Source organism: Heloderma suspectum, chromosome 5, assembly GCF_057233095.1.
Source record: "Heloderma suspectum isolate Gila_16-S chromosome 5, 16-S_ref, whole genome shotgun sequence".
Taxonomy (NCBI): domain Eukaryota; kingdom Metazoa; phylum Chordata; class Lepidosauria; order Squamata; family Helodermatidae; genus Heloderma; species Heloderma suspectum.
Window position 1 is genome coordinate 91894463 of NC_139462.1, and position 144179 is coordinate 92038641.

A 144179-nucleotide genomic window follows, 5' to 3' on the forward strand; every position below is an offset into this window, starting at 1 on the left:
TTTATCTGGCAATGCTATCCTGACTTATTTATTTGAATTAATACTGAACACTTTATCCCACTAACAGACATTTTTAGAGGGAGGCAGAAAAATATCCAGAAGGCTGTAATGAAACACAAGTGCCTCTGCTTTAAAATTCAGCAATATAAAATCCTCAAGATGCAATCTCCTTCTGCTAGGCAATCCCTGTACATTTATGGTTCTTAGTTCTGCTACCTTTTATTTACTGGGTATTGCCAGAATGAAGAATCATTCAGAGATGGTCTGCTGATTGTAGAAGTCAAGGTAATAGAGGGAAAACACATCAAGTCGATGCATCTGCAACTACCGATCTCTTCCTATATTAGGAGCTGCATTGCTTACAGCATTTCCTAGCCCCTGAAGTGTTCTTCACATTTTATCTGTCACAAGAGAGGAGACACCCCTGTCTCTTCCACTGACTTTTCATCCTTAGGATGCAAATGAAGCAGACAGTGCATCAGCTAGTATTACATTATCCCAAGAAAAAGTGATGGGTGATGAGGTGGGGGCACCAAAAATACAGCTTCTCTTTGCCAAGGCTTGTATTCAGTCTCTTGACTTAATGTCTTGTCATTCACACACACACACACACACACACACACACACACTGTTTAAGAGAGGGACAAGATGACATTGTATTCTATTTCAAAGTTTGCTAGAGATTATTGAGCTTCTTCACATGTGCATGGGTGGAAGCTGGTTAGGGTAACTACGGAGGGAGGATGTGTGTGTGTGTTTTTTTTAGCAAATCAGTGACACAGGGGCCCATCACATGACCAGGAAACACATGATGCCATGTGGTTCTCTTACCCTGCCTCCTGTATTTACATGGCTATCTTACTGGAGTGGTTTGTGCACATCCTGACATCCTCTGTGGTGTGAATGGGCTCCCAGCGGCTGTTCCAGCATCCCATATAGCCATGTGACCATAGAGAAAGTCCACGGTGGCTAGAACGTCACCCACAGTGGTGGATGCTCTAGCAGGCAGATCATAGAATCATAGAATAGTAGGGTTGGAAGGGGCCTACAAGACCATTGAGTCCAACCCTCTGCTCAGTGTAGGAATCCAAGCCAGAGCATCCCCGACAGATGGCTGTCCAGCCTCATCTTGAATGCCTCCAGTGTGAAAGAGCCCACTACCTCCCCTAGGTATGGTTGTGGCCTGGAAGTCTTCTGGAGCTCTTTTAAGCCACCAGGGAGCCCAACAGATGACATGGTAAGCCACCCCAGGGCCCCTTAAGCCTTTTGCAAGGGGTGGTTACCTGGGGTGGCTTACTAACCATGAGAAACATGGTTTTCTCCCCCCCCCCACAACACGCTAAACCACCGTGGTTAGCAAAAAGCCTAACTGCCATGGCTTAGCCTGATGACTGAACAGGGCCTATGCAGGGGCGTTGCTAGGTTCTTAAAAGATCCGGGGCACAGGCCCATAACAAAAATTTGTGCAGATATATATATATATATACACACACACACACACACACGCACGCACAGTATATATATCCGAGTCTACGAGCTCGTCTAATGAGTGCATGTGTGTGTATGTGTGTGTGCGTGGTGTGTGCATGTTGTGTGCTTGTGCGTGTGTACAGATTACATACATAAGAAGTGTGCACTGACCCCCCCCCACTTCAACTCAGACCCCGATTCAACATTTAGGAAAACATCCTGCTTCTGCTCGGGCCAATTTGTAGTTGGACCACTTCAGCTCAGCACCAAACCTGAGTCAATGTTTGGAAAAACAAGTCTTTATGCTTCCTGTTGAGTACCATGGGAAATTAGAAAAAAAAGTAACTTTTTTTCTCTTGGTCAGAACTGGACAATAATTTCAGGCATCGTAACCCCCCTAGAAGGTGATTACACCTGCCCAATGTCAGAAAAAAAAGGTGCAGGGTTTATATTTTGATTTTTTTTTTAAAGGGAACTAGGGATGTCAGAGAATTTCTCCATGAATCTCCGGGAGGCCAAATGCCAACGCATTCGGCCCCCCAAAATTGGTGGAGAAACGGTACACCCCCCCGCCACCCCCCCGGGATAGGACTTACCTTTGCCGAATGTCCCTGGCGCTGGCGGCTCCCGGCGGCGGTTCAGCGGCGGTGGCGGCGGCGGCTGGTCTTCCGACCAGCTGCCGCCGCCGCCATTTCCAAGTAAAAAAAAACAACACAAGCAAACGTGATAGGCTACGTAAAGATTTACATAGCCTATCATGGCTAGATTTTCAAAAAACACCACGATAGGCTACGTAAATCCTTATGTAGCCTATCACGGCTGACTTTGGAAAAAAGAAAAAAGCACGTACGCGCTTCCCCCCCCCAAAGTCAGCCGTGATAGGCTATGTAAGGATTTACATAGCCTATCACGGCTGACTGCAGGGACAGAAACGGCGGCGGCTACGGCTGCAACCATTTGCGTCCAGGCCGGCCAGGGGGATTCGTGGCCGGAGGGACGGGCGCCTCCCCCCCAGCCAGAATTTCAGCCGGAGAGACGGGGCGCCTCCCACCCAGCCAGAATTTCGGCCGGAGGGCCGGGGCGCCTCCCCTCCGGCCAGAATTTCAGTGGGGAGAAACGGAGCACCTCCCCCCCACTGCGAGGCAGGCTGCGGGACCAGGTAAGTGACTTTCGTCCATCCCTAATTTAGGGATGGCGGAGAATTTCTCCATGAATCTCCAGGAGGCCGAATGCCAACGCATTCGGCCCCCCAAAATTGGTGGTGAAATTCTCCGTCGGCCCCCTGCCCCCCCCGGGATGGGACTTACCTCATGTGAATGTCCCTCTCGGTGGTGGGTCCCGGCGGCGTTTCAGCGGCGTTTCGGCAGGGGCGGCGGCGGCGGCCGGTCTTCTGATCGGCTGCCGCCGCTGCCATTGCAAAATAAAAAAGGAAAGTAAAAAAACACACACACACACCCGTGATAGGCTACGTAACGATTTATGTAGCCTATCACAGCTAGATTTCCAAAGTCAGCCGTGATAGGCTACGTAAATCGTCATGTAGCCTATCATGGGTGACTTTGAAAAAAAAAAAGCGCGTACGCAAATGGCGGCGCCCATGGGGCGCCACCATTTGCGTTCCTTAGTTTGGCACGTCTAGTCTACGTAAAGATTTACGTAGACTACGGTGAAAATAAGGGCAACAGAAATAGCGTTCCCTTATTTTCTCCGTAGTCTACGTAAAGATTTACGTAGACTAGATGTGCCAAACTAAGGAACGCAAATGGCGGCGCCCCATGGGCGCCGCCATTTGCGTAGGTGCTTTTTTCCCCCCCCAAAGTCACCCGTGATAGGCTACGTGACGATTTACATAGCCTATCACGGCTGACTTTGGAAATCTAGCCGTGATAGGCTACGTAAATCGTTACGTAGCCTTTAACGGGTGTGTGTGGTTTTTTTTTTACTTTACTTTTTTTTTTCATGGCCAGGTAGACGGGGCGCTTCTCCCTGGCCCTTATTTCGGCGGCGAGGGATGGGGCGCCTCCTCCCCCTTGCCTGAACTTTGGGGGGAGAACCGAAGCGCCTCCCCCCCACCGCGAAGCAAGCTGCGGGACCAGGTAAGTCCCTTTCGTCCATCCCTAGGTCTGATGCAGCACGGCTCTTCTTATGTTCTTAAATATAGAGTGCCTCTGAGCATGTGCAGAATATTTTTCTTTCACCACTGAGCACTTACATTATCCCCCTATGAATTCTATTCCCCTCCATGCAACCATCCCTCCTCATCCCACCATCCTCCAGCAACTCTTCATAAAACAGATGTTTTGCGCAACTCCTCTCTAACTCCTCCTCATGCACAAGCTCTCATTGTAGCTTCCTCCCCATAACTTCATTTGTGCCAAGACTTCACCAGGATTCAGTCAATGAGTCTGCTTTCAAAACTAGGGCTAAGTTATGGAGAAACTCTGAGCATGTACTAAGTGCCTTTCCCTTATCACTGAAGCTAGAGTTCATGCAAAAATACTCCAAACCCACAATGACAAAACATGCATAGGACTGAGCTGAAAGGGTAGTCAGTTAATTAGATGGAATTGGGTAGGCACTGTATTAAGCTTGCAATACCATGCTCACAACTCAGGACTTATTTCTGAGTAAACATGCAGATCATCAAGGTGCAAACCTCCCTGCAAAAGTAATTCAAGCTGGAATCCTATGCACACTTTCCTGAGGGTAAGCCTCATTGAACATAATGGGGCTTCTGAGTAGACATACATAGAATTGTGTAAATTAGCAATATTTATCGCCCCTCCACTTAAAAAACAACCCCAAACCTCCTTTTTTTTTTTTTTTAATAAAAGCTTTCTGTTCATAGGAACATAGGAAGCTACCTTATACTGAGTCAGACCCTGGGTCCATCTAGCGCAGAATTGTTGACACTGACTGGCAGCAGCAAGCAGCTCTCCAAAGGTTCAGGCAGGATTCTTTCTCTGTCCTACCTGGAGATGCTGGGAATTGAACCTGGGACCTTTCGCATGCCAAGCATGTGCTTTACCACTGAGCTACAGCCCTTCCTATTGCTGGATAATGGCAACTGACAAACAAAACAGCCCCAGTTTTGTTTCTCTGCAACCATGTGAACCCACTCTTCTCAAAGACTTGAGTGAGGAGAAGGAGAAAAACCAACCCCCTTGTCTGTTTGTATAAAGTCAAATATAGTTCAGAACTTCTCTTGTCCACTGAAGAAAATTCTTTTTAAGAATTCCCCAAGATATGCTCTGGGTGGAAGAAAGAAAGAAAGAAAGAAAGAAAGAATAGGATAGGATAGGATAGGATAGGATAGGATAGGGGAGGGAAGAATAAAAGAAGAATGGTGATTGGAAATTTGCATGGGGTGGGGGCTAGAGAGAATTCCCTAAGTCAAGTGGCTCCTTTGAGAGAGGTAGCACTGCCGAGGAATTTAGGAGGCTGTGCAGGGTTTGCAATGATTTCACGTACTTAAATGATTTTTATGAGGTGAGGTGGCTGAGGGCTTTTTCTAGCTTTTTTAAAACTGTAGAACCTATTTAAAAGCCCCCACAGTTTCTTGATCATGATGCCACATACTCCTAACCCTCCCTTTGGGATTATTTGAGTCCTACAGCTATTTAGGAGAAATTAAAATGGAGGGGGAGAAAGCAGTTTGTGGAGGCTGATTGGATCCTTTGCTGTACTGAAGCTACTAAACTTCTGCAGAATCCAAAGATTCCACTTTGGGGCAGTAAAATCAGATGCGGTGTGAAATACCAGTATTTCACATGGAGCTCTTTCTTCCCTTCCTTCTCCCTCTTCAAAATTTCATTGCAGGCAAGCTCCCAACAATGGGCATGTAAGAGCAGAAAAGTAGCTAGAGAGAGGTTTTTAGTACCTCAAAAACAAAAAAACAACCCCCCCACAAAACAAAACAAAACAAAACATAACCCTACACCAGAGATTAGGGATAGTGACCTCGTAATGGTCACATTAAAGACCTTCTGATTAGGATCTCTAATCCCTGGGTGGCTTGACAGTTTTTACTTTTTGTTTTAGACTTTGAGAAAAGGAAACTTTATTCATGGCTATCACAAAAGCCACTGGACCTGTCTGAAATTTGGTAGTTCAGTCAGCTCCATAGGGTCTACCAGGTCTCCAAATTCCATGAATTTATGTGGAAGCACAAAAATATTATAGCTCTTTGCTTTGGCACATTTTCTTGAAAATAGCAAATATTACCTGTGTGACTAGCACAAAAGCCACTCTGCCTAACTGCCTGAAATTTGGCATATTCACTCAGCTGAATGGGATCTACCAAGCCTCAAATGTCATGTATTTATCTTACAAACTCAAAAAGTTATGGCAATTTTTATTTTCCAATGCAAGTTAATGGGAAAATGTAAAAAAAAATGGCAATTAGGACAGCTCAAAAGACCCAGGGCACAGCTCAAAAAAGACCCGGGGCCCGTGCCCAGGTAGGCTCTGTATAATGACATCCCTGGGCCTATGTATACTTGACTTTTCCTTTCCCATTCCTCCTCCCCACCTCTAGGAGGCAAGACTCCTGCCCATCTCCATTTATAAGTGCACATGGCTCTGATTCAGATCAAAACCACTATGATCTGGGAGGGAGGTTTAAATTTTCCCCCAAACCCTCCCCTCTCATGGGGCATTAAAAATTAAAAAGTCTCCATTGGCATCTAGTTGTTGATCAGGAGATACCAAAACCTGGATAGCAAGCAGACTGAGCAGGCACACAGGTCTCCCAGTCAGTCTTGTCCACCATGGCGAGATGTGTCGTATTGTATTTCAATTGAAATTATAGCTATTATTTCTAAAATTACATATACATTTACATATGCAAATGTTATGCAAATCACTGCCCCTTTTGTGCTCTTTCTTTGGTGATGCAATTCCTCTTTTTTGGCAAGGCATAAATGGCCAACCTACTGCCAGCACTCCCCTTTTTAAAAGGTTACAATGGAGTTCTTCATTCAGCTACAGGATGTTGCTTGTCTGCAAGCTGCTTATCAGCATAACAGACGTATGGAGGAAAAGGGGCAACACCTTCATTTATAAAGCCCCCATGCCTGCCTGCCACCACCACTTGGAAGGGAAGGGGATCTGCTGGCACAGAAGGCTGGTGAGGGCACCAGAGCTCCCAGAAATGGGGGGGGGAATCTCCTCTGGCTTGGAGGAGGGCTGGCCCTACCCAGGGCTGGCCCTACCATTAGGCAGTGTGAGGCAGGTGCCTCAGGCAGCAGGTGCTTGGAGGACTGAGCCATGTGCATCACATGACCTGCTCTGTGCCTCTTAAGCTAGTCTGTTGCCCTCAGGTGCAGTGGAAGATGCTGTCCCATCACCAGTGCTGAAGTGAGATTCAACTGCCATGTTGGTAGGCTTCTGTATATGGAATTGGGGGACCATCATCTTGTCCTTTGCTTCAGGCAGCAAAAAGTATTGGGCCAACCTTGATTTTACCCAACTTGGAGGAGAGTTTTGTGGCTTCTTATGCCTGCCTCTCCTTTGAGGAGGACTTCAACAAGCCCCCAGTGTCTTCTTTCAGATCTGACCCTGGCAAAGTCTGCCAGCATCTCTACTGTGCGTGTTTGTGTGTGTGTGTGCATGTGCCAGCTCCTCCGCCATGAGACGAAGGTGATTGGGCTCAATGAACATGAACTGGTCCACAGAGCCAAGCAATCACAAGGCCAGGTGTTGACCACTCAACAGCTGACTGATTGGAGACTTCTGTATATGGGGAACTGTGGTGTGGCGCATCTCACCATCCCAAACTTCCAAGCACCATTAACATTGCTCCACACCTATGGAAGGGACATAAGAGCTGGCATGACAACTTGCTATAAACAAATATCTTTCTACACAGGGCAGTTTCCATGCAGTCGGATTTATAGTGGCACTTAAAAAAAAACACTGTTCAAACATTAAGCATACAAGAAGAGGCGTACTGGATCAGACCAAAGTCCCAACTCATCTAGCAGTCTGCTCTCACAGTGGCCAACCAGGTGCCTACGTGAAGCTGGCAAGCAGGACATGAGGGCAACAGCACCCTCCCACTCTTGCTCCCCAAAGATTCATTTTGACTTGGCAGGGCATCTAGTCAGAAACAGAATTGTTATAGTGCTTTCTTGAAGGTATGGTGCAGAGGTGGTAGTGGAGAAGAAAGGGAAGGCTTGAAAAGGCTCTCAGTCTGTGTACAGTGGAAGAAAGATATGCTTCTGATAACTGAAAAATTCAGATAAGCAGAAATGCTATTTACCTTAATGCAGAGCTGTATGAAACATAGGCTGAATACTTATTATTTTTCTTTAACTCAAGTTCAGGAAATGGAGGAAGTGGGAGGGGGCCTCTGCTATAGTAAATTACAGTGGAGCTTTACTTGTGTAGATAAAACTTGAAGGACTTTGGAGAGTATAAGCAGGTGGTCATATGTCTTCTTTTCAGAGGACTAGGGATGTCGGAAAAATCTGCAATGGAACCAAGTGAGTTTGGATTTTTATAAATCCAGTCCATGGATTCTGCAGCGGACCAGCTTTCCACCTGTCAGGTAGATTTTGCAGACCTGCAGACCAATTTTCTAACCTTTGGGAATTTTGCACAAAAGTTGTTGTACCAAAATATGCAAAATGAACAAACCTGGCCAAAAATGCACATTTCCTCCATAGGCTAAAGTGTAAAAATGACCGTTTTAGGGAACTTGCACATTGTTTCATGTGTGCAATTGCACAATCGTACATTTGTGCAAATGCAAATTTGTGCAAATTTGGAAACAAAAAACTTCAGTTCCATCGATGGGAGGACAATGCAACAAAAGGCACCTGGAAATCTGTGAAACACAGAGGCAACAGAATTTACACAATCCATGCATCCTTACAGAGGACAGACTTCTATTTGAAAGGCTGCTACAGGACCATCTTCTACTTCAAAGCATCCTGTATTTGAAGGTCTATCCTTTCCAATTCTGGTTTAAGGATAAAGTACTGTAAGAACTGTTGCCCATCAGCAATTCATACTTGGACCACAGGCTGAACAGGGAGGTGCATGGGCCAGAACCTTCCAGGCTATAATGAGATGTACTGTGTTTCTGTTAAATTGTAATAATTATTTCTCAGTTTGCATCAATACATATAATTGAGCATATGCACATTTTATGAAAATTGGTGTCCTCTTTTTTGGTGATGCATTTCCTCTTTGTTGGCAGGTCATCAGTGACCACCCTACCTATGCATCCAATGGAGGCTTGGCAAGTGATGGGCACCATTTGAAGTGTGCTGTGTGTGTGTGTGTTTATTAAACCCTCTCCCCACCTGCTGTTTCTCCCCTGGAACTCCGTCTCCCCAGATGGGGTTCTATTTAGATGTTTGCTGCTCTGGGAAAAGCAGTTTGGGGAACACTGGGAATATAGGGGAAAAATGGGAGAAGGATCAAGAAGCCTCACTACCCTTTCCACAGTGTTTTGCCCTTTCCACAGTGTTCATCAGTGGGGATTTTGCTCAAAACTGTGGCATGGGGAAGGGATAAGCTTCCCAGTCCTGTTCAGCTCCCCTGCACCTGCTATTTAGATAACAAAATCAGATGCACTGAACACATCTATGCATTTATCATGTTTTCTAGTTTGGTTCCAAGATTCCCAGACCTGGCTTTTTTCTGAATCTGTGGTTCTGCTCTGAGACCTGGTTTGCATGTAACACTGACCCACAGTTTATTTAACCCACAGTTAACCCATCATTTGTTGCGTTTCCCAAGGTTTTTGGGGCAGACAATTGAAGAAATTGTGGTTTGTTTTCTCAATCACTGGGTTGTTTGTTTCCTGTCTCCTTTGCCCCCCCTCTCTCTGTACCCCAAATGCCTTTGAGGCACTGTAGTACTGGCATATAGAGAAGCTGTTTTTTAAAAACTGCTCTTGCCCACCATTGCTGCAGCCTGGCAAAACAGCCCATGAACAACCCATGATTCTGGGTTCACATGTGATGACAACTCATGGTGTAAACAACCCCAAGTTCACAACCAAATAACAAACCAGGAGTTCTCTTTCTGGTTGTTCCTGGTTAACAAACCATGGTTTGTTAGTGCAGTTGGGTTCACACCCCAGGACACCCCAGAATTCAACAATCCACAGGTTAAATTAAACTATAGGTTAGCATTATGAGCAAACCGGGTCTGAGTCTGAAAATTAATGATAGCCATCAATTGCTTAAAATATTCAAAAGCACCTTTTCACATAAAGCTGTCTTTGCTGTGATCTTCCATAGTGCACTGAAATAATTTTTTCCCCTAGTTCAAAGAAAAATTGTGTAGGATCAGGTCGGTTGTCTTTTAATATGCATCCCCTTCCATTGTTTTAAAGTCTCCGCAGTGCTTAGAAGTAGTAATATTCATCATGGGTCTCAGAATTTTAAACAAAGATGTTGCAGTGTCTTGGCTTTTTGTTTTCCTTTTCTTCAAGATTATGTTACTGCAAAGCCATTATACAAATACAAGCTTTCTCTAAATTATTGAGGTGCAAAATTCTATATGTTGAACTGTTATGGTTCTTCTTGCAAGAGCTAATCAACATTTGGCATTTAATGCATAAAATGATGATGGAAAAAAAAAAAACAGCAGTCCTATATCTATTTATTTCCCAATGATGAAGTATGATCTAAATTAGGATCACCATTAAAAATACAGTACATACATTAGAAAGGAGAACAACAGATGGCTTATCACTTAAAATCCTATTTCACAAATGAAACTGTTTGTATTAAAAGGCACTAATTGCAATCCTTTAACATTATTTTGCTGTAAAAAATTGTGTTAAAGTTGCGAACTCGTTAACTGTATCTGCAGAGATGAATATCATTAAAAAGTGAAAGGTATGCAGAATGCTTCAAACTGATATCTTTTCACTGCTGCAAACATAATGGAATAATCTAAAGTAACTAGCTATATTTTGACACAGAACAACCAGCCCACTTATTTACTGAATGGGACATTTGCCTCTTCGGTAGTAGCTGGATGTCAGGCATCTGCTCAGTGCTTGTGCTATTGCTTCCCAAATTGGCAAAGATGACTGCAGCATTAGAAGTAGGGAACTAGAGGGAATAAGAGGAGTTGGGTTGATGGTGAAGTGGGATGAAGAGGAAGTATCAGGGAGTGAACATGGCACTCCCAAAAACTACTCCTGCTCCTGATTAACAATTCAGAATATGACAACCAACAGTATTCTAATCAGGAACAAATAGAAGTAATTACTGCATGTAAATCAATAGTTGAGTGATTACATTTGCCCCAACCTCATTTGTCGGAAAAAGCATGACACAGGATGCCTCAAAAGATCCCCGTAGGAATGAGACATTCCCAAACTAGGGATGTATGAAAGTCACTTACCGTTTTGCGGATCTGCTTTGCAGTGGAGGGGAGGCGCTCCGTCCTTCCCCCCGGAATCCTTGACGGGGAGGAGGCGCTCTGTTCACCCCCCAGAATCCTGCCCACCCGGCTCTGCTCTGTGGGGATTCTGTGGAGCCGCCGGTCGGCTCCGCCGGCAGCCAGACATCCGGCCGCTGGGCACCAGGGACGCAAATGTAGAGCAAATGCCGCCGCCGTTTGCGTCCCTGTACTTAACCGTGATAGGCTATGTAAATATTTACGTAGCCTATCATGGCAAAGTAAAAAAAAAATGCGTACGCAAATGGCAGTGGCTATGGTGGCCGCCATTTGCGTTCGCTATTTTTCGCCATTCTAGCCTACGTAAATATTTAGGCTAGAATGGCTAAAAATAGAGAAAGCAAATGGTGGCTACCGTAGCCGCTGCCATTTGCGTACGCTGCACCCAGCTGTGGCTGGCCAGGAGACCAGCCGCCCCCGCCCCTGCCACTGCCCCTGCCACCCCCGCCGCAACTGCCACCGCCCCTGCCACCCCCACCACCGCCCCTTCTGCCGCCACCCCTTCCGCCACCACTGCCCTGCCGCTGCTGCACCTGCTGCCCCTGCCGCCGCCCCCACTGCACCTTCCGCCCCCACCGCCGCACCTTCCGCCCCTGCTGCCGCACCTTCCGCCGCCGCCGCACCTTCTGCCGCCACTGCCCCACTGCTGCTGCACTGCCACCGCCGCCGCCGCTGCCTCCACCGCCGCATCCACCGCCGTCCCGGGGGGTTCCATGGGGTGGGCGGGGGGGGCAGGAGGCCATTCCGCCACAGATTCCGGGGGGCCGAATGCCAGTGCATTTAGCCTCACTGGAATCCATGGCAGAATTCTCTGCCATCCCTAGCCCAAACACAACAGGCCATTGGCAAAAATCAGGCTGTAGCTCTAAGTGATTAAAATCATGAGACAGGGAGAGTAGGGACAAGTGTGTTGGCCCTGCCTTCTCCATCATGTTCTTGTCACTGGCTTCATTGCTCTCCATGGGTTGAAGGGGTAACTGCAGTAGTGGGGAGCCTGCTCTATTGGTGTAGGCTCTTGGCACAATTTAGACCCCTGGAAGATTACACAGGAAGCCTTTGCTTGTAGCTCAGGCTCCCTAATGAATGGAGGGCTACAGGACTGGCAATGGGGACACACAGGAAAGGGAGGGGCCAGTAAGATGGTCCCTGATTCCGGAACACAGGAAGCTGCCTTCTGCTGAGTCAGACCATTGGCCTAGCTTAGTATTGTCTACACTGACAGGCAGTGGCTTTCCAGGATTTCAGATAGGAGTCTTTCTCAGCCCTTCCTGGAGATGCTGGTGTCACAGATGTTAAGCCCTCCCGCTGAGTAATGAGGCAGCAGTGACTCGCTATGCGAGCCACAAACTCTTTAAGTAGGGATGTCAGAGAATTCCACCACGGATCTCGGTGAGGCCGAATGCCAGTGCATTCGGCCCCCCGAACTCTGTGGCAGAACGGCCTGCCCCCCCACCCCCCGCGGATCCCCCCCGGGACGAGAATTACCTGGGGCGGCGGCGGCTGCGGCGGTGGTTTCGGCTGCGGCGGCTGCGGCGCCTGGTCTTCCAAACGGCTGCCACCACCGCCATTTTCAGTCTTGTGTAAAAAAAAAACAAAACACGACGTGATAGGCTACATAAAGATTTACGTAGCCTATCATGGCTGGATTAAAACAAACAAACAAAAAACCCGCGTATGCAAATGGCGGCGGCTAAGGCTGCCACCATTTGCGTTCCTTATTTTTGGCCATCTTAGTCTACGTAAATATTTACATAGACTATGACAGCGAAAATAAAGGGGAAAGCAAATAGCGTAGTAGGTGTTATTTGCGTCCCTTTTTGATTTGCCGTTTTAGTGAATATTTACGTAAATATTTACGTAGGCTAAAACGGTGAATCAAAAAGGGACGCAAATAGCGCCCGCTACGCTATTTGCATTCCCCTTTATTTTCGCCATCATAGTCTACGTAAATATTTACGTAGATTAAGACGGCCAAAAATAAGGAACGCAAATGGCGGCGGCTGTAGCCGCCATTTGCGTACGTGGGTTTTTTTTCCCCAGAGCCCTCCGCGGCTGGAAATCCAGCTGCAGACAGCTCTGGCCTGGCTGGGCCTGGCTGGCTGCTCCGCGGAGCTGCCGTGGAGCACAGTCAGCCGTTCGAGGATTCCGGGGGGAGGAACGGATCGCCTCCCCCCCGTCGAGTATTCCGGGGGGAGGGACGGAACACCTCCCCCCCCACCATCAACATAATCCGCAAAAGGTAAGTCACTTTCGTACATCCCTAGATTTATGCAGGCTATTACGGAAAAAAAAAGGGAACGCAAATGGCAGCCACTATGCCATTTGCGTTCCCTTTTTTTTCTCTCCGTAATAGCCTATGTAAATATTTAGATAGGCTAAAACGGCAAAAAAAAAGGGAACGCAAATGGCGGCCGCTGTAGCCGCCACCATTTGCGTCCACTGTTTTTTTTTTTTTGGCCATGATAGGCTACGTAAATATTTACGTAGCCTATCACGGCAAAATACAGGGACTCAATTGGCGGTGGCTACGGCAGCCGCCATTTGTGTCCCTGCAGGCTGCCCAGTGGCTGGATGTCTGGCTGTGGGCGGCCCTGGCCGGCGGCTCCACAGAATCTCCAGGGAGTGGAGCCAGTTGGAGAGAATTTCAGGGGGGAAGGATGGAGCGCCTCCCCCCTACCGCGAATGTCACCCTTCAAAAAGGTAAGTGACTTTCATACATCCCTACCACTAAGAGCACCTCTTCAGCTCTGCAGCAACTACAAAAGCTTGGACCTGTCCTCTAGGCCTAATTTGCAAAGTAAATCTTTGAGAAGAGACCTCCTGAAAGCAAGTTAGTTGCCTTTCAACTCTGGGTTTCCTGCCATGCTCGGGCGTTTTTTCTGAGCTCCTGCCTTCAGGGAGGATCCTCCTGACCCAGCTTCTGAGGGGCAGCCAGCCTGGTGTGACAAACTCCCACCTCCTCCTCTCTACTCCGCCTGCTTAACACAGTGGTGAGTCCTGGCGTCTATCAATCCCGAAAGTCCCTCCTCCTCTGACAGAGCCTGGGTTCCCACAGGGAGGGGGGAAGATGGTCTCTGAACCTGGCCCTCCTCCTTGATAAGCCCCTGGGAATGCTCTTTGCAGGCTCCTGGGAAGTCTTGGGGAATTTCCTCCCCCACACGCTGTCTCTGCTGGGCTTCTTCTAGCTCCATCTCCAAATCTGAATAAGAGTCCCAAACCAAAATGGAAAGTCTGAGCTCAATCCTGATAGCTGGGATTAAACCTGGCAGTGCAATGGTAGTGGGTGGGATGATGACTGAAAAGGCGTCACACTTTCCAAGCACGAGCATGGGGAGAGGGGACATGACCTCTTTAATCCTGAGAGCCATGTTCCATCTTAGAGAAGCACTTAGGGGCCACATTCCAGTGGTGGGCAGGGCTGAAGGTGAAAGGGAGGTGGGAACCAAAATATAAAAAATATACGCCAGCATAGTTGAGCTTCAAGCTCTTTCTACCACCAACTCAGCCTTCGGAGAGGCATTCCACCCTTTGAGAATAGGGGAAAACTGCATAAAAGCTGGGAAACCACCAAACGATCGGTGTTTGGGGGGAAAGGAGTAGGTCAGAAAGAAGAGAAACAAGTTCTCAGTATGCAAAAAAAAAAAAAAGTATTGTAGGAAGCCCAGCGCATTTTGGCCTTTTCTTATTTTTAGGCCTTCGGGGGTAGAGAAAAAAGTCTGCAGAATTTTTTCACAAAAGATTGTCTACTGGTGATGCCAGCAGATTGACACAGGTGACAATCTTTCGTGAAAAAATTCTGCAGACTTTTTTTTTCTACTTGCCGAAGAAGGCCTAAAAATAAGAAAAAGGCCAAAATGCGCTGGGCTTCCTATATTTATTTATTTATTTATTTATTGCATCCTGAGAACCTGTTTCTCTTCTTTGTAATTTACTTTGGATGCTCACTTCCTCCTGTTTTCTTGGAAAAGGAGTAGGGACAGGGGAAAGAGGCCTGAGTTTCTGGGGAACCCCAGAGAGTCAGATGGAGACCTGCCTAGAGGGCTGGATTTGGGCCTGGCCCTGAGGTTCTGCACTCCTGTGTTAGAGAGAGACCTGATGAGAAATTGATACCTTCATGTTATGCAGACTTGGAGTAAAAAAAGGTAATTGTTCAGCCATTTATGGTGTTACACACTCTATACATTTTTTATTGCTGTTACAAGGATGAATCTATCATCTATGTAGGGATGTCAGAGAATTCTGCCACGGATCCCAGGGAGGCCGAATTCCAGTGAATTTGGCCCCCTGTAATCTGTGGCAGAATGAAGCAACCCCCCTGCCACCTCGCGAAATGGGCCCAGAATGGAGCCTACCTTGTGTCGGCCATCCAGTGCTCTGCGAATGGCGGCCGCGTCTGCGGCCGCCATTCGCATTCTGTTGAATGGCCGTGATACGCTATGTAAGTATTAACATAGCCTATCACGGCTAATGCAGGGACGCCATTTGCATCCCTGCAAAGGGCGTGATAGGCTACGTAAATATATACGTAGCCTATCACGGCAATAGGCAGGAACGCAAATGGCGGCCGGCATAGCTGCCGCCATTTGCGTCCCTGTCTTTTGCTGTGATAGGCTACGTATATATTTATATAGCCTACCACGGCAAAAGACAAGGACGCAAATGGCGGCGGCTATGGCGGCCGCCATTTGCGTCCCTGCACAGCCCAGCAGCCGGATGTCTGGCTGTGGGTAGCCCTGGCTGGCGGCTCCGTGGAGTCGCCATGGAGCGGAGCTGGCCAGGGAGAATTTCGGGGGAAGGAACGGAGCGTCTCCCCGCCCCACTGCGAATGACCCCACGCGGAACGAGGTAAGGGATTTGTACATCCCTACATCTATGTATCATCTGTCTGCCATCTGTCTGTCTGTCTGTCTGTCTGTCAGTCTATCTATCTAGCCACCCAAATATGGAAGCAATATGATTTTTTTTCCTGTCAAAATAAAAGAGTGGGGAGACTAGTGGGAGGCCTTCCTTACTACAGAATGGATTTACTCCAGAATGCAAATTTCAATGGACTGGGGTCTTCTGTGGAAGAAGCAAGGTGTATAGTATGTAAAATTTTGTTCCTAGGATGTTTTATTGGCATATGGATCTTGGCATGATCTACACTGAGCCAATCTTGTAGCCTTTTAATAAAAAAAACTGTACTCATTTTTCTTTGTTAATTTCCATATGCTTCTCTTGTATTCAGATACTCTATGGGCTCCATCTGGTGGGTAATTGAACACCTGAAAGTTCTTGTTACTTGGTAATTAAAGATTTTTTGTACTTGAATCAATGAAGTGTCTGGCATAGAAAGACAGTGGATTCAAATCCTATTGAGCTGAAGTTTCAAGTAAATGTCCTGTTATTGATATAGCGTTCAATTGTGCTGATATGGATGGCTGATTTCTTGCCACTTAATTATTTTTCTACGTGTTTGAAAAGATGATTTGCAAGCTGACAGTTAAGATGGGCAAACAATGACTACTTATGACATGAAGTGAGATGTTGTTTAGTGAGTGAACTGAATTTCCAAAATGCGCATAGAATCCCAATTATACAAACAAGAAGATGATTATATTTTGTACAAACTTGGGCTATATTAAATTGAGGATGATATTAGGATGAAGATAGCCTTGGATACCATGTCAATGCTCTTAAATGGAAGTAATTACAGCCAGAGAATGATGCCAACTCTACCTGGGGTCTTGATCTTGTGCCCTGACTAATTTAACTACCCCTGCTCATATATTCAGCCTGTTGGTGATAACAGTTAAAATACCTTCATTTGGCAGTAACAATAAGTTCCAGAAATATAGGGAGCATTTGGGTTAAAATATACGAGTAGACAAGAACAAGGTTGAATGTATACAGTTTAATTTATAGCACTAAATAAGAATAAGTTCAACTCTGTTGTGATAATCAGAATTTTGACACACAGTATATTGAGATGGGAATTGCAACAAGAGTCCTAATCAGAAATTGAAAGATATAAGCCAATTACATTAGTGAAGCCTATTCTCTCTCTTCATTAAAAGAGTGGGTTTTTAAAATACTTAATGAGATGAACAACTATGACATATATGACAGCCCACTCGCCTTGCTGTGCCTCCTTCCCCTGTCCCTACTCCTTTTCCAAGAAAACAGGAGGAAGTGTCTCTGTCTTGCTAGTATCACTGGGGTCCGGTCCTCACAATCAGCTTTTAGAATGAGATATGTCTTTGAAGCAGACAAACACATATATATTCCTAAACAATAGCATGGCCTGTGGATCGGGCTTTACAATTCTCTCAGCAGCTTCCTATCAGTCACTGAAAGTTACTGACTCCAATTAAACTTGCTGAGCATATCAATTCAGAGAAAGAATGCAAGCCTGGAACCTTGTCTTTGTGTTTGTCTCACTGATGCAAGAGAATCAACCAGTGATTCTTTGAAAGAATCAGTCTTCACACCACTGTATATGTTGGAAAAGTGCTTCTATTTATGAAACCTGGTGCTTAGACGAGGAGCAGACATTATGTTTGCCATGGGGATGCCACTTAAAATGTCATTTCCATGGCAAGTTTTCCTCCTTCCTGGTAACGTTTAGCTGCACCATATGAAATGGGATTTCTGTGCTTCTGTCAGCCAATGAAATGCAGTGGGGTGGGGAAGTTCGCAACATAAGGATCCTGTGTTATGAGGTGAGTGTACCTAGACGTTGGGAGAAGGATAACTCACTACAGGGATGCTGTTTGGCAGCATCCCAATGGTGGACATTGTGCCTGCTCCAGCTGCTACACATTTTAAACAGCAGACCTACATGACCTTGTTGAGGTGACCACCAGCAAAAAGCTTATTTTGCATAGTCAGGGCTCCAGTTAGCATCTGTAATGTATACAAGCGACAACTACTTGGGTCAAGCAGATCGCTTAGGGTCCAAAGAAGTGATATTAGTCATGTGGCTAACCCTAGCATGCAGGTTTTTAAGATAATAAATTGAAGACATAGGGGGACTGGTCTGGAACAGGACCTTGGTGTGTGTGTGTGGGGGGGGTAAGAGGGCTTAGCATCTGAAAATCTGATGCAAATAACCTTCCTTCTCTTCGGTGATGCATTTCCTCTTATGAGGTGATGCTTAAGTGGCCACTCCATAAGCCAGGCGTGGGCAATTTGGGGGTGTCTGGGAGCCATTTGCATTCTTCCCTGGTCCCCTGTGGGCCACACTCCATGGGGCATCCCCATTTTTAAACAGAGCAATGGCCACATTAACATCACAGACCTCTAAACAGGCCAAATGTAGCTTGTTTTGAAACTACATTTGATCCATAAAGTGCTCTGTACTGGCTACGGAGCACTAAATGGGCCAAATTTAACTTCAGGGCATGCTAAATTTGACCTCTTTACCACTCTCTAGTGCTAACGTGGCCATCTTTGTTAACAGTTTTTGGTTTGCTGTGACAGGGGTGGCAGGGGACACAGCCAGCCTGCATGTTGCTCACCCTGCTATAGGAAGTTCTTCCTTCCAGTTTGCCTCTCAGTCTCATATCCTCTGGCTTTCTCTTCCTTTCATTCTTCTTGAGTAGTCTTGCTGGGCACCTGCTTCCTTTCACCTAGTGATTGCTTGGCCTCTTCCCCCTACTGCTTAGGCTGCTGCTTCTGCTAGTCTAAGGTCCATCACCTGCCCTGCCTCTCTCTCAGATGAGAGCAGCAACAAATGGCACCTTGAGCTCAGCTCCTCTGTGAATGCTAAGCAGTGCAAGCCAGGAATTGCCAGAGACTTCACCGTTGCCGTCACCCCCCCAATCCCTTACACTATAGCAATTTAGATATTAAAATAACACATGCACAACAGTGTAAAAGGCAGCAAAGCAATAAACATAGGTTAGTGTCGAAAGATGAAACCATCCAGCCATCCAGCACAAGTGTCCTACGAGGATGCAGTGTTGGCTCTCATACCCTTCCTCATGGGGAATACTTTGGAAAGATTTTTACGTCTTCTCCTGTAATAACATTCTAGCTTGGTGTGGCAAAAGACAGAAAATGATCAAGCCCAAAGGAAATGAGTGCTGGAAAACAGAATGTCTATATTAACATGGAAATGCACATTACTTCTTGATTACTACTTTTCTGCCTACTTTTAAATTACCCAATCAATTAGGATGCTAGGGGAAAAAAACACACATTAAGTATGAAGAATATGCTTTTGCTCATACTGTTAAAAGTAAATGGGCACATTTATCAGTATCAGATCCAGTTATATTATAATTACTTTCAAAAATAGATTAACTAGCCATTTTATCTGTATCCTTGATTTAATCTCACAGGGGATACAGTGGTTGCGTTTTTAAAAAATTATTTACAATGTACATAGGGAAATGTTCTCTGCTTCCATGAGACAGCAATAATAACATAAGCATATATAGTGTTTACACTTTTATTATAAAGTACAAATAACTGTCATCTTTAAGGACAATAGAATGATACTCATTATTACTTTTTAAAAGGAAAGTTTCTCAGGTTCCCCTTTGTAAAGTAGGACACCTGGCTACCCTTGGTAAACTCCAAACTGAAGTGTTTTTGACACTAGACTACCAGGTTTTAGGTGGTTCTTCCTACATCTGCCAACAATTTCAGATTGCACCCCCTAGATCTGTGTCTGGTATGATGCAAAATTAATCTGTACCCATTTGATAGTTCCAGGCTCTGCTATATGGCAGGAGAGACTAGGGATGTCAGAGAAATCCACAACAGAACCAAATGAGCTCAGGTTTTTATGAGCCCGACCTGCAGATTCAGCAGTGGAAAAGCTTTCCCCCCTGTGTGGCGGATTCCACAGACTTGCAGACCAGTTTTCTAAGTTTCCCAAATTCTGTGCAAATTTTTGTGGTAGAAAAGCAGCAAAAAAAGAAAGAAAGAAAAAAGAAAAAAAAAAACTTGGCCAAAAATGCACATTCCCCCCTGAGGCTAAAGTGTGAAAATGCACATTTTGTGAGAATTTGTGCATTTGCACAAATGCGAATTTGCACAAATTCAGGAACAAAGAAAAATCTGATTCTGCTGATGGGCGGATGATAGAATGAAAGGTGCCTGGCAATCCATGAAACACAGATGGAATGGATTTTACACAAATCCATACATCCCTTGGAGAGACAGGTCCCTGCCATGACATTCACGTTACAAATGATAGGAAGGACAGTAGATCAGGGTGCACTCCCAGCTCAGTGAAGGCCTCTGTAGGTGGAGGAATTTGAAGGGATGCCAAAGCAGCATCAGTAAGGCCAGGACAATTCCTTGGAGGTGGGGGAATGGTTGTAGATATCTATCAATAAGGGAGGGGGTGTCCAGGGAGCCTACTTGATTCAGATCAGACATTTGACAATGTGAGCCATGTCAAATCTTGTTTTTCCATGTTATGGGCTATTAGGAAGGATTATACACAGTTATCAGGAAATGAGAACTTTACAGAACAAAGCAAATTGGTTTATGTGTCAGCGACAGCTGGCAAGCCAAATCCCCCCCCACTCGTAGTTCACCTTTCCTCAACACAACTCAGCCAATGACCGCTCCTCTACTCCACATCAACTGCAAATATTTATTGTCATCATCATCATTACATTTATATCCCACCTTTTCCCTCTTGCAAGGAGCCCAAGGTGCCTTACATAGTCCTCCTCTCCATTTTATCTTCTCCATTTTCTTTACAGACTCATATCCCCACCCAAATTATTTCCCCTTCCAAAAATTCGTTTTCTTCCAAAATTCATGACCCACCAGATTCTCCCTTCTACATATGCACCCTCCCCATTCCAAATATTTAAGGCAATATAGAATGTATTTGTTCAGATCGTTAAAAAATTATTATTTGATATGCTATGCATCCAAGAATGCCAAAAACAATACAGGCATTGATCTTTAAAACAATCCACAAAATAAGCAGGAAAACTATTTCCTTTGATGTGCATGCTGTACTGCAAAGTCAGGCACATAAAGCTACCTTTTTGTTTACATGACTCTTTCTATTGCCTAGTAAAAACGTAATTCTCTGTTGATTTGCACAGTGACAGCAAGAAACTGTTCCAGGTGTTCGTTCCCTTATCTCCTTAGGGTTATGGCAACTCAGGAAATAGTGGGCTAAATCCTCCATTATATCCACCCATAAACACAAACTTTTAAATTAAATTAAATAGAATATCTCTGCAACAGCCATCTCAAATGACGGAAAGCACCCGATGGAACTGTAAAAGGATCAGAGCTATCCTAATAGGAAACTTTGTAAGGTCTGTTAAATAGCTCTCATAATCAAGATAGTGTTTAATCAAGCAATAGCAAGAGGTTGATTTGAGTTTTGAGTGCATAGGCAGATCATTTGGTGTCAAGGCAGCTTCAGTTCTGTTTCTGAATATCTTTCAAACAGCAACTTCCCCCCCAGTCCTTCCCCAATTAAATTTCCTATCTGTTTTCCCCAGAAATACTTGTTCCCTAAGGGAAAAGAAAAGTAAAATCCATTTTCCTGCTCACCTCCTAAAAAGAAAATGTGAACAGGAAAAGCAAAACCTGTTTCTCACTCATGCCAGCTGTGCCCACCCTTCAGCCTTTTAACTCCCACGCAGCTTGATCTTATATCCATTTAAACACCTCTCTTCTCCCAGCTCCACCTCCAACTGAAAGAGCCAGGAGAACAAAGGTGCAAACATTTGGACAGCAGTGAGCTACCACTTTTTAATCAGCATCCAGTCATAAGTCACTGCATTGGACCAACCTACTTTTAATACTTGTTACACCATCTTTCTCCTCCACGATGGAATCATCACGTAGGAATAGGTGTGACACTCATGCTTGGTCTGTAAGGACACACTAGGAGTGAATCCTGCAAACCGTGTTCTCATTGCTCTCTGGACAGTGCCTCTACATCTGTGGGACAATCTGGTTTAATTTAATTTATTTATTTATCTCAAATCTATATTTTTTGTGGGGGGTTTGAGGGTTTTTTCCCCCTGTCACTGCTGAATTTTGGTGGCACAACCAGTGGAGGCTGGTGGCTCCTCTTTCAGTGGGGCAGTGAATCCGCTCTGGGCTTCAGTCAATACTCCAAAGGAGCTTTCCAAAGTGCTGAGCCCTGTCCTCAGAATGGGTTAAGCAGTTTGGATAGCTTCTTTTGAGTTCTGACTGAAACCCACGGTGGATTCACTGCCCCACTGAAAGAGGAGCCACCAGCCTCCACTGGGCACAGCGCTGGAGTCAGGGGCTGCATGTTGCCCATCCCTGGTCTAAATCCCCCCCATGTGTGTGTGCACACATACACACACACACACACACACACACTCCCATGTATTAGTTTCTTCTGTACATACGCACAACTGCAACATAGACTTGAAGTCACACACATGCATATACAGTTTTCACCTTTTAAAACATGCTGCAATCACTGTGCTCTATGTAAAGATCCTAGTGCCTACCACCCTTCATGCTGCTCTCTCCCTTAAAAAATAAAATAAAGCAGAGCACAACCCCCCCATGCACCCCCCCCCCATAAAAACTCTAGTATGGAAACTGGAGTTTGCTTCATTCTGCAATCGACTAGAGCACTTCATCCAGGTACTGTCTGCTTGGCATGGAAGGCTTCTCTTTGAGAACTCAAGAGATCCTGGGGAAAGAACAGAAATTAAAGCAAGAACTCAAATGTCATGTAGTGTGAGGCTCAGAGGAGCATAATGATGTTTGAGTTATCAGAAACATTCTCACTTTAAATATTCAACACAATGTCTACATGCAAGACTTCTTGCACTGGGGGAAAAAAAAGCACAAGGAAGGTAAATATCTCGCTAGATTTGAGAAACTGACACAGCTGTGACTCCGTTGCCGAATACAATTCAAAGAAAATTAATCCTCTTCAGCTCTTCCATCTTTTATGAAGCTTACAACAGCAGGCAGGAAAAAAGGGGGGATGACGTTAAAAAATTGATAAGCATTAAAAATGCAGACTGCAAATGAACACAGATAATAGTAGTAGCAGATGCTCAGCTCCTGGTCAATAGCCAGTCAATTCTGATCTCTCACTCTCCCCCTCCCCCCAAGCGTTTCCAATCATTGCTAGCAATTTGCTCTTTCCTATTTAGTCTAACGTGAGTGATGCAGAATGATACTTTCTCTCTCTCTCTCTCTCCCTCCCCCTCCCCCTCCCCAATATTGAACGGGATATATTTTAGGATGTAATTTTGAGCTTGTTTACATGGCTATCATGAGAACTCCTTTGATTTGCTTGGGTATCAGAGAGGCAAATCAGAGTTGGGAAAAGAGATGGAACCAGAGAAAGACTTTGGACTGATCACCTCTGATTCCACTAAGATGAATAGCCGGGGGGGGGGGAACATGCCCAGGAGTGTGCAGAGAGAGATTGAATCCCTATGATCCAGAGAGAGACTAGCTCTGTAATCTTGTAAAATGAATTGGGGGCTTGAAAAACCCCTGGATGGTTCCCCCCCCCCAAGCATTCAGTCTGAGAATCTGAAAAGACCAATTCTACTGTATTCCATGCCAGTGTTCTCCCACTTTCTTCCCTTCACTTTGGGCAGGGATCATGTTGGAAATGTGATAGAGGTGTACAAAATGTGAAGAGATTGGATAGGGATGGCATGGACAAAGAAAATAGGGAAACATTTTCGCCCTTTCTCATAATACTAGAACCTGGGGTCATCCCATAAAGCTGACTGGTGGGAGATTCAGGACAGACAAAAGGAAGCACTTCTTCACACAGGACATAGTCAAACTATGGAATTCACTGCCAGAAGATGTAGTGATGGCCACCAACTTGGATGGCTTTAAAAGGGGGTTAGAGAAATTCATGGAGGAGAAGACTATCAATGGCTACAGTTAGGGATGTATGGAATTTGTTACATCCACTCTGTCCATGTTTTGTGGAGCTTTTGTTCCGTCGTTCGCTCATCGATGGGACTGGATTATTTTTAGGGATGTACGAGAAGCTTTTTCCACTCATAATGTGCACTTGTGTTAATGTGCATTAGGGCTAGTGTGAATTTGCACAAATCTTCCCCAAAAGTAACAAACCCAAAACCTTGGTCTGCAAGTCCATGGAACCTGTGTGACTCAGAAAAAGCTGGTCTGCTGAAGAACCTGCAGGTTGGATTCATAGAAACCTGAACTCATTTGAATCCATTGTTGATTTCTCTGACATCCGTAGCTACAAGTCCTGATGGCTATATGCTACCTCCAGTATCAGAGGCAGTGTGCCTTTGTACAGCAGTTGCTGGGAAACATGACCAGAAAGAAGAGTCCTGTTGCACTCATGTCCTACTTGTAGGTTTCCCACAGGCAACTAGTTGGAAACTGTGTGAACAGAATGCTGGACTAGATGGACCTTGGACTGATCCAGCAGGGCTCTTATGTTCTTATGATGGGCAACCTGCAGCCTGCATGCAGCCCTCATCGGCTCTCTGTGTGGCACATGAGCCCAGGGGAATGCCACCCATTTTTCCTTTTAGCTCAGCTGATCAGCTGATGGGCTGGGGGGAAGAGACGACAGTTCTGGTGGACAGCAGTGCTGAAAAGGGTGGATCTCTCCGCAGCTGCTAATGATGCCTGGAATGTCATGTCTGCTGGGAATTATGGAGCTTTACTATTTATAAGGAGATGAGCAGAAAGCCCCTGCTCTTTCTGTCTCCAAATAAAGATAGCCCTGAGGGAGCTTGTGGAAAGAGTAAGTTGATGCTTCACCAAACTCTGGGTGAGAGAAGGCACCTAGGTTTCAATGTAGTGGGGGATCCAAGTGGTTGCTCTTACTGCACACACTGTCTGGGCTCACATGATCATCACAGGCCACCATGGCTTATTTAAGCCAAAGTGGGTTGCAGCACATTCCGGCTACCATTTTGAATATGTAAGCTGCAGTGGGCATGCACCATGGCTTGTCATGTTGTTTGCACCTCCTCTGTGGCACCACAGCTTCCTCCTCTACTTCCACCACTCTGCCCTCCACACCTTGCTTGGAGTCCTCACCTCCTGCCCTGAAGGTCCTTGTTCTGCTCTAAGCTGCTGTACCCATTGCCTTCTCCTCTTCTTTTCCATCATGTTTCCAAGCCTTAGCCATCCTCCCCACAGTGATACTCTTTGCTCTCCCTCTTACAGAGAGTGTAGAAATGGGCGCCAAGCATGTGCAGCATGCCACTGAGCTGCCAACAAGCATGGCTCACCGCAAAGCAGGGCTGACTGCAGTCGATGTTCTGTCTGCACCAGTGTTATCAACACCTGTCGCAATCCTGCTGGGATTCACCCCCCTCCCCACCAATGTGCTTGGCTGCCTATGGTGCAACACTGACATCTACATTTGCACATCCATGTACAATGAAGTCAGTCCAGCTGGTGCAAAACAAACCACTTCCTCTTGTTTCCATGAAGAACTTATCACATTTTGTCACTTCCCATATTACCAGCCTTTAGAGGAGGATAGGCAAAGTGGTGCCCATGGGCATCAATGTGCCCATGGGCATCAATGTACCCCTTTCTTGGAGCCCACCAAGGCGCCTCCAGCTGCAGCCATCTTCATTTCCCATTAATGGCTCTGGGCTACATAATGGGGCTCAGAGACGTTCTCAGGAAATGAAGATGAGACAGAGACAGAGCATCTGGGGGTGATGATCCAGAATGAGAAAGAAGATGAGATGGGGGAAATGAGTTGGCTGGCAGAGAAGTGGGGGAATAGAAAAAGAGTTTGCCTTCTGTGAAATAGGTTTCTGTTGGTGCTGAAAACAGTGAGTTCAAAGGTGCTGTTTTTTGTGTGGTGGCTCACACCCCACCTCTGCCTTGTACACATTCATTTAGGAAGGTTATTTACTTACTTTGTTGTTCAGTTGTTAAGTCGTGTCTGACTCTTCGTGACCCCATGGATCATAGCACGCCAGGCCTTCCTGTCCTCCGCTCTCTCCTGGAGTGTGCTCAAGTTCATATTCATTGCATCGGTGATGCTATCTAGCCATCTCATTCTCTGCCGTCCCCTTCTACTTTTGCCTTCAATCTTTCCCAGCATCGGGGTCTTTTCCAGTGAGTTTTCTCTTCACATTAGGTGGCCAAAATATTTGACCTTCATTTTCAGTATCTGTCCTTCCAATGAACAGTCAGGGTTGATTTCCTTTAGGATTGACTGATTTGACCTCCTTGCAGTCCAGGGGACTCGTAAGAGTCTTCTCCAGCACCACAGTTCGAAAGCATCAATTCTTCGGCTCTCAGCCTTCCTTATAGTCCAGCTCTCACAGCCATATGTTACTGCTGGGAAAACCATAGCTTTGATTATACAGACCTTTGTCAGCAAGGTGATGCCTCTGCTTCTTACCATGCTGTCTAGGTTTGCCATAGCTTTCCTCCCAAGGAGCGAGCAAGCGTCTTTTAATTTCATGGCTACAGTCACCATCTGCAGTGATCTTGGAGCCCAAGAAAATAAAATCTGTCACTGCTTCCATTTCTTCCCCTTCTATATGCCAGGAAGTGATGGGGCCAGATGCCATGATCTTCGTTTTTTTAATGCTGAGTTTCAAACCAGCTTTTGCACTCTCCATTTTCACCCTCAACAAGAGGCTCTTTAGATCCCCTTCACTTTCTGCCATTACTTACTGATTGATTGATTGCATTTATATCCCACCTTTATTCCCCTTGCAAGGAACCCAAGGTGGCTTAGATTATCCTCCTCCTCTCCGTTTTTCCTCACTACAACAACCCTGTGAGGTAGGTTGGGCTGAGAGTCTGTGACTGGCCCAAAGTCATCCAGTGAGCTTCAATGGCCAAGTGGGGACTAGGACCCGGATCTCCCGGCTCCCAGTCTAGCAGTCTCACCACTACACTACACTGGCACTACTTGTCCTTTGCCATGCCTCACATGGCAGCCTTTTTTGTGGTAGTTCCCAGGACAATTTCTCAAATTGCCCAATGTGCCCACTGGCCACAAAGGTTGTGTACTTCCATGGTTTTAAAGCACCTGATCCTAGGGTGGACTTTCAGTTTCAATATTGGGATAGAAGTGTTAGAGCAGGAAATTTAAGACAGTAAGTGACCAGAAAAACAAAACAGTATGTGGCATGGACAGGATAAGGGCTGTGGCAGAATCATAGAGTTAGAAGAGATCTTGGATGTCATCTAGTCCACCTCTGCTCAATGCAGGATCCACAGTGCAGAATGCACTGACAGATGGCTGTCCAGCTTCTGCTTAAACACTTCCAGCAAAGGAAACTCCACCACCTCCCAAGGCAGACTAACAGCATTTATAATTAACACAGTTCTAATGCTTGGCTGAAATCTGCTTCCCTTCCTGTTTCCTCATGGAAACCTTGGCTCTGGCCCTTCCCTCTGGAACAACAAAGAACAAGTCTACTCCATCTTCTTTCCGAAAGCTCTTCAGATATTCCAAGACAGCCATCATGTCTCCCCGTAATCTTCTCCTCTTTAGACTAAACCTACCTAGCTCTTTCAACCATTCCTCATAGCACTTGGTCAAGGTAAGACAAAGGGAGATGAGTGGAGCATCACCCATAATCAAAGCCAAAGAGAGGAAAAACACACATAGAGAGTCCAAGAAATAAACCCAACTGCAACAGTTGATGGATGGGATAATTAGAACAGGAGCTGAAATGGGGGAGGGAGAAGGTACATGAAAGCAGAGGGCTGCCTGCTGGTTGACGCTGGTGGTGGGAGGACCAGTAGGTAAGGCCCTTCTGCGTGGTCGAGGGCTTCTGTCATTCCCGCTATTTTGCAAACAAGTGAGACTATAGCAGCTACCATGCCACTAGGATAATGTGAATACCAGGCCACGGTGCCTGAAACATCCTCCTTTTAATGGTCCTTTTTTGTGTGTGTGTTTGTGTGTGTGAAAGAATGGGCAAGAAGGAGGTGGACAGAATTAACAGTGCAGTCCTATGCATGCTTATTCAGAAATAAGTCCTATTGAGAGATACTCCCAGGTAAGTGTGTATAAGACTGAATCCTTAATCCATCTGTATTAATTTCCATTTATAATCAATTATTACAGAACAATAAAAATGGTTAAGGTGGTGAGAAAAATCAACAGAAAAAACATTTAGAGTAACCTATTACAATATGTTTAATTCTTCCAGCACTGCATCTCAATGCATTGTGCAACCGATTCAGTTTCATTTTACATCTTCTAAAAAAAGTCAATAGACAAAATCTCAGACATAAGGATATCACAACTAAATTGCATCAAAGGAGTGAGAGGGAATCTCTCTTTCTCTTCCTCTCTTCCTCTCTGAGAGAGAGGGAGAGGGCTTGGTCAGCAGTATCTGGAAGAAAAGAATACCTCACTGCACCTGAGAAATAAAACATTTTCCCCTCAGATCCCACTTCAGTATGGACTTCATCTACATACACTACTGAAGCCTTAACTTTGGTCCTTTTAGCTAGTAATGTGGGCTTCTTGTCCTCTTTGCTATCATCACGTACAATACCAGTTTAATATTGAAACATTCCTCTGTGGGCATCCACACAAGGATGAACTCAACGAATCTAATAAGTCTTTTCCGTCTCTAACTAATATGCTTCCATTTGGATTGCTGTGGGGAAATAAAGTTGCACCCCTGATAGACACCATTTGCCATCAGCCTTTGGAGTGTTAAATAGTCTGCTAAGACTCTGGTGTGGAGAGGCAGTCAAAAGATTGGTTGCTCACCAGGGAAATACTCATTCCCTGATGTGCTCACTGCAGTTCCTTTCTTAATGGAGTTCAGCTTGCTTTTGTTTTATTTTATTCCATTTCAGACTATGCAAGCTGTCCCGAGGTGTGCACAGAAGAAAGTCAAGATGGTAATTTAAGACGTATTTAAAAACCGGAATAAATTAGAAGAGAAATGCATGAACTGCCTGCTTCCGTTGTGGCTGGGGCACAGTATAAACTTGTTATAGTTGCAGAGAAAGCCAGTTTGGTTTTAAAGACGTCCTTTATTATGGAAAGATAAACTTATGAAAGGTTAACAAGGCCTTAAATTTTTAAATACATCATTCATCAAAGAAATGAGTGTGGGAAACCACTCTGGAATCAAAATAGCAGGTATCCAGGATTGAAGAGAGCTGAGCATTGCAAAAACTGATTTAATTGTTCAGTTCCGTTTCAATCGCAGGACATAAAATGTAACATAGATGGAATGGAATTTGATATTTATGAACCACCCTACTCAGTGAATTTCTGTGCCTATGAAGCAGCAGCTAACACAGAATTGAGTGCTAGGGATCCCAAACCAGCAGAAGGGAATCACGGTTGGTAGCCTCACACTATTGCTGGGATCCAAGCCCATGAAAAGGATTTGACAAACATCAGCATAGTGCCCAAAAGATCTTTGATTGCTTCTTGTAGTCCAGGATCTGGTCCCTAGGTTTAAGCCAGGACTTCCCAGCTGGTGACCCACCACCTGAAAACAGCCCATGGTCCATGTCTTATATGGCTTGCAAATGTGTTTGGGCTTGCAAAACCAGGTGAGTTGTCAAATACTCGGCAGGCCACACAATTCATGGCTGATGGTCTGCATTCATCCTGGTAGGTCCCAAACTGTGCCGGCCAGCCTGCCTTGGAAAATGCTAGTGTACAGCTCACTTGCCCTTGTTAACTCATGATGAAGAAAAACAAGTATGTATTGACCTCAGCTGAAAAGCCCTTTTTTCTTTCCCTGCATGGCACCCACAGTAAAAACACACTCACTTGTTTTCATTTTGAAAAAGTAATGCTGAGTATCATGACCTCCATTTCGGCATTTAGCTTAGGACTCCAGTCCTAAAATAGGGGAAGTGTATAGGACGTAAGTATTTATAGACATAGAATAGTAGGGTTGGAAGAGGCCTACAAGACAAATGACATCTTTCACCCATTTCTGCACTACAGGTATTTCTGCTCCGCTTTGTTGTAAATGAGAATGCAGTCCGTGCAAGGCTTAGCTGAAATAAGCAGGCTTTACTGCACAAAGTTATGGCAATGTTTCTGAGAACATGGCATCATTCCAATGATCGAGGAATTTAGAAAGGTAGCATATGGAGATATGCTATATGGGATTGATGTTTTAAGGCTGGTTTATACAAGTCCCTTTGGATGGGCCTCCACATGTTTTGAATAGGGATGTTGCTGGAGTCCAAGAGAGGGGTGGAGTCTGGTGGACTCCTCCCTGCTTGGTCTCCTGAACCCTACTCGCTGAGCCACTGTGCTTACCAGACCCTCTGGCTGAGCTGCCGCATGGTCTGTGAGCACCTGGCAGCTGCCTGTTCCCTCAGCGAGCTGCCTTTTAGGGAAAAAAAGGTGGATGGTCTATTTATACCTGTAATGTCATGAAAATGGCCCTTTTATGGCTGCCATTTATGCAATGTTGTTGTTGTTGTTCAGTCGTTAAGTCATGTCCAACTCTTCGTGACCCCATGGACCATAGCACGCCAGGCCTCCCTGTCCTCCACTCTCTCCCAGAGTGTGCTCAAGTTCATATTCATTGCATCGGTGATGCTATCTAGCCATCTCATCCTCTGCCATCCCCTTCTCTTTTGCCTTCAATCTTTCCCAGCATCAGGGTCTTTTCCAGTGAGTTTTCACTTTGCATTAGGTGGCTAAAATATTTGAGCTTCAGTTTCAGTATCTGTCCTTCCAATGAACAGTCAGGGTTGATTTCCTTTAGGATGGACTGATTTGACCTCCTTGCAGTCCAGGGGACTCGTAAGAGTCTTCTCCAGCACCACAGTTCGAAAGCATCAATTCTTTGGTGCTCCCGTCCTTATAGTCCCGCTCTCACACAGCCATACATTACTACTGGGAAAACCATAGCTTTGATTATACGGACCTTTGTCGGCAAGGTGATATCTCTGCTTCTTACTATGCTGTCTAGGTGTGCCATAGCTTTCCTCCTAAGGAGCAAGCGTCTTTTGATCTGCGGTGATCTTGGAGCCCAAGAAAATAAAATCTGTCACTGCTTCCATTTCTTCCCCTTCTATATGCCAGGAAGTGATGGGGCCAGATGCCATGATCTTAGTTTTTTTAATGTTGAGTTTCAAACCAGCTTTTGCACTCTCCACTTTCACCTTCAACAAGAGGCTCTTTAGATCATCTTCACTTTCTGCCATTAGGGTGGTATCGTCTGCGTATCTGAGGTTGTTGATAATTCTCCCGGCAACCTTAATTCTGACCTGTGATTCATCCAACCTGACATTTCTCATGATGTACTCTGCATATAAGTTAAATAAGCAGGGCAACAATATGCAGCCTTGTTGTACTCCTTTCCCAATTTGGAACCAATCGGTTGTTCCATGTCTGATTCTTACTGTTGCTTCTTGACCCTCGTACAGGTTTCTCAGGAGACAGGTAAGGTGGTCTGGTACTCCCATCTCTTTAAGAATTTGCCACAGTTTGTTGTGATCCACTTATGCAACATTACATTCATGGAAAAATGTAGATAATTTAAAAGAGCACATACATCAGTAAATTTTAAGGAGTGTTCCAATACAAAATGAATCCATAATAGGATCTCTTCCCCCAAAGGCCCAAGTACAGGCCATTGCCAAAATGTATGCTTAAAAGAAGCATTAGCTGAGTTACTCCTCCAACAATTACCTGACTTAGACAAACTTAGACAAACTCTTATTACAGAGACATTGCAGTCTCCAATTGACAGAAAACAAACATCCTTGTTGTATAAGACGCAACCTGAGATCCATAGATGCATCAGATACAGATGCCAAGGTGGTGATTCATTGATTAGACAAAATGGGACAATCCAGTTCTGTATTCCAATCCTGCTTGAAAACCCGTATATCATATTTATTCACCAATAATAAGTATTTATAGATCTGGATCATAAGTCGATCTGCCTGATTGGCCTCAATAAGTGCTTCCAATAGCAAGGGAGACTCTGAAGCTCTAAAAGCAGCAGGGCCAAGCCTAGATTCTAGTAAATGTTATAACTGCAAGTACTGCCATTCAGCCACAGCTGATAAATCATATTTAGTCCATAAAATACAGAATGACAAAAACTCAACATCAGCACCCACTAGTTGATCCAAGGCAAAAATCGCCTTATCAATCCATGTCCACAAAAGCATTTTCTTAGCAATGTTTAAGTCTGGATTTCCCCATAACGTCAATTTAGCATGAGAAAATGGATCAAAGTGTAATAGATGTGACATTATAGACCACACATCCCTCACAGCCGTAACTGTGGGAGGAACCCTATCCATTCTAATATGTCTGGAACATAATGTCATCCATTTAGAGAGAGGGTCCAGACAAGAAGATTTCAAAATTTACCAAGGTGGAAAATTTGATTTAAATGGAAAAGAGAAAAATTTAGTACAAGTCAACAAATAAGCATAGGGATTCTTAACTATCTTACATTTTTATAATATTTTCCTATAGTTGACAAATTTGACAGGATGTCTTGGTTTGGAATGTTCAGTCCCACCAATACCAGTAAGGTTTGTAGATAGAAAGTAACTGATGTAGGCACACTTCTCAGATGTACTAGAACATGATTTGGCCATATTTCAAGTCAAATTATTTTAGGATCAAATAGAAAGCTTAATCTCAACTATATTATTCAATATGCAAAAACCATTTGTTGTGAAGTATGTTGGTAGTGTATTGAATGCAAAAAGTTAAACTGAGGTTTCAAACAAAGGAATGATAAATGACTAGAGGGGGGAAAGCAGGAAAGCTTAGATAAGGGGAACAAAGGGGACAGGGCTGGTGGACAAAATATTTTTTCCCCTTTCTGTAAGGTTAGTTTTATTAATGGCTCCTTCATGAAACAGGACTCAATAGTGGACATAAAATGCTGAAACAATGCTAGAGGAAATTCAGGTCTATACGGAATTTTAAGTAAAAGACTAGTGATGGATGAACTTACCCCAAATGAATTCAGTATTTCCTCAGAAAGTAACAAATTCATACATTTAATCTCAGATTAGAGTCCTCCTTTAATCTGAGATCTTGTTTTGTGTATATGAGTTTTTATGCAAGCGTAATACCAAACTGCATCTCTGGAGCTGTAGTTTGGAATCACGTAATGCATCATGACAACATGCATCACCACAACAACTTCCTGATTTGTTGTTTCCACATGGCCTTTCTATGTAATGTTTACTCACCGTCACCAACCAGAATATGGATGAGAGAGATATGGATAGGTATATGGAGGTGAGATATATGGATCAGTATACGGAAGTGAGATATATGGATCCGTATATCCATGTGGCTGTTTCTTCTCACACAACCAGTTTTTACAAAGAGTTCAGATACCAACCTTCCCTAAAGGGTTAATGTGACATCATCACTTCACAATGTATTCCAAAATTAATAACAAATTATGAATGCATGAGTTTCAACCAATGAGCTGAGTCATTACAAAATTTGACAGCATCACTATAAAATATAACTATTGGTTCCAAATTTGTTGCCATCTGCCAATATTTCATACTACTTCCAACTTTATGTATAATATTGTTTTTCACAAAATAGCATGATAGTCCCTGCATTTGAGGTAGTTCTTTGTCAGATCTGGGCAAAAGTAGAAACAACATTGGTAAATATTATCAGATATCCCATGCTTGTTTTAAAAGTTAAAAGCAGTCATGAAAGGAGGAGGGAATGGTTTGGGGGCAGTAATGCTGTGGGATACATTTTTAAACACTTTATCCCTGCAACATTTCTCCAGTCTAGGTTGCTTCCCTACAAAATGCTATTTGTACAAAATATTAGTGGAGTGGCATGGGTCCAGACTCACCAGGAAGCAGCCCCAACCAGGTATGAATTGGGGACACATTTACAAATTAATATGGTGATTGGGGCTGGCCCTACCATGAGGCAGAGTGAGGCGGTCATCTTAGGTGGCAGATTCGGGGTGTCATGAAAGCGCAGCAAACTGTTAGTTATTTACTTTGTTTTTGTTGTATTATTACTGCCAGGGATGAGGAGAGGTGGCCTCAGTTTCTGCCTCATATACCAAAATAACTTAACTGGCTTTGGATACTATGCTCCTTGACTTCACTGCATGGGTGAGGTGCCATTTGCTGCTCTGCCTTAGGCAGTAAAATGTCTTGGGCTGACCCTGGTGACTAGATTTTTTCACCATACAATAAAAAAATCCACCCCACACTTGACCTATTATCCCCAAGCTTTTAAAAGTAGATTAACCAGTATCGCAGTAAATATGAGTTTCAAACTGTCAGTGCTTACGTAATTACTTTCCATTTGGGATGAATGAATCCAACTATATAGCATATTTTAGGTAGAACTAGGAATGCTTGGGAAAATAGTATCAAATCACGGGTGTTAGAGCAGGGGAAACAGAGGCAAAATATCTGTTTTTATGTGCAACTTTCCCCCCTGCACAATTCTATTAGTAATTCAGTATAACACAGTAGGAGCTTCAGAACTTACAATGAGCAAGGGAATAAACCTTGAAGAAAGTGCAATGCAACCATTTTCTTTTTAATTTTCTGAATTCAATGAGGCTCTTTTGAGATTCAAAATCACTCCAGACATATGGAAACTTGTCTTGTTTTCATTTTGATAGGAAACTAGCATTCTTGAGAAATGAACAGTGCTCAGAAATATGGACAAGATCTTTGATGCAGATCTTTTTCAAACTGGTTTTAATGTTTACAACAGGGATGGGCAACTTTGGGCAGTCCATGGGCCAATTCCCCCTCCCCGCAGGCTACACTTCCACTGCCACACTGCTGGCGGCAAAAAAGGGGGAAAATAGCGGTTTGCTGCTGGTGACAAACCACTATGGAAGCTTAGATAAGACAAATTTAGCTTGAGAGCAATATTAGACATTGTTCTGTTATCAAATGTATTAGGGGCTGATCCATAAAATCCCATTCCCTGTGCTATGATGGTAGTACTCTCCCCCTTTGTCCAAGCACAAAGGCAGGCATGATTCTTAACAAACCTGGGAGTCAGATACCATCTCTATCACTTTACCATTTCTGAGGGGGAGATTTTACAAATTTTCTGCCCAGTATTTCCAGGCTGGCAATAGGGAAATTGGCTCTTCTGTGGTTCTACTGTCTGGAACCCCTAGTCTGTATAGAGCAGCCTTTCCCAATCTGTTACCCACCAGACATTTTGAACTACAGCTCTCAGCATTCCTGACCATTGGTTATGCTGGCTGGGGATGATGGGAGTTGAAGTCCAAAACAAAAGGGTTTGGATCCAGATTTATGCTGGATCAACTGCACTGATGGAAGGGGACTTCCCCACCCCTTCCTTCCCATAACAGCCCCTCGAGCCTTCTAAGGAGACCTTGCTGAATGGGGTGAGCTTTGGTATGGGAGATGGGGGGATCCCCAAAAATGTGGTGGAGGAAGTTTCTGTGAGTGGAAGGTCCCTTCCTCTTGCAGAAGGCAGGTCCTAGATCCAACCCCTGGAGGAAACCAGATTGGAAACTAGGAAGCCTGCTACAAAGTTTGCCAGGGCTCAGTTGCCCGCCCCCAGTTGCCTCTCTCTCTCTCTCTCTCTCTTTCTCACTCTCTGTGTGTGTGTGTTTACCTTGTGTATGGTTTGGCACTGCCTCTTGTGGATTGAGCCTATTGTCATGTTGGGACAAAAACAGTAAATATTGTATATGCTTTCCCCTACAGACAGATCTACTGTTCTGTCAGTTAGCAAATGAATCTTTCAGAAATAAGCATCATTATTAAACAGGAGGAACATTTGCAAACAGAGACATTTGATCTCCTAAGCTGCATCAGCACCCAGGCAGAATGCAAAATCCTTACCTTAGCATTCCCCTGAATCAATAACAAACCATGCTGATTAGATGTCTCCAGCTGCACCTAATTTGAGACAGAAGGACAATTAGGATGTATTTCTTGGATGAAAATAAAATATAGCATTGCTTCTTTAAAAACACAGAAGTGTATGAAAATGTTAGACTGTGAAACACAGTGGACCAACCAAATTCCATGAGGCTGACAATTTGCTCAGTTAATTTATGGCCAAACCAACCTCTAAATCTCCCTGGATTTCTCACCTCTTGTTTGTCAACAGTTGAATGTGTAAACTTGACTCCACTGAAAACAATTGCATTATATCTCTGATGCTTAGATCCATGATGGCTTATTCATTCATGCAAGCAAAGACAGGATGCGCATCACTTCAGGACTGCAACATGTATGTATTCGATCTGCATCAGTTTTATGGAAGCAATGCAGCACCAATGGGAGTTTTGCTGTTCACTTCGGTAGGGGAAGGAATGTACATGAAGCAATTGGGTCACTTTAATTTAAAATTAAGTTATAAATTATAATAGAGTAGGTAGGGTTAGGAAGGAGGTCACTTGACATTATGTGTTGGCCATTGGTGTATATAGCAATTGTCCATGATGAAATTTCAGTTATAAGCAGTAGTCCATCTCAGTTTTAGCATATTATGGGTGAACTAATGGCAGGGGCAGGGAACCATGTTAATAAAATAAACAAGTAACTGCACCCTGCCTGCAGTCAGTGAATTGTCAGGGTATTTTGAACTGTGCATATGATTCAAAAGTTCCTCCATTGTCGCACCTTCTAACTTCAGCAGCCCTGATTCCTAAGTCTCCTAACTCCTAATCTCCTAAAGCACACACCTCTTCCTGTACCTTGGCCCTTGGATGAACTGTTTCCACAAGCAAAGCTAAATTTCTAATTCCATGCAAAGGGTCAATGTTGTTGTTGTTCAGTCGTTCAGTTGTGTCCGACTCTTCGTGACCCCATGGACCATAGCACACCAGGGTCAATGCTGCATCAGTCCAAAATCCTTATTAGTGTAATACTTTTATTAGGCCAACAAAAAGATCACCCAAAATGTGCAAATGTTTGAGATCTCCATCAGGCAAGAAGTTAGAAAAAAAGGGGGAGGAGCTTCCTCTTGCCTGATCAAGAGATTTGGAGACTGCAAAAGTTTGCACATTTTGGGTGATCTTTGGGTTAGACTATTACAATAATATAGATTTTGGATTTTTTTCTTGGTCAACACAATGGCTACCTGTGCTGTTACTGTTGCACAAAAGCACAATCCTATGGGACAGGAACCTCTAATCTCTGCTAGGGATGCTGGAGAAATCTGAGATGGACTAAAATGAGCTCGGATTTCTGTGACTCCAACCTGCGGAATCTGCTGCAGAGTGACCCCCCCAGGCCGTGTGGAGTCCGTGGACTTTTGGATTTTTTTACTTTCCCGAAATTTACACATATTTATTCATAGGAAAATATGCAAGTTTCTGCTGAAGAGACAATAAATGGAATGGTGGACAATTCGCTAAATGTTACGTACTAAGGTAAATTATATAAATGGTTACGAAACATCTTATGTAATTGTTTGTGTATTTTTCCACATTATGAAAAAAATAATAATTTGCATCCGTCAGAGAGCAGAGGATGGAACAAAAGGTGCCTGACAATCTGTTAAACACAGATGGAACGGAATTTACACAGTCTGTATATCCCTAATCTCAGTATCCAATGAGAACAATGGAGGTGATTTTTGCCTCTCTGTCCTCCTTTGTTTCCACTCCCCCCTCTAGATGTGCCTCTGATCCCACCTAGCGGAGGCACGGGGGCAGGGCTGGAGCTGGGGAGGCCTTTCCTCTCTCCTCCCCTCCCCTCCCTTCCCCACCCACCACAACACCCACTTCCAGACCTCTCCAAGGCTGCATTTGTAACCTCAGCATGCAGGCACTGCAGTTCTTTCCTCGATGGCTGTGGGGGGGGGGAGAGAAGGGAGAGGGATTGGATTCTGAAGTCCCACTTTTGATGTCGTAGCAGTGTCTACAGCCTTTGAGGGGGGACTCCAAGGAATCACATGGCCTCTAGGATGCTCTCCAGGGACCACAGGATTGATCTCTAAGTGACCTTAACTTGCCAGCACTTATTATTTGCATCATTTTGTGACATCACAGCATGTAAGCCAATTACTTACCTGATGGTGGCTTTGAGACAAACAAAAGGCAGCAGCTGGCTCCCTTTCCAAAATAAATGTTTATAGATATGCCTCAGTGATTGGCTACAGATAAAGCAAGTGAGAATATACATACATACATACATATATATATATATATATATAGAGAGAGAGAGAGAGAGAGAGAGAGAGAGAGAGAGAGAAGGGGGCAAGATCTACACTATTGCTTTATAGCAGTATTGAAGTGTACTGATAACTCTTTGGGCACATTACACATTTGATATACTGCTTTTGTAGTGTTATTTCCTGCTTTTTATTCCACATTATCCAATATACTGCAACAAATGTCATTGTGTGTCCTATGAGGTATAAATACAGAAGAGGGATATAGTGATACCATGATGGGATCATAATGATATGGCACAAGATGTAGATCTGGCCAGAGACAGACAGGCAGCAAGCTTGATTAGTGTCATCCTTTGTCTAATGTACCTTCTAGTTTGCAGTGTCCATTCATAAATAATAATACTGAAAGATGATCATAGCAGAGTTATTCGGTAGTTTCTCATTCTTCAGGTAATTTCTTAGGGCACTACATTATTTTCATTTAGGATCACCTTACAGGCTGATCATAAGACTTGCCAGCACATAAATGGAAATGAGGTACTGGAAGCTATTTCAGTGTAGTATCATTAGACTGGGATGCCTCTGTACCTTTTCTGGAGTTATCTATATTCCATTCAAAGGTATGAGCATATTTTGCAGAAAGGGAGAGATGACCCAAAAGTTCACTAGAGATGATGAAAATCTCAGTTTAAGTAAGAATACAATCAAGCACAACTCCACCCTTATCCCCAATATCTAGCATAAGAAAGGTTTAAATTCATAGTTAGAATAAAACATGAAAAATGTGTCTCAGAAAGGCTGAAATCCTAAGCATTAGACATAGTAAGTCCCATTAAAATCAGTGAGGGTTCCGGCTGAATAGTATAGGTTAAAATTAATTTTCCAGTCCCATAACTGTCTGATCAGCTGCAATCGAAAAGACCCACAATCTGTGAGCTGCTTCAGAGATGAAGATACAAGACCCAAATCAGCCAAGTTTGGCCTAAACATAACTTGCTGGAAGGTGTGTAGAGAATTCGAGGAGACAAGGCCTGGTCCACAGAGCCAGTTTCAGTGAAATTACTAGTGCTCACAGGGGAGTAAAATCAAGTATCCAATACCTGTAAAATGGGAATTGCAGCTCTGGATTTTCTATGCAGGTTCTAAATGTGACAGAGGCGCATGAGCAGAGCCAAAGGGAACAAATACCTTCCTTGCAGCATAAGCATATCTTTTTAATATATAAATGAGAAAAAATGTCCATCCTTGTGACAGGAAGGGACATGGACTATATACTTTAGGGACAGGGGTAGGGAAACTTGTTTTGGCCTGAGGGCCACATTACCTCAGTGGCAACGTGTTCAGAGCTGCATGCCAGCAGTGGGTGGGTTGTGCCACCCTCTCTCTCTGACTCCCACCCCACACTCACACTTAACACCCACACTGGAAGATCATCCACATGCTATGTGCAATCCTATGGCCACTAGTTAGCGGCTAGCTAGATGGCCATAGGATAGGTTGGTTCCCTGAGAACTGACCTCCACCCTCTCCCATGCTGCCTCGTAGGCAGCACAGAATGACCCCATGCTCTGTGCTTGGAAGAGGAGCATGGAGTGACAAAAGCGGGGCGTTCCTGGGAGTGTGCTGAGGCGGGGAGGGTGGAAGTGCCGTTCCGATGCTTCCTATACGTCAGCCGGCAACTGCCCCCCCCCAGCTCCGAATTCCTGTGAAATCTGCTGTCTAGCCACAAATGCAGGGCGGCTGGAGAGTGGAAGGGGCAATCCCTTCCATGCTTCTCCTGCCTTGTATTGGATAGGCGGTCACCTCCGAGTTCAGAGGTGGCCACCTATCCCAATAGGATTGCGCCCTTAGCTCCTGTTTTTAGAATGCTATGAAAGGGCATGATTTGGCTAAAACTTCAGGGAGCCAAGCAGTAAGGATTATGAATGTAATTCAGGTCCCCCAGATGATCCCCCCCTGTTATTTGACCACTGTCTTATTGCTCACATAAGTGTGTGGTAAAGAGACAGAATCCACAAACTGGCTTTTATCTGGATGTGACTATAGAAAAGTCGCTTGGGTCCTAAGCATTTTGGTGCTTTGCTGCATTGAACTTAGGATCAAAGTCTTTTAATTTCTGGCATGAGCACATACCCAAACAACCTTCTTGCATTCTCACTGTTACGGGAAGTGGAAATTCCCATTAGTTAATAACATTAAACTAGGCTGGTTTGGGGTCTGGTGAACTAGCACATAACCAAACTTGAATCAGAGCAATCACACCTAGGGGTGGGCGGATGCCTTACCTCTGGGTCCAGTGGGGCATCTGCGTGGGGGGGGCAATCTGTCCCTCCCTCCAGAGTTCGTCCAGGCCGGCTCCACTCTGCAACGATCCTGTGGAGCTGGCTGCTGGCTCCACAATGCTGGCAATACAGCCGGCTGCCATTGCTGTACCGTATTGCTATGTTAAGTATCTGGATGCAAATGGCATATTGGGCGCCATTTGCAGCCATAAAGCTGGTGGATTAGCCAAAATGCAGCCATTTATGGCTGCATTTAGGCTAATCCACCAGCTTTACAGCTGCAAATGGCATCCACTACGCCATTTGCATCCCTGCTTTTTCTTCACACGATAGGCTACACAAATATTTGAATCTGGCCCCCGGATTCTATTGAATCCAGCCCTCTGAAGTCTGTGGAGGATAGGATCTCCTACCTTCTCCTCTACTGCGAAGTCCTCGCCAGCGGATCCTGCCTGCCACCGGCTGTGAGGCCCCAGTGATATGGCCTCCATTGCCGTATCGCTGGCTGGACCGATGAACTGCAGACACAAATGGCAGCCGGCGTAGCGCAAATATGCCATTTGTGTCCCTGTTCCTTAAAGATTTACGTAGCCTATCACATCAAAGAGTAGGGACGCAAATGGCGTCTGCTATGCTGAATGCCATTTGTGTCCACAGTTTGTCAGTCCAGCTAGCGATTCGGCAATGGCGGCTGTATCACTGAGGCTTTGGAGCCGGCGGGCGGCTCCACTCTACGGCAATTCCGGGCGGGGGAGGAACAGATCGCCTCCCCCCCTGGCAGACCCCTTGCAGACGGCAAGGTAAGGGATTCGTACATCCCTAGAATTGATGCAACATGCGAGAAGCAAACATCATCATCTTCTGCAGATCACATCAACAACCTATGCAATATGAAAATGTAATTTCACTTGATCTGTTCTTCTCACCACTCATAGATTATGGTGGAGGTTTCTGTTTCAGCTTGTGTGAGGCTTGGAATTGCAGCAGATTGTTATCATTACGGTGCCTCTTTCCTCAACCACCATGTTTCTGGGAGTCTAGAAATTTCCATTTTAATATCTTTCAAGTCCTGCCATATTGTTTGTAAAGTTAATTGAAGCTGATGGCTGAACTTTGGAAGATGAGGGGGGGGGAGGCAGAAGAAACTACTATGATTCAAACTGAATTTTCAAGCAGAGCAATGAACGAGAGCCTTAAGTTCACAAAAATATTTAAATCAGGTGCTAAAGAGTCTAGCATCCAGAAACAACAGCAGCAGCACAGAGCTGAGTGGGTAGTTTTGAATTTGCTGGCCACTTGTGGTGTGGAAAATGACACAATATCATTACCAACCCTTTTATAATGTCACACAGAGGCATTTTTTAAAAAAATAAGCTTTGAAGTTATTTATTTATACATTTACCAAGTGATGATTTACTCAGTGTTGCAAAGTGGCTATTCGGCTCCGATTTGCCTGTGGTGGCAGCAAACTTGTCTTTTTATTATTACTATCTTATTCTCTCTCTCTCTCTCTCTCCCTCACCCCCTGCCCCCATCCTGATTCATTCCATCATAGGTGGAAAAGAGGGATAACTTGTTAAAATTAAATTGATGACCTCAATGAAATAAAACGCCTTAGACGCTTCTCCCTAAAACAGAGAAGAAGAAATACTTGAGAGCAGGGGGTGGGGAGGGCAATATTGGGGAGGGAAGTCCAAATGTCCAACAAAGACAAATTGCTTTTACAGCACAATCCTATACATCAAAAGTAAGTCCCAATGAATTCAATGGGACTTAGTCTTGGATAGCTGGTTATATGTTTGCAGCCTAAGACTGCAATCCTATACACTGCTACCTGGGAGTAAGCATAATTGAACTCAGTGAGGCTTACATTTGAGTAGACAGGTATAGGACTGTGCTGTGACTTTTTCCCATGGCTGCTGCATTGCCCCATTCAATCTTTCTCTGTGAAAAAATATTTTTGATGATAAGATTGTTTCCCTAGTCTTACAGTAGGAATTGTTCCCCCCACCCCCCCAGAGTAGCCCATTCCTTCCTGTTTCCTCCAAACAGCACTAAATGCTTTTACAATGGAACACCATTTCTGCGCAAATTTTTCTGTGCATAATCTCATCCCTGTGGAGTAAGAGAATGTGAGCCACAACTAGTTATGTGGGGAAGCTGATCCAGCCTACTATGGCACTGCTGAATAGAAAAAACCATTTCATATAGTAGATCTTCTTTTCCCTAGAAAATAAACAGAAATGGATATTTGAATGTTAGCCAATAGTCTAACTGGCCGGCTGGGGCATGCAGGGAGTTGTAGGACTCTTTTTTTCTGTCTAAACATGCATAGGATTGCACCCTTAATTACTCAAGGGCTATTATGTTTTGCAGTCTCTTTTATCTGTTACTTGCTTCACCTAAGGAAAAGGAGGGTACAGCCTGCTTCTTCCTCACCCCAGACTAGATAGGACATGGAGCAGCCCACTAGCTTTGCCAACTATTGGATCTGGAGGGCAAACCTCATAATAGGGATGGGGAGAAATTTATTCGATTCACATTTTAATGTGAACTTACTGAATTTCACACTTTCAACCCAATATGTGAACTGAAACTCAGTTATATTTTGGAATTTGCACTTCTCCGAATTTTGCAATGGAGTTCTTCAATTAAAAAATGCATACAAAAATGCGTATGTTAGGGGAAGGTGCATGCAAAATGGCATCCATTCATGAAAAATAAAATTAAAATGCATTATATTAGGAAAATGGCTTGCAAAAATGTGTATATTAGGCAACATCCTGCACAAAATGCTTGTCTTAAGAGAACTGAACACAAAAATTCATCTGCATTTTCATGTGAACTTAAAAAAAACCCCTCAGATTATGAGACAAACCGAATTTAGGATTGGAAAAATTTTCAAAGTTAGGGACAAACTGAACTTATATTTTAAAAAAAGGAGAGAGAAATGGGGGGGGGGAACCAAAATGGAGAGATTTTGTCCATACCTACCAGATAATCATTAAAATTGGGAAACTTATGATAACACTATCTCTGTCCACAGTTCCTCACTTTTTTCACAGTCAGATCCAATGTATATATTATGGCAGCCATATGGAAGTCATGTTCAACTTCCCCATAGATTTAACTGATTTTTCTGATTGGAAGTCCCATGGACAGGCCAATGCATAGGCTAGATCAGCCTTCCCCAACCTGGTAACCCTGAGATATTTTAGACTTCAATTCCCATCTGCTCCAGCCAGCATGGCCAGTGGTCAAAAATCCTGGCATTTGTAGTTGAAGACATATGGGTGGGGAAGGTGGAGGCTAGATCAAATCCCCAGCGTAACTCATGTGTTGACCTACCTTATTCAAACCAATACACTTATGGGAATATGCATAATAGTATTTCCATGAGCACACAAAAAAATTATTTCCCTATAAAAGACATTATCCATTCCTAGGGAAAATGAAGATGATCTTTTGGGAAAATGACCACAACCAAGAGACATAGAAAGAGAAAGAGAATACTTCCCTAATGCTACAATGCATGTTTAATTTTTCAAATGTTTATGGTGGCATGGTGACCTGGCACTGATGGTAGCATGGTGACAGAATTTGCTCTTGACAAGGTAAAGGGGCTATTTAAAGAATTTTAAACTGAAGTTTAAAGAAGTTTAAAGTTTAAGGGTGTACATACAGTACAGGCTTGCCTTGGGTTCAAACCAGTTGAAATGTCATGGCTTCCCTCCAAGACTCTTTGGATTGTAGTTTGAGGATGTGGGGAATTCTTTCTTAGGAAGCACAAAGCAGTGTGGCCCCTTCTCCATACTGAATTGCAACTTCCAGGGTCTCCGGGGGGGGGGGCAGAGGGAGGGGAAGAATGACTACTAAACCATTCACAGTGCAATCCCATGCATGCCTACTCAGAAGTAAGCTCCATTGAGTTCAATGGGAATTACGCACAAGGATGTGGAGGATTGCAGCCTTCACATCTAAAGTATAGATGTGACCCGAGTCCCTATTTCACCGTCATTGCATCTTAATATCAAGTCAGCCGCTTCCCAGAACCCCAGCTGAAACCCATTAAGGCAGGGGTTTTGAATCTCAGGCCCATGGGCCAAATCTGGCCCACCTGTGGTCCCAATCTGGCTCTCTGGGGTTCCCCAGAGGGGCTTGCCTCATTGCCCCTGAGCCCACCCCCTTATCCCCAGACTATGAGAGTTTGGTGTACAGCTTTTGTACCATTCCCGCCCCCTTCTAAAAGGCTGAAATGCCTCTCCTAAGGCTTACCAACTAGCAGTCAGAGCTTTTACCTTAAAATATGCTGGTATTAGGGGTATCGTTGGTATTTTGGCCCCACTCCTTTTGCCTTAGGTACTGCCCCCTTTTGCCTTCCACTCCACCCAACATTGGAATACTGCGCCCAAGAGGCTTTCTGATAATGAATTCAGCCCTTGGGCCGAAAGATGTTTAACAGCCCTGCTTTAAGGAATTGTTATTCCATGAACTCCTACAGAATAATTTGGTTCTCTCTGTGTCTCTCTGAGCTTTTCTACACAAGGCTGTTAAATCACTGTATCTACTTTTGGTTTCATCGCAGAATTGAGATCAAAGCTCTAACCAAAGAGCTTTTCCTTTCCTGCTACATAACCTCCAGGTGGTGCTGTGCTCTAGAGGAATAGTCCAATTACACAAGTCAGAAAATACCTTTTCTTTTGCTTTCAGAAATAATATCCCATTTTCCCTGCTCAAAAAACCCCTGGGAAAGTACTCTTAAAAAACAGAAGCTAAACTGGAGGATTATGATGTTGTCTAAAGAACCTGTATACAACCATGAGTAAGAAATCACAAGCACACAATACACGTCTCACGTAGAAAAGCTCTCTCTGTCTCTCTCTTTCAGAACCACCTTCTGGTTAATGTACTACCTCACACAACCTCTTTTCTTAAAGAGAATGCACTTCCAAAGTTTATCTAAAAGGAATCCCAACTGAATCATGCTATCCACCAGCTGGTGTAGCACTTCATCATCAGAATGACTGTGCTTTGATGATATATTTAATCATGCAGTGCATTATCAAAGGGCTGTCTCCCTGGTGACATACAGCTGTAATGTATCATCAAGGCATCATCCCTTTGATGATATAGTATACTACTGATGTGTTATTTTTTGTGATAAAGAGCACAACGAGCATTCATTAAAGCAAAACTAATTCTGCGTTTTATGAACTACTGTTAAATGCAGATGGCACCCATCAAGTTTTTAATCGGGGAAATGAGCAAAGCACATGGTGCCATCTATGGCTTTTACAAAATTAGTTAAATATATTATTCAAGAGACGTGATATGGAGCAAACACTTTCTACCTCTCCCTAAAGGAGTCGGTTAATTTATCCCTGCCATGGATTCAGCTTCTATGAATTGAATTTTACGCTGTCAGACAGCTTTTCCAAATACTTTTGTCTCTGTTTTCCACGCTAGTGGGAAATCTCATATACATACTCTTAGAGTTTATATATTTTTGCCCTTTATGCTTTCTTCTTTGTGTGTCTGTAGGAGTTACAACTGGGTTATTGCTTCTCTTTTGGCTTATTGTAGTAGGAGATGTAATCACATCAAAGCTGATGAGCAGTTCTGTGGTTATGTTTCATTCATTGTCTCCACTGAGGCAGAGCTTGAAATGTAAAATTTCACTGGCTGGGCAGCCAACATTGTTCTGTAGTCAAGAGTTAAAGTGAAAAGTGTGTGGAGTCAGTAAATGACAATGGAGCATGCGTTCTACCGAAAAGCAAAAGAATGTAAAGGTTGAATGTCAGGACAGAGTGAAAAGATCAGTGACTGTAAGAGCAATAGGCACTGATTATTGAATAGCAAATTGGTTTGATTATCAAAAGTCACAACATCATAAAACATAAAAAGAGCCATGCTGGATCAGACCAAGGTCCATCTAGTCCGGCATTCTGTTCATACAGTGACCAGCCAGCTGCCTATGGGAACCTCACATGTAGGACATGAGTGCAATAGCACCCTCCTGTTCGCATTCCCAGCAACTGGCACACAGAGGCATACTACCTCCAATACTGGAGGTAATATATACTGGAGGTATATACTACCTCCAATACTGGAGGTAATACATAGCCATCATGACTAGTAGCCATTGGTAGTCTTATGCTCCATGAATTTGTCTAAAGCCATCCAAGTTGGTGGCCATCCCTACATATTGCGGTAGCAAATCCCATTGTTTAACTATACACTATGTGGAGAGGTACTTCCTTTTAACTACCTTGAATCTCCCACCATTCCACTTCATTGGATAACCCTGGGTTCTAGTATTATGAAAGAGGGAGAAGTTTTTTCTCCCTATCCACTTTCTTCACACAATGCACAAATGTGTACACCTCTGTCATGCCCCCCTCTTTTGTAAGTGGAACGGTCCCAAATGTTGCAGCCTTCCCCTATAAGGGTTTTGCTCCAGCCACCTGGCTGCCCTTTTCTGCACCTTTTCCAGCTCTACCTTTCAACATCTTGTTTTTAAGCTGTGGTGACCAGAACTGTACACATTTTTGGGGCATATTACACCACAGATTTCCCAGCAAGATTTTCAAATTGGGAGATGACAGGTTGGATCCTGAGAACCACAAGCAGAAGGAAGCTCACAGAATGCCCTCCTCTCCCTACAGCACCACCTGGGTGTCTAAACTTGACTCCACTTGGGTGTCTAAAAAGTAAGGACATATCAAGGAGCATTCCCTATGGTTTCAGGGTGAGTGCAACCCCATCCAAGCCAGGTGAACATGTGAAGCCAGGTCAGCCAGTCAATGAGCCAACAGTGATTCCATCTTATCTGGAAGTTTGTTTGTTCCCTTATGTTCCGACTCTCACAGCTGTCAGACTATGGTTCAGGTTTTCCATTGCCTCCTACTAGGATATGATGAAAAAGAGAAATAGAGTTGGGAGTTATCAACGTTAGGGGAAAATTCCATTCCCTAATGGTTCTAGGATTCCAACACCCAGTTAGTTCCACCCTGGTTTAATTCCAATTCTGGAATGTAGCTGGCAGAATTTTGTACATGTGTCACTTTCCTAAAATCATAAAATGTATATATTTATAATAAAATCCCTTCTGCAATGGCAGACTGGAAGAATTGTGCAAATACCTGCCCTGTCCATCATTTGGATTTTGCCATAGTTTTTATGGGGTGTGGGGGTGGGTTATTTGGTGGGCTTAGCTTTTCATGAAAGCTTAAATAAACAGATGTTTAAAATAGTGGCTTCTTTTATTCTCTCCCCTCTCCCATTTCTTTTAATCATTAGTAAAATTGGACAACAGTGCAATGATGGAATTGTGCCATTCCATGATTATGCAAATTTTCAAAAATGGGAAAAATAACCAAGGGAACATCTAACTGCTAAAATTTGAGGGGGAACCCCTCTATTCTTTCAACATTTTAGAAGTTCAGTTTTCCCCTGAATTTTTAAAAATACTCCTCCCAAATCCAACCAGACTCCACCCCATCAAATTCCAATCCTGGAACCACAACATCTGGAGCAGAATCCAGTTGAGGTGGATTCCATTACCATACCTCATCAGCTTACTGATGCAACCTCACCTCAAACCTCTGATGATTTCTGTGGTGTACTTGACAAGGTTCCACCTTTTCCCCAGCCTCCACCTCTGAAACTGAGAAACAACCCCTTAGGAAACACCTGCTCCCTGGATTAGTTGTTCCCACTGACACCCAAGCTTCAGCCTTTTTACTCTCTCTGGGTTCCAGAGAAACTCAAATTGTTATCTCAACCCACTACAGGAAAAGTAACAAGTAAATAGATTTAATAATGGTAGCATACCAATTCAATCAACACATGGGAGTCTGTATTTAAAAACAAAGTTTTGTTTGTAACATGAAGAGTTATATGTTATTATTCATTAATGCTTGGTCCTAATTTCCCTACCTACTCTACCCCTTCTAAAATCCTGTACACCCCCCTTACTAACTAGAAGTTGCTTCCACAATCCTTTAATCCCTATCTGACTGTCAGCACATTCCTTATGTAACCACAGAAGAATCCTCTCTCTCTCTTTCTCTCTCTCTCTCTCTCTCTCTCTCACACACACACACATGCCCCTCCCACCTTTCACTTCCCCCTAACACATTATTAACCATTTAACAATGCAAACACAAACACTAATACAATAGACATACGTTACAACCTCACATCTAGACGTTAAGCAGCATGGGGAACAAGATGAAACTTTCCGGCACTCCATAAGCTGATGCCCATGTATGAGGCCATTTGTCCCCCCAATACAATTATCTGGGACCTGCCCTCCCTGCCACCAGGAAAGGCTAGAGACACCTAAATAATAAGTGTCAGGTATGCTACCAATCTAGGACTTGTGATCAACTTACGTGAAATCTTGGCTTTGGTATTTTCTTGGCAGGTCTTTGCTGCAATTCTTCCTTGTCAAGGTCTCCCCCCTGCCCCTGCTGGCACCAAATCTTTTCCTGAAGCGTGTTATTATGGCTGGTATCTTTTCTAATTCCTCTCCTCTCCCAGGGAGTATTTGTTGAATCTTTATTATTGGAGGTATTATCCTTGCTGACAGGACATCAATTTAGGGTGCAGCTCTTTTCCTTCAGAAGACTGACTATCTTCTGTGATTGTAGAGAGCAAGAGCTTTTTATTGCTATGAAATTATTGCCTTTCTTTTTCCCCTCACAGAAAATGGTGTTCCATTTCTTGTATTTCACTTTTAATTTCCCCCGTTTAATACTGAAGACAAGAACTCATTTAATTTTTTTCCTATGTCTTGTTCCTGCATCTCAGTTCCCATCACCATCTCTTCATGGTCTACTTGCTTCACTCATTGATCTCTTCCATTTGTGTATTTAAATAATCTTTTATTGCTTCTATTCTCTTCCAGAAGAATCCTCTATTCCTTGTCAGTTTAACTTTCCTAATGAGGTTTTAGGCCGTTTCTGCCTGACTACATCTTCTTGGTTTCTCTAATATTTTTATCTTCTTTCATGTCAGACGTATTTAGTTTGGTACCAGAAAGAATATTATGGGATTTCTTGGTAACTTATGGATCATGACATCGGAAGCACTTAGCTTTCATGGGATCATGTCCGTGTATTTTACCACTTATATAGGCCAGTGGCAAATATGTCCTTCTTGGGCAAGGTGAGTGTGGTGGTGGACTAGATCCAGGCTCCCTTGGATGAGACCAATTTTCGGAGTCCATTTCAGTCAGATGAGGTTTAGGCCGGAATTTGGCAACAAAACAGACTTAGTCACCCTGTGGGATGACCTCTGTCAGGAAAGAGACAGAGGGAGTGCAACCCTGTTAGTTCTCCTTGACCTCTCAGCAGCTTTTAATACAATTGACCATGGTATCCTTTTGGAAGGCTGTGTGAGCTGGAAAGCTGATGGCACTCAGGGGAGATCGTACTGGGCTGGATGGTTGACATGGCTGACATGGCATAAGGCAGCTTCCTATATTCCTAAGCAGCAACTAGTTCTGATTTGTGCTGAATGAAAAGCTGCAGGAGTTTTGGGGTTGCTATAGCTCTTTGATATCATAAGGCTCTCCTTGAAACCTGCAGCCATTTCCCATACGGCAGAGGCACTTGTTAGGGGAGGGGCTGTGACTCAGTGGTACAGCAGAAGATGTGCAGAAGATCCCAGGTTTGATTCCTGGCTTTTCCAGGTAGGGCTGGAAAAACTCCTGCCTGAAAGCCTGGAAAACTGCTGCCAGCCAGTGTCAAAAATACTGGGCTAGACGGACCAATGGTCTGACGCAGTGTAAGGCAGTTTCCTATGTTTGACAGGGAGATATAGGTTGAGATCACATTCACACTTGCCCATGAGTAAACCCCACTGAACTCATTGCAATTTTGTTCTGAGTCAATGTCAAGGGCTCCTTGGAGGCCTCTCTCAGTCTAATCCAGTAGCCAAGTCCAGACACAGACAAAGGGATTCCTTTCAAAGCTTTATTCGTCTTTTACAACTTAACAACTCTACAGGTAGCAACTAGATCGGAGCAGCAGAGCACCTATGCCCTAAGTTGGAACAGTTGGTCCCCGTTTGAAAGGGAATCACTGGCAGACCCCTGAACTTAAGGACTAGGGAGAGTCCCTCCCCTTTTCCCTTGGAGCCTTGGGGCGCAGCCGTTGTTTGCGCGCCAACCGGGCACTGCGCCTCCTTTCTGCACCCTCCATCTGGCGCCGCTCTCTGCGTCTGCGTCGCGCATCCACCAAGTCTGCTATCTGTGCTCGGTCACTCCCTGGGCTGCTTTCTAATCTAGGAATGCTGGTGGGAGGAATCTCCGTCAGCTGTGGGCCCTGGGAAAGAGGAGCGCGCTCCTCTCCCAGGAGTGACTGCTCTTCCTCAGAATCAGAACTACTCTGGGATTCTGTGGGCTCAGTGTCCACCCTGACAGTCAACATGCATCAGATTATGGTTTAGGACCAGGATACTTGAAGATTGATCTCCTCCCATGTGATGGATCTGCTGCAGGTTGTAAGAAATCTGGTTGCTATTTTTTGCACTTGGCACTTTGGAGGAGCTGACTGCTGTTATTTATTAATACTCGATTACACTGAAATTTTTAAAATCATATCTGACTCTGGCTTACATATTCTCAACCACTGGTAAATAATGTCAATGGGCATTGTGTTTTAATTATTGATATTGTCTATTTTATAGCGAATGTAAAGTGTTAGAATGTTCACATTATTGAAATGAATTGTTCATTTGGGTTGTATTATATGTCGAGATGATTTGGTACTACACAGTTGATTGTAATGAAGTATTGATATATGTTCTTGTGTTGTGCACTGTTTTGGGTACATTTATGTGGAAAATCGGTATACAAATTAAAGTGGAGCTGGTGATCCTGACTGTCTGTTCAGATTGTCAGGGGAGGCCCTGCTCCATAGCCCATTGCATCAGAAATGCAGCTAGCGAGTACATGGGAGAGGGCCATCTCTGCTGTGGCATGCAGGCTGTGGAACTCCTTGTTCCAGGAAATCCATGGTCTCCTTGCTGGTGACACGCAGATACCAAGTTAAAAACAACAACCCTGTTTGCGCACATTCATGGCTTGAGCAGACTTTCATTTTCCTCCCCTCCTGTCCTTTTAAAAAAATCACGTGTTATGTGTGTTCATATTTTGTCTTGATCTGCCGTGGGTGTCCCAGTGATGAAACAAAATGGTGGAATATAAATAGTTTCAAAAAATGAACACTGCCTTTCAATGAAGCACTGGGGCAGAAAGCCCGTCAACCCAAGGTGAGGTGGTTGAACAGCACTTGGTTGCTTGTACTCGCCACTATCCCATATCTGAGTCTCTCCTTTATGACTGTGAAAATTAGTACTCAAATAAAAGAATATACTCCCCGTCTGAACTTCAAATTGGCTTTAAAAATCAAATACTGTATTGTGTTTCAATAGATGAGCATTTTTCAGTATTCAACTTCTGATAATTACTTAATCAATTTATGGAAGGGGATTCAGGCCATAGATGGGTCTAATGAAATAAATTAACCTTAATTACCCAAGTTATAATATGTAATTTGGAAAAGATCATAAGACTGCCTATGGGGATCAGAATAACAGAGGCCTGGTGTGTGTGTGTGTGTGTGTGTGTGTGTGAGAGAGAGAGAGAATTTGTGCCTGAATATGTAAGTTCCTTTGTACTAGTGAAAAAGTGATAATTTGAACTCTCTCTTGAATTCTATATGGTTGCTTAGCTTTTTATTCAATAGACCTTTTACAGTAAATGCTAGAATACCACTTCAAATATCTTGTTTCAAAGAATTTTGAGGGCAGTTAGTACACTTCGGTCTATAAAAAAACCCAATTTTATAATATTTTCTCACATTTTCTCTTTGGAGCAGGAACTGTTTAATGCTTCTGAATGCTTTTCATCAAAAAAGAAAGCAAACTGAACACTTGCCTGGTGAAAAATCATGGTTTAAAGCAAGGATGAAGAACCTCTGGCCCATGGGCTGGATATGGCCCATGAGGGGTCCCCCAGGCTTGGACCCTGATTGAGTACTTCAGGAAATGGTCCAGTCTGGTACAGACTAAATTTGAGGCTGTCTGTTTCAACTCATGTTGAACCCAACTCAACCCAACTTTCAGAAATCCAAAGCTGTGTTCCTCCCATTGACTATCATGGGAAATAAGAAAATGGCTATAACTTTGTTTGTTAGGATTGGATGAAATTTGCAGTCATAGTGGCCCTATAGGTGTGGATTGTGCCTGCCAAATGTCAGAAAAATAGGTTCAGGGTTTTTTTGTGCTACACACCTGTATATTTTGCCTTTTTTTCTTTTTCTTTTTTAAGGAAACTGATTAGTTTTTTTAAAAAAACATATTATTGGCAGAATTGAATGAAAATTACAGGGATAGTTTTCCCTTCTGAGGGTATTCAGCATGCCAAGTGTCAGATGAAAAGCTACGGGGGGTGGGGGGGTTTGTACAACAGCAACCTTTACATTTTGAGGGTATCTAAAAATGGACATATACATCCCCCTATGTTCTTTGTGGACTCTTGTTCTGAAAATGGCAGACCGCATAGAGGTACCTCTAAGTAAGAAACCTGAAATATTTCAGAAGGAGAGATGCAGCAGCTTATGTGGAGGTGAGTAATTCATTTCCCCTTCCTTCCCCACCCTGTGGATTTGGGGGCAACTTGTATGAAAATGGAATATGTCATAGACATGTCCCCAGGCAAGAAACCTGCAAAGTTTCAGGGATAGGTAGGTGCAGGAGCTAGGGAGTTAAGATGATTAAAAACCAGTCTGAGGCTTTTTAAAAAAAAGAAATAGTGAACATGGTGGCATTGGAAAGAAAGATTTCTCACTGCAGTAAAAAGTCTGAAAGTTTGAATGAAAGGATGTTGAAATCATGAACAAATAGAAGTTCAGACTACCCACCCCCAACCCAACACAGACTTTCTTCCTACTTACCTGCTACAAAACAACTTAGTAACTGAGAAAAGAAAGCTGGCAGGAACAGTTTTGTGTCTCTCACAGTCCCAAAGACCAGTGATTGGAAAGCCCCTGGTCAAATGTGCCTTAGGACTAGAAGATAGGCCTGTCAGTCATTCAGCTGCATTCCTTCCCCCTGCCCCATATCAGCATTTACAGAAAAACAAAAGCAAACACTCTTGGAGGGAAGCATCCAAAGTGGTCCGAAGGGGCCTGATTTGGCTCCTGCTTCAGCCGAATCCAACACACTTCCCTCACAGAGAGCATTTTTCAAGTCATTTCTATAGTGGGATTTCATTATCATCTATCCATTCCCTCGCTAGAAAGAAGTGCTCATTTAGCAGTTCAGGAAAACCTAACGGCCATACCCTTTTGATACCTGAAAAAAAAATGTTTGTGTTCGAACAGAAATCAAAATATGCACACAGGGCCTCTTGATCTCATTCTTAACATCCAAAGAGTTACTTGGCTGGAGCTTTGTGCTTCGTCATGCAACTGAGGGATTCTACTCTTAGACTGCCAAAACTGTTAATGGTCAAAGTGAATAAGTCACTGTCTCTTTTAAGAAAGCTCAAGAAGACCCTTCTTTCCCCAATGAGACTTTAAGATTGATTAATTTTGCTACTGTTTTGCTTTCTTGACTGATTATTTTTATTGGCTTTAAGTGGAAGGACTTTTTAAAAAGCAAACAAAACATATTAGCTCATATTCCAATAGCTGATAAAGGCTGCGGTCCTCTACTACACACTGTAATTCTTCCCTATATTTTTCTATTGCCTATGGTAGATGCTATTCTAAGAAGGAAATAATTAATCAACAGGGCATATTTAAACGGGTTTGATTTGATTTGGAGTTCTGTGGTTCATAACTACTGGGCATCTTTTTTTTTTTTTTGAGTGGGAGGGAGGCCTACGAACTACAGAAAGTGAAGCCAGGGGATTCAAAGGGCAATGTTTCTACTCAGTTTGAAGCTCTAGAATAGCAGAGTTGGAAGGGAACCAACAAGCCATCTAGACAAATTACCTGCCACAAACACAGCCTGCTAAGAGCAGGGAATAAACATACTGCACAGAGTGTACTTTCAGAACAACTGATGCTGGACTCAAATGAAGAAACCAGCTAAAAGCAGTAGGAAGAGTCACCATTCCCTTCCCCAGACCACCATGCCAGGGATGGGCCATGAGGAGTGAAGCACAAAACACCTCATTCATGTAAGCCTTGGACCTCTCCAGTAAGCTATTGTCTACTGTATGGCTTCAGAACCTTCTTTGGGTATAGGGTGGCTGCTTATAAATCACCAAAAAAGAGGAAATGCATTCTTAAAAAGGGGGTCAAAAGAGGATAGCAATTTGCATAACCTTTGCATATACTAATTTATATATAAAGACACAAATTGAGAAGTAATTACTATAACTGAAATAGAAATACAGACCATCTAACCAAACTGTGGACAACTGTGACCAGTTGGCCTGTGTGCTGTCCAACTGATAACTATGGATGGACAACAGCTGTTATGGTTCTTTATCTTTAAACTGGACTTGGACTGGACAGTCCTTCAAATAAAGGCACCTTGCAACTGAGGATGCTCCTCTGGCAGCCCGTCAAATAGAGCTTTGTCTTCAGTAACAGAGGATACCAGACCAACCTATCATCTGGTTTGGAATGGAAGAGGGGTCTGCAACATCAGTCCGAGCAATAGCAGGCAGTAGGAAGCTTCTGGATGGCCAGGACTGCCCTTCTGCCACTGGCAAGGCAACAGCACAGTATCTTTGGCCAGGCCCAGACCCACGTTCAAGCACTGAGAGTGCTTTTCCTGGGGTAGTTTGGCCATCTGTGTGGAATATTGGCACAGTATTCTTTGGACAGCACACTCATTCCATCTTCCTGTGATAAAACTGCCTATTGCCAAGCTATGAAAATTTCTAGGAAACTATTGGTTCTCAGATCAGATCCAGTCAAGCATCTCTTTTCCACTCATGTAAAACCACATGCTTCTGGGACACTTACAAGTGGGGCATGGAGGCAATATGTCCTCCCTGTTAAATTTTCTAAGTGTCTGATATTTGGAAGTTTGGTGTTCTAAACATGAGATTTCCATTTATCTGTCATGGTTAATAGTTGTCGATAGACCTATCCCTCCTTGAATGTAGTCCCCTTTTAATTAAGCCATCTATGCTAGTGGCCACCACCACATCTTTGGGCACTCAATTCCATGAATGAATTGTGAGAAGAAGAAGATCCACTTTCTTTTATCAGTCCTGGAATTTAGTCCTCCCACTCGCACAAACCCACCTTTTCATGTGAAAGAGACAAGTAAAACTCAGCACTGAGTGATTTAGGGAGCAATCCTACTGGGATAGGCAGCTGCCTCCAAACTCAGAGGCGACTGCCTATCCAAGGCAGGGCAGGAGAAGTGCGGAGGGGATCAGAGCATGGGAAGCAGCAGCCGGATGACCCATTGGATGTGTTGTACCAGATTTCTCACTTCCCTGCCCCGCCCCCAGGAATGCCCCATTTTTACTGTTCTGCGCTCCTCTTCCGAGCATGGAGCGTGGGGTAGTTCTGCACGGGAGGCGGTGAAGGTCAGTTCTCAGGGAACTGACCTCAGAGTGTGGGCTCTGAGATTGGTTCCTGGGAACTGACTTATCCTATGGCCATCTAGCTGCTGACTAGCTGCTTAACCACATCAAAAATAGTAAAAAAAAATCCATGCATTTTCCATGCACCATGTCCCTGTGAAATAAATTTTACTGGAAGTTATGCCATCTCAGCAGACCTGGCTCCAGTTTTTTGAGCATGGGAGTGGACAAGGCCACCCCAGCAGCTCCTGGGCAGTGCCCCTCTTGCCTGCCCTGCAGTCACCTGTGCTGCCATCTGAATAATCAGCTAAATAAGGCTATCAATGGCTATTAGTCCTGATGGCTATATGCTGCCTCCAGTGTCAGAGGCAGCATGCCTCTGTACACCAGTTGCTACTAGGGAACTTGGGAAGGAGGGTGCTGTTGCACTCATGTCCTGCTTGTGGGTTTCCTGAAGGCAGCTGGTTGGCCATTGTATGCTAGAACGCTAGACTAGAGAGAGACCTTTGGTCTGATAAAAAATGGCTCTTTTATGTTCCGCCCCACTCCTGATGTGTGTACGTGGATGGTAGAGCTGGCATTATTCAGATGGGAACACCACTAAGTACAGATAAGTGGGCCAGGAATTCCACCCAGAACCACTGCCTCCCATCCCTGCTGGCCACAGCAGTGACTGCGGGGTGGGTGGCCTCAGCAGCAGTGCTGAGTAGCAGTCCTGGTGCACATGTCACCTGAATTGTGCTGCATGTTCTTTGGGAGAGGCACCGACACACTTTGCACTTTGCTGGCAAACACAAGGGAGGTCCAGGAGCTCCCTGCACTGTGTGCTACCATGACAGCTTGGCTGGCAGCCTGCCCACCAAGTAGAACGTGGGCACATTGGGAATAGGGCTGGCATTATTCAAATGGTGACACCAGCAGGTTTAGCTGGCGCACCCCAGCTTGGCTATCCGTCCCAGACCCTGCCACCTTCCAGCTGGGTCATGTCAACTGTGGTAGAGGTAGCAGTGGTGGCATCCCCGGCCAGGGCCCAGGGCCCAGGCATTTACCCAAGTATCTTGATGCCGGTACCAGGCATGGTCTCTAGTATCTTCATTAGAACATTTTTCTAGCATTTTATGGTGCCCATTTTTCTACCTCTTAACTTTTATGTATATATATGTATGTCACGTTTTTGTTAACTTTACTGGGTACTGACTGCAAGCGTTTGTTACCAGCTACATATAGTTATATGAAATTCATTATGATGCGAAAATAGCTGATATTTTTATACAAAGAACCATTCTCATCATCTTTTCAGAAGTTCATTTTCCTTTTGTGTTATCTGTTGTGCTTATTAGTGAAATAACACCTATGCACCAGGTTTTATTCATCACCTTCTCTTTGTTCATACACTTAATACACTTTGATCTTTTCTTTATAGCAGATTTCCTGTTTTTCCCTCCTGTTGTTTAACTATCTGAGGGTTTAATATTAATTATTATTTTTTTCTTGAAAAAAACATCTATTATTATAGTCCATTGTGATGAGTAATTACACTCTCTCATATTCCCCATTTAACATGTGGAACATTTTTTTTAATCTATAGTGCATCTCCATTGTGTCATCTGTTGTTCTTTTGCCCTCAGTACTCACTTCTACCCCTTATCTTGTTTTGATGTCTCTCGACCATTGCACAATGTTTGTTTGTAATGTACTATCTTTTTTTCAGAAAGCAACCTTTTCCATTTCAAAACCTGTACATTTCAAGCTGTACAGTTTTTTCTGTTTCCCAGATTTCTCCCAGAACTTTATAAAGATTTCATCATGAGAATGCGAAAATCTACCTAGCTCTTAGAAAGTGGGGAGGGGGGGGGGAGTGTGAACCACATAATACTTGTGCTTTCTTTCTTTCTTTCTTTCTTTCTTTCTTTCTTTCTTTCTTTCTTTCACTTAAGAGTATCTTTCATTTGTTTGTGAATTATTAATACATAGAGACATTCAGAGAAGTCTCAGGCCTATGCAGAGCATTTGTGAGCATGTCTACTCAGAAGTACTTCTCACTATGTTCAATAGAACTTATTCCCAGGTAAGAGTGCATAGGGATTTACTGATTGTGTAAAATCCGTCCTCTCTGTGTTTTGCAGGTTGTCAGGTTCCTTTTGTTCCATCGCCTGCCTATTGACGGAATTGGATTTTTTTAAGCTTCTGAATTTGCACAAATTTGCACAGGCAAAAATGTGCAAATCCTTCCAATGCACATTTTCATGCTTTAGTCTATGGGGAAAATGTGCATTTTTGGCTGTTTAAATTTTTTTTTGCATACAATGAAATTTGCACAACATTCCTGAGGAATTTTGCTCCAAGTCTGCAGGATCTGCCCAACAGGGGAAAAGCTGGCCCACAGCACAATCCATTGGTCAGATTCATAAAATGTTGAACTCATTTGTTTCCATTCTGGATTTCTCCAATATCCCTAAGAGTGCATGGGATTGCAGTCCTAGAGGTGGGGAGAAGGAAGATCCCCAGGTGCTTGGGAAATCCCTGTCTGCATGGCCAATGGTCAAGAATGCTGGGAGTTGAAGTCCAAAATATCTGGAGATATACTTTCTGCCCACCCCTGGCCTACTCCACAGTCCCATATGCAGTTTGATGCAGGTCAGAACTATATATCCTTTCTTTGTAGGTGTTTCTTCCCTCTGTTGAAAAGAATGATTAGTGAAGATGTGCAGCTGCTCTGTATATTCTTGCAAGTTTCCTTTGCAATTGTGGAAATTGGTGACCTATATAATCCAAGTACGTGATGCCTTCAACCTCCCTATGACCTGGGAGGCCCCTCAATATTGAAGGAATAAATACAGATGTGGCTAACCTCTGCTCAGGTAGAGTTATGGCCACCTCTCCCTTTCTTGTCACATTCCTTCCAGCTGGACTAAAACCTTAAAATTTATAAATCAGAACATGGTAAGCAGGGTCAAGGGAAGGCATTGTGGAGGAAGACTATAGGGAAGGACCCTCAAATAAGGAGGCTACACTAAATCCTCAAATGTACATATTTTGTTCAAAGGTCAAAAAGATAGGTCTACAGACAGAAAATGAAGATTAACATACAGGAAAGCCCTTAAAGTGTCTTAACTCTTTTAACCTGCTGTTTTATTCTTTTACTGAGTTGTTCACTGCTCTGAAGTCTTCTGATGTGGAGCGGTATATAAATATTGGAAAGAAAGAAAGAAAGAGCAATCTTATGCATGCTGAGACAGAAAAAAAACTCCTACTACTCCCAGCAATGCTTGAAAATGTGGGAGGTTTTTTTTTTTTCTGTCTCAACATGCACACGATTGTGCCCTAAAAGAAACAAACTGTTACAATTTCAGTCTTCTCTACCCCACCCTTAGTATCATTTTAAAAAGGCAGGATAACTATATATGTGAGAAGGATAGGCTTATATCAAGTCATGTTGTAGCTTCTCTCAACCCTGGTTCAGGTGTTTTACTAGTATTCGCCTGAATATGAGTAGAACACTCTTCTATGTTTTATCAGGTTCCCAGATCTTGTGGCGAGTTCTACTCATGCACAAGCAAACATGAGTAGAACTTCTCTTCTAAGCTCCCTGCTCAAAACAAGAAGGCCAGGAACTGAGGAGTCGGGGACCAGTATGCACAGGGACATTGGGGGTGGGGCCTGTGTGTACAATTCCACCCCTCTACACACTTTGAGTCCTCATGGGTTCAGGCAAACACCTGAACAGTGAACAGGGCTTTTCTCTCTGGCTAATTGCCTTCTCTCTAACACAAAAATGGGCAACTTCTGCCCCTCCAGATGTTTTGGCCTACAGCTTCCATGATCCCTCACCGTTGGTTATGCTGGCTAGGGCTGATGGGAGTTGTAAGCCAAAACAACTGGAGGGCTGCAAGTTTCCCAGCCCTGCCTAAGAGGCAAGTTCGAACTGTTGGTGAGGCTGTGCTTTCTGCCCCACCTGTCCTGGATTCTATAAAGGGCAAGGAGTCTCTTTCTTGACAGAGAGGCCCAGGTGTTAAGCCTTTCAGATTATTTTGTTACAATAGCCCTATGCAGGCATTCAGCCTTGTTACGCAAGGGCTTGAAGGGGTGGGGGGAGACAGGTATGTGCAAGCCCTGCCTCCAATGCGCGTGCATGCTCGGTCCCTCTTCAGTAAACACATGCATGTCTGCAGGTGGGTTGCAAGTGCATTCGGCTGAAGTGTTCAGCCAAATGCACTTAGAAATGTTTGAAGTGTTCAGCCAAATGTACTTACAAATCCCCTTCAGATGTTTGTGCAAATGTGGGAAGCCATGGTACAGCTAGGTAAGTGTAGTCCCTGGACTAGTGGTCTTACAGGGGGGGCCCTTTAGACAGCCACTTGCGTTATTTTAGTTGTGAAGCACACCATTAACATCTCTCTTTTCTCCTTCTCCTATTCCATGCTTTATAACTGCTTCTCCATTCCTGATACATTAGAGCAAAAGGCCAAAAAAACTTGTTTGCCAGTCCGGATTAGGGATGTACGGGTTTTGTAAAATCTGTTCCCTCTGCGTTTCATGGATTGTCAGGTGCCGTTTGTTCTACTGTCCACTCATTGGCGGAATCAGATTTTTTCCCCAATTCCCCAAATTTGCACAAATTCACACTTGTGAAAATGTGCGAATCCCCCCCAAACTGTACAAAACCTTCCAAAATGTGCATTTTTGTGCTTTAGCCTATGGGGGACATGTGCATTTTTGGCCAGTGTTTTTTATTTTACACATTTTTCTATGACTAATTTGTATACATTTCCAGAAAGTAAAAATAAAAGAAACAGTCCACAGGTCAGCAGAATCCGTGGGACTCATGAAAAGCTCGCCCACTGAGGAATCCATGGGTCAGATTCATAGAAAGCTGAACTCATTTGATTCGACTGCAGATTTCTTTGACATCCCTAGTCCTGATAAAGAAAGAAGTACTCTGAATGTGTGTGGTTTCACATTTTAAATTCAAATCATAGCACCATCATGATGCCATGGAATAAAACAGAATTTGCTTCTGCTGCCCACATTGCTGCTAAATACATGGGGGTTGTATATGGCCTGAAAAGCAACTCATAAATTTATAAATAAATACATTTATCAATGCATTACTTGGAAATAAACATCATTTTGGTGTACAAAAAGGATAATATATATTTTAAAATTAAAATTATAAAATGAACATCTGTAACCATGTACATGACCAGCTGGCTTCCCCTAGAATATATTAGAATATATTAGAGCTATGTGGAAATGGCCTCTGGAAATTCTCCTCCTTATTTGTGGGCAGAGAAATTAGGGAGACAATTTCACTGAATATCTCCAGGGGAAGGAGAAATTCTCAACCGTTTCTCACAGGTAGATCTCCCCATTGGCAGGGCTTGTAGCACAGCTTCTTTTGTTTTTGGTAAGGGATTTTGGGAATTTTGTGCTGCAGCACCATCAACTGTGTTGGCAGTAGGGATGCTGGAGAAATTTGAGACAGATTAAAATGAGCTTGGATTTCTAAGAATCCAACCTGTGGAATCTGCCGCGGAGTGACCCTCTCAGGCTGTGCAGAGTCCGTGGACTGTTGGGTGATTTGTTTACTTTCCCGAAATTTACACCTATAAATCCATAGAAAAATACATACGTTTCTGCTAAGGAAACGTTGAATGCAATAGGGGACAATACACTAAATGTTATGTACTGAGGTAAATTATGTAAATACGTAAATATTTAAGTAATTATTTCCATATTTTTGTGCATGACGGAAAAAAAATATTCACATCTGTCTGTGGGTGGATGGAGGAATGAAAGGTGCCTGACAATCCGTGAAACACAGATGGAGTGGATTTTACACAGTCTGTACATCCCTAGTTGGCAGGCTGGCCCCCATTATGCATCCACCACAATGCTGGTGTGTGTGGGGAGGCAGTGTTGTGTCTAGTTCCAGGGATGAGGTGGAGTTAGTGCTCTGCCAAAATCTGTCCTCCAATTTCCTGGAAATTTTCTTCTCCCATGAAAGATTCTTCCATTGTTCTACCACATTCTCTGGGTGTTCTTCCATTCTTTTTGTGGTGGTTTTGAGCTCACCTAATCAAAGCTAGCCTCCCAGGCTGCCTGCACATCCTGATCTGAAAAAGCCCTGTGGGAGGAATGACCTCATGGTGCCTTCTACTGGGCTTTAATTGAAGTGTGGGAAGCTGAGGAGGCTACAGGCTGCCAGAGAGATGATTGTACAACAAAAAACAGGACACTTATGCTCACTCTTAAGTAAGGTAAGCCCAAGAAACCTAACCCCAACCCATGAGAATTTCTCTGAAATTTCTTCACCACTGATTTTCTTTTTGAACACAAATTCTCTTCTATCAAATTGAATGAGAATGGTTGAAAAAAATGTGGGAGACATTTTTAGTATAACACTAGAATATATCTAGACAAAGTTATCGTTTTTCCCCATGACACCTAATGAAGTGGCCTACAGGAGTAGTTTTCAATCTGTGTTTTTTGGGTTGCCATGTATCCTGCTTTACAGAGGGCAGTTCTCTATTTGATGGGTTTTCAGAGGACATTCCTCTATTTTAAGGACTGTCAGGTCCTAGTCCTGTAGAGAAAGAACCATAAGAAGGATGAGCGGCAGGGGCCTTGAAGTTGCCCATCAACCTTTAGCACCTGGAAAGCAGACTGAGGAGGCAGCCACACAGATAGGGTTGTGGTGAGCATCCATCTGGGGGTTCGACAGCAGGTTTCCACCAGTTTGCCTTCCCGGATGCCAGTCCATGAGCTTCTGCTATTGCCCGACTTGGTGCGATGGCCCCCGCTCCTTGCCTGAGCAGCGACAGGAGGATGGGAAGCCTTCCCATCCTGCCACTGAGAGCAGCTGCGCCCCCCTCTGCCAGTGCTCAGCAGAGAGGGGCTCAGTTGCTATGGGCAAGGGGAGAGGGAAGCAGCGCTTCCCTCTCCTGTCACTGCACTGCCGCTGCCCAGAGCAACTGCACCTCTCTCTGCCAGTGCTCGGCAGAGAGGGAAGCAGTTGCTCATGGCGGTGGCAGCGACAGCACTCACCGGGCTCCTGTGAACCACCAGCTGGCTCATGTCTGAGTGCGAGCCAGGTCTGGCCATGGGCAGGGATCCAGCTAGCAGGTTGTGGGGGGACTTGGGTGAGCTTGCACAACCCTACACACAGATCTCCTATATATATTCCCATATATCATGGGAATATATCTCACCATCATGGCGAGATATATTGCATTTCTTTTTAAGTTACAGTCATTCTTTCTAAGTTTGCATCTGTGCATATCAATTAGCATATGCAAATTTTGGGCAAATTCCTGTCATCTTTTTTGGTGATGCATATCCTCTTTTTGAGGGATATGTAAGTGGCCACCCTAGTTCTGGGGCACCTCAAAGTTGCTTGGAAGCTTATCAGGGATTCCTCAGTCAAAAGCTCAGTACCTACCTGCCAAGATTTCAGAAATGAAGATATTTCATTGACTTGTGTATTTTTCAAAAAGTATACACCTCCCTATATCAAATTGATTCCAGAGTGGTTTATAGTCAAATAAAAATATAATAAAAAATAAAGTCATCCCACTAGTGAAAACGGCAATAAAAAAGTAGACTGCAGAGTTCAATGAAAAGCAACTGGCATCTCCAAAAAGCCTAGGAAAACCAAACCAAACCAAACCAAACCCACATCTTAACCTGGCATCTAAATGATAACCAAGTTGGAGGCAATCGAGCTTCCTTGGGAAGGGAATGCCACAAGGGAGTCACCACAGGTGAAAATGCCTTCTCTCTGGTCACAACTTGCCTCACTAGCAGGCAGCCCAAGGGGGACATTTTTAATATACTTTTTATGCCCATAGTTGCCCACCAAGGATGAATTGATCACCACCTCCCAGCCACTATTAGAAACAGCTGAAAGCACAGTTCAACCTGCTGTACTTGGGTTGCCAACATTTTAATCAGTCCTTGCTGCTGTGACTGGGAGTGTGGCTTGATCACAGCATAGCATGCAGATCAATGCCATCAACTGCTAATTGCTGCAGAAGCAGATCATGCCACATTTAATGTCAAGGTTACAGGAGCCAGGTGAAAAGGGGGCAACCCTGCCTGGAGGACTTTATTTACTCTGCAAGAGCTTGGGATGTACTTGTTTCTGCAGTGCTGCTGTTTATCTTTAAGCTTTCTTCTTTATGGCCAGTTTTACTTACAGAGTAGAAGGAAAACTGGGTGCCTTGTAGAAAGTTCGAAAACCATTGCCCTCCACAGCTTGCTAATGCTTGCATATATGCTGAAGCAGTGGGCATTTGTTCAGTATAAGATATTGGATTCATACCTTGCAAGTCTTCTATTTGGAGACCAGTACACTGGCAACATTCTCCATACCAAAGGCTATTATGTTCTGTCACAATAAGTCAAGGAGAACAGCCATTGGAGCTTCCATCACTTAATGTCCTGCAACCATGAGACAGCACAGTGATAGCACTAGAAGCTTCTGACATTTCCTTTTTTCCTTAAAGGGAGAATATCAAAACTTGGACCATCTACTTGCTACTTACTTGAGAATCAGGCAGACTTTTCTCTATGATGGTGGCAAATGTGCCTATGGCTGTCAAAGAGACCTTAGGAATGGGCAACATTTGGCCCTGCAGATGTTTTGGCCTACAATACCCACCATTCCTCACCACTAGCTATGCTGGCTAAGGCTGATGGGAGTTGTAGGTCAAAACATCTGGAGGACCTCAAGTTGACCACCCCTGCCTTAGGAATTTGTTGCTGTTGTAAGAACTACTGTGGTCATATTTGTAAAGCACGTGCTCTAACAAGAGAGTATTTAAAAATATATATATACTTTGAGCTAAATATTTTGGCTTCTGCCCTTGTCAGTAGTGGTGCTGTGATGAGGGTGGAAGCTGAAACATTTAGCTCAAAGTAAATTTTCTAAAATACTCTGTTCTTAGTCTTTCTATCTTTTTTATATATTCTACCTTAAGTCAGATTGTATCCATAGTGATCCAGGGTCTCCTTGTTGCTTTGCTGTTGTGCCTCTTTACACCTACCTCCCCTCCCCCCTCCCTCTCTCTATATAGAGGAATAATTAGTATAATCAAGAACCACCACATTAAACAAGAGAACAAACCAATCAAGTTGACAGATTTGATTACTGTGTCCTATGTATTGTACATGGGGCTTTGGTTTCATATTTTCACATATGAAATTTTCAATTGAACCCATTAATAAGTTTGATTTATTAATCAAAGATCACGAACAGCATACCTTAGGGCACAATCCTATGCATGTTTAGACAGAGAAAAGGCCTACAACTCCCAGCATGCCCCAGCCAACCATGCTGGCTGAGGCATGCTGGGACCTGTGCTCTTAGTGGGATGGCTACTGTCTATGTCAGACATTTACTTGCAGATGTGGTGCCCAGTCCTGAGGTTCTCCACCCACGTCCTAAGGGATACTTCAGCCTCTTCCCTGCATCTTTAGTTTTCAGTTGGTGCCAGCTATGGTACACTTCTCAGGTCCATATGCACTGTCTGGGAACTAATCTAAAATGAAATTTGCAAAGGCTCTCCCTCTGCCATGCAGAGCTGGTAGCCACACCCCAAAAGAGCAAGATCGCTTTGAAGAACGGCATATTGTTCTTGGTGGTGGTTATTTTAATGTGAATACAAAATACTCAACAGGCTTTTACATAGTATCCAAGAGCAAAAGATGCAGGCGGGGTGAAAGAAAATGACATACATACCAGAGATAGAAAAATCAATGATTAAAATGCTAATTAGTGACACTCAATGACAACAGCAACACATGAATATTCAAAGTGATACAAAACAGTATCCAAAGGCACTGGCTACGAATTCAAAATAGTGATTAGCAGCCACTCTTCAAAAATTCAGTGCTGATTTTTTTCCCGTGTGTGTGTGTGTGTGTGTGTCCGTGTCCTAAAGTGGCAATTAACAACCATTAATACATCAGGCATGAAAGTCCTGAATTGTGTTTTGCAACATTTGCTCTTGACAAAGATTAAAAGTTCTTTTGAAACTGAAGTTGTTCCAGTTTCTGTAGACTGCATAAAATTGAAACAGATGGCAATTTTGTTTTTGTTTTTAATTCATTTTTTTAAATTGTTGAAATACAAAGGGTATATCACAACAATTATCCCACTCCAGAAAGTGGAATGCCCGGTACAAGTGCCCAGTCAGTGGGGGACTCTGTTTCCAATCTTGGATGCTATTTGGTTACTATTCATTACTGAAAGCAGACCTAATCATGTAATGCTTTATGGGTGAAAGTTAATCAGCTTGAAGCCCCCTTCTTCTTAATAGAGGACACAGGATACGTGTCTACTCAGTTTCAAGTCCCATTGGGTTCAATGGGGTTTACTCTAATGTAAGGGGGTAATCTATAGGATTGCAGCTTGAGAGTTGTTCAGATACTAAACCCTCCCACCAAAATCAATGGGATTTAAAAATGCTTAACATTTGCTGGATCAAACCCATTGTGAACCCAGGCTCTACAGGGAAGTGACTCCATGTTGCTATGGTAATGTATGATTCAGCTGTCCTATAGAAGAAGGGGAATGAGAGGTTAGAAGGTACTAATTAGGAAGTGTGGGAATGGGATGATCTTGCCATGGCACTACTACAGATCTGACTGTAGATACAGATCAGTATTCTGACTGTGCCAGGAATTGATTTGCTCTGTCAGCTGGCTCTCATGTGTCATTTGTGTATTACCATCCAGTCAATGGGCAAGCAATGCATGGGCCAATATCAGTTGCACAGACATGTGGTATATCAGGACGAGATGATGGGATAATTTGCTCTATTTGGGACATGGCTCAATAAAACTTTGCCAACAAAGCAAGCAATCCTATGCATGGCTGGGGAATGCTGGGAACTCTAGGACTTTTTTTCCCCTATGTAAACATGCTTAGGATTGAGCTCTTAAAGACGTGATAGGACGGAAAGTTAAAAATTAAAATGGACATCTGATATTGCTGGCTAAAGTATAAGGCATTCAAAAACAGAATTCATATCATATGATGATATTCAGGTCTTAATGTAAAAGAGCTGTCTAATTATCTCAGATTTCCACCCCATCCCTCAAATGCTTGTATTTTAAAAAGACCCTGTGATATAAAAACAGATTTCAAGTAAACATATTCCTGCTTTGGGACATAAACTATACATTGGTGATACAAACATGTCTGTGTAATAAGGAAATCATGCAGTATGAAAAATCCATTAAAAAGGAGTGACTGTGTTAAAGAATCCATCCCTCATTCTTGGCTGTACAAGGAAACTGGGCAGACTATTTAGATCAAATCTCCTTAGGTCAATTTCTTGCTTTAATATGAACCTGCGGCTGCGAACATGCATGTGTTATTATACCGAAATGAAGTAATGGAAAATCATCCTGATGTGAAAGCATATTAGAAATCACAAATGAATAGGCTCGGGGCACTTGAGGAACAGAAGTCTCAGATCTGCCATTTTGGGGCAAGGTGATTGAGCGGGTGGTGGCGATGCGGTTGAGGGCACACTTGGAAGAAGCCAATTATCTAGACCCATTTCAGTCGGGCTTCAGGCCTGGGCATGGGACAGAAACGGCCTTGGTCGCCTTGGTGGATGATATGAGGAGGGCTCTGGATAGGGGCAAATGCTCCTTCCTTGTTCTCCTTGACCTCTCAGCGGCTTTTGATACCGTTGACCACAGTATCCTCCTGGACCGCCTAGAGGGGTTGGGCATTGGAGACACCGTATTGTGGTGGTTCTGGTCCTTCCTCCCCGGCAGGTACCGGAGGGTAGCACTGGGAGAGGAGATTTCCGACCCGTGGCCACTCCCTTGTGGGGTGCCACAGGGTTCCATCCTCTCCCCGATGCTATTTAACATCTATGTGAAGCCGCTGGGGGCTATCATCAGGAGGTTTGGGGTGCGGTGTCATCAACATGTGGATGACACGCAGCTCTACCTCTCGTTCAAATCTTCACCAAGGTTGGCCGTAGAATCCCTGTCCAAATGTCTGGAGATGGTGAGTGGCTGGATGAGGAGGAATAAGCTGAAGCTGAACCCTGACAAGACCGAGGTACTTTTGGTGGGAGACAAGAGGAGGCTGGGGGATGTTGACCTGGTGTTGAATGGGGTATGGCTACCCTTGAAAGACCAGGACCGCAGCCTGGGGGTCATTTTGGACTCATGGAGGCTCAGGTGTCAGCTGTGAGCTGGACAGCGCTGTACCAACTCCATCTGATAAGGTGGCTGCACCCCTACCTTCCCAGCCATCTGCTCCCATCAGTAGTACATGCCCTGGTCTCCTCTCGTCTAGACTAGGGGTGTAGGGAACCCCGCTTACCTTCAGGTGGGGGGAGGTGATCCTTTCCTCCCCCCAGAATCCTTGACAGGGCGAAGGCGATCCGGTCCTCCCCCCTGGAATCCTGCCCGGCTGGCTCCGCTCCGTGGCCAGGCTGTGGAGCCGCTGGCCGGGCCAACCTGCAGCGGGGCCTCCAGCAGCTGCCGGTCTGGTGCAGACACAAATGCTGTCCTGTGTTGGGGATGACATTTGCGTCCCTACGCTGGCCTGTGATAGGCTACGTAAATATTTACGTAGCCTATCATGGCTAAAGCAGGGATATAAATGGCGTCCCCTACACCATTTGCATTCCCGCTTTAGCTGTGATAGGCTGCGTAAATATTTACGTAGCCTATCACAGCAAAAAAAAAAGGAACCCAAATGGCGGCAGCTATGGCAGCCGCCATTTGCGTTCCCTATTTTCCCCACTATGATAGGCTACGTACATATTTACGTAGCCTATTACGGCAAAACAGAGGGGCACAAATGGCGGCCACTATGCCATTTACACCCCTCAGTTTTACTGTGATAGGCTTTGTAAATATTTATGTAGCCTATCATAGTGGGAAAAAAAGGGAACGCAAATGGTGGCCGCCATAGCTGCCACCATTTGCGTTCCCTTAGTTTTGCCATGATAGGCTGCGTAAATACTTATGTAGCCTATCATGGCTTCTGCAGGGACGCAAATGGCATAATACTTAAACATAAGTATTTATGTAGCCTATCACAGCTATATGGAAGAAGCGAATGGCGGCCGCAGACACGGCCGCCATTCACAATGCAGCACGGACAGCAGCAGGTAGGTGCTCCGTTCCGGGCCCATTTTGTGGGGTGGGGGGGCAGGGGGCTTCGTTCCGCCACGGATTTCCGGGGGCCAAATGAACTGGCATTCGGCCTCACCGAGATCCGTGGTGGAATTCTCCGCCATGCCTAGTCTAGACTACTGTAATGCGCTCTATGTGGGGTTAGCCTTGAAGACAGTTCGGAAGCTGCAGCTGGTACAGAATGCGGCCCCTCGCCTGATTAAAGGCAGCCGCTGGCGAGATCACATCACTCCAGTGCTGAAGGAGTTGCACTGGTTACCAGTTGTTTTCCGGTCCAAATTCAAGGTGTTGGTTTTGACCTTTAAACCCCTATATGGTTCTGGCCCAGCCTATCTTAAGGAGCGCCTCCAGCGACACCAGACAGGCCGCTTAACAAGATCAGCCTTGGATGGTCTTCTCTCTGTCCCATCAGCCAGGACAGCTAGACTGGTGTGGACGAGGGAGAGGGCCTTCTCTGTGGTGGCCCCCATTCTGTGGAACTCCCTCCCTAGGGAACTCCACCATATCCCCTCTTTAATGAGCTTCTGCCACACATTAAAAACGTGGTTGTTCAGGCAGGCATTTGGGGTGGGTTAGGGTATTTTTTGAAAGATGTTTTTAATGTAGAATTTTATTGTTTCAAACTGTTTTATTATACATTCTGTACACCATAGTAGCTAGCCAGATTGATAAATAAATAAACACTGTTGTGTGAAGCCAAACAAACTGGCAACAGTTCAGTTTCTAAAAGGTATGTAGTTTTGCTTCAAATTTTGATGAATCTGAACATCCTTATCTGGAAGAACTTCACTCATTGTTGCAGCTAGAAAAATCTTCCATGAAACCTACAAACATACCCTTCAGAGTATATAATTAATTCCCCAGACTGAGATAAACAGAGCAATTAAGGGCACAATCCTATGCATGTTTACTTTAGACAGAAAGAAAGTCCTGTAACTCCCAGCATTCTTTAGCCAGCAATGCTGGCTGGAGAATGTTGGGAGTTTAGGACTTGCCTTTCCTCTAATTCACAGGTAGCCAACATTTTGGGCCCATTTGGCAATTTGAAAAACAGTTTTGGCCACCATTACAAAATGGGTGCCATGGGACAAATGACCTGTCCAAATGACTGTGTACAAGCCAGAAGTGTGGCCTGAGCCACAATGCACCAAACAACTCCTTTGAATCCACAATTTTCAGCACCTTTTCCTTTTCCTCCTTTTTCCTGGCGGCTGGGTGCACTACAGCAAAAAGCATTGGACTGCAGCCACGGTGAGCCACCTGCTATCTTCATTTCCACAGAACGTCTCTGAGCCCCATCATATAGCCCAGAGGCATTCATGGGAAATGAAGACTGCAGCAGCTGGAGGCCCTCACTTTGCTTAGATGTGATCCCAGCTGCCAGTAAGAAAATGGGTTAATTCTTTTTAGAGAAAGAAGTGGGAGGGATAGGGTACCAAGAAAGATGTTCATTGTTGCTTGCAGCACCACATTGCCTACCTCTGCATCAAATCCAAGGCTAGATCAGCACTACTGCTTTATGGCAGTATTGCAGTGCACTGATAATTGTTGGGGCACATTACACATTCCATATATTGCTATATCATAGTGTTACTTCCTGCTTTTTATTCCATACTGCCCAAAATACTGCAACAAATGTCGTTGTGTGTCCTACGAGGTATAAATGCGTAGGAGGGATATAGCATTACCATGATGGGATGGTAATGATATGACACAAAGTGTAGATCTGGACCATCTCTCCTTGAATGCGCACTCCTATGAAGAAGGTCCTGTGGATGCACTTCGTAGTGATTTTTTCTGCACTTGCTGTAGCACCAAAAATAGTATGGAAATTACAGACATGTAGTTATGCAACTGCTGGTCAGGGAAGAGTGGAGGGCCCTGGGGCAAGAAGACCCGATGAAACGATAGTCTTTCTGACCCAGTGCCACCATCAAATGGTAGTGGGCTATCTCTGAATCTACATGGGTCACTTGTTTGAAAATGTTCCCACCCCCATTATAATATTTCATGTCAGATAAATAATATTGCTTTGCAGCTTGTTTCTATATTACCTGTTCTTGTACTAAGAACCTACCAAATGTATGTCAGTTTTTCATTATTAACTAATGGCCTGAAAAGCTAAGGTCCAAAACAGCTAAGGCCCACTTCAACTGTACCACTTCAGACTACAGGAGAAGGGTTCTTCATTGATTTGTTTGTTCATTCATTTCAACATTTGCATGTCGACTTTGAGGACTAACCCTTCAAAGGTGGCTCACAGTCACAACATGCTAAAACAAACTATCCTACAAACATAATAGGACATAAAAATCACAATCCGTACTAAGACACTGACACAGCATCAGTTTATGCATGAATGTCGCCCCCCACCCCCAATACATGTATAAGCCCAACTTGTTAAGGTGACGGCTAACTCCTGCTCTGGCTGAGTTAGGCTCTAAGATATGCAAATAGAGGGATGAATCCAATAGGCAAGTCAAACAAATAGTCAGGCTGAAGGTTTCAGTCTAGAAATGAAACAGGCTAAGGTGGGAGCGGTTAATATACAGGCCATGGTTAAACCACAGTTTTACCAGGCAAGTAGGTGGTTTCCAGAAGAGAGGTCTGAGGTGCAAACAAGCTCAAAACATAGGACAGTAGTCAAGGAGAAACACAGCCCCAAAAGCAGAGTCAGGCAGGAGTCCAGAGATCAGCAGCATGGAGGTTCAGACACAAGGTAGGGTCAGGGAAAACAAGTTACCAGAGATTGGAGCTGAAGATAAGGCATTGTTTCCAGCAGCCCTCAAGTTATAATTGAGAGCTGATCATCTAGGGCTTTTCTACATGAGGCATTTATCGCGCAGTAATCCTTCCCTACTCATGGTTGTTGGCAGGTTGTTTAGACAACATTGTGATGCTCCAGTTTTGCTTCTATGTCTAACTAACACTTTCTGTGAGTATTTTTAGAGCAGAGAAAATACAGCATTTAATTGTGAAAGTGAAAGGAAGTGGAATTTCCTCCTAAGTATTTGTGCTATTCCACTATACCACGGTGCCACCTAGAGGTTATGTAGCAAAAAAGCAGGAAAGGAAATGTTCCTCATGTAGTGCTTGAATCTCAATTCTGTGATGATGAAAATGAAAGTAGATACAACTGATTAACAGCCTCCTGTAGGAAAGCTCCTAGTCAGAGCTACCAGATTCCCACCCAGGGCTCAACTGCATCATGTTAGAGGCTTGTATCAGATATCCTCCTTGTGAGTAGAGCCTTGCTCATAAGTAGTCCTCTTTAGTTAGCAAGCACTCCTTTGCCTAGCCAGTGTTGTATCATTAATTTTAAGGCACTGGCATTCATGGGGGCTGGGTGGTGGCTCAGTATCCCCTTCTGCCTCAGAAGCTGAGTTCTTTGCCTCTCCAGGAAGCAAATCCAAAGGCATCATCCCTGAGTGTCCTGATCTGTCTTGGGCAGTGCTGGGGTCTTCTGACCTTCTGTTCCCTGAGAGATCTGAAGGTTCTGGCTTCTCCTCTGAGGATGATTCCAGAAGAGGCATGATACCTGGGACCATGAGACCCAGCAACATTTTCCCTCAGACAACTAGTTTTCTCCATGTAGGAATACCTTTTTAAAATTAATTAAATATATATCCTAACTTTTGCCAAAGAATGCTGCTTGAGTTCTCTAACAATAAAATCCAAATTAAAACAAAAGTGTAATTAAACAAATACATTAATAACAATTTAAAACTCAAGAATCAAAGAAGTATAAGCAGCACCAGCCATCTTACCTTTACAAAAAAGGGGCAGAATTAATTACATAATCTTCCATCTGCACTCTGAAGTTATTTATTTATTTATTTATTAAATTTATTAATCGCCCATCTGGCTGGTCACCCAGACACTCTGGGCGATGTACAAGCATATAATAAAACAGTTTAAGACAATAACATTCTACAATAAAAACATTTTCTAAAATACCCTAACCCACCCTGAATGTCTGCCTGAACAACCACATTTTTAATGCACAGCAGAAGCTCATTAAAGAGGGGGCATGGCGGAGTTCCCTAGGGAGGGAGTTCCACAGAGTGAGGGCCACCACTGAGAAGGCCCTCTCCCTCGTCCACACCAGTCTAGCTGTCCTGGCTGATGGGACAGAGAGAAGACCATCCAAGGCTGATCTTGTTAAGCGGCCTGTCTGGTGTCGCTGGAGGCGCTCCTTAAGATAGGCTGGGCCAGAACCATATAGGGGTTTAAAGGTCAAAACCAACACCTTGAATTTGGACCGGAAAACAACTGGTAACCAGTGCAACTCCTTCAGCACTGGAGTGATGTGATCTCGCCAGCGGCTGCCTTTAATCAGGCGAGGGGCCGCGTTCTGTACCAGCTGCAGCTTCCGAACTGTCTTCAAGGGTAACCCCACATAGAGCGCATTACAGTAGTCTAGACTAGGCATGGCGGAGAATTCCACCACGGATCTCGGTGAGGCCGAATGCCAGTTCATTTGGCCCCCGGAAATCCGTGGTGGAACGAAGCCCCCTGCCCCCCCACCCCACAAAATGGGCCCGGAACGGAGCACCTACCTGCTGCCGTCGGTGCTGCATTGCGAATGGCGGCCGTGTCTGCGGCCGCCATTCGCTTCTTCCATATATCTGTGATAGGCTACATAAATACTTATGTTTAAGTATTATGCCATTTGCGTCCCTGCAGAAGCCATGATAGGCTACATAAGTATTTACGCAGCCTATCATGGCAAAACTAAGGGAACGCAAATGGTGGCAGCTATGGCGGCCACCATTTGCGTTCCCTTTTTTTTCCACTATGATAGGCTACATAAATATTTACAAAGCCTATCACAGAAAAACAGAGGGGAGTAAATGGCATAGTGGCCGCCATTTGTGCCCCTCTGTTTTGCCGTAATAGGCTACGTAAATATGTACGTAGCCTATCATAGTGGGGAAAAAAGGGAACGCAAATGGCGGCTGCCATAGCTGCCGCCATTTGCGTTCCTTTTTTTTTTGCTGTGATAGGCTACGTAAATATTTACGCAGCCTATCACAGCTAAAGCGGGAATGCAAATGGTGTAGGGGATGCCATTTATATCCCTGCTTTAGCCATGATAGGCTACGTAAATATTTACGTAGCCTATCACAGGCCAGCGTAGGGACGCAAATGTCATCCCCAACACAGGACAGCATTTGCGTCTGCACCAGACCGGCAGCTGCTGGAGGCCCCGCTGCAGGTTGGCCCGGCCGGCGGCTCCACAGCCTGGCCACGGAGCGGAGCCAGCCGGGCAGGATTCCAGGGGGGAGGACCGGATCGCCTTCACCCCGTCAAGGATTCTGGGGGGAGGAAAGGATCACCTCCCCCCACCTGAAGGTAAGCGGGATTCCCTACACCCCTAGTCTAGACGAGAGGAGACCAGGGCATGTACTACTGATGGGAGCAGATGGCTGGGAAGGTAGGGTGCAGCCACCTTATCAGATGGAGTTGGTACAGCGCTGTCCAGCTCACAGCTGACACCTGAGCCTCCATGAGTCCAAAATGACCCCCAGGCTGCGGACCTGGTCTTTCAAGGGTAGCCATACCCCATTCAACACCAGGTCAACATCCCCCAGCCTCCTCTTGTCTCCCACCAAAAGTACCTCGGTCTTGTCAGGGTTCATCTTCAGCTTACCTCCTCATCCAGCCACTCACCGTCTTCCAGACATTTGGACAGGGATTCTACGGCCAACCTTGGTGAAGATTTGAACGAGAGGTAGAGCTGCGTGTCATCTACATATTGATGACACCACACCCCAAACCTCCTGATGATAGCCCCCAGCGGCTTCACATAGATGTTAAATAGCATCGGGGAGAGGATGGAACCCTGTGGCACCCCAGAAGTGAGTGGCCACGGGTCGGAAATCTCCTCTCCCAGTGCTACCCTCCGGTACCTGCTGGAGAGGAAGGACCAGAACCACTGCAATACGGTGTCTCCAATGCCCAACCCCTCCAGGCGGTCCAGGAGGATACCGTGGTCAATGGTATCAAAAGCTGCTGAGAGGTCGAGGAGAACAAGGAAGGAGCATTCACCCCTATCCAGAGCGCTCCTCATATCTTCCACCAAGGCGACCAAGGCCGTTTCTGTCCCATGCCCAGGCCTGAAGCCCGACTGAAATGGGTCTAGATAATTGGTTTCTTCCAAGTGTGCCTTCAACTGCATCGCCACCACCCACTCAATCACCTTGCCCAAAAAAGGCAGATTTGAGACTGGGCGAACGTTGTTCAGAACTTGGGGATCCAAGGAGGGCTTCTTTAAGAGCGGTCTTATCACTGCCTCCTTGAGGGCTGATGGCATCACTCCCTCCTCAAGGGAGGTGTTCACCACCGCCCTGATCCCCTCACCCAGTCTCTCTCTGCAGCCCATAATGAGCCAAGTTGGGCAAGGATCAAGTAAGCAGGTGGTCAGCCTTACAGATGAAAGTACCTTGTCCACTTCATCAGAAGGAAGAAACTGGAACCGATCCCACAAAACCGGTGTGCCACAGACTGCTTCCTGCTCACTAACTGTATCCACAGTGTGCACTCCCAATCCAGTTGAGGGATTATTTTACTGCTAATGCAGTTGAGGGACCATTTTACTCTGTGAACAGCTGTTTGTGTAGAGGAAGGCCTAATGCTAAAGATTCCAAGCCAATTTACAGTGAGTTGGGAAAACAGCTGTGACACAAAATCCAATGATCTCAGCCTAATCCTCACTAAGATTGTTGGAAATTTATCCACAGTTGCTTTTTTGATTCACATCATGGAGGGCTGACACACACAGGCAGCTCCCAGCATGGGAGTTCTCGCATGGTGGATGTATTGTGAGAAGATGGTCTTTATAGGGGGCTGTTGTAAGAATGATCACATTGACAAGAAAAAGGCTAGCTGTTTAAACCTGAAAATGCTGAGCAAGCATGTTACTGACTGGTGTAAAGCAGCATATCGTCTACACCTTGCCAAAGAAGCAATGGTGATTTACTCCAGATGGTGATTCAATTCATACAGTTTTAGTGATCTCCGGTTTGTCTACAGGAATCAGGTTAACAATCCATCATGGGACTAAAAAATAACAGCAAAGCATTTTTAACTCTCATTAAATGGTACCTTTATGGCAAATGTAACATTTAAAAAAATGATTATATTCTGTGACAGAATTTCAGCAAGAGAATGAAGTGTCAGCCTATGTGCTTGAATGTTACTGAGAGTGCCAAAACACAAGCTGCCTTTACCTAACAATGACTTGTGGGAGTGATATAATTGAAAGGGGCAAAAATAAAGTTTATAGGACCTGCAAGTACATCAAGAGCACTTTATGAAGTAGGTGTGTTTTGGCCTTTTAAAGTTATTTTAGTAATTAAAGATTATTCATATCCAAACTATGGATTCAGTCCACATCCCACTCAGTTCAGTGGCAAAATTCCCATTCACTTTTATGCATCCATTGTGCCTTGGTTGTGAACAATTGTTTTGTTGGTGGGTATGGGATAGGTTGTAACTGGCTACCTTCACAGGTACCCAATTCAACCCCATTGGCAGAGGTAGGGATGTGGTAATCTAGACTTAGGGGAGGCTGAAATGTTTCCAGGTGGGCCTATGGCAGTACACATCAAATCTGAGAGTAGAACTGCTTGCCAAAGAGGAGAGAGGATCAAAAGCTCTGAGGGGGCAGAGTAAAGCGATGTCTGCTTCCTTTCGCTGAGGAGGCCAATCTCATTGATGCTTATGGGTAGGGATGTACGAAAGTGACTTACCTTTTTGCGGATTCTGTTCATGGTGTGTGGGGGGAGGCGTTCTGTCCCTCACGCCGGAATCCTCGACGGCTGGCTGTGCTCTGCGGCAGCTCCGCGGAGCAGCTGGCCAGGCACAGGCCAGGGCTGTCCACAGCCGGATTTCCGGCCGCAGAGGGCTCTGGGTAACAACAACAACAAAAAAACGTACACAAATGGCGGCGGCTACGGCTGCCACCACTTGTGTTCCTTATTTTTCACCGTCTTAGTCTAGGTCAATATTTACATAGACTAAGACGAAGAAAAGAAAGGGGAACACAAATAGTGTAGTGGGCGCTATTTGCGTTCCGCTTTCTTTTCTTCGTCTTAGTCTATGTAAATATTGATGTAGACTAAGACGGCAAAAAATAAGGAACGCAAATGGAGGCGGCTGTTACCTTTCCCGCTGTTACCTTTCCCGCCGAGGCGGTACCTATTTATCTACTTGCAATTTCTTGCTTTCGAACTGCTAGGTTGGCAGGAGCTGGGACTGAAGATGGGAGCTCACTCCGTCACGCAGCACTCGGGTCTCGAACTGCTGACCTGCCGACCTTCCAGTCTGCAGTTCAGCGTCTTAAACCACTAAGCCTTTACGTAGCCTATCATGTCTATGGGGGGGAGGGAAAGACACAGACTGCAAACGGTGGCGGCGGTAGCCGTTTGGAAGACCAGCCGGTGCCACTGCCGCTGCTGAAGCCGCCGATGGAACCGCCGCCGTTCGGAACATCCGTCCCAGGTAAGTCTTATCCCAGGGGGGATCCGCCGGGGGTGGGGGGGGTGGCAGGCCATTCTGCGATGGATTTCGGGGGGCCAAATGCACTGGCATTCGCCCTCACCGAGATCCGTCGCGGAATTCTCTGACATCCCTACTTATGGGCCATCACAGGCAGAAGGAGATCCAGGAACAATCACAGTTGTATCTAATGTTAGACCTACTTAGAGTAACCCTATTGAAATGAATAGGACTGACATTATGACTAACTTAAGTTCCGTTCATTTCAATAAGCCTACTCTAAGTAACATTGGATACAACCCTCAGAGAGGAATAAAGTGTTTTGCACCCAGTTTGGGGTGGGGGGAGGACCCCTTAAAACATAAGAGAACTGCTGTAAACTTACATAGTCCAAAGCAGCACACAGTCTATTGGCTTAGATGAAATATCAGTCATTGCCACCAACAGAACATTAAGAAAACAGATCAGTTATACAGATTATCCTAGAAGTTGGAGGATCAGTCATGGGGAGAACCTATTGCAGGACCCTTAAGGACCCATTCCAAGTTAGGTTCTGAAGATCCAGCTGCCTTAGTAAGCATGAAGCTTCATTTCTCAATTTTTTATAATGTTGTTGGGTTACATTGTTTTAACGTGTTTTTTTTTTTTTAAGGGAACAATCCTGTGGCCTCTAAGCAGCATCTGAGGAGCCATAGGGATAGTTCAGATTTCTAGATCCAAGGTCGGAGACAGCATTCCAACTTCAAAGCTGGGAATCAGAGCTCTGACCCCGCCTCCCCTTCTCCCTCACAGCTGGCACACAAAGAACTGAGCTGCCTGCCTCTCCAAGGTTGGGAATGCAACCTCAGAGAAGGGGAAAAGGGGCCTTTTGTTGGGAGAGGAGGAGACTGGAGAGACCAGGATACAAGCTATCCCTCCCCCTCCAAGACACCCCAGCTAGACAGGCCAAAACCTCCTTTCTACTAGCAAAAACGCAGCATGGTAGGACTTCGAGGCGAAGATAGCTTCCGCTGCTCCTCCCGCCCTGTATAGGATGACCATAAGCCTCTGAGTTTGGAAGCTTATGATCATCACAATCGGATTGCACCCTTAAGTCTGCAATCCTATATCCACTTACTTGGGAGTAAGCCCACTGAACTCAATGGGATTTACTTCAGGTGCAAAGGTCTAGTGCAAAGATGTTCTATGTGATGTGGAAAAACAACTTGGCAACAAAACACATCTGTTTCAAGTGATCTGCATAGCATAAAGATAACATATGGTATGGACTCGTTCTAAGCCAGGTTCTTACAGTGAAATCCTAGACATGTCTAAAGGTGTCCCCAACCAGTCATGTCCGACTCTAGGGTGCGGTGCTCATCCCCGTTTCTAAGCCGAAGAGCCAGTGCTGTCCGAAGACGCTTCCGTGGTCATGTGGCCGGCATGACTGAACACTGAGGTGCACGGAACGCTGTTACCTTTCCCGCCGAGGTGGTACCTATTTATCTACTTGCAATTTCTTGCTTTCGAACTGCTAGGTTGGCAGGAGCTGGGACTGAAGATGGGAGCTCACTCCGTCACGCAGCACTAGTGGGTCTCGAACTGCTGACCTGCCGACCTTCCAGTCTGCAGTTCAGCGTCTTAAACCACTAAGCCACCGCGGCCCACTAATTTTTCGACATGTCTACTAAAAAATAATTGAATTCAGTAGGGCTTACTCCCAGGAGACAGGGTACAGGGTTGCAGTTGTAGCTCAGCTGGCTAAGATTTGAAATGTGTATTCACCAGAAGTAGCACAAGATGAAAGAAGTGGCTGCTAATGTCTCACACCTTGTAACGATGGATCTTTTTGTAGATGGATCAGGATACTTATGGCCTGATATCTAAAAGATGCATCTAAGTGGCCATTGTGCCAAATATTCTGTCTTCCCTGTCCCGTATTTAGGACTGTGTTTTCAAACCACAACTTCTGTGTTCTCAAGTTCTTGACAGAAATGAGATCCAGTTTTTTTGCAGGGTGTCTTCCCTGTCTGGATTCAGTGCTAGTCCAGTAAAAATACTAACCAGAACATAACAGAGGAAGCAACTAGTTTCTGCATGTGAATGACAAACTAGATGCTATTTTATTGTTAAAATAGAGCCTACTTTGAATTCTCTTAAGTTGTAAATAAATACTGTTGATGTATTTCAATTGCATTCTTTTTAAAGCTGGCTAGAACTGTACCCTTTTAATAATAGGCAGTCACATTTCTCAAATAGATAGATAGATAGATAGATAGATAGATAGATAGATAGAGTCAGGCCACTTTCAAATTAAACATACTCCTTGTACTTTAAAAACAACAAGACTATTTTCCCCAAGTGAACTCAAAACTGACTGTGAAAGGATTGTTTGGGGGGGAACCCTAAGCTTTTTGTCTCACTGTTGTTTAGGAAATATGCAGTAAAAGAAATACCAGGGAAGCTCATAAAACTGTGCATAATTAGAGGGGAAAAATAGCACTAGATGATGATGATGATGATGATGATGATAATAATAATAATAAATATTTCTATACCGCCCCATAGCCAAAGATCTCTGGGTGGTTTACAAAAGTTAAAACATTAAAATACAATATACAAAGTTAAAAACCATTTACATAAAAACATATGGACAATATATACAAATATAAAACTAAAAACAACTTTGAATTAAACGCAATTTTTTAAAAGATTCAGCAATAAAACACAACTGAAGACAGCACTGCTTAAAACAGTATACAAAAGTCAGCAAAAGGAACAAGAGGCCTCAAAAGGGAAAGCCTGCCAGAATAATAGCGTTTTTTTATATTAATGCCTGCTTCAACAAGGTCAGCGGGCACATTTCAACCAGCAAGTCATTCCACATCTGAGGGGCGGTGAAGGAAAATGTCCTCTTGTGTGTGGCTACCAGTGTCACATTAGAGAGCCACTGCAGAGAGCCCTCAGAGGACTTTAGGTTGTGGACTGAGATGTAGGGGAGAAGGCGCTCCCTAAAGTACCTTGGACCTAGGGATGTCAGAGAATTCTGCCATGGATCTCAGTGAGGCCGAATGCCAGTGCATTCAGCCCCCCGAAATTCATGGTAGAACGTAGCCCCTGCCCCCCCAACCCACGAAAGGTGCGCAAAACGGAGCACTTACCTGCTGCTGTCCACGCTGACTTGCGAATGGCAGCCGCCCTGTGGCTGCCATTCGCTTCTTCATCATAGCCGTGATAGGCTACGTAAATACTTACGTAGCTTATCACGGCTAACGCAGGGACGCCTTTTGAGTCTCTGCGGAGGCTGTGATAGGCTACGTCAGTACTTACGTAGCCTATCACGGGTAACGCAGGGACGCCTTTTGTGTCTCTGCAGAGGCTGTGATAGGCTACGTAAGTACGTAGCCTGTCGCGGCAAGCCAACCCACCCCAACAGCGTACACAAATGGCAGCGGCTACGGCGGCTGCCATTTGCATTCCCTATTTTTACCTGTTTTAGCCTATGTAAATATTTACATAGGCTATTACGGCGAAAACAAGGGGAACACAAATAGCGTAGTGGGTGCTATTTGCGTTCTGTTTTTTTCACCGTGATATAAAAAAAAAATTACGTAGGCTAAAATGGGGGGGGGGGGGAAGGAACGCAAATACGCTATTTGCGTTCCCCTTGTTTTTGCCGTAATAGCCTACGTAAATATTTATGTAGGCTAAAATGGCTAAAAATAGGGAATGCAAATGGCGGCCGCCATAGCAGCCGCCATTTGCGTACACTGTTGTTCTTGTTGTTTTGGCTTGCAATGATAGGCTACTTAAATACTTAGGTAGCCTATCATGGCAGCTTCACAGGATGCAAATGGCGGCTGCTATGGTGGCCGCCATTTGCATTCGCAGCAGCCCATCCGCGGCTGGAACTCTGGCTGCGGATGGCCCCGGCCAGCGGCTCCGCGGAGCTGCCATGGAGCGGAGCCGGCCCAGGGAGGATTCCGGGGGGAGGGATGGAGCGCCTCCCCCCCACCGCGAATCCAAGCTCTGCAAAGGTAAATGACTTTCGTACATCCCTACTTGGACCTAGACCATGTAAGGCTTCAAAGGTAAGAACAAGCACTTTATATTTTGCTCAGAAACAAATTGGCAGCCAGCATAAAGATTTTAAAACCGGTGTAATGTGGTCTCCATGAGATGTCCCATAGACCAACCTGGCTGCAATATTTTGTACCAGTTTTAATTTATGAACTAAATATAAAGGCAGCCCCAAGTACAGCGCATTGCAGAAAGCAAGCCTAGAGGTTACCAGCACGTGCACCACCATTACCAGGTCCACATGTTCCAGGAATGGGCATAGCTGGTGCATCAGCCGAAGTTGAGAACAGGCACTTCTCGCTATTGCCTCCACCTGGGATGCCAGGAGAAGGGCTGGGTCAAGAAGCACCTCCAAGCTATGAACTTGCTCCTTCAGGGGCAGTGCAACCCCATCCAGAACTGGTTGATAAACCTCAGTACCTAAATTAGGACCCTTCACAATGAGCAGCTCTGTCATATATATATATATATATATACACACACACACACACACACACACACACATACAAACACACACACACACACATACACACACACACACATATATATATATATATATATATATATATATATATATATAATTTCAGAGCTATGTGAACATGTCTAACATTTCTGATTTTCTAAAAAGAAGCAAAAAGTCTAATCAGCAATGCATTTTAATCCAGTGCCTCTGACACCTTCATTCTTGTTCACAGCAAGACAGCCTCCAATTAGACAGTCTAATTAAACAAACTAATTAGCCTGAGGATTGAGAACAGATTTTACAGTTTTACTGTGTACATTTTTTTTTTTTTTTGCTGAATCACACATTTCTTTCCACTGTTCTCACATCATAAGATGCATGTTTTATAGCAATGGGCAAGAACACCAGAAATGAGTAAGAAATTCACAAGGCTAAAAGATATGACGCCGGAAGATGAGACCCTCAGGTCGGAAGGTGTCCAATATACTACTGGGGAAGAGCAGAGGGAATTTCCAAGTAGCGCCACAAAGAGTGAAGCGGCTGGGCCAAAGCTGAAAGGACACTCAGCTGTGGATGTGTCTGGTGGTGAAAAGAAAGTCCGATGCTGTAAAGAACAACATTGTTTAGGAACCTGGAATGTAAGGTCAATGAATCAAGGTAAGCTGGAGGTGGTCAAACATGAGATGGCAAGATTGAACATCGACATCTTGGGAATCAGTGAACTAAAATGGACAAGCATGGGCAAATTTAATTCAGGTGACCATTATATTTAGTACTGTGGGCAAGAATCCCGTAGAAGAAATGGAGTAGCACTCATAGTTAACAAAAGGGTGGGAAAAGCAGTACTGGGGTACAATTTCAAAAACAATAGAATGATATCAGTACGAATCCAAGACAAACAATTCAACATCACAGAAATTCAAGCCTATGCCCCAACCACTGAGGCCGAAGAAGCTGAGGTTGATCGGTTCTATGAAGACCTACAACACCTTCTAGAACTAACACCAATAAAAGATGTCCTCTTCATCATAGGGGATTGGAATGCTAAAGTAGGAAGTCAAGAAATCACCGGGATAACAGGCAAGCATGGCCTTGGTGTACAAAATGAAGCAGGACAAAGGCTAATAGGGTTTTGCCAAGAGAACACGCTGATCATAACAAACACTCTTTTCCAACAGCACAAGAGGCGACTCTACACATGGACATCACCAGATGGTCAATATCAAAATCAGATGGATTATGTCCTTTGCAGCCAAAGATGGAGAAGCTCTATACAGTCAGTAAAAACAAGACCTGGAGCTGACTGTGGCTCAGATCATGAGCTGCTGCTTGCAAAAGTTCGGCTTAAATTGAAGCACGTAGGGAAAACCACTAAACCATTCAGGTATGACCTAAATCATATCCCTTATGCATATACAGCCTAGGTGAGGAATAGATTTCAGGGGTTAGACCTAATAGACAGAGTGCCTGAGGAACTACGGAGGCCCGTAACATTGTTCAGGAGGCAGCAACTCAATCCATCCCAAAGAAAAAGAAATGCAAGAAAGCCAAGTGGCTGTCTGATGAGGCTTTACAAGTAGCTGAGGAAAGAAGGGAAGCGAAAAGCAAGGGAGAAAGGGGAAGATATATCCAACTGAATGCAGAGTTCCAGAGAATAGCAAGGAGAGACAAGAAGGCCTTCTTAAATGAACAATGCAAAGAAATTGAGGAAAACAATAGAATGGGAATGTCTAGAGATCTCTTCAAGAAAATCGGAAATCTCAAGGGAACGTTTTGTGCAAAGACGGGCATGATAAAGGACAAAGAAGGCAGGGACCTAACAGAAGCAGATGAGATTAAGAAGAGGTGGAAAAGAATACGCAGAAGAACTATACCAGAAAGATCTGAATGTCCCTGATAGCCATGATAGTGCGGTCACTGAACTTGAGCCGGACATCCTCAAGAGTGAAGTCAAGTGGGCCTTAGGAAGCATTAGTAACAACAAAGCTAGCGGAGATGACAGTATTCCAGCTGAGCTATTTAAAATCCTAAAAGATGATGCTGTTAAAGTGCTGCACTCAATATGCCGACAAATTTGGAACACTCATCAGTGGCCACAAGACTGGAAAAGGTCAGTTTACATTCCAATTCCAAAGAAGGGCAACGCCAAAGAGTGTTCAAACTACCGTACAATTGCGCTCATTTCACATGCCAGCAAGGTGATGCTCAAAATCCTACAAGCTAGGCTTCAGCAGTATGCGAACCGAGAACTACCGGAAGTACAACTATGTTTCGAAGAGGCAGAGGAACTAGAGATCAAATCGCCAACATTCGCTGCATCATGGAGAAAGCAAGAGAATTCCAGAAAAACGTCTATTTCTGCTTCATTGACTACGCTAAAGCCTTTGATTATGTGGATCACAACAAACTGTGGCAAATTCTGAAAGAGTTGGGAGTACCAGACCACCTTACCTGTCTCCTGAGAAACCTGTATGAGGGTCAAGAAGCAACAGTAAGAACCGGACATGGAACAACCGACTGGTTCCAAATTGGGAAACGAGTACGACAAGGCTGTATATTGTTGCCCTGCTTATTTAACTTATATGCAGAGTACATCATGAGACATGCCAGGTTGGATGAATCACAGGTTGGAATTAAGATTGCCAGGAGAATTATCAACAACCTCAGATACGCAGACGATACCACCCTAATGGCAGAAAGTGAAGAGGATCTAAAGAGCCTCTTATTGAGGGTGAAAGTGGAGAGTGCAAAAGCTGAAACTCAACATTAAAAAAACTAAGATCATGGCATCTGACCCCATCACTTCCTGGCATCTAGAAGGAGAAGAAGTGGCAGCAGTGACAGATCATATTTTCTTGGGCTCCAAGATCACCGCAGATTAAAAGACGCTTGCTCCTTGGGAGGAAAGCTATGGCACACCTAGACAGCATAGTAAGAAGCAGAGACATCAGCTTGCCGACAAAGGTTCATATAATGAAAGCTATGGTTTTCCAAGTAGCTACGTATGGCTGTGAGAGCTGGACTATAAGGAAGGCTGAGCGCCGAAGAATTGATGCCTTCGAACTGTGGTGCTGGAGAAGACTCTTACGAGTCCCCTGGGCTGCAAGGAGGTCAAATCAGTCAATCCTAAAGGAAACCAACCCTGAGTGCTCATTGGAAGGACAGATACTGAAGCTGAAGCTCAAATATTTTGGCCACTTAATGCGAAGAGAAAACTCCCTGCAAAAGACCCTGATGCTGGGAAAGATTGAAGGCAAAAGGAGAAGGGTATGGTAGAGGATGAGATGGCTAGGTAGCATCACCAATGCAATGAATATGGACTTGAGCACACTCTGGGAGAGAGTGGAGGACAGGAAGGCCTGGCATGCTATGGTTCATGGAGTCACAAGGAGTCGGACACGACTTAATGACTGAACAACAACAATATTTTGATCAAAACTAGACCACAGCTAATTTTGAGATTTCCCTAAAAAAATGAGATCTTTTTTGTAATGTAAAATTTTATGTTCTTTAAGGACTCAATCCTAACACACTTCCCAGGGAGTAAACTCCATTAAACACAGTGTGATTTACTTCTGAGTAATCATGCATAGGATTGTGATGTTAGCTTCGACCTGCATTATCCACAGATGTGAGATAGCAACATCCCACTTGCAAAATTAGTTTCTTAGCCTGGGTTATAACAAAGGATAGATTTTCATGCTTGTGGCCCAAAGCTAATTTCTTCAGTAAGTGTCATCATTATGCATTGATTTGGTTCAAAGCAGTGCTGTGCTGAAAACTCCATGGAGTTGCCGCGGAGCAGAGCCGACCAGGAAGGATTCTGGGGGGAGGGACGGAGTGCCTCCCCCCGACGGCGGATGCCCCCACCCGGAACGAGGTAAGGGATTTGTACTTCCCTACGTAAAGCTTTATAGGTCAAAAGCAGCACCTTGAATTGAGCTGAAATTAAAACTGATGTCTGGATCAGATGATGATACCCCCCCCCCCAATCCTCCAGCCTGTATGTTTGGAGTGGAGTGAGAGCATGCCTGCCCTCCCCACCTAACCAGCATGCTGGTCCTATGGCATATCTGCATGTGTATGTGAATATACACATAATATATGAATGTAGCTTACTCATGTAGCAGTAATATATGAACGTGGCTTACTCATGTAGGCCCAGATTACATGCCCAATTGCCAGATTTTATCTAGGAAATTAAACTACAAGAAATTGACCAATGTGTTTGAATGTTACAGCCCCATGTTACTGAGCAGTTCAGCCATGATGGCTCTTGCACTCATGTAGTTTGGAGTTTGTATTTTTGTTGGCATCACCCTAGCACTTCGTCTAATATGTCTTTGGTATGTGTGTGGGGAGTGGGGAGGTGGGGAAAGGCTGCATGATCAAATATCTCATGGAAGCTAGAAACAAAAGGATCCTGGTGGTAATACAAATGACTTTATTGCAATTGAAGTTCATGTCATGAACGTTCTCTGTCTTAAGGAGTTACTCTCCTGCAGTATGCAAAGCCTGGGAACTCTGGATTCATGCACATGCCTCCTGACTATCAAGTCACCAGCTTGGGGGGTCAGAGATGGACCAGTGCACCAGGTGAGTAGGAAGGGGAGGTGCACTGCACTCTTGCTCCTCACCATGCATATGGACCGGATTGAGGCAGGTATTCACTGAAACAGTCCAATTGTGTGTTATTTGACTTTGCACATATTCATCTGCTATTGCCTTATCATCATCACCCTGGCTTTATTAATTTATTGTCCCCTTCAGCTCCCTGATTCTAAATCTGGATTGTAAGTTCTTTGGGGCAGGGGGTCTGTCTGTTGTTTATGTTACACTGTAAAGTTTAATGTGAACACGAGAAGCACCCTGCTCAATTAGACCAGCATCCTGGAGTGGCCAACCAGATGCCTTAAGAAAGTCCAGAAGCCATTCTTGAAGGCAACAGACCTCTGATTCCTAGGGCTGCTCCTCAGCAATTGATATTCATGCTGCTCTTGAACCTGAAGGTTTTATATAGCCATTATGACAAAGAATTATGGATAGAACTATTCTCTATGAATGTGTCTAATTGGTTTCAAAACTATCTGAGCTAGTGGCCATCACTATTGTCTCTTATGACAGCAAACAGCGTAAATGAATTATACATTGTGTGAAGAAGTACTTTCTTTTGGGTTTTTTTAAAGCCATTTTTATTAGATGCTTCTAATCAATTTCATTGGATGACACTCAGTTCTTCTACTATGGGATGCAGGAGAAAAAAAAAACACTACTCCCTATTCTCTTTCTCCGCATGATGCATAATTTACTATAGCCTTTTCTTGTAGAAGGTTGGAATAGCAATGAATATTTCTTTCTTTCTTTCAAATATAGTAGTAGTCGTCTATTAAGAAAGCACTGAATTATGCATTTCACCAGTTAAGCTTAATTTGTGAAATGCATAATGGTTTAAGGTCATTCATGTTGCAATCCTAAGAATAACTACTTGGAAGCAAGGCTACAATCCTAAGCATACTTACTAGACTTCTGGTTTTATTAATAGGCTCTTGCTAAATCTATTAGATAATTAACAGTGCAATCCTATACATGACTATTCAGAGGTGAGGCCCATTGAGTTCAATGGGGTGGGTATAGCACTGGTCTAAAGGTATATGAAGCTCAATCCTATGCATATTTTCTCAGAAGTAGGTAACTGTGTTCACTAGCACTTACTCTAAAGCAGGGGTGGGCACATTCAGGGAGTTCAGGGACCACTTCCCCTGGAACCTCCTGCAGGCTATACTACTCCTGCCACTGACACTGCCATAAAGGGCAGAACAATTGATGGTTTACCTCCAAATGTCAGTGGCAAACTGGAAAGGAGGCTTAAAAGAGATTAAGTTAGCTTGTTTTCAAGCTAGATTTGTCTCCTTTAAGCCTCTACTGTGTTCTTTTTTTGCTGCCATCAAATTTCATTGGCTATGCTAAAGCCTTTGATTGTGTGGATCACAACAAACTCTGGCAAATTCTGAAAGAGATGGGGGTACCAGACCACCTTACCTGTCTCCTGAGAAACCTGTACGAGGGTCAAGAAGCAACAGTAAGAACCAGACATGGAACAACCGATTGGTTCCAAATTGGGAAAGGAGTACGACAAGACTGCATATTGTCGCCCTGCTTATTTAACTTATATGCAGAGTACATCATGAGAAATGCTGGGTTGGATGAATCACAGGTTGGAATTAAGACTGCAGGGAGAATTATCAACAACCTCAGATACGCAGATGATACCACCCTAATGGCAGAAAGCGAAGAGGATCTCAAGAGCCTCTTGTTGAGGGTGAAAGAGGAGAGTGCAAAAGCTGGTTTGAAACTCAACATTAAAAAAAACGAAGATCATGGCATCTGGCCCCATCACTTCCTGGCATATGCAAGGGGAAGAAATGGAAGCAGTGACAGATTTAACTTTCTTGTGCTCCAAGATCACCGCAGATGGTGACTGTAACCATGAAATTAAAAGACGCTTGCTCCTTGGGAAGAAAGCTATGGCACACCTAGACAGCATAGTAAGAAGCAGAGACATCACCTTGCCGACAAAGGTCCGTCTAATCAAAGCTATGGTTTTCCCAGTAGCAACGTATGGCTGTGAGAGCTGGACTATAAGGAAGGCTGAGCGCCGAAGAATTGATGCTTTCGAACTGTGGTGCTGGAGAAGACTCTTACGAGTCCCCTGGACTGCGAGGAGGCCCAATCAGTCAATCCTAAAGGAAATCAACCCTGAGTGCTCTTTGGAAGGACAGATACTGAAGCTGAAGCTCAAATATTTTGGCCACCTAATGCGAAGAGAAAACTCTCTGGAAAAGACCCTGATGCTGGGAATGACTGAAGGCAAACAGAGAAGGGGACGGCAGAGGATGAGATGGCTAGATAGCATCACTGATGCAATGAATATGGATGTGAGCACGCTCCGGGAGAGAGCACAGGACAGGAAGGTCTGGTGTGCTATGGTCCATGGGGTCACGAAGAGTCGGACTCGACTGAATGACTGAACAACAACAAATTTCAGAGGCATAGTGGCAGCAGCAATAGGGGCTGCAGTCATAGTCATTAGGGGCTCTAAAGTAAGTAGGATTGCAGCCTTAAGTGCAAGTAGTCTGGTTCAACTGGTGTTAGGACTGAGCTGCACCTCCATGTTGTTTTATATTCAGAATTGCAAAGATAATTTTACCTTACCCTGCCTGTATATCATTAGGGACAGCATACAAAACTCATAATAAAACCAAACCGGGAAAGTTGAACAAATAGAACATAAGCACATGTCTGGCAATCTGAGAACATTCATGTTTCTCTTCTTAATGATGAGGAGTTTAAAGATCAGATTGCTGAGTTAGTTGAGTATTTTAAAATGAATGATGGTACTGTTGATTCTTGTGCCATTGAGTGGGAGGCTTAGGCTGGTAAAGCTTTGATACAGGGGCAAATTATCACCTATGCCTCCTATAAGAAATCCATAAAATGCAACAAATATCCCTAAAGAAGAAGCTGAAATATCTTATATTCCAGTTTGCCATTTGCCCAGCTTCACAACTTTATCATGAGTCGCAGAACGTTAAATACGAGCTGAATAATATTCTTTCCCATCAGGTGGAATTTCCCTTAACCTGTTTACAAAAGGCATATTGGGAAAATGGTGAACATCCCGGTAAGATTCTGGCACATCATCTTAAACAACAAAATACTATTCTGTCAGATGCAACATGACATCTTGCACTTAAAAGCTGATGGTTTGTTGTTGTTCAGTCGTTCAGCGACACTTCGTGACCCCATGGACCATAGCACGCCAGGCCTTCCTGTCCTGCGCTCTCTCCCGGAGCGTGCTCAAGTCCATATTCATTGCATCAGTGATGCTATCTAGCCATCTCATCCTCTGCCGTCCCCTTCTCCTTTTGCCTTCAGTCTTTCCCAGCATCAGGGTCTTTTCCAGAGAGTTTTCTCTTCGCATTAGGTGGCCAAAATATTTGAGCTTCAGCTTCAGTATATGTTCTTCCAATGAACAGTCAGGGTTGATTTCCTTTAGGATTGATTGATTTGATCTCCTTGCAGTCCAGGGGACTCGTAAGAGTCTTCTCCAGCACCACAGTTCAAAAGCATCAATTCTTCGGCGCTCAGCCTTCCTTATAGTCCAGCTCTCAGAGCCATACATTAACATTACTACTGGGAAAACCATAGCTTTGATTAAACAGACCTTTGTCGGCAAGCTGATGTCTCTGCTTCTTACTATGCTGTCTAGGTGTGCCAGAGCTTTCCTCCCAAGGAGCAAGCATCTTTTAATTTCTGTGGTGATCTTGGAGCCCAAGAAAATAAAATCTTTCACTGCTTCCATTTCTTCCCCTTCTATATGCCAGGAAGTGATGGGGCTAGATGCCATGATCTTAGTTTTTTTTAATGTTGAGTTTCAAACCAGCTTTTGCACTCTCCTCTTCCACCCTCAGCAAGAGGCTCTTTAGATCCTCTTCACTTTCTGCCATTAGGGTGGTATCATCTGCGTATCTGAGGTTGTTGATAATTCTCCCTGCAATCTTAATTCCAACCTGTGATTCATCCAACCCGGCATTTCTCATGATATACCCTGCATATAAGTTAAATAAGCAGGGCAACAATATGTAGTCTTGTCGTACTCCTTTCCCAATTTGGAACCAATCGGTTGTTCCATGTCTGGTTCTTACTGTTGTTTCTTGTCCCTCATACAGGTTTCTCAGGAGACAGGTAAGGTGGTCTGGTACTCCCATCTCTTTCAGAATTTGCCAGAGTTTGTTGTGATTCACACAATCAAAGTCTTTAGCGTAGTCAATGAAGCAGAAATAGACGTTTTTCTGGAATTCTCTTGCTTTCTCCATGATCCAGCGAATGTTGGCGATTTGATCTCTAGTTCCTTTGCCTCTTCGAAACATAGCTTGTACTTTCGGTAGTTCTCGGTTCGCATACTGCTGAAGCCTAGCTTGTAGGATTTTGAGCATCACCTTGCTGGCATGTGAAATGAGCGCAATTGTACGGTAGTTTGAACACCCTTTGGTGTTGCCCTTCTTTGGAATTGGAATGTAAGCTGACCTTTTTCAGTCTTGTGGCCGCTGTTGAGTGTTCCAAATTTGTCGGCATATTGAGTAGGGATGGCGGAGAATTTCTCCCCGAATCTTTGGGGGGCCGAGCGCCAACGCATTCGGCCCCCTGAAATCGGCGGTGAAATTCTCCGCCCCCCGCCCCCCCTGGGATGGGACTTACCTTTGGCGAATGTCCCTCCCGGCAGTGGGTCCCGGCGGCGGTTCGTCGGCCTTTCGTTGGGGGCGGGGGCGGCAGCCGGTCTTCCGACCGGCTGCCACCACCGCCATTACAAGGTAAAGTGTTAAAACAAACAAACAAACCCCGTGATAGGCTACGTAATGATTAACGTAGCCTATCACGGCTAGATTTCCAAAGTCAGCCATGATAGGCTACGTAAATCATTACGTAGCCTATCACGGGTGACTTTGAAAAAAAAAAGCGCGTACGCAAATGGCGGCGGCCTATGGGTGCCACCATTTGCATTCCTTATTTGGTCCCGGTAGTCTACGTAAAGATTTACATAGACTACGCTGTAGTCTACGTAAATCTTTACGTAGACTACCGGGACCAAATAAGGAACGCTAATGGTGGCGCCCATAGGCCGCCACCATTTCTGTACAGGCTTTTTTTTTTTCAAAGTCACCCGTGATAGGCCACGTAACGATTTATGTAGCCTATCACGGCTGACTTTGGAAATCTAGCCGTGATAGGCTACTTTAATCGTTACGTAGCCTATCACGGGTGGTTTTTTTTTTTTTACACTTTGTTTCACGGCCGGGGAGACGGGGCGCTTCTCCCCGGCCTGAATTTCAGCCGGGCGAGGCAGGACGGCTCCCCCCCCTTGCCTGAACTTCGGGGGGAGAAGTGAAGCGTCTCCCCCCCACTGTGAAGCACCCCTGCGAAAAGGTAAGTGACTTTCGTACATCCCTAATATTGAGTGCAGCACTTTAACAGCATCATCTTTTAGGATTTTAAATAGCTCAGCTGGAATACTGTCATCTCCGCTAGCTTTGTTGTAACTAATTCTTCCTAAGGCCCACTTGACTTCCCTCTCGAGGATGTCCGGCTCAAGTTCAGTGAGTGCACTATCATGGCTATCAGGGACATTAACATCTTTCCTGTATAGTTCTTCTGTGTGTTCTTTCCACCTCTTCTTAATCTCATCTGCTTCTGTTAGGTCCCTGCCTTCTTTGTCCTTTATCATGTCCATCTTTGCACAAAAGTTCCCTTGAGATCTCCGATTTTCTTGAAGAGATCTCTAGTCTTTCCCATTCTATTGTTTTCCCCAATTTCTTTGCATTGTTCATTTAAGAAGGCCTCTCCTTGCTATTCTCTGGAACTCTGTATTCAGTTGGATATATCTTCCCCTTTCTCCCTTGCTTTTTGCTTCCCTTCTTTTCTCAGCTACTTGTAAAGCCTCATCAGACAGCCACTTAGCTTTCTGGCATTCTTTTTCTTTGGGATGGATTTCGTTGCTGCCTCCTGAACAATGTTACGGACCTCTGTCCATAGTTCCTCAGGCACTCTGTCTATCCGGTCTAATCCCTGAAATCTATTCCTCACCTCCACTGTATATTCAGAAGGGTATTGAGGTCATACCTGAATGGTTTAGTGGATTTCCCTATGTTCTTCAGTTTAAGCTGAAATTTTGCAAGCAGCAGCTCATGATCTGAGCCACAGTCAGCTCCAGGTCTTGTTTTTACTGACTGTATAGAGCTTCCTTCTCCATCTTTGGCTGCAAAGGACATAATCATCTGATTTCGATATTGACCATCTGGTGATGTCCATGTGTAGAGTCGCCTCTTGTGCTGTTGGAAAAGAGTGTTTGCTATGATCAGCGTGTTCTCTTGGCAAAACTCTATTAGCCTTTGTCCTGCTTCATTTTGTACACCAAGGCCATGCTTGCCTGTTATCCCGGTGATTTCTTGACTTCCTACTTTAGCATTCCAATCCCCTATGATGAAGAGGACATCTTTTTTTGGTGTTAGTTCTAGAAGGTGTTGTAGGTCTTCATAGAACCGATCAACCTCAGCTTCTTCGGCCTCAGTGGTTGGGGCTGTGATGTTGAATGGTTTGTCTTGGATTCGTACTGAGATCATTCTATCATTTTTGAGATTGTACCCCAGTACTGCTTTTCCCACCCTTTTGTTGACTATGAGTGCTACTCCATTTCTTCTACAGGATTCTTGCCCAATGCCCACAGTAGTAGATATGATGGTCACCTGAATTAAATTCGCCCATGCCTGCCATTTTAGTTCGCTGATTCCCATGATGTTGATGTTCCATCTTGCCATCTCATGTTTGACCACCTCCAGCTTACCTTGAGTCATTGATCTTACATTCCAGGTTCCTAAACAGTATTGTTCTTTACAGCTTCAGACTTTCTTTTCACCACTAGACACATCCACAGCTGAGTGTCCTTTCGGCTTTTGCCCAGCCGCTTCACTCTTTCTGGCGCTACTTGGAAATTCCCTCTGCTCTTCCCCAGTAGTATATTGGACACCTTCCGACCTGAGGGGCTCATCTTCCAGCGTCATCTCTTTTAGCCTTGTGATATGTTCCATGGGGTTTTTTCTTGGCAAGAATACTGGAGTGGGTTGCCATTTCCTTCTCCAGTGGACCACATTTTGTCAGAACTCTCTGCCATGACCTGTCCGTCTTGGGTGGCCCTGCACGGCATAGTTTATGGCTTCACTGAGTTACGCAAGCCCCTTCACCACAACAAGGCAGTGATCCATGAAGGGGAAAAGCTGATGGTAATTAACTGCTAATATTAATCATATCCAGGGTTGCCTTGGAACTGATGTTTTTTGTTCTGTTTGATCCTGATTTAGTCTGCAGTGTGCAGAACAAAGTCCTTGTTGTTTAAGCATACATAGTACAGGATGTACAAATGTTTACCTTACAGCCTTGTATCATTTTAATTTAATCACAAACTCGTGCCTTTGAAACCTCCAATTGCATTTCCCCCACCCCCTCCAAAGTTTTGTAAAATGAAATCTCAAAATTAGAAAATGCCTTGCATTGCAAATTTGTTTTGCCCTAGTGCTAATCTTAATAAACAGACCGCAGGTTAGTCCCATTTAGACCTTGGGTCTGATCTCCTTAAAAACCTCATTCCCTGATAAAGGTTGGTCATGTTTCAGCACCTAGCTAATTCTGATTAGCATTACAATCCAGTACAATAAAAGCAGTTTAATCAGAAATTGCAAATGAGCCTCAGCCAAATCTAGTATAATCAGCTATTTTGCTGACAGTGCTCCAGCAGCCAGATTGTCAAGCACAGAATGAATTAGTGGTTATGTATGAATGGCTTTAGGACATGTTTGATACTGATTTAGAGGAGAATTTCCATAAACAGCAGTTAAAACTTAATTAAAAGTAAAAACCCTGTAGTATGCTCTTAAGGGTGAGCAATCTTTGCTAAATTTAATGATGAGAAAGTTTCACCTCTTTGTCTAATCCTTCCCACTTTCCAAGTGTCTGTCACAAGCAAAACATCACTTGCATTCATTCTGCGTAGACCTTTGTTAGCAACTGTAAATATAACAATCAGTTTACAATAAGTAGATTCTCCAGATGCCCCTGTAGAATCTCATTGAACGCTTCTGTAAAAACGCAAATGCCTGCTGTCATGACAATGGTACCTTTTCTGCTAATTAAAAATTACTTACTGTAGATGACCCAATAAAAAAATTAGATGCTTCTGTGGTGCTCCAGATTGTTGCTAAGTAGTGGAAGATGGCCACAGTTTACCTAGTATTGTAAGGGAGGAGAAAGATATTGCTATAGTATCTGTAACGTGTATGGTAGTTAACAATTCTTACCCAATACATCTTTATAACTATCCTCTGGGGTAAGTGTTTTCCCCATTTGACATGAAGTACCAATGTTCTGAGGAACTGATTTGTCTAACTGTACAATGAAGTTAGATCTGAGTTTAAATTTAAAGTCAAACATTTATTCAGCTCTCTTTCCATTGGCCATGCAGTGGGTCTAGATCTACTCTATTCTAGTTCTGAGGGCCAAACTAGGCATGAGGATAATTGGAAGAATGAAATCAGTGTGGTTTTGTTATATAAACAGCAGCCACAGAAAAGTCTGAATAGTCTTGGAATCATGGGGGCAGGGAGGGGAAGTTTACCTCTTTTGCTCCCTGTCATGGTTTCAACAAAAATCTTCTCTCTGAAATTGCTATTTGTATTGCAAAGGATGCATCCATTGTTGCCAATGGGAGTTTCCCTTGACATGGAAATGGCATCTTCAGCAAGGAGATATTTGTTGGAACTATGTTAAGGAGTAGGGATGTACGAAAATCACTTACCTGTTCACGGATTATGTTGATGGTGGGGGGGGGAGGCGTTCCATCCCTCCCCCTGGAATCCTGGACGGGGGGGGGAGGCTCTCTGTTCCTCCCCCCCGGAATCCTCCGCAGCCGGCTGTGCTCCGTGGCAGCTCCACGGAGCAGCTGGCCAGGCCCAGCCAGGCCAGAGCCGTCCACAGCCGGATTTCTGGCCGCGGAGGGCAATGGGGAAAAAAAAACAAAAACACGTACGCAAATGGTGGCGGCTACAGCGTTTGCGTTCCTTATTTTTGACATCTTAATCTATGTAAATATTTCCATAGACTAAGATGGCGAAAATAAGGGGAACGCAAATAGCATAGTGGATGCTATTTGCGTTCCCCTTATTTTCACTGTCTTAGTCTACGTAATTATTTACGTAGACTATGACGGCCCAAAATAAGGAACGCAAATGGCGGCGGCCATAGCCGCCGCCATTTGCGTACGCCTTTTTTTTTTTACCTAGACGTTTTAGGCTACGTAAAAACTTACGTAGCCTATCATGTGTGTGTAAAAAACCCCACAAAAACCTGCAAATGGTGGAGGTGGCAGCCGGTCGGAAGACCAGCCGCCGCAGCTGCCACCGCCCGGAAGATCCGCCCCAGGTAAGTCTCGTCCCGGGGGGATCCGCGGGGGGGCGGGGGGATGGCAGGTCATTCTGCCACAGATTTCGGGGGGCCGAATGCACTGACATTCGGCCTCCCCGAGATCTGTGGTGGAATTCTCTGCCATCCCTATTAAGGAGAGAAAGATGACATGACAACCCACACTCATGGTTGAGTATGGGTTGAGTGTAGGTTGTTGTTGAATCATAGGTGGTTGTTAAAATGTGTGAACCCAGCCACACTAACAAATCATGGTTTGTTAACTATGAACAGCCCAGAGTTCACAACCCAACAACAAACCACAAGTTCCCTTCATTGACTGTTTGTGGTTAACAAACCATGGTTTGTGAGCGCAGTAGAGTTCACACAACACAATAACCTACATTTCAACAACCCTCTTTTCAATGACAACCCATACTCACTGTTCAATTTGAACACTGTTTGAATCCTGTGGTGCAATTTGAGAGAGTACTTCTTTGCATGCCTTCCTCAAGATCCTTTATATTTGACCCTACCTACTGTGTTCAGATTTATAATGATCAAAGGTACTCTGGACCCAGCCTAGGGAATGCAGCAAACAGGAAGTGATGGTAGGACACTACCTGACTAGACCTTGGGTATAATTATTTGTTAATACTGGAGAGACTCCTAAGTCATAGAGGGGTGCTATGTGTCACACCAGGTGTTCTTTAATGGCAGCAGCTTTACCCTTTCACAGCCTAATCTACCTCTCAGGGTCATTTTAGATTACCTACAATGATCCTGAGAGGAGGAAGAGAAGGATACAACATATGATAAATTTGTACCTTTGAACCAGAATTGGCTTTCTCCTTGTCTTTCAGGACCAAACTAGATGAGAAAATAATTGGGTGAATGTAATTAACATGCACTTTTTTATGCAAATGCCAGACAAAAGGAAGCCTGAAAAATCTTGAAACCATTGAGGGGGAGGGGGAGGGAAAATTCAACTCTTTGGCTGGGTTCATACAATGTGACAACCCACATTCAGGTTTAAGTACGAGTTGAGTATTGGTTGTCATTGAAAAGAAGGTCCTACCATCACTTCCTGTTTGCTGCATTCCCCAGGCTGGGTCCAGACAGAGCACCTTTGATCATTATAAATCCAGACACAGTAGGTAGGGTCAAATATAAAGTATCTTGAGGAAGGCATGCAAAGAAGTACTCTGTCAAATTGCACCACAGGATTCAAACAATGTTCAAATTGAACATCATTTTTTTTTCCCGGCTTATTTATCCATAGGCAAAAAGGCTGAGGTTACAGATGGAAAGCGAGGATAAAAATACAGAACATATATTCAGGAACAAAACAAACAAACTTCCTATGATACCTAGTAGCTACACTGATTCTAACCCTGGGGTCATTTAAAGGGTAATATAACTAGGTATATGTGTGAGACAAGAGCCCTGTTGAGGTGTGCAAAGCTTGTAAGTGTGGGGGAGGAGTGTGTGTGTGTGTGTGTGTGTGTGTGTGGGTGCTCCAGCCCTGCCCACTCCACTCATGACTTCCCAGGTTGATGGGGAAAGTGTGCATCAGAAATGAAAAACTCGGCAAATTGGGAATTCTGCCTTTCCAGGGTTCCTGACTGTGCAGAGCTTTGTAACTATGTTCACCTTGCACACTTGAACAGGGCTAAGTACAGGCTTAGATCAAATCACTAACTTCTCTCTCTCTCTGGCTAACTACCAACTACCCACTGACAAGTCCCAACTGTCAGTGAGGCTGTGCTCTCTCCCCCTCCTCTCCTCTCCCCTCCCCCCTGATTCTATCATGGAGGAGGGGCCTCCTTAACAGACAGCTCCTCAGGCTCAGCTGCCAAACCTGTCAGATCACTTTGTTACAACTCGTTATGTTCCTGTGCCTGGAACAGCAACTCGGCACACAGAAATTTAGGAGATAAAGGTTTTCCTGCCAAATTCCAAAAAGGCTGTTAGGCCTGCACAGGGATTTGAACTTGGGTTTCTCCCCATCCTTGGGTATAGATAGCTTTCTTATATTGAATCAGACCAAGTCAGAACACACTTATACTTAGGGATGTCAGAGAATTCCGCCACGGATCCCAGGGAGGCCGAATTCCAGTGAATTCGGCCCCCCAGAATCCGTGATGGAACAAAGCAACCTGCCCCACCACCCCGCGAAAGCCCTGAGAAACGGAGCCTACCTGGCTGCGGCTCTGGCGGCTGCGGCTCCGGCAGTGGCAGCTCTGGTGGCGGCAGCGGCTCCGGCAGCAGCAGCTCTGGCCGCTGCCGGGCTGCGGATGCAAATGGCAGCCGCTACAGCGGCTGCCATTTGCGTCCCTTTGCTGATCTGTGATAGGCTACGTAAATATTTACGTAGCCTATCATGGCAAAGAGTGGGGATGCAAATGGCACAGCAGATGTGCGGGGATGCAAATGGCACAGCTCAGCGAAGGAACACAAATGGCGGCCGCTACGCCGGCTGCCATTTGCGTCCACAGACCTGCCACAGCCGGATGTCTGCGGAGTCACCGTGGAGCGGAGCCGGCCAGAGAGGATTCCGGGGGAGGGACGGAGTGCCTCTCCCCCGCCGCGGATGCCCGTTACGAAACAGGTAAGTGGTTTCGTACATCCCTACTTATACTGAGCCAAATGGCAGATGGAATTTTACTCTGACATTTTACTTAATGAGGTTAACATTGCTTTTATTTGTTTAATTATTAAATGGAAATGTCCAATCCTGGGTTTATATTAATAGTGTAAGCCAAACTAATATCTAGGATCACAGCTTACACAATCTCTCATGCCCCTATTCTAGAATTTGGCAGATGCACCTGTTTCAAATCTCTCTAGAAAAAAGCTTTAAAGGACAATATTAACATGGACAACATTGAAATAAGCCAAAGAACTGCATGTTAAATGAAGAATATGTTTTGCCAAAGGTGATACGTTTGATAAATGGCAATTTTAATGGAAATTTCCAAATGCAGTGTATCTGTAATAAAAAAAGGCAGTCTATCTATTTTTTTTCAGAAAATTAGTAGTCTTAAACACTTCTCCCTATTAAGCAGTGAGAATTCCAGGGACAGAACTGGAGGCTCTAATTTCTTTTGGACACGAGAGTCCTGGAGACTTACAGTGTCCTTGTAATATCTGTTTATTTTAAATATGCAGAGAAAGCATATTGGGAGAAAGCAAGACTCCGAAGACTGTTGTGAACTGCCCAGAGAGCTTTTGCTATTGGGTGGTAGACAAATTAAATAATTAAATAAACAAATAAATAAATAAATAATCAGGATGCACAGCTATTAATCCTGCATCAGGTTCCTAAGCCATTTGTATGTGTTTATTTGTGTATACATGCAACCACACACAAATAACAACAAAAACAGCAAAGCACACATCCCAGTCACATGAACATGATGTGGAAATCATTGCTTTTCCTTCTCCTGCTATTTAGTATTTTCACAAAAGCAGGGGGAGTTCGAAGGGGTGGAGGGAGGCGATTTGTTCTTCTGAGGTTCAAATGAGAGAATCCTCTTATTTGCTGTTTGGAAAGCAAATCCATCCAGGAGGCATATACATGATATACATAAACAGGACAAGTTTGAAATTGTGCTGAATTCTCCCAGTGAAACCAGTGTGACTGAAAAGTGCTTAACACTGGCTGGATTATACCCATGGACCTTTTGGCCTGGCGTATGGTGTAATGGGATGAGCCCATGGATCTGTTGATCCTTCAGGGGGAATGCAATCTCCTCTAAGATCAGTTCTACACCTCTATCTAGATTAGCTGATTTCCTAACCTACAGAGCATTAGTTTTTATGTGGCTGCTTTGAAAGGTTTCCCTCCCTTAGGGCTTTTTTCCTTACAGATTTTTGTTTGTTTTTCTAAAAACTTCAGGTTTTCTTGGCACCTCCCTCTTGTGTGTCGATGGTGCCATTTTGGCTACGTAAGTGACAGCACTCGGGTAACCGAGACTGCTCTTAGTATTTATGATAATGATAGATAATAACAACTCTGATGTGTTTCAAAATAGGGATGTACGAAAGTTACTTACCGTTTCGCGGATCTGCTTCGCGGTGGGGGGGAGAAGGTGCTCAGTCCCTCCCCCCGGAATCCTCGATGGGAGGGGAGGCGCTCCATCCCTCCCCTCGGAGTCCTGCCCCTCCGGCTCTGCGGGGATTCCGCAGAGCCACCAGCTGGCTCCACCAGCAGCCGGACATCCAGCCACTGGGTAGCAGGGACACAAATGGCGGTTGCTGTAGCCACCACCGTTTGCGTCCCTGTATTCAACCGTGATAGGCTACGTAAATATTTTTAGGCTATGTAAATAGGCTACGTAGCCTATCACGTCTGGGTTAAAAACAAAAATGTGTACACAAATGGCGGCGGCTATGGCGGCCACCCTTTGCTTCCTTATTTTTCGCTGTCTTAGTCTACATAAATATTTCTGTAGACTATTATGGCGAAAATAAAGGGGAACGCAAATAGCATAGTGGGTGCTATTTGCGTTCCTTTTTGATTCGCCGTTTTAACCTACGTAAATATTTATGTAGGCTAAAACGGCGAATCAAAAAGGAATGCAAATAACACCCACTACGCTATTTGCGTTCCCCTTTATTTTCGCTGTAATAGTCTACGTAAATATTTACATAGTCTTTACGTAGCCTATCACATCTATGTAAAAAAAATTAAAAAGACCAGGCTGCAAATGGTGGCGGCGGCAGCCGGTCAGAAGACCAGCCGCCGCCGCCACTGAAGCCGCCGCTGGAGCCGCCGCTGGAGCCGCTGCCATCCGGAACATCCACCCCAGGTAATTCTCGTCCCAGGGGGGATCCGCAGGGGGGCAGGGGGGTGGCAGGCCGTTCCACCACGGATTTTGGGGGGCCAAATGACAGTGCATTCAGCCTCCCTGAAATCCGTGGTGGAATTCTCCACCATCCCTACTTCAAAAGCAGGTTGCAATGTAGTGATTTGCTTAGAACAATTAAAAGGCCCCTCACTCATGCTCCATTTCTCTGCATGCATGTAAGGAGGAAGTGTGTGTGGTGGTGGTACTGAACAGCTGCCTGACATCATTTGTTTCTGGCATGGGCATAGCAAAATCTCTTGATAATATTGCCAGGATGTGCTTAAAAAACTCAAGCATTCCATTGAAAGTTCTCATTCCCCATGATGTACAACTAATAATACTATTATCCAAAAGCTGCACCTGCAACCAAGATGTGTCCTCATGGGGGGGGGGGGATGCTAAAGCTGTGTGCAAATGGCATCTCAAAATTCTCCACTTTAATTTGTGTGCAGAGAGACCATGTCACTGAATTTTTGCAGGCAGAGGAGAAATTATCCAGCAGTTTCTTAGGGGTGGGGTTCATAGAGATGTTGCAGGCGCCCGACTGGGTCCAGCAGTCTGTTGAGCTCCCCTGCCTGCAACCCCCAGACTGCGCCTTCTGAGTCCCTCTCCTTGCTTGCACCCGCTCGCGCCGAGCTGGACTCACCGTAACCTTGTCCAGCGAGTGCCTGCCATTTTGTCCCTTTTTTTCTGTGTAAAAAATAGGGAGTTTAAAAAATTAGAGGCATAATGCCTCTAATATTGCAAATATTAAGCTTTCCCAGCCCCCACACTGCACATATTTAAATATGCACATTTTTAAACTCCCTTTTTTACACAGAAAAAAAGTGGGAAAATGGCAGGTGCTCACTGGACAGGGTTGTGGTGAATGTGAGTGACTCACCGAGCTTGTGAGGGCTTGAGTGTGGGTCAGGGTTAGGGATGGGGGAGAATTTCTCCCCGAAACTTCGGGGGGCCGAGTGCCAACGTGTTCGGCCCCCCGAAGTAGTTTCGGGGAGAAATTCTCCGCCCCCCTGGCCCCAAGCCCCCCCCCCAGGACGGGACTTACCTTTCCCGAATGTCCCTCCTGGCGGCGGGTCCCGGCGGCGGTTCGTCAGGTCTTCGACAGTTGCAGAGGCGGCAGCCGGTCTTTTGACCGGCTGCCACCGCCGCCATTCCAATAAAAGTAAAAAAAACAACAACACCCCCATGATAGGCTACGTGGCGATTAACGTAGCCTATCATGGCTAGATTTGCCAAGTCAGCCGTGATAGGCTACGTAAATCGTCACGTAGCCTATCACGGGTGACTTTAAAAACAAAACAAAAAAAGCACGTACGGCTAATGGCGGCCCCCATAGGGAGCCGCCATTCACGTTCCTTACTTGGTCGCTGTAGTCTATGTAAAGATTACGTAGACTACGGCGAAAATAAGGGCAACGCTATTTGCGTTGCCCTTATTTTCGCCGTAGTCTACGTAAAGATTTACGTAGACTACAGCGACCAAATAAGGAACGCGAATGGTGGCTCTCTATGGGGGCCGCCATTTGCGTACGCGCCTTTTTTTTTTTAAAGTCACCCGTGTGATAGGCTACGTGACAATTACCGTAACCTATCACGGCTGACTTTGCAGATCTAGCTGTGATAGGCTACGTTAATCATCACGTAGCCTATCACGGGGGCCTTTTTTTTTTTAACTTTTAATTTTGCGGCCGGGAGAGGCGAGGCGCCTCCTCCCCGGCCTGAATTTCGGGGGGAGCAGCGAAGCGCCTCCCCCCCACCGCGAAGCAAGCTGCGAGACCAGGTAAGTGGCTTTCGTGCACCCCTAGTCGGGGTGTGTGTGCTTCAGCTGGCACCAAGAGAACTCGAGCTGGGGTGTGTCTGCACATCCCTAGGGGTTCATGATCAGCAATGACAACAGCACACTTCTTTCTTCTTTCTTTTTAAGGTCTCCCCCCCCCCCCCGCCACTGAAATTGGCAGCTAATACAGTAAGTGCTTGGGGCAGCCTGACCATCAATGCCTGGGAACTGGAGTGAATTCCATAGTTGAACAATGCACTGTGTGAAGAAGTACTTCCTTATATCTGCCCTGAATCTCCCACCAATCAGTTTCATGAGATGACCCTGGGTTCTAGTATTATGAGAGAGGGAGAAAGTGAATATTCAGGGAAAATTCTTCAAAATAACTTTTTTTTTTTTTTACAGAGGGTGAGAAAAATAAACATATAAGTATCCTCAGGAAAAAAAGAGTATTCTGAGAAATTTTGGCACAGCTCTAGCAAGAATATTGTCCTCATTTTTTCTGTATCTGCCTCACAGAAAAATAAAAATGAAAATCACATGTGGGTTTTCTTTTTGTGTGAGGTGAGATCCTCTTTTCAATGAAAGGGTCCCCAAAAGAAATAACAGAAGAACCTCTTACATCTATTCATTATTTAACAGATGAAACTTGGAGGCAATCTAGGACTATATGGAAAGAATTGCCCCTCTCCCTTTTTTTTGTGTCTCTCTGTGTTGCTCTTTCTCATCCTCTAAAAACATTAGAGGTTGGATCCAGACTTTGAGTAGACCTATTTAAATAAATAGTACCTAAATTAGTCCTGACTACCTTAAGTCCCATTGATTTTGTTGGGTGTACTCTAAGTATGACTAAATCTGCACCCAACCCTTGCAATTGGGCATATTTCAATGAGGTTTATTAGCAGAAGGTTCTTGCCAAATACAGTGAAGAGTTTCTTCATGCACCATATATTTAACTTATGGAATTCATTGCTACTAGGGATGGACGGAACACTTACCTTCTGTTCCGTTCTGTTTCCGCTGCGGGGGGGAGGCACTCCATCCTTTCCCCTGGAATCCTCGATGGGGGGGGAGGCGATCCAGTCCTCCCCCCTGGAATCCTGCCTGGCTGGCTTCGCTCCGTGGCCAAGCCACGGAGCCGCCAGCCGGCTCCGGCTGCCTGCAGCTGGACATCCGGCCGCTGGGCAGCCCTGCAGGGACGCAAATGGCGGCTGTCGTAGCTGCCACCATTTGCATCCCTGTATTTAGCCATGATAGGCTACGTAAATATTTATGTAGCCTATCATGGCAGGGAGAAAAAAACCCAGCATGCGCAAATGGCGGAGGCTACCGCCATTTGCGTACGCTGGGTTTTTTTCCCCCTGCCGTGATAGGCTACGTAAATACTTACTTATGTAAATACTTAAATACTATGTAAATACTTACGTAGCCTATCACGGCCTCCGCAGGGATGCAGATGGCGTCCCTGCATTAGCTGTGATAGGCTACGTAAGTATTTACATAGCCTATCATGGCTATGAAGAGGAGGAAGCGAATGGCGGCCGCAGGACGGCCGCCATTCACAAAGCAGCGTGGATGGGAGCAGGTAAGTGCTCTGTTTTGTGCACCTTTTGTGGGTTGGGGGTGGCGGGGACCTCATCCCGCGCACCTTTCGTGGGTTGGGGGGGTGGGGGCTTTGTTCCGCGATGGATTTTAGGGGGCCAAATGCACCAGCATTTGGCCTCACCGAGATCCGTCGCGGAATTCTTTGACATCCCTAATTGCTACAAGGTTTGGTGATGGCCACCTACTTAGGTGGTTTCTTTGAAAAGGAGCAGGCAATAGGTAGAAGCTGGAAAGCACAGAGGATTGCTTTCTCCACCATAGACTCCTTGAGTTATATCCAATGTTAATGCGACTTAGAGTAGACTCATTGACATGAATGGGACTTAAGTTAGACTAACTTTGGATACAAACCCTTATGAGCTACCTGGAGTGCTGGCCTAGATGGATCTTATTCATCAAGGCAATACTTGCCCTTAACTCACTCAGTAATAGAAAAGCTTAGCAGGTACAAATTAACCCTAGAGAGCATGCCAATTGACTATGTGGGTTTGTCCTGCAGTTTCATGGCACTGCTGCTTACATTTCACAAAAGTGTGGCAAAGAAACTGCGAGGGTGGAAATAATTTTCAGAATGGCAGCAGCTGGAGAGAAATGGCAGAAGCACACTGCCTTCAGCACAGTCATGAATGCAATTCCCTTTATGGTCTCTATTCCGGATAGCACTGACTGGTGACATTTTCTGGAGTAGTGGTACCACTAGCAGCCTGGATACAATCATCCCATACTGCCTCCATGGTGGTCCCTCTGCTTGTTTGGATCCTACTGCTCTAGGGAGAAGCCATGTGGTTCTTTTCCACATGAGCATTACCTTCCCTGGGTCTCAGGAGCTGCAGCAGGGAGATGGGGGCAGAGCAAAGGTAAGAGTGTTGCTAACCCAATATCAGGGAAACCAATTGGAGATGTGAACTCCATGCTTGGCTATATAAAACAACAGCACAGGGCTGGCCCTACCATTAGGCAGAGTGTGGTGGCTGCCTCAGGCAGCAGTTCTGGGGTGTGATGAAAGGGCAGCAACTTGTTATTTAATTTGTTGTTATTGCATTGTTTACTGCCAAGGATGGGGAGAGGTGCTTCTGCCTCATGTGCCAAAATAATTTGCCTGCTTTGGGATGCTATTCACCTTGACTTGGGTGGGTGAGGGGCACTGTTTCCTGCTCTTCCTCAGACAGCAAAATGTCTTGGGAAGACCCTGCAACAGCATGAGGTATTGCTGGGATATTTCCTCCATTCTACTCTTCTCTGTGATTGGGACTGAACAGCAATTTCTTAAGGCTGACTAGAATGCTGTATGTCTTGCAAATCAATTTTCGTAGTGTATAGTTTTAGAATGTCTATAACACTTCAGCATTTCAGAGTATCTTCTGTGATCTTCCAATTATTAATTAAATAAGAATACATTTTTTTTTGCTTTCACTTGTACTCTCTGTGAGGCATATTAAACAGGGGTACAACTAAACCTGTCAAGCCCCAATTAAGTCTGATGTAATTTTGTAAATAGCAGAATTTTCTGAAATCCCATGTGTGCAAGCAAAACTACCCTCTTTATGTTCTCAGAGAAAAAGTCATTATGTCTTTTTGATGGAATAACATAGACGGCATGCCCATTTTTTCTTACTAATTTCATTTCCATCAAAGAAATTTAGAAATTAAAGATGAATGTGTAGTTAGAGAGGTCTGAAACTTACAGAAAGTTTTTTTTTCCAACCAGTGCTTCTATGAACAGTAACTCCCTGTCTCTGTGTGCAGTGTAGATCAGACAATGATAGGGATGCTGGAGATATTTGAGATGGACTAAAATGAGCTTGGATATATAAGAGTCTAACCTGCAGAATCCACTGCGGAGTGACCCCCTCAGGCCGTGCAGAGTCTATGGACTTTCAGATTTTTTACTTTCCTGAAATTTATGCATATTTATTCATAGGAAAATATGCAAGTTTCTGCTGAGGAAAAATTGAATGGAATGGGGGACAATATGCTAAATGTTACGTACTAAAGTAAATTATGTAAATTGTTACACAACCTCTTACGGAATTATTCGTACATTTTCCCACATGACCAAAAAAAAATCACATCCTTCTGTGAGCAGATGACAGAACAAAAGGTGCCTGACAATCAGCGAAACACAGATGGAATGGATTTTACACAGAATGTACATCCCTAGACAATGATGACCAACTTTTCAATGTTAGGACCCCTGTACATTTAATGGTTACATGAGAGGCAATCTTATTCTTTTGTATCATCACAATGATGCAAGACTTTGGAAAGCTGCCCTAGACAAAATTCTCTCTTTCACACAGAGGTAGAGGAACCTCGATGTCCCCTCCCCAACATCTTGTGAGTAATCTATCGTATATGCCAGAAGTAAATTAGTTACACCTGGCCCGCTTCTGTAACAGTGAACGTTCCAAAATGTATATACCTAATAGCTCAACGGCATGTTCAGAAATATCACATGGGGCCTGTAGCATATACCTGTTATTGTGATGTATGTGTTTGCATTGCTAGATGTGACCCAGGTAAGATAGGGTTAATAGACTGTTAGGGATGGAGTGCAAGGTGGGAGGGGTGTGTGTGTGTGTGTGTGCATGTGTGTGTGTGCATGTGAGGATTCTGAGGTTATAAAAGGAATGAACTGACAGTTAGAAGTCAGGGATTTAGGGATTGTGGAAGCAGCATCCAGTAAGGGGAGGTGTATAGGATTTTAGAAGGAGTAGAATAGGTAGGGAAGTTAGAACCAAGCATTAAATAATAACAACATATAACTCTTCTTCTTACAAATAAATCTTCCTTTAAAAAAATACAGACTCCCATGTATTGATTGAACTGTTATGCTACCATTATTAAATCTATTACCTTGTTACTTCTCCTATTGTGGGTTGAGAGAACCAATTGAGCATACTGAGTTTCTCTGGAACCCATTGAGAGTAAAAGGGATGAAGCTTGTGGGACAGTGGGTGCAGCTGTCCCAAAGTGAAAGCAGGTGTTTCCTGAGTTTGTTTCTCAGTTTCAGAGGTGGCGGCTGGAGAAAAGGTATAACCCAGGCAGGAACATCACAGGGCCACTCCTAGGAATGTACCATTTCAGATTCTGGGACAGGGAGTATTCCATGTTCCCTTATGAAAAATAATGCTTCCTACTCTGGACATAAAAAAACAAGCATGCAGATAGTAAGATAGCAGGCTTTCTTCTTGTATGCTGGTTTTCTGTAGCCTTATTCAGGCATTCATCTGTGGAAAGGATGTGGGGATGCAGGCACTGGAAACACACACTCTATCCCTAACCTCCCCATGCTTTGTGGGAAGCTCACATTTGGCTGAACGCGGTTACACTCCACTCCGTGATCAGGAACCCTTTGTGAACAGTGTTCACATCTACAGCAAGGACTTGTAGCTATATTCAGCTGAATGCACTTGAAATCTCCCTTCGTACCTTCCTGCTCAATGGAGGAAGGTCATGGTGAAGGGGTGTGACCAGTATGCACAGGTCTGTGGCCCCCTCCATGGACATACTGTATGAAAGCTTGAACAGGGCTTTGTTGTTGTTGTTTATTCGGTCAGTCACTTCCGACTCTTTGTGACTTTATGGACCAGCCCACGCCAGAGCTTCCTGTCGGCCGTCGCCACCCCCAGCTCCCCCAAGGTCAAGTCCGTCACCTCCAGAATATCATCCATCCATCTTGCCCTTGGTTGGCCCCTCTTCCTTTTGCCTTCCACTTTTCCTAGCATCAGCATCTTCTCCAGGGTATCTTGTCTTCTCATTATGTGGCCAAAGTACTTCAGTTTTGCCTTTAAAATCATTCCCTCCAGTGAGCAGTCTGGCTTTATTTCCTGGAGTATGGACTGGTTTGATCTTCTTGCAGTCCAAGTCACTCTCAGAATTTTCCTCCAGCACCACAGTTCAAAAGCATCTATCTTCCTTCGCTCAGCCTTCCTTATGGTCCAGCTCTCGCAGCCATAGGTTACTACGGGGAATACCATTGCTTTAACTTTGTGGACCTTTGTTGTCAGTGTGATGTCTCTGCTCTTCATTATTTTATCAAGATTTGTCATTGCTGTCCTCCCAAGAAGTAAACGTCTTCTGATTTTGTGGCTGCAGTCAGCGTCTGCAGTAAACTTTGTGCCTAGAAAGACAAAGTCTGTCACTGCCTCCACGTTTTCTCCCTCTATTTGCCAGTTATCAATCAAGCTGGTTGCCATAATCTTGGTTTTTTTGAGGTTTAACTGCAACCTAGCTTTTGCATTTTCTTCTTTCACCTTCGTCATAAAGTTCCTCAGCTCCTCCTCACTTTCAGCCATCAAAGTGGTATCATCTGCATATCTGAGATTGTTAATGTTTCTTCCAGTGATTTTAACTCCAGCCTTGGCTTCATCAAGCCCAGCACGTTGCATGATGTGTTCTGCGTACAGGTTGAATAGGTAGGGTGAGAGTATACAACCCTGCCATACTCCTTTCCCAATCTTAAACCAGTCCATTGTTCCGTGGTCTGTTCTTACCGTTGCTACTTGGTCGTTATACAGATTCCTCAGTAGGCAGACAAGATGACTTGGTATCCCTATACCACCAAGAACTTGCCACAATTTGTTATGATCCACACAGTCAAAGGCTTTAGAATAGTCAATAAAACAGAAATAGATGTTTCTCTGAAACTCCCTGGCTTTCTCCATTATTCAGCGGATATTGGCAATTTGGTCTCTAGTTCCTCTGCCTTTTCTAAACCCAGCTTGTACATCTGGCAATTCTCGTTCCATGAATTGCTGGAGTCTATCTTGCAAGATCTTGAACATTACCTTACTGGCATGTGAAATAAGTGCCACTGTTTGATAGATTGAACATTCTTTGGTGCTTCCCTTTTTTTGGTATGGGGATATAAGTTGATTTTTTCCAATCTGTTGGCCATTCTTGTGTTTTCCAAATTTGCTGGCATATGGCATGCATCACCTTGACAGCATCATCTTGCAAGATTTTAAACAGTTCAGCTGGGATACCATCATCTCCTGCTGCCTTGTTATTAGCAATGCTTCTTAAGGCCCATTCAACCTCACTCTTCAGGATGTCTGGCTCTAGCTCACTGACCACACCGTCAAATCTATCCCCGATATTATTATCCTTCCTATACAGATCTTCTGTATATTCTTGCTGCCTTTTCTTGATCTCTTCTGCTTCTGTTAGGTCCTTGCCATCTTTGTTTTTGATCATACCCATTTTTGCCTGGAATTTACCTCTGATGTTTCTAATTTTGTGGAAGAGGTCTCTTGTCCTTCCTATTCTATTATCTTCTTCCGCTTCCGTGCATTGCTTGTTTAAAAATAATTCCTTATCTCTTCTGGCTAACCTCTGGTATTTTGCATTTAATTGGGCATATCTCCCCCTATCACTGTTGCTTTTGCTTTCCTTCTTTCTTGGGCTGCTTCCCCAAGGCCATTTCTCTTTCCATAACAGGGCTTATGTGTAGGAAATTTCAAACATGTTGTCAGCCAGCACCTCCACTTTGAAATGATACAGTCCCAAGAAGCTGTGTTCCATGATATTTCATAATATGTATTGTGACTCTGATGTAATTCTTTAAAGCTGAGATTCGTGGGACACTTGGCTTACATGATGCTTCTTTCACCTGGATGGAGTTGGATAGTGAAGTCCAGCAGACTGCAAAAGCAACCCAATGTAACTTCAGAACTAGCACTTTGACAGTAATTCCACCAATGGATCCAATTTAGAAAATAGAAACTACACAAATTCAGCCAGATAATATATATAGCATGGTTTCAGATTTTATAGGGTCAATAAAATTCAGAACAAACTTATAACAGGAACAAAAAGACCATAAAATATGTGTTTTATTACTAGAAAGTATATACCCACAAAAGATAAAATGTAATTGAGAAGTCTAGTGATAGTGGTAAAGTTTGAACTGGAGGAGTCTAGAATATGAACTCCTCTAGTTCAAAACACCTCTAGTTGTGGACTTACTCTACTATGAGGTGAACCCACAATCTTTAAAAATTTCACCTGGGCTTGTTCTGCTTCATATTGGGGTCCACCCCTGCTGCTGTTAGCCATCCCTCCCTTTCTTGCCACTCTAGATAGAATCGGACTAAAGGCCTACTTAGAGCAGACAAGTTGAAATGAATGGGACTAATGTTAGTCATGACTAACTTCAATCCCATTAATTTCAATGGGTCTACTCTAAGTAGGACTTTGGTTGGGTTCTATCCTCTGTCCCCTTCTCTCAAACTTGGGATGTGGTGGGGCAGAGAGGGTAGCAGTGACGGTGGCAACCAGGTGTCTCCCTCTTCCTGTCCGCAACACCAGCATCCAAGGCACCATGAGCTTGGGGGAAGTTAGATCTCCAGGGCTCCTGATCCCATTGGACTCAGCACTTAGGCAGTATTTTAGGTACCTAGATGGAAGGTAGGATATAGGAGGAGGGGGAGAGAGAGCCCTTGCTACCACTGCTACTGTTACAACCCCTTCTCCATCATCAGGTCAGTTTGGGAGAAGGGACAGAGAAGCAGAATATATGTCTGTGGCATTCACAGGGGGGATCACTGGGGGAGGGCTTGGGGAGATTGCCTACTCTACTTGCTTTTTTCTATCTTTTGTTGTGAGCTTTTGAAAAGAATTGGAGGTGGGTGGTTCCCCCCCTTTTTTTGAGCAATCCAGGTGAGTTTGCACATCCCTACCAAAGACCCACCATTTTTATGCAGTGTACTTATTTTGTTGAGAAATGGGGTGGGGCATCAGATGAAGCAAAGGTTAGTTGAGCTGATTAGTCAAACTCATCCCCAAACTTTGATGGATTAAATGCCTCATACGGAACAGTAATGAAGAGATTTGGACTACTTGGTTTTAAACTAATTCATTTGCTTTGTGAGTTCTTAACCTATATGCTAATAGGATTGGTTAAGCAAAATCCAATTATGGGAAGGCAGTCTGAATCTCAACTTCTCAATAAGGACAACTGAAATTGGTTTTATTCATTCCTGATTTATTTCACATGACTCTTTGGCTCTCCTGTAAGGACCATTTCATTTTCTCTACAATACATGCATTGATGTAGGGAAAAACCATGTGCACTGCCATGTGTAAAAAATATGTGTGCTTATTCTGCTATGGGTACACACATTTGGAAACCACAGCCTGATGAGGCTTCCAAATGCATGTATATGTGGTAAAACAGACACCTGACTAATTTCTACAAAATGTGATACATGTATAATTCCCCAGACTACACTGTACAGAAGAAATGCCATCTATGAAAGGGCCCGCAGACTTACTGCAGTAGCTGATAAATTTATAGAATAGACTGTACAATGTGCTTCCAGGATATTTTTTTTTAATAAAGGCCAGAGCACACATCTTATTTTCTATGGGGATGCCACTGGAAATAAGTTGTGGCTGAGCTCTTTCACTCTACCACACTCTGAGCTTGCCTCATAATGCTTTCATTTTTTTCTAAGCTTTTTCTAAGAATTCTTGTAAAAGTTTATGGTCCTTCTGTTTTTTCTGAGAAAGCACTGATAAGCTAAGTTGATGATATCTCCAATTCTCCTGTCAGTCTTCCATCCTCTCACAAGCAAATTCACCCTTGGAAGGTGGGAACTGGCAGAATGGAATGCTGGGTGGAGACAAAAGAGATCTCATAGGCCTCATCCTTAAGGCTTGGATGATCCTAAGCACGCTCAGTGGTATCCTTTCCTGTCAGGGTGCATGGGAACTGTCCTATGTCTCCTTGCCCAATTTACAGAATCATTTGTGAACTCCTCCCAGTTCCAAAATTTGCCACCATCACTACTGGAAGCAGCCTCTCCCAGTCATAAAACACAGAATTCCTTACCATACAGATCACTACTGTCATACCATTGGTTTCCATTCCCAGTCTGCAGCATCCAGGACGATAGACAGGAATTGATGAAGCTTAGAACATGATGGTAGGTGTGACGTATGGATTATTTGAGTCATTTACTGTGAGAAGAACTTTGGGCCTGCACGCTTCTCCTCAACCTACTCTGAGAAGGTTTTCACTGGTAACCAGAGTTGCCAGTTCAGGTGATCCACTTGCCATGAACTGTGAGACAGTATGACTGAGACTTTGCCACGACAAGTAGAACCACCTGTACTAGCCCTAAATTGAGGTTACTAAGCTGAGAGTGCAAACACTCATTGAGTCCATGCAGGTGTCTGTGGGAAAATGTGATATATTTAGGTTAGTGAGGGTACTGAGCCTTTTAAGTCAACAGGTATGGGTGAGTTTACTGAGCCAAAAGCTGTGATCCACTTATCATGAAATGCTTAAAAGCAGAGGGAAATGATGAGCAAGGCATGAAGCTGCCTCTTGGATGCATTTTCTGTTTTCTTTCTGGTCCTGAACGTACATTTGCTATGAGCTCTCTTGTTGCTCTCAAGTGCTACAATAGATTTCCTTGGGTGGAGTGCAATTACTGTTGTTGTGTCGGTCACATATTTTCTCCATACTTGCACCTCATGTCATATGTGATAAAATCATTTGGCTGGATGATACAAACCAAGTCACCTTATGGCGGGGGTGCTAGTTTGGGAATAGAATCAGTCTGATGAGACTTGGTGTTTTAAAATGCCATTACATTTAAGTAGGGATTTTTTTTTAAGGGAAATTTTGCTAAGTTGAGTGAAACTCTTTTATTTATTTATTTATTTATTTCATTTCTATACCGCCCAATAGCCGAAGCTCTCTGAGCGGTTCACAAAAATTAAATCCAAGCAACACACAATAAAACAATTTAAAATATACAGAACATTAAAACCACAATATAACAATACAACCACAATAAAACCTAGCAGCAGTGCAGGAGTTTAAAATACAGATTTAAAACAGCAAAGATAAAAATTTAGAAAGCTAAAATGCTAAAATTCCTGGTCTTCACCTGGCGCCGAAAGGAATACAATGTAGGCGCCAGGCGAACCTCACTAGGGAGCTCAATCCAGAGCCGGGGTGCCACAGCAGAAAAAGCCCTCCTCCTAGTAGCCACCTGCCTCACTTCCTTTGGCAGGGGCTCACGGAGAAGGGCTGCTGCTGATGATCTTAAGGTCCGGGCAGGCACATATGGGAGGAGGCAATCCTTCAGGTAACCTGGCCCCAAGCTGTTAAGGGCTTTTTGGCTTCTCTTGAAATTCCTCAGGGGTATACAATGAGGAGAAACCTCAAACTTGTTTTGAAATTGACTTAGGTGAAATCTGATGACAAGCTACAGAATAACATCTGAGAAATTCCATTAGTCTCACCAGAACTCTTTGAATGCTTTTGTAAAGTCTACAGATGTTTTGTCTGAGATGGAAACTCCAAATTTGCTTCATGTTTTACTTAAATGAAGAGCCTCGTGTGGTGCAGAGTGGTAGGTGGCAGTATTGCAACCGAAACTCTCCCCACGACCTGAGTTCGATCCCAGCGGAAGCCGGGTCTTGGGTAGCCGGCTCACAGGTCGACTCAGCCTTCCATCCTTCTGAGGTTGGTAAAATGAGTACCCAGCTTGCTGGGAAAGGTAGTCACGACTGGGGAAGGCAATGGCAAACCACCCCACTATAGTCTGCCATGAAAACGCCAGCTCAAGCGGCATCCCTCTAGGGGTCAGTAATGACCCGGTGCTTGCACAGAAGAACCTTTCCTTTCCTTTCCTTTCCTTTCCTTTCCTTTCCTTTCCTTTCATGAAAATGTGGTACCAACTCAGTATCCACCCACCCCCAAACAAAAAAAGCAGGTAAAAGGAAGAATGGATATTTGATATTTCTACCTACGAACAAACTCCCCCCCCCTTTTTTTTTTACTATTTCCTTTGAACACAAATACATGTATGGAGGAGATATCTGTTCTATTGTTAATTGCAAAGCAAATGGTTAACAAGTGTTATTTTAAAACTGTAAAGCAAAGCCTTTGATGTTGAAAGTTTAATATGCTTTTGAAACCAGCCGGCACAAGCAAAATTTAGTTTCCAAATACAACAGAATTCTTCATTTCCAACAGGCTGAAAAAGCAATTAGAATAAGATGTCTTCTCTTTGTGAGGGAAAATTACAATAGTGGAGCAGACAAATCATCTTTGTAAAGAATTATTTTTGCCTTCAGACTTGAACTTGTATGAATTTTCATTTGCTTGCTTTATCTTTTTTGAGTTAATGAATATGATTTAGTGAATTTCATTTAAACATAGTCCCTGACTAATACTATTCACTGCCTTTATTAACACTGGACCAAAGTTAGTATTTTGATGCTGGTATTGATGTACATAGCATTAATCTTCACTGCAACAGTTCTTTCAAGTTAAGCATGAGAACTTACATTTAAAGAAGAAAGAAAAAGATGAAACCAACCCATTACTTTCTGCTGTGTTTCAAATCTAGTCCACCTCCTCATTAGCTTTCCTCCATATTTCTCAGGTTTTTATAAAGTACTTAGTACAGTAACATTTTTAACCAATGTCAGGGTTCCCCTTATGACCTGGACTCCCTGAGCAACTCCTTAAGGATCTCTTGCCTCCTTAAGAGTCCCACCTTCCTTCTTTTACCTTCCCCTTTCCAATAACATGGAGTTTAGGTAGGGATGGCAGAGAAATCCTCTGCGGATTCAAATGAGGCCAGATTCTTTGGAATCCAGCTTCAGGAATCCGCAGTGGATCGGGACCACTTACCTCCGCTCCAGGAGGACTGGAGGCGGAACGGCACACGGCTGCTTCTTACCATCCAGAGCTGTTCTCCTCTTCCCTGTCCCTGCCGATTGCCGTGTCTTAAAAAAAAAAAAGGCGATCGGGAGGATGTGCCCATAGGCTTATATGAAAATAGAGCCATGAATCTTGCGTATAAGCCTATGGACACATAGACTTATATGCAAGATTCATGACTCTATTTCCGTATAAGTCTATGGGCACATCTTCCCGATCGCCATTTTTTTTTTAAAGACATGGCAATTGGCAGGGACAGGGAGGAGGCGAATGGCTCTGGCTGGCAGGAGGGAAGGTAAGCTCCCCCAAGCCAGTCCCCCCCCTGGAATCCGAACAGAGTGGAACTGCTCCGGATGATTCCAGGGGGGAGGAACAGATCGTCTCCCCCTCCACAGATTCCCCACTGGAACAGACAGTGGGGAATCTGTACACCCCTAGGTTTAGGCTGTAGACATGGGGTGATTGACACACCAGACACTTGGGGTTTAACCACAATAATTTACTGGTAAATTTAAAGCAAGCAAATCACAACTAAAGGAGTTGACACAATAGAGCTGAGTCATACAAGAGGACTTAAAAGAAAATAAAAGCTACAAAACGCAAGTTACTTTACCCCAGCTGTACTTAGACTTTTTCAGGCTGCTTCTTCCTGCTCCCTCTTCAGGCTCTGGTCTCCTGACTCTGCTTTTATTGGCTCTCTCACTCTCTTTTTATGACATCCTCCCTCAAAACTGAAAGTACTGTTTCAAACCTGAAGAAATGAAACTTAACTGGGGAAATTAAACTGAAACTTAACTGAGGAAATGAAACTACTCCTCTCAGGGATATCCCGTCCCAGCAAAAAAACTCCAGGCCTCTAAGCATGACCATTTTTCTTTTGCCTCTGTAGGCCTCAAACCTTCACAACCACATCCCTAGAATTCTGGACAGTTATGTGTAGCTGAAACCTACAGATCACTTGATATGACTTGTGCTGCTAAAGCTAAACCAATGCTATCCATGGGAAGCAGAACAGAGCAGCTGCCTTTGCTCCGCTTCCTGGGTGTATGTATCCCTCTGAAGATGCTAGCACATCTTAGTGTCAGCTTCTACAATGCTTGTGGGCCATAAAGTGCCATGGGATGCCATGTAAAGAGGCAAATAGGCAGCCATCTTTACTGTTTCCTTGCCCCCTATCTATCTTATAACTTCCAGAGTGGAGAAAAGCTATGCTGTGCATGCCTGGAGTGGTGGTTGTATCAATAAAGAAATCCTATGTGCAGTTGTATCCAAACTCTGGTTTACACATGCACGTCCAGCATGTTGAATGCAACATCAAGGGATGACTTGTGTGTGTTAATGAGCCATCATGGATCAAATACCACAGACAGTGCTGTCATATTCCCTGAAGTCACCTCAAACACAGAACCTTTCAATGGAGTCAGGTTCATGTCATCCAGTGTACAGGAATAAGCAGAGAATAATCAGGCGATGGACATTAACACATGACCATTGATGGCTAGCAGCCGAATGTGTGAACTGAGTCCATTGAAACGCACTGGATCTGAGATGGCTCATTCACACATGCAGGCCATCATGTCGTGTTGCAGGTCCCCAAACACTCTGAAATCACACAGGGCCCAAGCATGGGGGTGGGAGTGGCTATATATTACTGGGGCCCAGAGATCCTGGAGACTCAACCCTGAGTGCAACTCCATTACCTGGAGGGGAAAAACAATGAAACTAAATCAGAAACCATGGCTGAGGATATTTACGGAAACTGTATCTATGTACCTATTGTACGCATCCTGAGAGATTTGCTGGAGCCAATCCAAAGTAGGGTGAAAACAGAACACACAACATTCTGAACAGTGATCTGCTGGCCCAGGCCCTTCTCTAGAACAGAGAGTGTGTCCTAGTGCCATTAAATGAGGACTTGTCATTTGAGAGTCAGAGAGATTTTTTGCTTCCCTATGTGACACTCTCTCTCAAGAACTACCAGTTCCAGAGTTCCTTGAGCATAGGCAGGAGGAGGGAGGGACAGCTGGTGGGAGGTACAAAGAACCAAAATAATAATGGGCATTGATTCCAAAGACAGTGGGAACTCTTGCAGGTGGTAGGCTTTGCATGTCCAAAATATATGTGAGCAAATGTCTAGTTCGCATACGCATGCCATACTGGCTATAATATAAGGGGAGAGTATATGCATGATTTTGCAATGAAAGCAGCCAGAAAAGTACACCTTTAAAGTAAATTTTACTCTCTATATAAAATGTTTGCTGCTGCACTGGCCTTTTGGAATACAAAAAATCAAAATCAAAACATCAACAGGAGAATATTAGGATCAATTCACAAGTTACAAAATCCATCAGCAAACTTTGTAGGATCAGCTCTTCTTCAGGCTGGATGTTATGTTAAACAAAAAGAGCAAAAAGGGTATTTGTGGTATGGGATATGGTAGAAAAGCCTCGGTGTGGATCATGGTGTAATTTCAGAAATGTAGACAATGTCATTTCAGAATTATAATAGGAATTTTTATTTCATGACACATGAGATTTTATGTATGAGATGGAATCATAGTATGTGTGTGTGGGAGGGGCCTGTGTTACAAGTTTGTACGTGTTCTCCCCCCCTCCCAATGATGCTTGGATCCTGAAGATACAGGATAAAACTGTACGATTAGATTGTGATTTTTTTTTTCTTGTCAGAGTGAACACAGTAGTATTAAACTGCAAGCATAAGCATATTTAATTGGGAGGAAATCCCTTTGAAATGAGTAGGACATATTTCTGAGTAAATAGAGAAGGTTGCAAGCCTGCTAACTTGTCATTGGTTCACTTTTAAAAATTAGAGCTGAGCTGAAAGGAGTCGCTTTTCATGAACACTTCCAGAAAAGTTGAAAAAATAGGCCATTTGTTCAGAGAACATGACAAAAGTGAACAAAATTGCTTGCCCTTTCAGAGTGAGGGCAATTGGTTATCCATGGATATCACCCATGTGGCTAGGCCAGGAAGCATTACCCTCACTCTCAACTGGATTCATTTTATTTCAGGTACATTGCCAAGCAGCCAAATTTGATTGGCCACATAATCCTATAACTTAATCATACTCGGTCCTTCATGATCTCTGATTGGCTGGGATCACACTAGGAAGGAGAAAGAATCCTTAATGAGAAAAAAAAATGACACTGAAACTGGGGAAATGAACAGCAGTGAACAGGTTTGATAAAAGGTGACTGTTAAGGGGCTGGAGTGAACATATTTCAGCTCCCCTGAAAGGTATATTTCCAAACCTAAAACAAAAATGGGCAAACATTTGGCACAATCTAGTTAAACAAATAAGATATTTTTTTTCTGTTGCAAGCTACAGTGAAAATAAATGGAAAATATGACCATTATGAACCTTTTGTTTATCCCATTTCCCTTTTCAAGGGGGTAAGTTTCTCCCTGCAATGCCATGATCTGTGTAGCCAACTAAGCTTCAGACGTGATCAGAAACAATATTACCTTTTATATCTAGATATTAATGCTTCTGTTTGTGTGTACTCAATGCTGCAATTTGTTTGCCTGCTTTCCTGTTGCAGTGCAGTGTTCACCTGGTTTAAATGAGTTTCCATAAGAACTCCCAAAACATTTTTCTGATCTGTACATGCTATGATTGCTCTGTTACCATATACTCCGTGGCTTGGTTTCTTGTTTCACACTAATTATTTTATAAAGTTCACCACAAGGAAATCTCTTGCCTTCTGCCGCTTCATCCAGACAAGCACTTAGGATATTCTGAGAATGAACATACCATTAAGTAGAACAAAGCAGAGCCAGGCTCCAGCCAAGGTTAAACACTTTTTTTTTAGTTGTGCAGCACCAAATTTTCATGGGATTTGATTTTTGGCACAAGAGTTGGTGTTTTAGGGATGGATTGCGGAGCTCTTGCCAAAAGACAAGCCACCCCCATGAACAATATCTCTTTGTGCCAAACAATGCACAGTGCAATCTCTCCTCTTCGATGGCAAGGGCTTTGCCAAGAGAAGAGGAAATTTCATGTTGTGCATTATACTGCAGATGGCCGCATTTAAAGCTGCAACTGCCACTTTAAAGGAGGCCACCTGCAGGGAGATCTGTTATAGGATCTAGAGGCTGTGAGACCCCCCCCCCCCCTGTAATAATTTGATTGCTGTATTCACAGCTCACAGGCTATCAGTGTGATCCTAAACCTATTTAGGAACAAGTTCCTTGGTGTTCAGTGGGACTTTGTCTCTAGGAGGAATGGACAAATCTGTTGGTTTTGCTTTCTCCTGCATTTGGGTTAAAAATAAAACAAAAACCTCAAGCTCTTTCTGTCCCGAATATGAAGAGCTTTGCAACTGTTGGTTGTTGTTGTTGTTGTTGTTGTTGTTGTTGAGTCGGTACATTCTTATCAAACCAATCTGAAATGGAATTCTCACCAATTTGCACCGTATACATTCAAAACATACAGCTAATCTCAGTATGGAGAGGACTATGCCATGCAGGTCTGATATCACTGCTGAAGATGAGCATCCTGTGAGAAAAAAGAGGTGGCAGCCCCATTTAAGCACTAACATGGTTGAATACACTGTGGGCAGTATCCATTGGGGTTCTCACACCCCATTTGTTCCCTTCTTCCGCCCTGCTGATTTCCTTCTGCAAGCATTGGATCCTGCCAATTCCACTGTGGGATGGAGCTCCTTATGTGAGCTCTGCTGACCTGCCGCATTCTAGTGCTTCTGCTCATTCTGGCTTGCCCCCAGAAATGCAAAACAACCATTGCTCAAGCAATGGGAGCCAGGTGCTCAGCACAATCAGTGGGGCTCAGAAAAATTGGCGGGGCATAAGTGCCCAGCTGGATACTGCCTGGGGTTTCAAACCAAGACATTTTAGAGCAAAGCACTCAAACCCCTGGGCCTGGATGGATGAATCTGTCACTTCTGGTTTCCCCAACATTCATTTTTTTAAAGTGAAAGTTCTTTCCATCTTCAATGTGGAGGAGTTTGCGCATTTTGGTAAGTTCATATCAAAAATGAATTGAAACACAATTCTCACCCATTCCTACCCCTATTTAGGATTGCAGCCCAAGGCAGTGAGTAGTTTGGAAAGGAGTGAGTGCCAGATCTCATAGAATCATAGAATAGTCGGGCTGGAAAGGGCCTACAAGGCCATCGAGTCCAACCCCCTGCTCAATACAGGAATCCAAGTCAGAGCATCCCTGACAGATGGCTGTCCAGCCTCATCTTGAAGGCCTCCAGTGTGGGTAGGGATGTCAGAGAATTCCGCCATGGATCTTGGTGAGGCCGAATGCCAGTGCATTCAGCCCCCTGAAATCTGTGATGGAACGAATCCCCCCCACCCCCCACCCCACGAAATGGGCCTGGAACGGAGGACCTACCTGCTGCCATCCGTGCTGACTTGTGAATGGCGGCCACGTAAGTGTTTACGTAGCCTATCACGGCTTAACTAAGGGAATGCAAATGGTGGTGGCTACGGCGGCTGCCATTTGCATTCCCCCCTTTTCTTCCATAATAGCCTACATAAATATTTATGTAGGCTAAAATGGCAAAAAAAAGGAGCTCTTGCCAAAAGAAAAAAACTGGCTGGCTGGAACAGTGAACAGGGAGTTTTCCAGACTGCAACATTTTGTTGCAGGTCCCACTTGTTAAAAATAATACCAGAGCCTTCTTGTCAGAAAGCCAGTGGCCAGAAACAGTAAATGTTTGCTAACTGAGGTATATCGTTATCCTTAACTGTAATTTTGAAAGTGTGGTTTTCCATTTTGAAACATATTATTGACATCAGGAATTAGGTAGGGATGGCAGAGTATTCTGCCATGGATCTTTGGGAGGCTGAATGCCAGTGCATTCAGCCCCCCGAAATCTGTGGCGGAATGGTCTGCCCCCTGTCCCCCCCCCCGCAGATCCCCCTGGGACGAGACTTACCTGGGGCAGATCTTCCAGGCGGCGGTGGCGGCAGCGGCGGCGGCTGCGGTGGCAGTGGCAGCTGCGGTGGCTGGTCTTCCGACTGGCTGCCTCTGCCGCCATTTGCAGGGTTGTTTTTTTTTACACCCACATGATAGGCTATGTAAATTTTACGTAGCCTAAAACATCTGGGTAAAAAAAAAAAAAAGCCGTACACAAATGGTAGCCACCGCCATTTGCGTACGCCTTTTTTTTTTTTTTTTTTACCCAGACGTTTTAGGCTACGTAAAAACTTATGTAGACTAAAACGACTGGGTAAAAAAAAAAAAAAGGCGTACGCAAATGACGGCGGCTACGGCCGCTGCCATTTGCGTTCCTCATTTTGGGCCATCTTAGTCTACGTAAATAATTACGTAGACTAAGACGGCGAAAATAAGGGGAATGCAAATAGCTTTCCCCCTCCGAGCCCTCTGCGGCCGGAAATCTAGCTGCAGACGGCTCTGGCCTGGCTGGGCCTGGCCGGCTGCTCTGCAGAGCCGCCGTGGAGCACAGCCGGCCAAGGAGGATCCCGGGGGGGGGGGAGGAACGGGGCGCCTCCCCCCATCCAGGATTCCGGGGGGAGGGACGGAGCGCCTCCCCCCCCACCATCAGCATAATCCGCGAACAGGTAAGTGATTTTCATACATCCCTAGAATTAGGATGCTATCCAATCACTTTCTGTTATTTCTTCTATTTTCATGATTGTAGAGACTCCTGAAACTGCCTTATGAATGAGAGGGAAGGACTGAGTATACAACAAGTACCTCAGTTCCACAGATGTGAATATCAGTGATTTTGCAGAGGGTGACATATAATAATATAGCTACAGCCTCATCCTATGTGAAAGAAGTGGGGGAAAGCCAACACCTTGTTCTGCCAATTTGTTGCAGAAGTCCTATTATGCTTGCTTACTACTACAAGTCTAAAGGAGTTGCTTTATACTGAATTGGATCAATGGTCCATGTAGCCATGTGAAGATGCCTTATAGTATCAGATATCATTCCATTTAACTCAGATTGTCTCTGACTTCAAGAGACTTAAAGGATCTGAGATTCTACTGTCTGAGATCCTTTCAGATGAAGGTGCCAAGGGATTTAACCCGGGATGTTCTGTAAGCAAATCACGTGCTCCATTACTGAGCTGTGATCACATCCCTAACATCCCTGTTTGCCCATGGTTGCACATAGAGTTGTTATACTCTAGAGAGGGATTTGGACTGAATGATCTCTTCAACATCCAAAACTGAAAACATTCCCAGTCCATATTGGCGATGCCTCTCCAAGCCTCTGCTACCTAAAATACTTTAAACCAGAAATTGTATTTATTATTACATGTCTATCCCACTTTTTTCCTCTTGTAAGGAACCCAAAGTAGCTTACATAATCCTCCTGCTCTCCATTTTATCGTCACAACGACCTGTGAGGTGGGTTAGGCTGAGAGTCAGTGACTGGCCCAAAGTCAACCGCTGAGCTTCATGGCCGAGTGGGGACTAGAACCCGGGTCTCCCCTGTCCCAGTCCAACACTCCAATCACTACACCATTCTGGCTCTTGTGTCCAGTGAATTAACCAGAGGCCCATCTACACCTGGCTTTTACTCCAGGGCAGGTGCGAGTCGAGGTCCCTTACGATAGATGACACAGTCGTGACTTCGCAGCCATCCGTGGTTTTTGCCCGGAAAATGCGGAGTTCCAAGGAATCATTTTGCTGCGGTGTTTTTCATTTGCTGCAGGCTTCCCCGCGCTTGTGAGCTGTCTGTCCCTTCCCAAAACTGACTTTGCATTTTGCAGTGGGGATGTTGTAGGCATGCGTAGTGCCTGCGTCACTCTGTGACACCACTTTATGCCCCGCATCCCTTCGCAGCTGTGCAGTTACAGAGGCATAGAGGGGCATTTTCATATTAATCACACTTTCGCACATATTTCCAGCTTTGTATCTTCGCAACAGTTGCTTTTGGACTCAGTGCCCAAGGGTTGGGGGTGGGGGTGTCTTGGGGGAGGAACAACATCACTCTGGGCAGCATTTCAGAGTGATGGCTAGGCATGTAGCACTGACAATTGTACATGCGAACCATTGCAAGAGTCTCCGGCTGGGGAACTGACAAATTGATGGTGCGGAAATGAAGAAGCACAAAACACCCACTTTTTACCTAAAACAGGGTGAGAAAGACACCACAGAGCCCCTCAAATATAAAACAGCCACTGAAGTGTCGCACCCCCACACTCATGGGACTGCACAGCGCATTTCAGTATGATGGCAAAGAAAAAAGGGGCATGGTGAGTCTGTCGTGGGGTGGTGGTGGGGATTGCTCTGTTCCACCATGGACTCATTGGAGTCCATGGTGGAATTCTCTAACATTCCTAGTTTTGAATCCATTCCTACATGGGTATTTGCCAGAGCAGTGGCTCATGCTTTGGACCCACATGATGATTCCTCTGAGTCTATGTGTCTATACTATTTTTTTTAAAATAGTATGCTATTTTTTAAAAAAACCCACATGAAAATAATAAGAAAACACTGAGAAAATCAAGTGCATGGAGAACTAAAATTCAGTACACCGTGTAGGAAGACGATTCAAGAGAGAAGACAATCTGCTATCATGTCAGATCTAATGAATCTGAAACTAACAGGTTGTTCATGGATACCTGAAAAAAGAGTCCGGTTTAGGGAGAAGAACAAACTACTGTTATCTAGAATCAAATGTGCTGAAAAGAGATAACTCAATGAAGATACCAACCTATAGGTACAAGAAGAATTAAAGGGTTTTTGGCTGATAAAGTATCTACTTAAGATGACAGATGTATGGTATGAAGTTTTGGAATGGCAATGCAAAATAATTTATCAGGTGTGGTAGGAGAAATACTAGATGTTGATGTTAGTCCAGCCAATCAACAGTATCATCTAACAGCAAGGAGAAATTACTGCTGGGACGGAGCTGAAGGGTGTGTGTGTGTGTGTGTGCGCGCGCACAAATGCAAATATTTTCAGCAGCTCAAAAAGTGTCCATCCCATTCAGGGATTGTTTCAAAAGAGGTCAAGTGTGTTCATCTGTTCTAGAAACATTGTGTGCCCCTTTTCTTCACTCTGAATTGGGTGGTTGCCAATCAAGTTGCATAATACACCACCATGTGCTCCTCATTAACAGTCATTAAATGCTGAGCAAAACAAAACAAAAAGTCTTTACTGCCCACCAAAAGGCAAGCAAGGAATAAACCAGTGCTGGCATCAAGGGTAGGCATGGTTGGGCACCTGCTGAGGGCCCAAACCCCAGCAAGGACCCACTGACAAGAGCCCACTGGACTTGCGCCTCCTCTCCACCATGTCAATCTACTTGTTCACTTCTTGCTCTGGCCCAGACAGTGGTGGTGGTGAGAGGGAGGAGCAGTAGATGCCACTGCCTACCTGCTCAGTGGCTTGCTGCCTATTAAGCAAGCAAATGGTAGTGATGATGAGAAAGAAGATGATGAGCAAGAGCAGCTGGTGACAATGGTGGTGAGAAGGTAGACTCATGAAGTGAGGGGCCCATTGAGTGTGTCTTGCCCAAGGGACCTCAAAAACCTGAAGCTGGCAGTGGAAGGAGCTAGTCTAATCCCTCCCCCTGAACATTCCCCCGAAGGAATATGGGAATTCAGATTCTGCCACAGAAAGGACACTACCTTGTGTCCCCATCAACCTAGCAGAATCAAAATATTAGATTTGCCCAGGGATGAAAAGGCGGTTTCCATAAGTGGCAGAAGCTTTGCACTAGCAGAATTATTATTATTTATTAAATGTATGCATTGCTTCCCACTACAAGAAGCAATCTCGAAGTGACTTACTCACACAATACAGAGATCCATGATTAATATAAAAGGAATGATACCCCTGGATGCAACCTACTATTAATTTTGATTTAACAAAAACATTACCAGACAATAGATGGGGAACTGAACCCTAAAATCTAAATCCTGTATGAATGATGTAAGAGGGGACAATGTTATGTACACTGAAGCAAACATATAAGCAATATATAAAAGTGTATAAAGCACAAGGTCACTGCACTTCCAGTAAATGCCAAATTAAATTCATGCACTGATATATTTCAGACACAGACAATCATACTTTTGTCTTTGGAACCCAGACAAGGACAAAGAAGAGATTGTTTTATAACAATTGGAGGTGTAGCATATGATGTTTGAAATCGAGAAAGCAAAAAACTTGATTTACCAAAAGTTGTTGTGAACTTAAAGGTCTTATGCCATTTATTCTGTTACTACTTCTACAAGAAAGAGATTTGCTGTAGTGTGCCTTGTGGAATTTCTGAGTGTATTCAAAGGACAAAATAGCAACCCTTTATGCTTGCTGGTCCAAAGAAGTCACTTTAACTACTCAAACAGTGTGGAAGTGATATGTGCTGAAATTACAGTTAGGTATTGCTGCAGAATCATGATAAACTACAACAGCCCCTAGAGATGAGCTTGGGTAGAAAAACCACCTGTACACAGAAGAGGAAAAAATTGCTCTCAATAGCTGTCAGGATATATGACTTGCCAACTTGCAGCAGTGTTTCAGTCTGAATGGACAGCTCTCAAAGTTACTCGGAACAAATATCTGTTCATTCTTTTTCAGTCAGTGTAAATAAATGCACATCATCATGAGGGGTATGTAAAAATCTTCCTAATAATTTTTTTTAAAAACCAAAATGATCTGATCATTTTCTTTCTCTCTCTTTTTAAAAGTTTTAAATCTTCCCTTTAATTTCTAATTTCTGTGGTTCCTTGGCCAAGACGCAAAACTGTGGTCTGGTTTACACATACATATTCCTCATTGCATGACTGCAATATCAAGTGAAGACTTGAATGTGTGAACAGGCTATAAGAACCCACTGGGTTCATCATCAGAGACACTGCTTCCACCATTTTCCTGGCCTCACAGAGGCTATTACTTCAGCACCATGGATAGCAGTTCCTAACCTTAAGGTGAGTTGCAAAACACACAGGCACGCACAGGTTCTGACATTATAAGCCTCACAATTCTACTACATATTAAAAAATGATACCTGTTTAGGTAAAAACTTGACACTTGGCAACCATGATTCCTTGCAAGAGGAAAAAAGGCAGGATATAAATGCAATCAATCAATCAATCAATAAAATGATCTACCTGATGAGGTCTACAATTGTGCAAAATTTCAAACCAATCCAATATATACACCCCTCACCAAAGGAAATTAGATGTCAGGATTAAGAATTTTAGCTTAGTCTTCTCTCTGACATACTGGTTTTCTGTGTACAGTGATCCTTTCCCCATTAATGTGTTCAAAAAGTAGCCCACAGTGCGACCACTTGCAGCCTGAGGTGGTAAAGGCCAGCAATATTTTACTTCTCATCTTAAACATGCTTACTTAGAAGTAAGCCCAATTGCATCCAATGGGATTGCTTGTTCCCAGGTAAGTGTGCATGTAATTGTAGCCTTAAAGTAAAATTTTAAAAGTTTATAGTGTTAACCATTTTTATTTAGTTAGTTGGTTATTATATTTTCCATCTACCCAATAGTTAATGTTCTCTGGGCAGATTACAAAAAATTACAAGAGCAAAATTCAATACAAACAGTTAAAAGAATAAGATATGATAGCAACAGTTAAAAGGATAAAATGTGATACATTAAAAATTATAACAAGACAGGACTTCCAGTTGGAACCAATGTCGCTCTCAAACAGCTTTTTAAAAGGTTGAAAAACCTTTTCATTCCCCCCGGAATTAAAAGAGGGGCAAGATAACATCTGGATAATATCTTGGAGAAAAGTACCCCGCTCTAGATAGTGGGGAGGCTGGATTCCAGGATTATCTCTCCAGAGCTTTAACAACGCAAAAAGCTGTACTGGGACTCCCATTTCATAGGAGAAAACAGGGCTGACGTGTTCCATAATAATATATGCTTTAAGAAATATCAACAACTTCTGAAGGATGATTTAAGAAATGTTAACAATATTTGAAAACATCTGAGCACCTGCAAGATCTGTTTAAGAGAAACATGTTTGTGCTGAGGGGAAGAAAGGAGCCAGCATCACCTCCCCCCGCACCCCCTGTGTCAAAAGTTTCGAGAACAGAATATATAGGGGAATTATTTACTCTGATAAAGACTTTATCTTCGCAATTTATGGAACAAGCCAAAAGATTGGATTTAATCCAAAATTCCATCACTGCCTTGCAAGGAGCTGTAGATTTAATTAATGCATCGTGGCAAAAAATGGAGACGAAAATTAATGCGCTAGAAGACCGGGTGGCAGGAAATGAAACTATGACATAAATTTGTTTTAAAAATGCCTCTGATAGAATTTCTCAACTGGAGACCTTCAGGAAGAGATCCAATGTACATATTATTGGGATTAAACATATCTCTAATGATGTAAAATTGCCTATTTTTGTGGATAAACTTTTGCATGAGATACTCCCTATCCCATCTGATTATTTACTTGATATTGAGCAGGCATTTCATGTGCCAAATGCTAAAGGGACTGATTACATGATCATAGTGAGATCATGATCTCATGATCATGAGAGCCAGTGTGGTGTAGTGGCGAGAGTGTTGGACTGGGAGTTGGGAGATCCAGGTTCTAGTCCCCTCTCAGCCACGGAAGCTTTGGGCCAGTCACAGACTCTCAGCCCAACTCACCTCACAGGGTTGTTGTTGTGAGGATAAAATGGAGGAGGAGGAGGACCATGTACGCCGCCTTGGGTTCCTCAAGGAGGAAAAAAAAGCAGGATAGAAATGTAATAAATAAATAAAATAATAGACCAATTTGCAAAAGTCTCCACAAAGAATTATATCCTACGTTTGGCAAGAGAGCGTGGAAGGCTTTCCTGGAAACAACTTAAAGTTATGTTATTTCCAGACTACATCAAAGAGGTGGCGAATAAAAGAAGGCAATTTCTCAAAGCAAAAAAATGGCAAAACAAATGAACTTACAATATTACTTAAAATATCCTGCTACAATTTGTATTATGTCTGACTGTCAGATCAAGAAGTTTCTAAATCATGAAATGGCTGAACGTAAAAATGCGTGAGAATTCTGTTACAACCCCATGAACTGGAATCTTTAAACAAGCTTGTGTTTAGTCTACATGATTCAGGCTAGGTCAGAAGATAAATGATTATACATATATTCATTTATTCTCTTTCATCTTTCTTTTTTTCTGGCTTTTCTTTATATTTTTCATTTCAAAATAGATATGGTATGCTGTATTTAAATTTATTGTTTGAGGGTAATTGTGCACATGCATTTATATATAAAATATATTACTGCTTGTTGAAGGTTTATTTTAAGTTTTATTATTATATAACATTATATTTCTTCTTCTTCTTAATAATAACAATAATAATAATAATAATAATAATAATAATAATAATAATAATAATATAGGCTACTGGGAATGAACTGTAGACCTGTTTCTTTGATATAACATGGATGATATGATATTGAAATATAAGGTTGTTTATTAAATTGTAAGATTGTTAAGGTTATAGATATAGTTTTTAAAATAGAATGGCATCGGAGGCTGGGGGAATATTGGAGTTTAAACTTAATTCTTTAAAGGGGAGGGGGAGGGAGAGGGGGAGGGAAGGGGAAAGAATCTTCTTTTTTCTTCACTTCCTTTCCTCCTCCCTTTTCCTTTTTTTTCCTTTTTCCTTCTCTTTTTGTTATTGTGGTGTCCTCATCAGAATATTGTATTGTTGTAGAGATGTCAGAGAATTCTGCCACGGATCTCGGTGAGGCCGAATGCCAGTGCCCCCCGAACTCCGTGGTGGAATGGCCTGCCCCCCGCCCCCCTGTGGATCCCCCCCCGGGACGAGACTTACCTGGGGCGGATCTTCCGGGCGGTGGTGGCTCCGGCGGCGGGTCCGGTGGTGGTGGGTCCGGCGGCTGGTCTTCCGACAGGCTGCCGCCGCCACCATTTCCAGGCTTGTAAAAAAAAAAAGACCAAAAAAAGGACATGATAGGCTACGTAAAGATTTATGTAGCCTATCATGGCTAGGTTTTTTTTAAAAAAATGACGTGATAGGCTATGTAAATCTTTACGTAGCCTATCATGGCTGGGTGGGTTTAAAAAACAAAAACAAACCATGTAAGCAAATGGCGGCGGCTACGGCTGCCGCCATTTGCGTTCCTTATTTTTGCCGTCTTAATCTACATAAATATTTACATAGACTATGATGATGAAAATAAAGGGGAACGCAAATAGCGTAGCGGGCGCTATTTGCGTCCCTTTTTGATTCACCGTTTTAGCCTACATAAAGATTTAAGTAGGCTAAAACAGTGAATCAAAAAGGGACGCAAATAGTGCCCACTACGCTATTTGTGTTCCCCTTTATTTTTGCCATCATAGTCTATGTAAATATTTACGTAGATTCAGATGGCGAAAAATAAGGAACGCAAATGGTGGCGGCCGTAGCCGCTGCCATTTGTGTACACGGATTTCCCCCCCCCCAGAGCCCTCTGCAGCTGGAAATCCAGCTGCTGACAGCTCTGGACTGGTCTGGGCCTGGCCGGCTGCTCCGTGGAACTGCCGCGGAGCACAGCTGGCCGCGGAGGTTTCCAGGGGGGAGGCACAGAGTGCCTCTCCCCCCATCGAGGATTCCGGGGGGAGGGACGGAATGCCTCCCCCCCACCATCAACGTAACCCGTGAAAGGTAAGTGACTTTCATACATCCCTATATTGTTGGGAAATTGTAGTATTGATCACGTTGTTGGTAATTTTGGTATTGTTTATTTCATTTATAAAGATTATATATATATATATATATATATATATATATATAAAAATTATAACAAGACAGGCTTGTTTGGTTAGTGTTATTAATTGTTATTTCCTCATTATTTCTATTGCTCTTTATTCTTTACATAACGAGAAAGCTCATTATAATTTGCTCAGGGTAAATGACTGAAAATGATGAAATGAAGAGGAGAATTCTAGCAATTATTTTGGCCAATTATTTAGGATTGTAGATTTTAGGTTCCCAAACTGTTGGAAGAATTTGACTTCATGGTGTGTTCTCTGTTCTTATCTTTAAAGCCTGAAATTAAATGATATCAAGTGTTTGTTTCTTGCAATGTCTCAACAACAACAACAAAAACAACAATATACAAACTGAAAATATCCATGAGTGATTCACTCATGCATATACATTCATCAGTAATTCAACACACCACTCAGTGACTTATCACAAGATTAGCCATAAATAAAATGTGTAAACTGCCTCCACTGGAAAGTAGGGATGGGGGAGAATTTCTCCCCGAAACTTCGGGGGGCTGAGTGCCAACGTATTCGGCCCCCCAAAGTAGTTTCGGGGAGAAATTCTCCCCCCGCCCCCCCGGGATGGGACTTACCTTTCCTGAATGTCGCTCCCGGTGGCGGGTCGCAGCGGCGGTTCGGCAGGGCTTCGACAGGGGCAGGGGCGGCAGCCGGTCTTTTGACCGGCTGCCGCTGCCACCATTCCAAGAAAAGTAAAAAAAAAAAAAAACGCCCCCGTGATAGGCTACGTGACGATTAACGTAGCCTATCACGGCTAGATTTGCAAAGTCAGCCATGATAGGCTACGTAAATCGTCACGTAGCCTATCACGGGGGCGTTTTTTTTTTTAACTTTTTATTTCACGGCCGGGCGAGGCGAGGCGCCTCCTCTCCAGCCAGAATTTCGGCCGGGCGAGGCGGGAAGCCTCCCCCCCGGCCTGAACTTCGGGGGGAGCAGCGAAGCGCCTCCCCCCCACCGCAAAGCAAGCTGCGAGACCAGGTAAGTGACTTTCGTGCACCCCTACTGGAAAGTTCTGTCTGTGGTATTTGATCTGTAATAGCTATATCACACATGTGAATTATCACACATGTTGCAGTCAGTGAGTGATGAACATACATGTGTGAAGAAGGGGGCCTGGGAAACAGGACATTCATGCAATTCCCATGGCCCGAAGGTAGGGATGTACGAAAGTCACTTACCTTTTCGTAGCTTGGCTTCGCGGTGGGGGGGAGGCGCTTCGCTTTCTCCCCCGAAGTTCAGGCGAAGGGGCGGAGGCTTCCCACCTCGCTCAGCCAAAATTCAGGCCGGGGAGAAGCGCCCCGTCTCCCCAGCTGCGAAACAAAAGGTAAAAAAAAAAAAAAGACCCCGTGATAGGCTACGTGACAATTTATGTAGCCTATCATGGCTAGATTTCCAAAGTCACCTGTGATAGGCTACGTGACGATTAATGTAGCCTATCACGGCTGACTTTGGAAATCTAGCCATGATAGGCTACGTAAATCGTTACGTAGCCTATCATGGGTGTTTTGTTTTTTTTACTTTAGTTTTTTTTTTTTGTAATGGCGGCGGCGGCAGCCGGTCAGGAGACCGGCCACCGCCCCCGCCCGTGACGAACCGCCGCCGAACCGCCGCCGGGACCCGCCGCCCAGAAGGACATTCGCTGAAAGTAAGTCCTGTCCCGGGCGGGACGGGGGGCCGGAGGAGAATTTCCCAACCAACTTCGGGGGGCCGAATGCGTCGGCGCTCGGCCTCTCGAAGATTTGGGGAGAAATTCTCCGCCATCCCTACCCGAAGGAAAAAAATCTGCTTATCTCATTATTTTGTTAGCTAATAATGAATAATTCTTCTAAAACAATAAGTCAACTTGTAGAATTCTACCAGAGAACACCTAATTTCTAGGACTGATTGCTCTAGCTACAGCCATGGAACTCTCCTTCATTATAAAATCACTTTGGGGACTAGCACATTATTGGACTTCAGAGAAACTTCAATGTAAGTTTAGCAGAGCTACCATTATTTGAATCCCAAGTCTTCTCACCCAGAAGATCTTCTGTTAATCTAAAATTCATTATGTGCTGCTGATTTATTCCTACTTCAGTGTTGCCCTTTATAACTTGGCCACATATTGTAACTGCACACATTTTCTGAAAATTACTCCAAGCCAAGAAGATCAAAAAGATAGTCCTTTTATATTCCAAAGGTGGTTTTTCAATTAGGAAAAATTTCTGTTTCAACACTATATGATATCCATGCACATTTAGTTCCAGCTCTTTCATATTCAAACAGTCGTACTAGGGCCAAATATACAATACCTGTGACTTTTCATTCGTTTTAATGTGCCCTTAAGATGAAGATACATAGGGAATCTCAAATGCACATGAATTCAGTGTCACTAATTGACTTCCCATTGTATTAGACTGCGTTACTGTCAGTAGTAGAGTCTCTGGAGGTATAACTATAGCAAGATTTTATTAAAGCATTGACCAATGACTTATGGTAAACAGAATTCTTGTGCTGCTCCATTAGTACACAAGAAGCCCCAAATTACTCTATCACACTTTTAAGTCACATCTATAGAAATGTTGCATAAACCCCATTAGAAATCTACAGCAATAACATGCAACACAACCTTGGTAAATTGGCAAGAATGAGGGTGGTTTATACGATGCAGAACATCATGGGTTGCCACCTTTGAAGTGGCTGTTGCAAGATCATTGCTTGTCCTTTCCTTGACCCTACCCCCAATCTTACTTTTGTCACAACTGCCCAAGAATGACACCTTGAATTGGCATGGGTGAGCATCTGCTGAGTTCCATAACTCTGCAGAAGACTCACTGTCAAGAGCTCCCTGGCCACTGCCACTCACCATTCCTGAATGCTCATTTGCCTGCCCTTTCACTCTGGCTCAGAAGGGACAAGTGAGTGGGCAAATGCACTGAGGAGAAGAGGGAGAAGCTGCTACCACCTTGTCTCTCACCCAGCTACTTTCTCTCTTCCTGGTAAGCAAGTAGGCGATGGTGGTAAGGAGGAACAGTAGCAGCAGCTCCTAGTAGTGGCACTGAGGAGGAGGAAGGCCCACTGAGGGAGATGGGCCCCACTGAGCAGGGTTGATCTTATCACGAGGCAGGTGACTCAGGTGTAGGGATGTACGGATTGTGTAAAATCCACTCTGTGTTTTATGGGTTGTCAGGTGCCTTTTGTTCCATCGTCTGCCCATCAATGGATTTTTTTTTTTTTAGTTTCTGAATTTGCAAGTGCAAAAATTCATAAATTCCCACAAAATGCACAAATCCCCCCCAAATGTGCATTATCATGCTTTGGCCTATGAGGCAAATGGGCATTTTCAGCCATTTTTTTTTAATGTGTATTTTTCAATGATGAAATTTGTGGAAAATTCCTGAAGGTTAGAAAAACAGTCTTCAAGTCCATGGAATCTACCCAATAGGGGAAAAGCCAGTCCTTTGTGGAATCTGTTGGTCAGATTCATAAAAATTGGAACTCATTTGGTTCCATTGCAGATTTCTCTGACATCCCTACTCAGGGGGCAGCAGATGCTTGAAGGGCAGGGTAGGAGGGTCAGGAGCAGTAGGGCCTCGGTATCTTCCCTCGAGTCCCTCCCCCCGGTGCTGTTCCTGTCCTCATGAAGCACAGCAGTGAGTATGGATGGGTGAACAAGCAATACTATCTGAACAACATCTTGTGCCTGATTCCTGTTTGCATTTGCAATTACTACTCGCTCTATGCAAATGGGAAACTTGCACAAATCGAGCAGTGATCAAATGAGAGATGTGCCCAAATTCATAATTTGTGCAAATTTCCTCCATAGACTAAGGCAGGGCTGTTTCAGTCTAGTGAGGACATTTGCGCTAAGTAGGACATTTGCGCAGATCAAACTGGGGAGAAGAGAAATGTGAGCATGTGTTTGACAATTTGCTGATATTATTGGTGGACACATAGTTGCACCCACAGCTTTGAATGGGGCATGCTCGCATATTTTGCAGGCAATCCCAAATTCTCCTAGCAGTGAGCTAGTGGCAGTGAGGTGTTGGTAGACAGAGGTGTGTGAGCCATGCAAGCTGCCCTGTGACTCCTAACCTAGCCTGGTTGAGCTCAGGTGTGGTGGAGGATACTGTCCTGTTACAAGTATTGAAGTAAGATTGGCTGCCACTCTGGTCAGCTTCTGTACATGCAATAGGTAGGGGTGCACGGAAGTCACTTACCTGGTCTCGCAGCTTTTCGCGGTGGGGGGGAGGCGCTTCGCTGCTCCCCCCGCGAAGTTCAGGCTGGGGGGGGGGAGGCTTCCTGCCTCGCCCGGATGAAATTCAGGCTGGGGGGGGAGGCTTCCCGCCTCGCCCGGCCGAAATTCAGGCCGGGGAGGAGGCGCCTCGCCCGGCCGCGAAATTAAAAGTAAAAAAAACACAAAAAAACACCCCCGTGATAGGCTACGTGACGATTCACGTAGCCTATCACGGCTAGATCTGCAAAGTCAGCCATGATAGGCTACGTAAATCGTCAAGTAGCTTATCACGGGTGACTTAAAAAAAAAAGCGCGTTCGCAAATGGCGGCCCCCATAGGGAGCCGCCATTCGCGTTCCTTATTTGGTCACTGTAGTCTACGTAAATCTTTACGTAGACTACAGCAACCAAATAAGGAACGTGAATGGCGGCTCCCTATGGGGGCCGCCATTTGCGTACGCGCTTTTTTTTTTAAAGTCACCCATGATAGGCTACGTGACGATTTACGTAGCCTATCATGGCTGACTTTGCAAATCTAGCCGTGATAGGCTACGTTAATCGTCACGTAGCCTATCACAGGGGCGTTTTTTTTCTTTTATTGGAATGGTGGCGGCGGCAGCCGGTTGAAAGACCAGCTGCCGCTCCCGCCCCGGACGGAGACCTGATGAACCGCCGGCCGGACCTGCCGCCGGGAGGGACATTCACCAAAGGTAAGTCCCGTCCCGGGGTGTGTGTGCGGGGTGTGGGGGGGTGCGGAGAATTTCTCCACAAAACTTGTTCGGGGGGCCGAACACGTTGGCGCTCGGCCCCCCGAAGTTTCGGGGAGAAATTCTCCGCCATCCCTAGCAATAGGATGGGCCATCTTCTCCTTTGTCTCAGGCTGCTGATGGTGTCTTGTCTTGACTCCCCTCCCTGCAACTTAGATCCTGCACTGCCATTGCTATTTCTGTTGCCAATGCCATTGTAAGCAATGCACCTTTACATACAGTATTGATGGGCGAACTTGCCCCAGTGAGTTTGTTATTTCCTTGGGAAATAGTGAATGCATTCACGCAATCTCAAATGAGAATTCTCCTTTAATTTGAGATCTCATTCTGTGTATACAGGTTTTTGTGCATGTGAAATATCAAACTGTATCTTTGGAGCTGAAATTTGGAATCATGTAATGGGATTGGACATGATGGTCTTATAGGCCCCTTCCAACCCTATTGTTCTATGATTCTTAATGCATCATGAGATCATGAGTCACAGTGTTATGTACCACATCCTGATTGACTGTTTCCATGCGGTCTTTCTACATAATGTTTACTTGCCATCACCCATCATTTCCGTATGGAAGAAAGACACATGGTGCCACTGTATCCTCCTCATGGATCCAGAGCCGCAAAAGTGAAGACTAAAGATTCAAAACAGATGTCTCACTGGAGGACCCAGGCTGGTGTTAAAGGTGTTAATCCAACAAACTCAGTGCATGCACAGAAATGCCATAATTTAGATGCAGACTGTCCATGCTCCAAAGCTTGCAAATGATTCCAAAATTAATCATGAGTTTGTAAGGCTGCAATCCAACCTCGCTACAAAGGTGAACATTACGAACACACAAGTTTTGACCAACGAGTGGAGAAATTACAATTCGCCACATACAAGTTGTTTAAGATGGATGAAACAGTGAAAATGCTAGCAGTACAATGACAACACTAGGCCTGGGGGAATGAGGAATGGTGACGCATGTGTGCGCATGAGACTTATGAATTCCTGCAGCTGTTTTGGAAACAGATTTGAAAATTCAGTCACCATGAGACCCAAATTGGCCCCATTGGGGCTTATTCTAACCATGTGCACAGTCCAAGTTTATATCTTAGCCAGGGAGTCATCCCTACATAACTATAGCTAGCAAGATACACTTCTTTTACAGAAGGCCTACATTTAAAAAGCAAACAAACCATAAGTTGATGTTCCTTCTTCCTGTCCCTTCATGCTTCCAGCTATAAACATTTTTTCCCCATGACCTTTCAGATTTAGTGTTTCCTCCCATTGGTTGTCAGGTGTCTCATGCTCCCCTAAACATCCACATGGCATAGGGACAAGGCACCTTAATAAGGTCAACTTCATAATAGCCATATTCATATGTAGCTTGAGCTGGGTTGAACAGCAATCATATTCAGTGAGGCTTGTTTTCATTTGTAGGCAAGTCAAACGGATAGGACAAGGAATGTGTGAAAATTGCTTTTTGACAGAGAGCAAGACACAGTGAATATCATAAGGGTACAATTTTGTCATCATGAATCATAGACTTCTATGGTGATGGAGAAAAGTGAGCCTGTGAAGCTGTTTTATGCACTACCAGCCAAGCAACTGAATTTTTCATAACCCCGTATGGTTTGGCACAGTTGAGCAAAAGAACAATTCATCACATCACACCAGAGTTGTTTGCTTAGCATTAGTGATACCCAAAAGGGAATGCATTTTTTTGTGGTCGTGGGAAGGCATTTTCACATCTGACAAACAGATGTTTTTGTTTTATTTTATGAACTGTATAATGGACATCATGTTAACACAACATAGCACATCCTTGTTCAACTTCCTTATTGAAGTTGAACATCCTTAAGGACTTGATTTCAGCTACATATTGAGTAGCAGGTTACTTTGTTGGCAGGGGTGGAGGACCGAGACTGTTTTCATTTGCCTTAAGTACACTTCGGAGCTCACTAGGAGTAGGCAAGGGAGATGGTTGCCTTGGAACCAACTAGGTCATGTGCTGTTGCCACCGGCAGCCCTCCAGCCCACCTTCCTGCCTCCTCACTCCTACTCCCATGCTGCTTCCAGCCCTGCCCAACGTGCCATGCTCCTTCCTTTAATGTTGTTTCTGCACTTGGCAGCACCAGCGGCAGAAGGTTGCCTGGGGGTGCTGCTGAGGCAGAGGGGCAGAGAACTGGCTTAGTGTGGGCCTATCACCACTATCATCACTCACAGCAGGGGGCACGCCACTAGGGATGTCGTAGAAATCCGCAATGGAAGCAAATGACTTTGGATTTCTATTACTCTGACCCATGGATTCCGCAACAGACTGGCTTTTTCCAAGTCGCACAGATTCCGTGGACTTGTGGACCATGTTTTTTTAACTTTCCAGAATTTTCTGAAAATTTACTTGTAGAAAAAATATGTAAAACAAAATAAAACAACCACTGGCCAAAAATGTCCATTTCCCCCATAGGCTACACATGAAAATGTACATTTTGAGGAGGATTTGTGCACTGGGGGAGGAGGATTTCCACATTTTTGCAAGTGAGAATTTGCACAAATTTAGGAAATTGGGAAAAAAACTGATTCCACCAGTGAATGGACAATGGAAAAGGCACCTGATAATCTGCAAAAAGCAGACAAAGTGGATTTTCGAAAATCTGTACATCCCTATATTTCACTCCTGCTTCAGTGTCAGCCTGACCAGCCCACTGTCAATCCTGGCAAAGCAAGCAAGATCTGATGTCTGCTTCTTACCCTCCAGGGTTGCTCTCCCTCTCCCTCCCTCTCTCTTTCCCACTTTATATGTCCATGCCACAAAATGCTGCCTGCATGAATGGAATAGCACCTCCACTGTTTTGCTTTCCAAGGTGTTATTTAGAAGGATTCATGGTTTGCCCGTTTGTGATGTTACAGCATGTGCAGGCCTGCCCATGCATGCTTGCTTGGATTTGGAAGTACGTCCTGCTGAATTCAAGGGGACGTACTCCTAGGCAACTGTGTGTGCATTTGTGTAGGATTCCAGCCCAAATCTCTCTCCAGTCGTTAGGTCAACTTTCAATCAGCTTTCTTCCCAAAATTATTACATCATTTGAGGGCTGCAAGATTCAACCAATTAATCAACACAAGGTTTAATATGTAACAACAACAACAACAACACCTTTCCTAAATTTCCATGTTCTAGAATTATTCTTTGTTGCCAATCCACCCTAAAGATCATTCTAGAATGTATCGGTCTGAAGTGCCCATGATAGCCAGACAAATTATATACAGGCCTAGTCCAAAAGACTTATAATGTAATCCTATACAGGTCTACTCAGAAGTAAGCCCCATTGAGTTCAATGAGGCTTACCCGCCCCCCCCCCAGTTAAGTGGATAGAGGATTACAGCCTGAGACCTGCATTCTAAACACACTTACCTAGCCCAGGAGCTAGGTAAGTGTGTACAGAATGCAGGGCTTACCTCTGAGCAGACATTATAGAATAAATTTTTTTAAAGCATCTTGCAGTAGAGTGACATTGATAAATGTTGTAATGTTGAAGAAATTAAAAATAGAATAAATCAATATCCCAGGAAACTCTTGTCTTTTCTAGTGCTCTGCTGAACATTTGTTCCACTTTTGTTTTCGACCATTCTCATTCAATCTGATAGAAAAGAAATGGATTTGGGAAAAAAACATTCAAAGGAGAAGAAATTTTGGAGAGATTCTCATGGGTTGGGTTCAGGGTCCTTGTGCTTACCTTACTTAGGACATGGCCAAGGAGTGTATGTGAGTGTCCTGCTTTTCATTGTATAATCATCTAAGGATGGTACTAGGGGTGGGGGAAAATTCCTCCACGGATTTCAGTGAGGCCGAATGCACTGGCATTTGGCCCCCCGAAACCCGTGGCGGAACGGCCTCCCCCCCGCCCCCCCCCGCGGATTCCCCCTGGGACAAATTTGCATCCTGCCAGGGTGCCGTGATAGGCTACGTAATTTGTGTCCTGCCAGGGTCCATTTGCGTCCTGCCAGGGTGCCGTGATAGGCTACATAAGTATTTACGTAGCCTATCACGGCAAAGAGCAGGGATGCAAATGGCAGCTGCTATGCCGTTTGCGCCACTGCTCTTTCCGTGATAGGCTACGTAAGTATTTACGTAGCCTATCACGGTAAAGGCAGCCACACAAAATGTGTGAACAGAATGCTGGACTAGATGGACTCTTGGTCTGATCCAGCATGGCTCTTCTTATGTTCTTATGTTCATCTGCTCCCTTGCTGAGTGCCATTTCCCTCTCTAATGGCTGCTGGTTCGTTTCCATAAGTATCCCATTTATGCAAATAGGGGCCTTAAAGGGGGCATGCTTTAAGGCCCACTTGCTGAGGGAATGGGTGCCTGTGCACCACTGGCAAACACCCTGCAGATTGCCCAGCACCTCACCCCATGCTGATCACCTGGGTCAAGGAAGTACTGGGGGTCCAGCGAGCACCACATGGGGCAGGTGCTGGGTGTCCTGTCCAACCCTACAATCATCTCTCTGGCAACTTGCATCCCCCTCGCCTTCATGAGGTAATTCCTTCCATAGGGTTCCATGAGGTAATTCCTCCCATGGGGCTTTTTCAGTTCAGGAATTGATTGCAGGTGGCCTGGGTGGCTGCAGAGCAATGGAGAGATGTGCAATAGAAAGAAAGAAAAAATACACACAACACCCTTCACCACCTTGCAGTGATTAGGTAAATTCAAAAACACCACCAAGAGAAATTCAAAACAAATTATAAAATGCCCTGAGAATGAGGCAGAAAAGTGGGGACAGGAGGGGTGGAGTAGGGGTGTACGAAACCCCGCTTACCTGGCTCCGTCGGGTTCCGCAGGTGGGGGAAGGCGATCCGTTCCTCCCCCTGGAATCCTCGATGGGGGGGAGGCGATCCATTCCTCCCACCCCGGAATCCTGCCCGGCCGGCTCTGCTCTGCAGCCAGGCCACAGAGCCACCGCCCGGGCCAACCTGCAGCGGGGCCTCCGGCCACTGCCGGGCTGCTGCGGACGCAAATGGAGTCCTGCGTAGGGACGCCATTTGCGTCCCTATGCAAGCCCGTGATAGGCTACGTAAATATTTATGTAGGGATGTCAGAGAATTCCGCCACGGATCTCGGGGAGGCTGAGTGCCAGCGCATTCGGCCCCCCGAAATTGGTGGTGAAATGGTCTGCCCCCCCCGGGACGGGACTTACCTTGGGTGGATCTTCCTGGCGGCGGCGGCTCCGGCGGCGGTTCGGCGGCGGTTCAGCAGCGGCAGCTATGGCGGCCGGTCTTCTGACTGGCTGCCGCCGCCATTTCCAGTTAAAAAAAAAAAAAAAGTGATAGGCTACGTAAAGTTTTACGTAGCCTATCATGGCTAGATTTTTAAAAAACACCGTGATAGGCTACGTAAATGTTTACGTAGCCTATCACGGCTGATTTAAAAGAAAAAAAATGTGCGTACGCAAATGGCAGCGCCCATGGGTGCCGCCATTTGCATTCCTTATTTTGGTACGTCTTAGTCTACGTAAACATTTACGTAGACTAAGACGGCAAAAATAAGGGGAACGCTATTTGCGCTAAAATGTGCGCCGCCATTTGTGTACGCGCATTTTTTTTCTTTTAAATGGCCGCTGCCATTTGCGTCCCTGCTAGCCAGCGGCCGGATGTCTGGCCACTGGCGGAGCTGGCCGGCAGCTCCGCAGAATCCCTGCGGAGCGGAGCCAGCCAGCCAGAATTTCAGGGGGGAGGGACGGAGTGCCTCCCCCCCCACCAGAATTTCGGGGAGAGGCATGGAGCGCCTCCCCCCCACCACGAATGTCATCCTTCGAAAAGGTAAGTGACTTTCTTACATCCCTATATTTACGTAGCCTATCACAGCTAAAGCAGGGACGCAAATGGCATAGGGGATAAATATATACGTAGCCTATCACGGGCCGGTGTAGGGACGCAAATGGCGGCCGCTATGATGGCTGCCATTTGTGTCCGCAGCAGCCCGGCAGCGGCCGGAGCCACCACCGTAGCCAGAGCCGCAGCCAGGGGCTTTCGCGGGGCTTTCGTGGGGTGGTGGGGCGGGGGGCTCCGTTCCACCATGGATTCCAGGGGGCTGAATTCACTGGAATTCGGCCCCCCTGGGATCTGTGGCGGAATTATCTAACATCCCTAGGGTGGAGTCTGGAAAGCCATGTGTGTTTCCGCTCATTTCTGGGGTTATTTTTTAGAAGAGCGAAAGCCCCTGCTTCATGTACAGGTATGTCCATATTTTTCTGTTTGTGAAATAATGGGTGGCATGTAACCACCCAGAATGAGATCTCACAACCTTCTAGAATGGAGGCAAGTCCTCGGCTAACATATTGCAGCAAGCCATGTATCCCAGTGCAAAACAAGACAAGGTTTTCTATTAGTTATTCTTAATTCTGCAGAGAACTGATACTGTGGGGGGGGGGAGCCCTAGGAGAAGTATCATCTTGGGATTATTTAGTAATGATGCCTCCTGTTAGAAAAGCAGTTAGCAGAGAAAAGCAAAAAGCAAAACAGAATGAGCATCAACCAGTCCCACATGAACACAAGGCTATCTTAGAATAATGAAGGAGACCACACCCTTCTTCAGCTGGGAAAAGGTAACATAGTTTACTCACACTATTCTTGCACATCCGATGCAGGTACAGCGTAGAGTTTCAAAAAGAGTTTGTTTCAGTCCATTTTGTGTTCCATTACAGAGGCAAGAGTGAGGGAGCAAACACACGTCCTCTCAGCAATGGAAGAGGTCAGGGAGAGATGAGGGGAGGGGAGGATCAAATGGAAGAAATCACAGGAAACCACACTGTAAGCTACAGAGATCCTAAGGCTAGCTGTGGTCTAATTTTCCGTGTATTAACTAACTGCAGCATTGCCCCCTTCCAGTAATATGCAGATGAGGCTGCTATATTCCCAGCATGCTCCAGCTCTGCTGGTTCCATTGCCCTTGCAGGAGCAAGCAACTACTTGAACAAAGCGGCTTTCACTCTTCCCAAAATAACCCTGGAAAGGAGTAGAAACATTCATTTGTGAATCGGGACTCATCAGCAGAGCTTCCTTCTGTGAGCTCCACTGACATTCCAGAAATGAGTGTTTCTGCCCATTTTGGGTTATTTTTAGAAGTGGGAAACTCCCATGGCATGAATGGTCTCTCCCACGAGTGCATGGGCACAATAGGATACTGTATTTATCTTATCTGAAATAGACCTGTAAATGGAACTCTGTGTATGTATTGTTGATAATGATCACCATTATGCTCTTAACGATTGGTTTTGGAGGGTGGATTTCTCTGGCTCATCATACATTTTCAACAGTTTCATAGCTTGTTTGTGGGAGGGCAGGAAAATAAAATTTGGTTGTTATTTTGAGGAAATACAGCCCATGCCCTTTAAATAAAACAAATATATTCTGTATAATTTCCCTCATAAGTAGACCACCTAAGAGTTTTTCTTCCATATCTATACTTTCACTAATACTGCAGTTTTAATTAGGTATTATGCAGAGGAGGCTAGCCTAGGTCATGCATTTTAATATCAAAGTTGAAAGAAATCTGTGGAAAACTCATTTCCACATGGTATTTTATTTTATATCTTTCTCCTTTTTTTTTTGCAGGGCAGAGGTCAGCATCCCAACTAATGATTATCTTTAACATTTTGTGGTGAGTTTCATGAATATTTATTTGTTGCTGAATATATTAATAAAATTGGGAGAGCCCTAGCATTTCCGTGCAGCGTGGGTGACTTAATACAAAGGGCTTACAAGGCCCTTGAATAAAGGCAGAGAGGAAGATTTTTTTTTTTTTAAAAATGAAGCAAAAATATAAAAGCAATTTGGAGAACAGTTCTGTCTGGAAGCGGCGTGCTGCTGATCCTGTTCATTCTGCTGGTGGCCTCATCATTGGGCATGTGGTATTTGTGACATGGCTTGTTTGTTCTTTGAACCTTTCTTAGTGGGGTCCCTGAAGACTTCAGTGTGTGGTGGTAGCTCATGTCACTATCTCCTCATTACTTTCTCCAAAGAACAGACCTGCGGGGTTCCACTGTAGCTAATTTCTTCAGAGAATTAAATTTGATGTGTTGCTGCCAGTTGACATACAGCCAGACATGTTATGCTAAGTATGCTGAATAAAACAGGGGTGGGTGAGGACTTTGGAGTCAGGATTAATGGAGACAGGAAGTAGCTTTAAAACACAAAGGAAGAACTAAGTGGCCTCCTTCAGAAACAAGTCGTCTGTCCTCAGAAAAGGCAGCATATCTGAGAGTCTCTAAGGGCATAATCCTATGGGGATAGATGGCCGCCTCTGAACTCAGAGGTGACCAACTATGCAATGTAGGGTGGGCGGCTCTGAATTGGGGGGTAGATGGCCAATTTCTGCTGACTAGCTGGAGCTGCTCAGAGAGGGAGAGGGGAGGCTGGACGGTGCATAGGAAGCGTTGTACCGGTGCTTCTGCATCCCCTCCCCACCCCCAAGAATGCCCCCTTTTCCTACGCGGCGTGGAGCTGGGAACCGCGCTGCCTATGAGGCAGTGGAGAAGGGGGCAGGGAGGTGGTTTTCTGGAAACTGACCTCAGAGTACTGGCTCCAAGGTCGGTTCCCAGGAAATGAAAATCCTATGGCAATCTAGCTGCTGCCTAGCGGCCATAGGATTGCATCCTAAGGGTGTTCAGAAGAACACCCTTCATGCCTTGAACAGCTGAAAGTGGAGTGGGAATAATAATTATTTATTCTATTTTTTTATTTACTGCATTGATATCCCACTTTTCAGGCAATTAGTGTCTCCTAAAGCAGCTCCCATCAATAAAAAAGAAAGACAGGCCCTGGCATCAGGCTTGCAGATGGAAACGACTAGACACACAAGGGAAGGGGAGTGGTGAGAAAAGGGGCAGGAAGGAGATCTGTTCTTCAAGGGTAGGTGGTAAACTATTAATGTTATTAATATATTCAGCAACAAATAAATATTCATGAAACTCACCACAACATGTTAAAGGAAATCATTAGTTGGGATTCTGACCTCTGCCCTGCAAAAAAGAAGAAAGATATAAAATAAAATACCATGTGGAAATGACCTCCAGTTTTCCACAGATTTCTTTCAACTTTGATCTGTTCTTTGATCTGTTCTTCAAGGCTAGGTGGTAAACTATCGGTGGGCATTTCAATGCACTTCAGGAGAGGCTGATCTTCCCTGCTGGTGTTCCTCCTTGAATAGCAATTGGTGGCTCTTGTAGGGATGTACGAAAGGCACTTACCTGGTCCCGCAGCTTGCTTCGCGGTGGGGGGGGAGGCGCTTCGGTTCTCCCCCCGAAGTTCAGGCCGGGGGGGGAGGCGCCCCACCTCGCCTGGCCAAAATTCAGAAGAAGAAACCCCGGCCGCGAAATAAAAAAGTGAAAAAAACCCCACCCGTGATAGGCTACGTAACGATTTACGTAGCCTATCACGGCTAGATTCCCAAAGTCAGCTGTGATAGGCTACATAAATCGTTACGTAGCCTATCACAGGTGACTTTGGGGGGAAAAAAAAAGCTATTTGCATTGCCCTTATTTTCGCCGTAGTCTACGTAAA